At 35.5% G+C, this 120,910-nt stretch overlaps 1 protein-coding gene across 2 annotated transcripts; it reads right to left on the bottom strand.

Moving 5' to 3' along the window:
- Positions 1 to 23,399: 23,399 nt before the first annotated feature.
- On the bottom strand, positions 23,400 to 93,016 carry LOC138705182 (juvenile hormone esterase-like). 2 transcript variants are annotated; one of them, XM_069833891.1, is made up of 10 exons: positions 92,880 to 93,016; positions 82,029 to 82,216; positions 81,672 to 81,803; positions 78,145 to 78,298; positions 62,473 to 62,849; positions 59,542 to 59,704; positions 53,103 to 53,290; positions 44,007 to 44,163; positions 41,250 to 41,382; positions 23,400 to 23,934 (listed from the first exon to the last, which is right to left on the bottom strand). In XM_069833891.1, exons 2-10 carry the CDS (start codon positions 82,206 to 82,208, stop codon positions 23,718 to 23,720), a joined length of 1,701 nt encoding a protein of 566 aa, XP_069689992.1. In that variant the 5' UTR covers positions 82,209 to 82,216; positions 92,880 to 93,016; the 3' UTR covers positions 23,400 to 23,717. The 2 variants fall into 2 exon arrangements, with proteins under 2 accessions (XP_069689992.1, XP_069689993.1); XM_069833892.1 differs by lacking the exon at positions 82,029 to 82,216 and having other exon boundaries at positions 92,880 to 92,896.
- Between the last annotated feature and the right edge of the window lie 27,894 nt (positions 93,017 to 120,910).

Genomic DNA, 120,910 nt, shown 5'->3' with positions numbered 1-120,910 from the left:
ATAGTAATATTAAGATGACATGTTTTAAGGAAACATTTTCACGTCAAGCTATATTGCATAACTCTACTTTAGGAATTAAAGTCTAACTATCGGCGTGAAAGGCACATTTTCTGTATTAACGTTCAGAACGTGTTGAGTGACGACGAAGTTTCAGAAAAACTGATATTCACAGGTGAAGCTACGTTTCTCCTTACTGGTAAAGAAATGTCCATATTTGAGGACACATATACAATGTCCGTATTTGAGGATTAGAAAATACACACCACGATTTACAATCTAAACGGGACTCCTTTTGCATTACGAGAAAAAATGTTTTTGGCCTCCTTTTCATCGGAAGAAACAATGGCTACAACAGTATTTCTTGATATAGTGATTGATAAGGTTATGTTTCAGCTTAATGAGGACAGTGCTATAATTATGTAGTTGGAAGTGCCCTGGCCCATTTCCAAGTGGAAATGCGAAATTTCTTGAACAGCCTTCTTGAGCGGTGGATCGGATGTGATACGTCGCTGATCAAATGTCTTACATTAAGTGGCTTGTTCTCCTGACTTCACACCGTAAGATTTTTTTTGCGTGGTTTTGTGGAGTATGAAGTTTATATCCCTATTTTATCCCAGGCCATTAACGAATCCAACAAAACCATAATCAGGAATATGCTCCGTCGCGTGTGGCAGGAATTCTAATACCGGATTGATATCCGCAGGATAACAAGAGGACATCGTATTGGGGATTTATAACCCACTGTAAAATGCATTAAGTATGATATTTATACTGCATAAATAGCAAGGCTACTTTGGTGAACAGTGCCTGAAGCATACAATAAAAAGCTGAGATACATATTGATAATTTTTACAGTCAGAAACACTATGGACATACCGTGAACTGATAAGTTATAAACACGTTAATTTTGTTAAAATTTAGCAATATCTAAACTTGCTTGTTTTACTTAGTAGGGTATGACAGTATGCATGTATTGAGATAATATAGATGTATTCTTAAAAATAATGTTATGATCACACAAAATATAGAAGTGTAAAATATTCCTTATATCCTGTAGTATAAAGAAACTCTGTTTTCAAAACTGTAATAACTAGAGCCCGGATGGTTGGCAAAATGCCATTTTTACTGGGTGGAAGTAAATCATTATTTGCATAGATATAAATGTGTTTTGGAGTAAATCAAAGTGATAGGGCCAATTTTTGTTTTGCCTATTTTACCTTTTTAACGTGTTTCTTACTAATAAATGCCTTTTTTGTCATTTTTAAAGCAATATTTCTTGTTTATTTGCAATTTTCTAATTAACTGTAATGTAATGTGTAAGAAATTTAAATATTTGAAACAATGACTAACTTTACTAACAATAGTAAATAAAAGTAATTTATTTCGGTGTTTAATCTGCTAACAATCGTGCTTTAATACTATTGGTGTAATATGAATAATGATCGACAATCCACAGTTATAAATATAATATTGTCATATCTTCACGATACTATCATCAGCTTTATAATTTTAAACATTAAGCTCGTTCTCATAGAAGTGGTCACGTAGCATTTCCGATTGTTTGCTTTCATATTTTCAAATTTTACTGTTACAATTTTGTGCTACACGTGTTTATAATAGAGATGGGTAAAAAATAACACAACAGTTATTTTGGAACTGTTCCGGTCTCGGAACTGTTGCAAAAATGAACAGTAGGTCGGAACCTCCTGTTCCGAAATAACACTGTTCCGACTCCGAGCTGCTCACTTGCCCAGCTGTTGCGGGCTCGCAGTACCGCGTTGCACAAGGTATGTTCCGACTCCGAGATAACAGTCGGAACGTCGGAGCTCGTTCCGATGAACCAATGACAGCTGCGGTTACACTGTTCTCGTTGTTCTTTATGTTGTACTTGGAACTTCGTTGGATGAAGTTGGTACTTGAAACTCTCACGTGGTTGGAGGGGGGCGCATGGAAATTGAAATCCTTGCGGTGGCGTGAACTTTAATATCAACATTTGCAAGACTGGCCAATCATCTGTAATGTTATAGTAAGTATTTAATAATCTGTAATATTCATTCCCGCTTTATAGTTTATTTTACCATTAGTTGACTAATTGTGTTTTATAAACATTCTACAAAGTCATGAAGTACGCATACTATTATTAATTCATTGATCAGCTGATTCTATACAAAGGTTAAAGTCGTAAATGGTAATGAGTGGTTTAGTTACAATGTCTGTATGTCGTTTGTTGAGGTTAAGTCTGACAAGCACAAGTTTTTGTGATATCTTCTCTGTTGTCAAAGAACGACAAAAATGTAGCATTATTTGTTGGAAACTACCCATATATGTACTGATTTGGAGAGCGAGGTTTAATGCGAAGTTTAAATTACATTTTGGTAAAGATGCGATTCCAACATTTTACTAACCCACTGCGGGGTTTCCAGGTTTCAGTACTGCCAATATATATCTTTTTTATTATTTATGAAATTGTAATATTTATTATTATTATTATTATTATTATTATTATTATTATTATTATTATTATTATTATAACTGTGCATTAAGAAAAGTAAAAATAAAAATTAATGATTTGTTTTTTTTTATTATGTAATAGAGAGAACAGAAATTACGTAGGCCTACCATATGTTTTAAATGTTATGTTATTTTTTTTAGTTGGCTACCATGTCTTTATAACTTTATGTAGGAAAACAAAGTGTTGTATTCTGTCCTTGTAGTCAACAGCTGTTTAATTACTAACATTAAGCTTTTGAGTTCTGTCCGCATGCACAGCAATTTTCCAAAATCGATTCGAATGTGCATTGCAGTGCCATCTATAGATAAGAATGTGTACTATGTCATGCCTATGAGTGCTCCAGTGTGAGCTGCATGGTGAAGAGGGAGGGTACTGTACCGTTCGTTTGAACGACTCAACGACTCCGACTCATCTCCACTGGTGACTGTTATTTCGGAACTGTTATTTGGAACATAGTACTTTTTCCGGAACCGGAACCGTCGGAACTGTTCCCGGAAAAGAACAACTTCGCCCATCACTAGTACTGTACCGTTCGTTTGAACGACTCAACGACTCCGACTCATCACCACTGGTGACTGTTATTTCGGAACTGTTATTTGGAACATAGTATTTTTTCGGAACCGGAACCGTCGGAACTGTTCCGGGAAAAGAACAGCTTCGCCCATCACTAGTTTATAATTGCAGGAGAAAGAAATATGAGTGAAGAACAGTCAGTTATTGTCGGGTGACAGACGGTATAAGATCGTTTTAGCTAGAATGCCTGAATTCAGTAAGCCATTAAAAAGTAAACTTAATGCTTAAGTTTGTGAATTTGGTGCCCGTGTTTTCAACCGATGGAACAGATTTGTTACGTAAGGTTTGTGAAAAGACAGTTAATCACGAAGAAAAGTCTTTTATAAGTCAACACCTACGAAGTAAATATGTGAGTTATGTTGATATAATTTAAATTTATTGCTAAAATATGTTATGTCTTTTTAAAATTTATAATACCTTTTTCAAATGTTACTGTGCATTTTTTACCTTTTTATTGTCTTTTTTTTTCCTGCCTGTTTTAACTTTTACAAATGCCTAAACATCCGTGCTCTAGTACTAACTTTTTTAAAAAGTGATGTAGGCCCTACATATATACAACAACATAACAAACCCGTTAGTCTGTTTATTGTGAAGAACACAGAAAGTAAGACTAAACAAATAATTTGCTTTATTTCCTCTTCAATTAATCGTTCCCTCATCTTACAGTAATTAGTTAACAAATGTCTCTATGCGATGCTGTTTAATTTAAGCAAGCTAAAATCAGCAGCTCGGGCATAGTTTGCGAATTCTTACAAATTACAGTTCTCCTAATGAAACCGGAGGAAAATTTTATTTATCAATCTCTTATAGCTGTTGCACTATGAATTGAAGTAATTGTTTTCGGACACAAAAATGCATTATTAAATATCTAGAAATAAAATGATACGAAATAAAGCAGTATAAAATTAGCACTGGCAATATGCAGAAACAAGGTTTGAGACACATGCCTGAAACTCAGGAATTATCAGTGTTATCAACAGTCTTCCTTTGACAATCCGTATTACTGCTAAAAACTTTGAAAACTCTACAGAGTGAATCATAAGTAATTTAATTAATTTCAAGGGATTTTTCTTTGATATATTTCAAACAAAAGAGTCGAATGCAATTTTGCTCGATTTTGCGTCCTTTTCGAGATCAAATTTGTTTTATATGAAACATTTCATAGCTTGTTTTGGAAAATCCAGTGATTGAATTCCCAATATGTTTAGTCAGTTTAAGAGAGCAGTGTATTATGGTAATTTCATCCGAATAAATATAACTTTTCATTCTGCAAACGAATTTTTCAGTGTTACATTTATTCGGATGAAATTTCTGCACATTTAAATGACAAAACTGAAATTATTTCAATAATTTATTATCATAATACACTGCTCTCTTAAACTGACTAAACATATCGAGAATTCAATCAATGGCTTTCCAATAACACACTATAAAATACTTAATATAAAACAGTTATTGTCTCAAAAAGGAAGCAAAAACGAGCAATATTGTATTACACGTTTTTGTTTTAAATATCTCAAAGAATAACCACCGAAATTAATGACATTACTCACTGTTCACCCCATATATGCAGGGTAATTCACGAGGATTTACCGCCACTTATGGAGCTTGTCTCCGAAGACATTCTGAACAAAAAGATTCATGCAAACATGTGTCTTAATCTCGATACTTTCAGTTACACCAATTTGAAATTGTTTGTAAAATGCCATTATTCTTTAGTTCTAAAGATAAAATAAAATTACAGATAAGGAATAAACTATTCAGAAGTGTCATTTCTTTAATTAGATAGTAATCTGAAGCTAAAAATGTGTTGTGAATTCCATAGTTGCTTCGTACACAATTTTTCTTCGATTTTTAACTACAAAATTAAATTTTTCTTACGTATTTATCACAACAATTTTTACAAATCACGTCACTCGCTTAAATTCTTTAATGCTGTACGTTAGGGTGCATAATTAAACTGTAAATAATTAAGTTCCTAAAGTCGTATGATTTGTAACAATTTTTGTGATAAGTGCGTAAGAATGATGTAATTTTTAGTAAAAAATTAAAAAACAAAATCTATACATTTTTAGCTTCAGAACACTTACATACTTACTGGCTTTTAAGGAACCCGGAGGTTCACTGCCGCCCTCACATAAGCCCGCCATTGGTCCCTATCCTGAGCAAGATTAATCCACTCTGTACCATCATATTCCACCTCCCTCAAATCCATTTTAATATTATCTTCCCATCTATGTCTCGGCCTCCCCCAAGGCCTTTTCCCCTCTGGCCTCCCAACTAACACTCTATATGCATTTCTGGATTCGCCCATACGTGCTACATGCCCTGCCCATCTCAAACGTCTGGATTTAATGTTCCTAATTATGTCGGGTGAAAGATACAATGCTTGCAGCTCTGCGTTGTGTAACTTTCTCCATTCTCCTGTAACTTCATCCATTTTAGCCCCAAATATTTTCCTAAGCACCTTATTCTCAAACACCCTTAACCTATGTTCCTCTCTCAAAGTGAGAGTCTAAGTTTCACAACCACAAAGAACAACCGGTAATATAACTGTTTTATAAATTCTAACTTTCAGATTTTTTGACAGCAGTCTGGATGATAAAAGCTTCTCAACCGAATAATAAGAGGCATTTCCCATATTTATTCTGTGTTTAATTTCCTCCCGAGTTTCATTTATATTTGTTACTGTTGCTCCAAGATATTTGAATTTTTCCACCCCTTCGAAGGATAAATCTCCAAATTTTATAGTTCCATTTCGTACAATATTGTGATCACGAGACATAATCATATACTTAGTCTTTGCGGGATTTACTTCCAACCCTATACCTTTACTTGCTTCAAGTACAATTTCCGCGTTTTCCCTAATCGTTTGTGGATTTTCTCCTAACATATTCACGTCATCCGCATAGACAAGAAGCTGATGTAATCCGTTCAATTCCAAACCCTCTGTGTTATCCTGAATTTTCCTAATGGCATATTCTAGAGCAAAGTTAAAAAGTAAAGGTTGTAGTGCATCTCCTTGCTTTAGCCCGCAGTGAATTGGAAAAGCATAAGATAGAAACTGGCCTATACGGACTCTGCTGTAAGTTTCACTAAGACGCATTTTAATTAATCGAACTAGTTTCTTGGGAATACCAAATTCAGTAAGAATATTATATAAAACTTCTCTCTTAGCCGAGTCATACGCCTTTTTGAAATCTATGAATAACTGATGTACTGTACCGTGATACTCCCATTTTTTGTCCAATATCTGTCGAATACGAAAAATCTGATCAATAGTCGATCTATTACGCCTGAAACCACACTGATGATCCCCAATAATTTCATCTACATGAGCCAATTAAATAAATAGTACTTTTGAATACTTCTTTCTCTATTTGGAATATTCTTTTACCCATAAAACTGAAGAAAAAAGGTATTTTACTAACAACTTCAAATTAGTGTATCCCTGAAAATACTGAGATTAGGACACATGTTTATATGACATTTTTTGCTCAGAATGACTTCGGAAATAAGCTCCGGAGGTGACGGCAAATCCTCGTGAATCACCCTATAGATATTCGAGAGACATGTCATAATACTAGAGCATGAGATCTCTTCTTACGCATCCTGTTTAGGGCTACGGGAAGAGAATAACACTCTGTTAACATTGTGCCTGGAACTTAGCAACGAAAACCTCTTTGATAACTCAGTTGGCAGAGCGCTGGCTAACAATGACTGGGATCGGAGTTGAAATTTCAGTGAGTGTTGTGACGCGTAGTTAACTTCTGGGCTCAGGTGATATGGTAAATCAAACATGGCTTGGGATTAGTATCACTCACGTATTCACTTTAACCTATGGCTATTTAATTGCATAAAGATAAAGCCTGAACTAATCCGTACCGGTACAATATACAATTTAATCATTCATAATAATCTGCCCAAGGCCAGATATTTCATTGCAAACCCAGCATTCTCCAGTTTTTCCTATTTTCTGCCCACCTCTTAGTCTTCGCATATGATCCATATATTTTATTGTCGTCTATTATTTGATATCATCTTCTCCCCGAACTTTTCTCCCATTCAGCACTTCTTCCAGTGCATCCTTCAGTAGGCAGGGACAAGCTCCGCCTCGCGTGGTAGAAATTCGAGTACCGGAAGGACATGGGCAGGGTAACAAGCTAGGAGCGTAGGGGAGAGTCGGGTAGTATCGGACATCGGGTAGTATCGGACAGTGCGTTTCTTTCATCTACCACCATATGGTACTACCTGAATGACATGGTTACATTTCTCTATGCGACATCACAGAAACGTAACCATGTCAGTCAGGTACTATCATCGTGTGGTAGATGAAAGAAACTCACTGTCCGATATTACCCGATGTCCAATACTACCCGACTCTCCCCTATAGAACATTTGTAACACACTGAACAACTTTGATAGTCAAGTGACAATAAAAAACGTTTCCACCTTACATTTGTAAGTCACAATAGTTTTTATTAATTTCGACAATAATTCAGTCAATACAATGGCCTATTACGCCTAAAGTTAGAAACATTAAATATATCTTATTACGTATCTAATCTACTGTGGTGAACAGTGCCTTCATTACATAATAAGGTAAGAAACGTTTCATAATTTTCAGTCACAAACACTGTGGATACATTTTATATTGAGCTATAACTGCGTGAATTATTTTAGAAGTTAGTAATAATTCAACTTGCTTTCTTTATTCCGTAGCTAATGCTGGTATTGGTATATGAGTGTATTGTAAGAAAGTAATATTGTGTCCTCCCCATAATGACCAGATGAAGATACATATAATAATTAGGTATAATCGTACAGTGGCGAGCGGTGATCCAAAATATAGGTGCAGCAATTTCCTAGGAGATGATGTTGTTGATGATGATGATGATGATGATGATAATATAATAATAATATTATTATTGCTACTTATATCATGTTACTACTACTAGTACTACTACTACTACTACTGCTGCTGCTGCTACTACTGCTACTACTACTGCTGCTGCTGCTACTACTGCTACTACTACTGCTGCTGCTGCTACTACTGCTACTACTACTGCTACTACTACTGTTACTACTACTACTACTACTACTACTACTGCTACTACTGCTACTACTGCTGCTGCTGCTACTACTACTGCTACTACTACTGCTACTGCTGCTACTACTACTGTTACTACTACTACTACTACTACTACTGCTGCTGCTACTACTGCTACTACTACTACTACTACTACTGTTACTACTACTACTACTACTACTACTACTGCTACTACTGCCGCTGCTGCTACTACTGCTACTACTACTGCTACTACTGCTACTACTACTGCTACTACTGCTACTACTACTGTTACTACTGCTACTACTGCTGTTACTACTACTGCTACTACTACTGCTACTACTACTACTACTACTACTGTTACTACTACTACTACTACAGTTACTACTACTACTACTGTTACTACTACTACTACTACTACTACTGCTACTACTGCTGCTGCTGCTACTACTGCTGCTGCTGCTACTACTGCTGCTGCTACTACTGCTACTACTACTGTTACTACTACTACTACTACTGCTACTGCTGCTGCTGCTGCTACTACTGCTGCTGCTACTACTGCTACTACTGCTGCTGCTACTACTGCTACTACTACTGTTACTACTACTACTACTACTGCTACTACTGCTGCTGCTGCTGCTACTACTGCTACTACTACTACTACTACTACTGTTACTACTACTACTACTACTACTACTACTGCTACTACTGCTGCTGCTGCTACTACTGCTACTACTACTGCTACTACTACTACTACTACTACTGCTACTACTACTGCTACTACTACTACTACTACTACTGTTACTACTACTACTACTACTACTACTGCTGCTGCTGCTACTACTGCTACTACTACTGCTACTACTACTGCTACTACTACTGTTACTACTACTACTACTACTACTACTGCTACTACTGCTGCTGCTGCTACTACTGTGCTACTACTACTGCTACTACTACTGTTACTACTACTACTACTACTACTACTACTACTACTACTACTACTACTAATAACACCACCACCACCACACTTACTAATAGCAGCTGTTACAAAAAATTGACTCAACTGTACTACAGCATCAGTTTTATCGGAAGTTGAACTCCATCCTCCTTTCTTACGAAGGACATTGATCACTTTAACCCTGCCCAGGTCGATGGCATGTAAGTGTGCTTAAATGCGACAGACTCATGTCAGTAGATTTACTGGCATGTAAAAATTCCTGCGGGAAAAAAATTCTGACACACCGGTGATGCTAATATAACCTTGGCAGTTACGAGCGTCGTTAAAATTAAACCATAACTTTTTTCGACATTTTAAGTATTTCTGATGTTCTGTAGCAAACTAATATTATTATTGTGGCCAACTGTGAAATTCTGTTCTGTCTTTTACTATTATGCGTGTAGTCTGTATGCTTATTCTTTTCAACGCCGAAAATGACCTTCTTACAGGCCTGTTTTCACGGGAACCATACACATCAACGAAACTAATAGTATTAGTTGTAGAATACTGGATGCTAATTTATCACGATATAGTTTCAACAATTCAATGCCTGCACAATGAAAATGACTTGTTTAACAGATATTAAATAACAAACGACATTACATTGTAACAATAAGACGCCATTACTAATACTTACTTACAAATGGCTTTTTAAAGACCCCGGAAGTTCATTGTCGCCCTCACATAAGCCCGCCATCGGTCCCTGTCATGAACAAGATTAATTCAGTTCCTACCATCATATCACATCTCCCTCAAATCCATTTTAATATTATCCTCCCATCTACGTCTCGGCCTCCCCAAAGGTCTTTTTCCCTCAGGTCTTCCCAACTAACACACTATATGCATTTCTGGATTCACCCATACGTGATACATGCCCTGCCCATCTCAAACATCTGGATTTAATGTTATGTTATGTTAGGTGAAGAATACAATGCGTGCAGTGTAACTTTCTCCATTCTCCTGTAACGTCATTCTTCTCAGTCCCGAATATTTTCCTAAGTACCTTACTCTCGAACGCCCTTAACGTATGTTCCTCTCTCAAAATGAGAATCCAAGTTTCACAACCATATAAAACGGCAGGGAAAATAACTGCTTTATAAATTCTAACTTTGAGTTTTTTTAAAAGCAGATTTGATGACAGAAGCTTCTCAGCCGAATAACAGCAGACATTTCACATATTTATTCTTCGTTTAATTTACTCTCGAATGACATTTACATTTGTTACAGATGCTTTTGAATTTTGCCAGCTTTTCAAAGGATAAATTTATAATTTTTATATTTCCGTTATGTACTACGTTGTGATAACAAGACAATCATATAGGTACTTTGTTTTCTTGGGATTTCCTTGCGAACCTAACTCAATTACTAATACTGAAATAAATAAAACTAAACTCCCCACTGCTTAGTTATTAGCCCTTTATGACCTGGATTTTTTTCATAAGAAGTCCAGAAGAAACAGAAAAACAAAAAAACAAAAACAAAGCAATTCTCTTCCTAATAACACCTGGCCAAGGAACTGACGGATACTGCACTTTATTGGTAAAGAACGAAACTACTTCTGAGAATACCAAATGGAATCATCAGGAAAATCATATGAGTCAGAGATTACAGAAATGTTAGTGATTCCAAATGGACTCATTCGAGGGGAAAGGATTAAATCAGAGTATTGGCTTTATCTGCACTCCCGTAAAGTTTGACACAAAAACCAAAACTGATATAACATTTTTTAAACTTTAAAGTGGAATATCGGATGGGTATAGAAGAGATGGGAGATTACTATACAAAACAGAAGTAGATTTATTGCTTCCTGCCTCAGTTCTCCTCCTAAGCCGAAGGATGATTTGAAGGCAGCTGAATTTCCTGCCTGACGGTAGCTTCAGTTGAGTATTGAAAACTACCGGTCCAAGCCCCTATTTTCCATACTTTTCCTTAATCTCTCCTTCTCTTCCCTTTGCCATTCATGATTCATGGAATGTCTGCGCCACTCAACTGAATCGAGCTTCACTTACTTATGGCTTTTAAGGGACCCGGAGGTTCATTGCAGCTCTTATATAAGCTCGCCATCGGTCCTTATCGTGTGCAAGATTAATCCAATCTCACCTTCCTCAAATCCATTTTAATATTATCTGCCCATGTACGTCTCGGCCTCCCCAAACGTCTTTATCCCTCCAGTCTCCTAACTAACATTCTACAAGCATTTCTGAATTCACTCATACGTGCTACATGCCCAGCCCATCTCAAACGTATGGATTTAATGTTCCTAATTATGTTAGGTGCAGAATTTAATGCTTACAGTTCTGCATTGTGTAATTTTCTCCATTCTCCTGTAACTTCATCCCTCTCAGCTCCAAATATTTTCCTACGAACCTTATTCTCAAACACCCTTAATCTCTGTTTCCCTCAAAGTGAGAGTCCAAGTTTCACAAGCATACAGAATAACCGTTTATGCAGTATATTTGTTCTATAAATTCTAGCTTTCAGATTTTTTGACAGCAGATTAGATGATAAATGCTTCTCACCCAAATAATAACAGGCATTTTCCTTATTTATTCTGCGTTTAATTTCCTCCCAAGTGTCGAAGAGCAAAAGAACTTACTTTCATGAATAAATACAGTGTATCAGTGCCGTAATATATACATGAACTCAATATTAGAGATACAGAGAAAGGTTTGATTAAGTTCCTTTCTTTGCTGATTTTTGCGTCTTGAAAGTATTAATCATTTCGTCAGTAGAAATAAAAATTGAAAATTTTGACTTAGTCCCTTTCTAGAAAGTGTAATTCAACTGTTACTCCAATATATCTACCTTCACTATGTATGTGAAATCGCAGATTTTGAATTTCCACATCTGCGCGCAGTTTGAAATATTGTATAAAGAACGTTTCAACTATAATACATTTTTATATTTAAAAATTGTATTTAGCAGTAACTACAGTGGAGCAGTACTTCAGTAGCTCCATCCGAATGCTCGTCGTTGTAATCGTATAAATTTTCCTATTGGTAGGTCGAGTGTGAAGACCAACATAAAAGGGATAATAACTCTTTTGTAACTTTATATCGAATATTGGATATGTTACAAATCATATATCCGAGCGCTTGTTAACTCTGAAATAATAGTTTGTACATAGCAGAATTATGCATATTGCGTAGGACTACGCAAAAAACTTTCTTGTTTTATCTCATAGGTGTGGTACATATCATTTTTATCATTTAACAACTTTTACGAGAGATTTGTAAGTTATAGTAGTGCCAGGTAGGTGTTTAAGATCATCTTTAACATTTTACATGAAAAATTTGTTTCACCAATCTAGTGTTTTAGACAACAAATGAAATGAGGAACATTAATTTTATTACTCTTGGAACAAATGTCACATGAAACGTCAGTGCACAATTTCACAGAGATGATGTTATTGAATGTTTCCAGGGGGATTTCTAGACACTCAGACATTTCATGTCCTGCACGAAGTCCTGATTTGTCTTTGTGTCATGCGTTTTTGTGGGGAATAGAGCACCCATTCCACGTAGTCTAGACGGTCTTCGTGAAACACTGGAACAGTTCCGCCCAATGTAACAAGGGATCAGTGTGATGCCGTGGTCACTAGTATGATAGAACGTATGCAACATGGCATACATAATGGCGGAAGACATGTAGAACACATAGTTGTACCACAGTCTAGTATATACAGTCACGAAACTCAATACGTAGTAAATATGCATCCATAGATAGTTGCTAACCACTAGGATCGCTACTATCGCCTCATCACAAACTATGCGAAATAGTACCTGCACAGTCTATTGTTACTAGTACCCTCATGAACTCAAGCTTCGTGACTGTATGTACAGTAGTGGCAAAAGAAACCGGACCGACGGAATAATCAAAGTCCCCGAAATGAGCCACTGCGCATGTCACGCCCGCATTCACAAGATAGCGAGTAATCTATTGAAATTGTTGTAGATTCCACTGCTAACGTAGCCCATTTCGAAAGTCATTAGAAAATAAGCTGGTAAAATTCATGTTCTGGGAATAATAAGTTAATTAAGTAGTAAAATATCGCTGCAATCGAAAAGTATTGGGAATAAATTTGAATAAAGGACAAAAAAATTTTTCTTCCCAGACAGGATTCGAACCACGAAAGTTTTAGTTAGGCCTACCAGTCTATCGTGCTGTCACTGTGCTACGGAATAACTTGATAACAAACGTTCCTTGAGAGTCTGTCATACAACAAGTGATTTAAAGGGGACTACGTCCTACCAGTAGGTTTAATTTAGGATTAATTACACGTAATTTGTATTACTTGTGAAAACAAACGTTTCCGTTACATCCCTTAATTTAATTTAAGTATCACTGGATTGAGAAACTCGCTACTAAATCACGTTATATTATCTTGCACCTTATCACAAATTTGTAGTCGATACAGAATGCTATGAACAAATTCTCCTCAAAATGGCCGCTGCTAGAGAAACACGTATCAGACTGACAGCTCTGCTAGATGACGGATATTCCATATCTCAGGCTGCAGATAGGCTAGGTATGGCAAAAACTACTGCGAAGAGGTGGACTCGTCGATACTTAGAAACTGGGAGGGTTGAAAGACGCCGTGGATCTGGGCGTCCGCGAATTTCAACGGGAAGAGAGGACAGGGCATTGCTCCGAATTCGTGAGCGTAATCCTTTTATGTCTGCAAGTCAATTACAAACGGCCTCTCGATTCCCTGGAGGCCGTAAGACGGTTGGCAGTCGCCTTAAAGCTGGGGGTATTAGGAACTATAGGGCTGCTCGTAAACAAACTCTTACAGAGGAGCAAGCCATAGACCGCCTGGCATATGCTAACAGTCTAGATGGGGTCGAATGGGGAAGAATAATCTTCACCGACGAATCCCAGATCTCGACTAGTTATGCAGGACCTGTTCGTGTTTATCGCGAGGCTGGCCGACGGCACAGTCGTGTTTCTGTGGCTCCAAATGCAAAGCAGTGGCGCATTAGCGTCAAATTCTGGGGTGGATGTCTCGAGAAGGAGCAGGAATGCTACAGCGGATAGATGGGACTCTGCGCACGGATCAGTATATTCATATTTTGCAGCACGTGTTTTACCCTTTCGCCCGTGAACGTTATCCAGATGGACCATTATTGTTCCTGCAGGATAATTACGCATTACACAAGTCGATGGACGTTCAGAGATGGTTGTCGGAGAGGCCAGAGATCGAAAAGATTGCTCTGCCTCCCATTTCACCTGATATGAACGTTATCAAAAATGCGTGAGCCAGACTAAAAGGAAGGACGCGCAAACTGATTGCAGACAGACCACCTCGGAATCGTGACGAGATCTGGGAACATGTTCTTGACGCCTGGGAGGACATCTCCCAGGATCTTGACTATTTTCGGAGGCTCATCGATTCCATGCCTAGGCGAGCAGAAGCTGCCAGAAAAGCTGAAGGCTATTAGACAAAATATTAGTAATTCAATAGCCTATTTTATTTCATTATTTTTTTGTATTTTTTTTAATTTTTCAAATATATGTTTTATTTTGTTAGATGAAAACCAGATGCATCTTCCAAATAAATATTTATTTTTTTAGGCCAAATAATAATCCACATTTTGTTTTACTAACATGAAATTACGTCCATGAGCTGTGACAATGAATATTACTGTCGTATACCTAATAAAAAAAATTGCCTCTCACGGGAAACGAACATGCGACCGTTTGCATGATAGCGGCGGGCCCCAAGCACCAGAGCCATTCAATGAAGACGAAAACAGTAGCCAGCTGCGTGGCTGTTATTCAACTGTACAGGTGGTTTCGGGTCCAAGGAATATACACCGACGCTCTGGAGTGAACAAAGCTCTGAAATCAGCTACAAGAGTCGATCCGTTTTTTTTTGCCACTACTGTACTAGACTGTGGTTATACGATAGGTGGTGTGTTGTTTAAGAATGTTATCAAAGTATTTCGGTTACTTTTTTTTTTCACCATCACCCTGGAGTACAAAGTTGCTTACAGTTTTATATATTGAATTCTTACGTCTGTAAATCTAAAAATGATTTTTCTTCTGAAGAATATTATATCTTCTATTCGGGAATTCCTCTCTTGAAATTCTATTAAGCATTGGAATTTGAATTGCTAAACCACTAGTTTAATTTACAAAACTTCCTTCATTAGAGTTCTGCCACATGGACGGAGTGATATAGACAATTTGAAAATGTATAATATTACAAAAGTCTAATATAAAATTACAATGTGTCCAAGGGAGGTAGACAGATTATTATGTTTATGAGCAGCTCAAATGGTAAGTAATAAAATATAACGTTAAAACAACATTGTTATAATGAAATTAACTGCTAAAAAGTAATTAATATGCTCTAAATTATTAGAAAATGTTTAAATTCTTAGACCTCAATTCAATAGACTGTTGCTATAACAAAGTGAAGAGTCCTTTTACTCATTATATCGAGATGAGAGAACAAAATCCCGAACATAATAGGGTATACGCAGATAATCGTTTCTGGTAAATCATAACTCTTGCTTTGTATTATGCCTATGGTTTTTAGTCTTATCAGTTAAGATATTATATTAGTACATTAAATACACCTACAGCTATGTGTATTTTATTGTCCTATTTCCTCAGAATAGGACATTGTAACGACAACAATAATGCCTACTGGCAGAATAATGAAAGTAACCGAAGTATTTCATTTCATGTTCTACATTCTATATTGGAAGTAATACTAATGCAAATGTAAAATTATTTTGATAATACCTTGCAAGATTATAAGTTTTTCTCATATTTCTATGACATTAATTGTTAGTTCTCTTGATGATTTCGGTAAAAAATTATGATAAATAGATATAAGTATATAAAACATATATGAACTTAATATTTTTGATAGCTACTAGTATTGAGAAAAATCATACACCTCGTAGGCTATAAGAGATAATATACTGTGTAGACCCTAATTCTTATCTGTGCAGATTTTACGAGTATCAAAGATAGTACGGGTACATTGGAACGAAAGTTTTGTCTCCTATTTTTTCTGAGAAACATTAATTGCTAGTCTTAAGTGTTCATACATTTTTAATAAACATTCTATTTTTCTAAGATGTCGCGCGTGCGTCATCTGTGAACGACACGCTGTATTCCATCCTGGTAAAACTCCTATTCCGGAGATCAACACAAACACTTTGTTTTAGCTCATCGTCATTCGCAAAATTGCGGCCACGAAATTCATCCTTCAAGGGACCAAAAAGACTATAATCTGACAGTACCACATTTGGACTGTGTTCACAAGTGTGTAGTAACGGTTAGCGCGTCTGGCCGCGAAACCAGGTGGCCCGGGTTCGATTCGCAGTCAGGGCAAGTTACCAGGTTGAGGTTTTTCCGGGTTTTCCCTCAACCCATTATGAGCAAATGCTGGGTAACTTTCGGTGTTGGACCCATTTCACCGGAATTATCACCTTCATCTCATTGAGACGCTAAATAACCTGAGATGTTGATAAAGCGTCGTAAAATAACCTACTAAAAAGATTTGGATTGTAAGGAAAGTGAGGAATAATGGTCTGGCCTATTTTTGGAATTGTTCCCTTATATGCGAACTGGTGTGAGTCTTGCATTTTTGTGGAGAAAGGTAATGTCAAAGCGTACGAATGCGAACTTTCAACGTGTGTATGTTTCCACATATCACTCTGAGTTAATTGCAGTGTCTCCATGAAATCCACAAAAAACATCCTCTATTTGTCCCATAACAGAGTCGTCATGACTTTAGCGACAGTCATGCTTTTGAATTCCTTTCTTTGCATGGTGAAGTCATATGGTGCCTTCCATCGACAGTCTCTTGGTGTCAGGCTCATAATGCTAGATCCAGCTTTCTTATCCTGTAACGATGCGTGACAGAAAAATATCCCCCTCATCAACATAACGCTCCAGAAGCTCCGAACAATTATCTTTCGGGATGTGTTTTGGTCGTCTGTCAGCATTTTCGATACCCATCTGGAGCAAACAGTTCGCTTAGAATTTCTTCATTGTAATCAAGAATTAGTTCATATTCAATGTATGGTTTCAAAGATAAAGTTACTCTCCTTTCGTATGTAAAAAAAAAGGAATAAATCCCTGATGTTAGTATCTAAAACACACTATGGCAGAGATGAAGGTGAGAAACTGGGAAACCAGAAATAGTTGCATTTTATAACAATAATAAGGTGGCGTTGACCTTCTTTTTCATTAAAAAATGCTACTTAATCTTCAGAAAAAGATGGCTAGGAAAACGGTGGCCTTTTGTCACCTTCTACACGTTTGTGAATATGAGCACAGTTAACAGTTGTATGAGGGGCAGTCAAATGAAAACGGATCACCATGCGTATACCTCACCTCGGGCAAGTTAGTACCATTGGTATTTAATTGAACTGACACCTGGTGTCGACTGGCGAAAGCACAGTTACAACCTCTGCTTACACACTAGTCGTTCGTTTATTGTGTTGGAAGTGAGGTTAGAGATACGTATGTTCGTGCAACATCAATAATTGAGGAAGGTAAAGAAGAACAGCGAAATGTAGTGCGATTTTTTACTACTGAAGTAGTACGAGGACAAGACGTCAATCGTTGCATGTCTGCTGTTTGCGGCGAACACAACATGTGATGTTCGCGTGTACTGGAATGGCACAAGAGATTTCGAGAAGGACGCGTGTCACTGCAAGACGATGCTCGCCCAGGACAGGCTCATCGTGCCATCACTCCTGCTATTATTGCTGAGATTGATGGTCTTATACGGGGAAATCGACGGATCACTGTATACGAACTTCGTCGTTTTGTGGGAATAAGTGACAGTACCGTAGACGTCATTGCGACGAAGCACCTGCATTACCGAAAAATCTACGCGAAATGGGTTCCACATCAGTTGACGGAGGAACAAAACAAAACACATGGATTCTGCTCCACCGAAAAAGTCAAAAGCAATGCACACAAGTTCCGGTAAAGTCATGTTCACATTCTTCTTCGGTTCTAGGGATCCTCTGCTTGTTGAATTTCTCGAGTATGGGGCCACAATCAAAGTACAGCGTTATGAAGAAGGTTTACAGAAACTGACACGCGTCATTAAGCGAAAACGCCTTGGAATGCTATCGAACGGCGTTATCATTCTTCATGATAATATCCGTCCACATACTGCCATCTTCATGAGGTATACGATACAGAGATTTCGTTGAGAAACGATTCAACAGCCCCCCTATAGCCCAGATCTCTCCCCATGCGAATTTCATATTTTTTTAGAGTTGAAGAAAGGCATTAGTGGACTTCGTTTAGCATCAGACGAAGAAGTATGTGACTGGGTAAAGAACTGATTCTGTAAACAGTCCACAAGCTTTTTCAAGAATGAAATCGATCGTCTTGTCTCGCAGTGAGATAAATGTATAAACAGTTTTGGATATTATTTTTGAGTAATAAATATGTTCTATTATACTTTTTGGAATCTCACCCGTTTTCCATTTGACTGCCCCTCATATTTCATTTTGTTACTCTATTTTAAAAGCAGTCCAAACATTTCCCGCTAGGTTACAATTAAGACAAAAAGAATTGCTCTAAATTGATGTAATCTCACCACACCGACTAAGCATGGTCAAAATTTCGAAATTTCGGATAGGTCTTAAATTGCGGACCTAGGAAATAGAAAAAGCAAGATGAACCAGATAATGAAGATCGTGTATGTCGCAGAAAGTTATACATTCGATCAGTGGCGGCTGATTGACTGAGGCAAGTGAGGCCGGGCCTCAGTCACTTGGCTTAACAGAAGTCAAATTTTGTGTTTTTATATAATGTATTAGTTATTTGAATGAAGCATCGCTGTAGAAGCATTTTAAAACTTTGTGATGTATATAGACCTGTTTTGCAGTAAAATTTACTCCTGAGGCCAGAATCGCTTGTGCCGGGTCTGGTTGTGATGTATATAGACCTGTTTTGCAGTAAAATTTGTTCCTGAGGCCAGAATCGTTCGTGCCGGGTCTGTCTTCTGAATTCCCTGTATTTTCGCGGGGTTTGAGCTTGCGCTTAAAACGTTGTAGCCGAGGCACAATTCGTCTGGCCTCGTGGCCTGGTCAGGTTTCACTCCTCACATCCATGGGCCGGCCTCAAGGGTAGAGTGGGGTGGGAATAGTAATGGTGACTTGTCTTCCTAAATAGGCCATAAATAACACAAATTCCAGCTCTTTGGCAGGCAGAGACGCACACTATTCCCTCCCCTTATGTCTCAGTTTATGACTTAAGCGAGGGTGTTGTACTATTGTAATTCGTAGTAAAGTAGTGAATCTGGGCCAATGTTGTTATGTATTTCGGGAAAATATAAACCGAAACAAATGCGAGAAATAATGCTGGTGTAGTTAATTCATTGTTAAAGTGTCCTTTTTTCAAGAAGAAATAATATTGAAAGAAAGGAAGTTTTAAATAAAGAGAGAGTCTACCGAGATACCTACGACATCGCTGACAATTTTTCTGACAGATAATCTTAAAACGCGAGTTTCTATTGCATCCTAGTATGGGCAACATAAATGGTTAAGTGGTAATGTGGTGTAAAATAAACTTCTCTGTTGGCCTTGTTCGTTGCTGTCAAGGGAAAAAAAATAAAAAGAACAGAAAGGAGGGGATTTTCAACACATAATGTGGGTTGCTTCATCACACTGAAACAATCACTGAAACTCACAGCATAACAGCTTATTTGGTGAGTGACATTATTATCAATAGTAGGCTAATAATAATAATAATAATAATAATAATAATAATAATAATAGACTAATAATAATAATAATAATACAGTAATCATGATATTAATAATATAACAATAATTAATATCATAAATAAACATTTCCTATCGGAGGCACTTGAAATAGTTGCATCTGGCCTCACCTAGGATTTCGATCACCGGCCGCTACTGCATTCGATCGAAAATGCCTTGTTCCTATGAAAATAGAGTAGAACCTCGTTCATCCGAAATAAAGGGAAAGGAGCCATTTCGGATAATCGATGAGAAATATTTCTGTATTTTGCAAGAATGTTCAAAATGTTTCAATTTACATTTAATCCAATGAGAGACTCCCCCCATAAACGGAAGCACATTTCGCAAGATTGCGGCACTTTCCACACTTCTCACTTCCTTTTTGAACACAACAACACGTTTTCTTTTACCCGACATTGCACTCGCGTAAGTAAAAAAATAAAAAGATACCTGTAACACAACTAAAGTGAATGAGAAATTGGAAATTTACCTCGAATGCGTACACCATAAACCTGTAATTCCCGGTAGGTGAGAGGGGGATGAAAAGAACGTCTCACTAAACGGGACTGGCTGTGCTCGGTTACTATACAACACAAGGGTTTTGGCGATGGAGGTGGAAAACAGATGCAGCATTGCTGTGAGGTCATTGACACTTAAATTTGTAGCCTTGCTAAGGGGATGAATAAAATATTGTAGGATAAACAAAACATTGGCTGTTTTTTTCTGAGACGTTGTTTCGGGTAAGCCGTATTTCGGTTCCTACTTGTATCAGTGTAATACGAACACCCGATACAAGTTCATCAAATTTGAAAGCCCCATTGTCTGGAATGCTCGATGAAATTGTATGTATGATATTTACAATGTTGTAAACATCAAATGAAAATCTCTACGCTTTCAGTGTTTAGTGTGGTACTTGTTTTTGAATGTAGTGTTTAGTTGTATTTTATTTTTTCTCTTTTACCTAGTTCTGCTATGTAAATTATCACTTTGTAAAGATCTGGTATAATTTACTTATAATCAGGGAAAGGATTTATATGTAAATACATATTTACTTATAAAGCTAATATAATTTATATTTTGCATTATCTTTATGTTTCACAATGTGTAGGGTTGAAAAATCCTACTTTTATTTTCCATATTTTTCCATATTTTAGAGTTTAGTACATATTTTCGTTAATTTCCATATATTTTCCATATTTCATATAAAACAGTCCATATTATATTAGGTTTAACAATAAAACAAAACAAAATTCCATTAACTTTTAAAAATACATTTCAACAATAGAGATTTAAACACATGTTCAGTAATCCCTTTAACATCAGAGTTATTTGAAAATTAGCAGTCCTATCAACAATGGGAAAGTAAGTTACAAAACTGTATTAATTTAATTTAACATTTTTAACAGACTTCAGTTGTGCAGCTCAACAGTTAAATGCCAGTCAGAGTACACATAGGTTCAGTTTTGTAAATCATACTATAAAGACGGTAAATATGCCAAAAGTACGTCATTCAGTCAATTTAAAATCAAAACTAACAAGTTACATTTCAGAATTTAAAGAAGATGGTTTATCAACTGACAATAAAATATTATTTTGTAATTTGTGTCAGTGTGCAGTATCATCTACACAAAAGTTCCTGGTGCAACAACACATTACAACTAGTAAACATCAGGCCAACAAACAACTAAATTCCAAGCAGAGACAATTGTTTTTAACACAACCAACAACATCGAATGTAAGATCTGAGTTTAACATCGACCTGTGCCGTTCTCTCATCTCTGCTGATATTCCTCTCTACAAACTAAAGAATAAGGTCTTCAGGGAATTCCTTGAAAAATATACTCAACATACAATCCCGGATGAGTCAACACTTAGGAAGACGTATGCTCCATCCATCTACGATGAGACAATACAGAAGATAAGAGATGAAATTAAAGATAGTTCAATTTGGGTTTCCATTGATGAGACTCCCGACAAAGAAGGTAGACTTGTTGGTAATGTAGTTATCGGTTTGTTAAGTGAACAATATTCTGAACGAATTCTTTTACATTGTGATGTTCTAGAAAAGTGCAATAACAAAACTATAGTTAAACTGTTCAACGAAGCTATGGGTATCCTGTGGCCAAAGGGTATTTTGTACGATAATGTGTTATTCTTTATTAGCGATGCTGCCCCTTATATGGTCAAAGCTGGACAAGCATTATCTGTTGTATATCCTAAATTGACTCATTTTACTTGTGTGGCGCATGCATTTCATCGTGTGGCAGAAGTGGTCAGAGACAATTTCCCTAAAGTAGATTTGTTGATTTCATCAGTGAAAAAAGTATTTCTCAAAGCTCCCAGTAGAGTTAACGTGTTGAAAGAAATGTACCCTGAAATTCCATTGCCACCAAAGCCAATTTTAACTAGATGGGGTACATGGCTAGAAGCAGTTGAATATTATGCCGAACATATAGACTCTATTAACAATGTTCTCCTTGCATTGGACTCTGAAGATGCAGTCTCAATTGATACTGCGAAAACAGTTACCTGTGACATAAGTGTGAAGAATGACTTAGCTCACATTCAGCATACATTTTCATGCATCATAAAAACGCTCAAAAGTCTCCAAAATAGGCACCTTTCACTATCTGAAAGTTTTGAAATTATAAATAGTACTGTGAAACAACTGAATCGTGGTAGAGGTAAAGTTGCAGATGCAGTAAGAGCTAAGGTGGACACTGTACTTTCAAAAAACCCTGGATATGAAGAACTACAAAAGGTTGTTGCTGTGATGAGTGGTGAATCAACAGTGAAGATTAACTTGGACTTATCCCCAGCAGACATTGTGAAATTGAATTATGTACCAGTTACTTCTTGTGACGTCGAACGCTCTTTTAGTCAGTATAAATCTATCCTCAGAGACAATAGAAGAAGATTCACTTTTCAGCACTTGAAAGAAATGTTTGTAACCTATTGTTATGGTAACAGACAATAAAAATTGTGTTTTGTTGAAACTACATTGGAAGATAAGGTACCTACGTCCATTATATTTTTTGTTTAGTTTGATTAAAATGTACCAATATTTAACGTACATAGTCATTTTTTTATAATTTTAAGTCCATATTTAATTCCATATTTTGGTAAAAATCCATATTTAATTCCATATTTTGGTAAAAATAACTACATATATATTTACATATTTCATATATTTTTAGTCCATATAAATCCGTTCCCTGCTTATAATTATGGTTCTCTGAATTACCTTTTGTATAATTATATGCTGATACTTTGGAATAGGCATATTCAAGTCCGTGTCTTACAGACACACATGATTTACTATGGAAAGCAAACCATATTGTGGGATAAGAATTAAAGAACAAGTTTTAAAAATGTATCTTAATTTATAATGTGCTCATTTCCTGGTTTATTTGTGTATGAGTATGATATATAACATTTTTACTCAATTCCAGTAAATTTATTCTTCGACAGTTATTAAAATAAATATATAAAATCATCCAGCAAAAGTCCAGAATTTATATTTTAGAAAATACAAAAAATCACATAGACGCTTTCAGTATCACTTGACTTAAAAATCAACAATCCAAGGTACGCACGCTTTGCTGTTTAATTGCAGATATCCGCGAGAAATTTAACTTTAAATGGTATATCTACTTGTTAATTATCTTATTTCTCAAGTGATTCATATAATTTTCCAGGGCATGTCTGGACTTATTTACAGGATTGCAACCTTCATGTTTGAGCAGCCACTGAAAGAATCCTTGATCAGGAAACAGTAACAAGATTAGGAACATGTGTTGCTAATGTATCGTAGTTATTGGTTCTCTTTGAGAGGTAGGGAGTCCCAGAAGTCCATGCGTGCTTTGAATAGATCTGGCACTACACTGACTCGCAGTGGCATGATTCCATCAACAGGTTCTGTCGGAGGTTGCTGGTGTCCAAACACATAGTACGCTAACTGATCCTGGTATGCACCTACGGAAGGCCACAGTACACCTTGAGGCGCATCTTCTTCACTGGGTGTTGGCTTTCTAGTGGGGAAAGAGACAAAAAGCTTTGATATTATGTGGAAAATATATTGACCACTAGGGTAAATCAGGCTAATATGGTTACAATAAAGCATTTTACTCCATATCTTCCACTTGGGTAATGATAACAGCTTGATAACCTAAAACATTTTAAAGTATATCTATTTTAAACGATATAACCCATTCAAATGTTGCCCTCGGTAGCGTAGTTGGTATAGCGCTGCCTTTCTATGCTTGAGGTTGCGGGTTCGATCCCGGCCGAGGTCGATGGCATTTAAGTGTCTTTAAATGCGACAGGCTTATGTCAATAGATTTACTGGCATGTAAAAGAACTCCTGCGGGACAAAAATTCCGACACACCGGCGACGTTGCAATTGCGAGCGTTGTTTTTTTTCCATTGAAACGTTAAAATTATTCTTTATGTGTGTATGCTTTTTACTATAACGTTACAAGTGCCCTTATTATCTTCACTATAAGTAAAATATGGGCACATATGTTGGTAATATGGGCAGTATAGGAATTAAAAGCATATATTTAATACAAAATACATGTATTTAATGCCTTCTATACTAACCATTCACAGAACAACGTTAATGGTGAAGTAATAGAACACTGAACAAATGAGAAAAAATGTAAGTAAACACTTATACTACATTAAAATTGATTTAACGGATTCAATGAGGAAGAAAGACTATGAAAAATATTTTAAATAGTTATAAATGTTATTTCAAATGGTATAAATCCCTAAAAGGCTAAGAACAAAATCAAAAGAAGCCCAAAATAATGTTCTAAATTTATTTCGTGAAATCATCACAGAAAAATTAATCACTTTCAATCTCAACACATTCTTCATTGTACCAGAAAGCGCATGATCCTTCACACTGTACTTACTTCTGTTCATTTTGCTCAATATAAAAATCTCTTCAACATGCAGGACAAATGCAAAAAGCATTTGTTGAAGAAGATATATTCATATTCAAGTGCTGTCATGTTGCTGATTTTCTAAATTTATTGGCTCTTATTACCACTCTTTTGGTAACTTCAGACAAACAAATGAAAACAAAGAAAATTATACTAGCTTTTGTGTATGATAACATTCCATTTCTACAATCTAAATTTGATATATAATTTGTATTATAATCAGTAAAATTATAGCAGTAAACATAAACAGTTATTATACGACTGTCCTGGTGTTGAGAAGAAAGTTATAAAATCATCGAATGTTAATTTTTTTTAATTGGAATAAAAAGTTAAAGTAGGACTTAGCATTTTACAATAATTGAGATAATTAAGAGTACACATATATGAGTAAATTTCAATTACATTTTGACATTTAGCTCTTAAAATTCCAGCCTATAGAAAAATATTGATGAAAGATTAAGGAAATATCATTCATTGTTTGTGCCCATAATACCTTGAATGACAGTGCCCATATTTGCCTTAGTGTATTATTTCAAATGATGGCCAGTTTATTCAGCGAATTCATGCTTCAGAACTCCCACCATATGGATTACTCTACCATTCCCGCCTAGGTATAGATTTTCAGTACTATTCACACATTTGTGGCCGTCATTCCTTAAGTAAATCATGTAAAAATCAACAACCATTATGTTTGCTATGCTCCAAAATCTACTCACATTCATAATTGTAGAGCCCGGACGAGAAGTTATGGCACCAGCGCGAGGGACGCATTTTATTTCGTTTGCTTGGACTCGCCCTCACACTCAACTGGAGGGGTTTTGATTAGTTGATTACTAGCATTCCGAGTGTTCAGATCGTTCTGCTACTACCGCTATTGCTAATACTGAAAACATTGTCCTTCTGAGCGCCCTCATTATGGCATTGTCTAAGGTGTGAAATCATAGAGTAGTTCATAGTCAAGGATATGAAATAGCATACAATGTATGGAAATTCATGTCAGAAGAGATTGTAAATGGAATACCAATCCCATTGAAAAGCTTGTGTGCAAGAGTACTGGCTGCCACTTGTTTTTCAAAGCGAACCTTGGCAAGAATCAAGAAAGAACGGAAAAATATTGAGGCAGGAACAGCAGATTCTTTCTCCAGTCCGGAAAAATAAAAAATCACAGCCGAAGAAGAAGATTATTGCAGCTGTAGACAGTTTTGATGAGGAAATCCTAAGAAGACTCATCTATAATTTCTACGCTACGCATAAACAGAGGCCGACTGTGCAATCGCTTCTTCCAAAAATGGATATCAGTGTATGATTATGTGAAGAAAGTAGAGAAAAATTACATTGAAAGTGAGCACGTGATGGACAGTATTTTGGAGAACATTTCCATAGACTTAGAGACATCTGATTCCAGCACAGATCAGTCGCCTGATTCGGACGGAGAATAAGAATATAATGATGGAATAGCGGGCATAATTTCATTAGGTGCCTTCGGACTCTTGAGTAGGAAAGTGGTGATACTAAGGTAAGACGAATGTTTTTAGAAAGAGATGAAACGGATATGCCTGCCGCTCTGAGCTTGAGAACCGTAACCCAAACAACTCCCACTCCTCTACCCTGCTGGCCGGCAATTTAAAACTTCGCGCAGGTTGGTACCATAACATCTCGTCTCAGCTCTATTTGTAGTGTTCACATGTCAGCAGCGTCTACACCATTCACACTACGAGGTTTACCAACATACTATCTGATGCTTCGTAACTCATAAAGTATTAGGTTAACATGGGCATTACCTTAAAAGTGCTCATATTATCCGTGTGCCCATATTTGTCTGATTTATCCTACACGTTTTATACAGTGCTTACTAAGTATGCTGACCAATAGAACTATTTTGTTGTCTTTTACCTAATCAGTTTCGGTTTTCTTTTTACTTTTTTTTTTTCGTTTTTATTTAAATTCAACAAAACAATTACAATTAATTAAAGGTGATAACAAATAAGGTGAGTGTATACTTTTGTGTACATTACCAAAGTCCTTATACTCACAACACGCTAGTAGACATTTACATAGTTGTCAATTCAATTTAGAAACTGAAATAAAATTATGTTAAATAAACATAAAAAGGAAACTTGTCATGAAAAAAGTCTCACACTTTGCACTCATACTTTCAACTCACAACACAGTAGTAATAAAGTTTACTTATTGTCTATCATTATTTTAAATACACTACACATTTGAATATAAACAAAATACCAAAAAGTCACAGTAAAGTATTATTGTACATCGTTGTGTACATAGATATAGGCAAAAGTCACGGTAAAGTATTATAGTGCATCGTTATGTACATCGATATAGACAAAAGTCACAGTAAAGTATTATTGTACATCGTTGTGTACATAAGTATAGACAAAAGTCACAGTAAAGTATTATTGTACATCGTTGTGTACATAGGTATAAACAACACTTGCACTCAGAACATGCTATTAATATAGTTTACATAGGTTATATGTGAAATGTTTAGAAATTACAATTATTTGTGTAAAATAAATCTATACTAATAATAAATCTGTAGCCGAAATTTTTCTGGTAATTTTCGATTTTCCAAAAATAATTCGTCCTAACATATATAATTAACCAAACTGAAACCGAAAATCGCTTTTTTGAAATTTTTGTTTGTATGTCTGTCTGTATGATTGTTACCTTTTCACGCGATAATGGCTGAACGGATTTCGATGAAAATTGGAATATAAATTAAGTTCGTCGTAACTTAGATTTTAGGCTATATGGCATTCAAAATACATTATTTAAAAGGGGGGTTATAAGGGGACCTGAATTAAATAAATCGAAATATCTCGCTTATTATTGATTTTTGTGAAAAATATTACATAACAAAAGTTTCTTTAAAAATAATTTTCGATAAGTTTTATTCCTTGAAAAATTTTGATAGGACTGATATTTAATGAGATAAATGAGTTTCAAAATTAAAATAACTGCCATCTAAGGCCGTGTAATGAATTAAAAAACAAATGACTTCGTCTATAAGGGGCCTTGGACAGCAACAATCGAAAGCTATGAAACATAGCCTACAGAGAATGTTTCTGTGTTTGTATGAAGTAATATAGGAAGCTAAATTAACCGATTTGTATAATTAATTATTATTTCACCATTGGAAAGTGTAGTTTCTCTAGATGGACATAATGCTATAATGTTATTACAGTAACTTCTGATATAATATAATATAATATAATATAATATAATATGTAATATTATATAATATAATTTAAGTTATTTGAAGGGTTCAGAACCGTAGTGGGCCAAGCGCCATTTACTGAATACTTAGAAAACAAGGGTTAAAATTAAGTTATTACCATAATTCAATGGAAACCTATAACAAGTAAAATAAAATATACACATTAAATCTAAATGATGTCAATCTTCATTAAACTATGGTTGCATGTAATAAAAATTAAGAAACATATTAAAGGAATTGTCATTGCACCAAATGAGTGTCTTGGGGCCAAAATGATCGCATTTTAATTATTTGGATGCAATTTAAATTAAGTAACATATTAAACGATTTATTCTTCTATCAATCACAAATGTTCCCTGGATCAAATGTCCTATTTTAATTATGTAATTACTTTATATTTATTTCTAACGAGTGCAGCGGAGCGCACGGGTACGGCTAGTAAATGAATAAATATACATTTATATTCATAACACGTTATCATATTTACATAACAATCGATTAATTATGTTTCACATTTTCTATCAATACACAGACTTAAAAATTAGATCCTTCACTTTTTTTTTGTTTACATTTAAAATATTGCATACATAATAATTAGCCTATTTTTATTTGTAAACAGACTTGGATAGGGTGTTTTCTTTTAGTTATACCTTCCATTTCAAAACTATAATATTGCAAACAAATTAACTTGCATTCTTTTTATATAGAAACACCGTTCCTCTTGTGTCATTGTTACATAGTGTTCTGAGATCACATCTTAGTATTTATTTTAGAATTACGATCTTGAATCAAAAGAAATTAAATTGTTATAATTGAAGCAGGTCAAGTTGGATTTTTGATCGAGCGTCACTTTGATATTTATATTTTACTTTAATCTTTTCCGTTTTCAGCATTCCTACATAGTCATTTACAGTTGGTAGTTCTGTTGTTAACTGGTAAAGCAGTAAACTTACTGCCAACCACACATGTACGAATACATTACTTTCTGTTGGTGGGTCGATACAAAGGAGGACCTGATTCATACCATTCACACTCTTGATGTCTCCTATAATACACAATCGTCGTTTTGCTTCTTCCCAAACAAACTTTGCAGGTCCACAGTTCGTTACACGATGTTTTCGTGTATCCAAAAACCCACATTTTTTGCAGGCCGGTGACGCAGTGATATTGTGGCGATATTTCTTCTCTTCCGTTGGGATAATTTCATTGATGTATTCGTATGCTGAAATCTTCCATGTGGTGGGAATGTCCGCTAGGTGAAGGTTATTCCAGATTTTGGACCATCTCTCTTTCGGATATCGTTCCATTATGTGTGGTGTCTGATAAGTGTCTTGCAGAATGTGCTGATATATCATTTTTTTTTTTGTTGCGGGCCATTTACCCCCAAAATATCTGCTGGGCATTTTTCAATCTGTTCCCAAGATTGTTTTATCAAGTGGGGTAATGTGGAGGTCCTCTTTCGTAGTGATGGTGTGTGATGTTCCTAGAAATTTATATCTACCTGGTCCCCCCTTCCTTGTAGTGCTCACATTACGTTTCGTATAAGAAGTGCTTGACATTTCTGTTTTACGGCTATTAGCTGCAACCCACCCTTCTTTTTCGGTAGATATAATTGCGTTTTTTTAAGCTTATAGAAATGCCCATTCCATATATAATAGTTTACCGCTTTTTCCATAATGCATGAATATTTGTTAGTCATCGGCAGTACTTGAGCGATATACCATAATTTTGACAGACAAAATACATTGACGTGCCAAATTTTCTAAATCAAATTTAGATTTCTGGTGATATTTTTAAACATTGAGGCTCGGCTGTTGGCAGTGACTTTAGACCAATTGCTTTCCACCATATCGTCAAAAGAGGTGCATACCGTTAGACCTAGTATATTTGTTTTAGCTTTAATTGGGATGTTATTAATTGTTTGTTGTTGAGGCCATTTCCCTACGGGCAATAAAGTTGATTTTTGATAGTTTATTTGCGCGTTTGAGGCCTCACAATAAGTTTGCAAAATATCTGGAAGATATTCACACTCTATGATGTCACGAAGTAGGAGAACAAAGTCGTCTGCATACACTCTTATTGTAAACATTGGTGTTGGTACTCGATTTATAGAGTGCAGTACCTGATTAGCAAGTCGTATAAATGGTTCTACACTGACTGCAAAAAGAAACATAGATAGAGGACACCCTTGTCTGACTGAGGATTTTATTGGAATTCTTTTTATTAATAAACCCGTATATCACTTTAATGGTATTAATTATTTTCTGAGGTATACAGAAGTGCTGCACAACTGCGTATAAATAATTGTGTGACACTTTGTCGAAAGCTTTCTCAAAATCGAGTGCTACCAGTGCACCACTTTCATTTGGATGTTCTTCATAGTATAAAATGGTGTCTCTGATGGCAATGAGATTGTCTATGATGGACTTATTGGGGATGCCACATGTTTGCCCTGTTTCAAAAATATCTTCAGATATTGGTCGAAAACGGTTGGCTAGAACTTTCATCAGTAATTTATAATCGGTGTTTAAAAGTGTGATGGGTCTATAATCGGCTGCTGTATTAGGAGATTTCTTCTTCGGGATGAGCGTCATCACACCGTCACTGAACCCATCAGTTGTATCATGAGCATTAAAAATATAGTTGAACAGTTCCAACAAATATTCTTTCATCACTATCCAATGTGTTTTATAAAACTGATATGTTAGAGCATCTGGACTGGGTGCTGTGTGTTTAGGCGTTGAGTTTAATGCTTTCCGGATTTCCTCTTCTGTGATTGGATGTTGCAGTTCTTCTTGCTTGATCACATTTAAGTGGCGATTGACATGTTTGAGTATCCTTTGTGTTTGCTGCTGCGAAGTATTTGTATTTTCATACAGAGACGTAAAGTGTTTCTCAGATTCTGTTATACATTCATTGTTTGTGTTGAGGGTTTTCCCAGCCGCCGTCTGAAGATTTGTAATGAATTTGACATGTTGTTTTTGCTTTTCTTTTACTAAGTGATAGAGGGCACATTTTTCGTCTTCGTTTATTGTTGGAACTTTCGATCGAATTACTACTCCATACATTGTCTTTTCCTGTAAAGTGCATATTGTGCGTTTAACTTGACGGATTTCTTCCCATTTATTACCTTCTGTCTTGTGACAGGAATAAAGTTCATTCAACATCTGATAATAAAATTGAAGTGTAGCTCTACTTTCCTGTGCTCGTAGATATCCCGCAGTCTGATAGAACGACTTAATTCCGGGTTTTATAATACGAATTCATTTCTGCATAATACTTAGAGGGGAATTTTGTACTCTGTGTTTTATATTTTCAAAATGATCATTAAAGTTCTGCTTCACATCATGCCGTTGAATTAAAGAGTTGTTTAACTTCCAATAACTGCGTCCGTACAAAGGAGGTAGTGTTTCGGTTATTGTTGACAATCGCACACAATCATGGTCGGAGAATGGTGTGGGAATTACTGTCACGTTGTATATGTCATTTGTATATGCTTCACTGATGTAAAAACGGTCAAGTCGGGACGCACTGTTCTGTCTGTGAAATGTGAACGTTACGTTGTTTCCATGCTTATTTTCCCATGTGTCCACAAGCTTTAAGTCTGTCTCTAGTGTTTTTAAAACAGGCGAGGGATTGTAACTCCCAGATTGGTCCAGTCTCCTCCGAGAATTAGCTGATTATATCGATGTCGTAAAAAGAAGGGCAAGTCTTTACTAAGGAAGTTCTCTCGTTCATTACGATTATTAGTTCCGGATGGGAGGTACACATTCACTATGTGGGTGTCATTTAAAGTCAAGGATGTTACTCTACCACTTGGATGTCCTTCTATATTTGTAACAATAAAACCAGCACGATAGATTATACCTCTATTGTTTTCTCCTGTATGAACTACAAAATCAAATTGTGGTCCTAAAAAACTAAAATTATCCATGTTTACTTCTTGTAATAGTAATTCATCTATGTCAGTGGCTGGCAGATGCTGCAGTTATGACGTAAGAGCCAGTCAGGCCTCAAGAGCTTGGAAGAGCGAGCAGTTGAGTCGTATTACTGTTAACACGCACCAGCGCAGTGGCGTCAGTGCAGCAATGATACGACAGTTCTTGGAGATAAACTGATGGAATCACATTCCTGTATTTTGCTAGGGAATAACTACTCTGCGGTCATGATGGCAACATTCTTGGCAAATTCCCCGTCATTAAAAGAACGCATGTTCTTTGCAATGGCTAGTGAAATCCTATATCTTAAGCCTTAAGCTTACCATTGATTCACTGACAGTGTGTTCCCTAGCTTCACTTAACAATTTATCTTTCAATTGCTGCACTAGTACTTGTCGATATTCTCCCCCATATTTGTCATAATCATTTGTGTGGCATAAAGAATAATGGCGTTGTGTATTGCATTTCTTTATATGCTGAAACAGCTTGCCACAAATCACACATCGCTATTCCTCCATACTCCATAACACAGTTTGATCTCGACAAAGTATTTAGCTTGGGCACGGTAGTGACACAAAGTGATGGTGTGTTTCAAAAGTTGAAATATACTTTGCATACCACTCACCAAGTTTGGGCCTATATAGTTCAATCTGTATATTGTGTAGGAAAATGTCTGTTAAAAACACTTGAACTATTTTCAAGTTTCCGAGTAGACAAAGTGTTGTAGTACTGCTTAAATTATTTATTTCTATATTTGTATATTTATAGCAGTCTCGGAGCCTCATTTACATAATGCGAACGCTTCTGCAGCTGGCTGTATTATGAATTTCATATTATTATAAGTATATTAAATTTGGTTACAAACCAAAATATTTTGTTACATTGATTTATCACGGATGTACAGTTTTGTTTTCGTACAAATGTATTGTAATTGTGCTGTTCCCATACTACCTCATGGATCGCGCTCTGTCAGTGCATAGGCGCCGTACCACCACTGTTCAGTTGAACCTTCTCTCCTCGCTGTGCTCAGTATGCAGAGATTGCCGAGCAAAGAGCGTGGCGGCTCCGTGGTATGACGTCACAGAGCACGGAACATGCCGGTCACTGATCTATGTTATTGTCTCTAATAAAATGACTCAATGCGTTTTGCTGGATTTACTCTGTATGCTATTTATATTTAACGTAGCATAGTTTCTTAAGATTGCCATACTGAAAAAGTAAAGAACTGTGATCGCATGTAGAGTATAGTTGCTAGGAAATGTACCACCACGTTTCATAATAAATTTTTGCAAGAAAATGCTTTGTTCTACGAAACACAGCCAAACTTTACGGCAGTATTATCTCCTGGCTAGAACCCGTTTGAACCGCGTTTTCTTTCTTGGTTCCTTCTTTAGTACGACCGTATATCGCGTAAGGATGGGGTCGCGGGTTGTTCTTGATTTCACCTATTGTACTAGTGTTCTGCGACTCTTTTTCTACGATGTTACTTGAATTTGTTATTTATCTTTTTCGCAGCCTAGGATCTCGTATAATTTCGTGTTCTACTGTTGACTTCAGTTTTTTGTTGGGAGTTGCATCTACTGTACCTGCTGCTCCTGCACTTTGCAGTCCACAGACATTGTTGTATCTTCTTCTGCTGGATGTTTCTCCTGATGTTGAATTTTATCCTCCATGTCTTTGTATTCTGCTTTGTTATCCTGTTGTTCAGGTGTTTGCCCTACCATGTCCTCCGTTGCCTTCAAATAATTTACGTCATTTGACTTTTCTACAGACTTCATGACGGGTGTAGGAGACGCCGGATGTGTTTCTTCTAATTCCATTGGGTCGGGCTGTTCGTCATGTATTTGCTCCGTCGTTAAAGTAGATTCGGTGTGCTCCGCGGCATGGGAAGCTGGCGCAGAACACTCGCTAATCCCAGCAACAACGTCGCTTAGCAGTAGTTTCCGGGTTTGAACACTCACATTCAATTTGGTTTTTCGTTTAGGGCATTCTTCTTTTAGATGACCTGCCTCGTGGCAGACGAAACACAACTGCGGTTGACCTACGTATGTTATTTGAGCAGGGAAGCCAGCAATTTTTATTGATCGAGGAATATGTTGTTTAATTTCCATTTTTACTGCCCTAATTCCGTTGTTGACTGGGAAGGGAAAGGCTGTACTCCACTGTTCGTTTCGTATTGAGCCAATGGTTCCATATCGGTTTAGCACTTGTGTCACTTCGGAATTTGGTATTTCCTGGGGGAGGTTAAATACTCGCACTGTGAATGAGGGAAAATCCGCTAATTTTAAATTGTGTGTTTTCACCATTCTCATATTTGAAAGGCACTTCCCCTTCATATGTTTGTACTATTCTCTCAAATAAGTTAGGAGAAATTACCTTAAGATAAAGTGATCTTGTCCACACCTGTGGAGCAACGGTCAGCGCGTCTGGCCGCGAAACCAGGTGGCCCGGGTTCGAATCCCGGTCGGGGCAAGTTACCTGGTTGAGGTTTTTTCCGGGGTTTTCCCTCAACCCAATACGAGCAAATGCTGGGTAACTTTCGGTGCTGGACCCCGGACTCATTTCACCGGCATTATCACCTTCATTCAGACGCTAAATAACCTAGCTGTTGATAAAGCGTCGTAAAATAACCCAATAAAATAAAATAAAGTGATCTTTCCTGTGTGTTGAGCTGTACCATGTCCAACTGATCTGCTGTTATCTTTAACTGTTGTTGTATTCATCTGTGCAGTTCCATTGTCTCGTTGCCGTTGTCTCAAATTGAACCTTGATGGTGTTGACACGACGAAAGGTCGTCATTCTTGTTGACATTCACTTAAAGCACCACTATTTATATTAATTAGATGTATATTGTCTGTTATTAATGTACCTTATTTGACCGCACTATGTCACTTACGCTATAAATAATAAGAAACTTTACGTGCGCGTAATCAATCAGTTCTGGTCACGGTACACAAGCCGGATCGGAAACACACGACCTTCCTCTACCGTGGTCAGAACCACACTGGTTTCAGAAGTAACAAATATCCCAGAATTATAACACTGCTAATTAACAAATCATTTGAAAAAAATACGAGAACGTTGTTTTTTCTTGCTAGGTATCACAGTTCTTGTTAAAATAGTGTATGGAACTCAAATCTCTATTCAATTAAACCAGAATCATTCATTCGCCACTAGAATAATGGTTCGTTAGTCTCTCCTAACGTAAAATAATTATGTGAAACATACATAGGCGTACCCTTGTTTGATACGATATATTTTGTAAAGAAAATGTAATTAGACGTTTCTTGGATAGAAATTAAACAAAACGTCATTTTCTGAATATTACTCATGAGTTATTATATTCAGATTCCGTATGTTTTCAGAACATTATTTCTAATATACTCGTATTAAATGAAGGGAATTTCACAAAATATAATTATCGAGAAAAACAGTTTAATGGTTGAATATTCCTGTTTTTTTACTAGTGTACCATATGTTTAACGTTACCTTATACGGACAATAGCGCTTTTAAATGTTTTTGTGATCGGACAGTTCTGTAGTCCCAGTTACCACCTATAGAATGCGCTATATACATACCATAAAGTTGCTAAAAATGGACATTTTTCTTGTTCCCTCTTGCCAACAACTTTCATATGCAAATTTCTGCGCCATTAACCTCGTAAAGGAACTAATATGAAAAAAAATCTTCTAATACTTAAAGGGAAGGAGATGTAGGTACACAAAGATGGCGAAGCCACAAATATAACAACGTTTATATATATTCCTCAGTGGTATAGAGTTAAAAGTTCTGTAATCAAGATGTATAACAACGTTACCTTCAGAATGCATGAAAGTGTATTTGTCAAAATTTCTGACCAGTTTCAATAGCATCACAAAAATTATTTTCGTTTCTACTAATTTACTCATATTAAATGTTTATTTATGTTCGTTTATATCTATGAATAATTAGTGGGTAGGTGGATGAAAACCGAGAGAATCGGAATGATAAGAACTCTAGACGTGTCATGAACAAGGCCCGGATCTTGGAGACTTGTGTTGCTGCACGTACGTAAGTAACCGACTTCAATGTCAACATAAACTCATTCCAACCCCGCTTCCGTAAAGGAGGTACTGTCAGATCCGCTTGAAAAGTGACTTCCGTCTAGAACAACATATATTTTATTAATAACCTTGGAAAATACATTGAATTTAATGGTGTGCTCTGTACATTTTATTACAGTGTATGACTATGTACATTCGAAGGTTTTCGAATTAAAAACTTTTTCGATTGTCAGAACCGATTTTAAGCGCGAAAAACTTCTTTCCACGTCACAAGACGTGACGGGTGCAAACTTAAAATACTGAATGTATTCACTGTCACTGTTATGTGTTTGATTTTCAGTACTTGCTAGCTGATCACGTATTTGGCAAAGATCAGAATATCCAACATTTTTGTCAATAATTGTTTTCAGTTTTTGTGTCACTGCTTAGGCGGGCCCCTCTCTGACTTGATCTACGGCTGTGGGCAAGTCTTGTACTACTTTAAGAGACTTAGATATTTCCATGGCACTTGTTTCCAACAGCTTAATATATTTTGACATATCCTTGAACTTCTGTTCAATAAACATAATGTGGTCTCTCAGCTGTTCCGACACTAACTTTTTAGCTATGGCAACTGAAGAACAATCCTCACTATTGAGCACTGCTAACACGTCTACTATTTTTTCGTAATATTTTGCATAATAGCTTGCAGCATCCAACCAAGTACCCCAACGTATTATGATTGGCTTTGGAGGTAAGGGAATTTCTGGCGCTATATTTTTAAATACTTGTAACCTAGTAGGTGCCTTTAAAAATATATTTTTTCATATTTGATGTGAACCGGTCCACATCTGGATAGGAACTCCTCACAGTCTCGGCTACTCTGTGAAGACAATGAGCAAGACAAGTCATGTGACAGATGTTAGGGTAGCTTAATTTTATTTGTCTGCCTGCTTTCATCATGTAAGCAGCGCCATCGGTGACTAGCATGAGGATATTTTCACGTTTAACTTCGTCTGGCCATAAAAGAGACATTGAGTTTTCAAATAGTGTTACAATGGATGCATGATTCACTTTATCAAGTACCTCTGCGGTTAACAAAAACTTTTCACCAGGTCCATCAGGACTCAATGTTCCGACAACGACATATGCTACAAATCGCCCTGTTTCATCAGTCGTTTCGTCCACAGAAACACAAATCTTATTATTTCCTACCGCTTTCCTTATCTGATTTAAAACATCTGCATAACAATCTGGCAGATAGTTTTTGCGAAGAGTTGATTCGGAAGGAAGTTGTTTTTCTGTATATTTTTCTATGAAGTTCTTAAAAAAAACATTCTCTACTTTATGGAATGGAATGTTGGCCCCCACCATTATCTCACAGACGTCCCGAAAAAATGTATACTTCCGACTTGAGAGAGAAGTAGATGGAACTTTGTTTACTTCCTGGTCCAATAAAGCTACACTTGCCTTATGTTGTTTGGTGTTGCAATGTCTTTCAATGAATGCTCGTTTCCAGCCTCTAGTTTGTGTGCGGAAAAATCTACAAATTATAAATTCTCCATTCGAAGAAAATATTTCACCTCCTCCAAATTCCTCCACGAAACAATTCACCTACAATTCAAAGTAGTATTGTTAAACTTTTATAACACCGCTTCTAATAACACGTATGTTGTGAGTTCTGAAAACGTCCGCTTACCTGCACTTCTTTGAATGTAATTGGCTTCGCCATGACTCGGTTACCTCGTCCGTATGCTGTACTTGTATGTGCCCGCTTTGTTATTAGTTGTGACTGTCACTGTGCACTCGCAACGCAAACTACCAGCACAATCCCCCCGTCCTATCTGAAGCCGTAGTCGCGCGGAGAACACAGACGTACCGAACATCCGTGGCCTGGTCATGAATATACTTACTACAACTGTTCCCATTTGTAGAGGTGCATAAGACTGAATACAAATTCGTTTGATATGTTTGTACAGTTTAAATCTGAGAGCCTTAACTTCCCGCCACCCTTGCACCGATATGGGCTTTAAAATGGTTGACTATTAGTCTAAATCATTAAATAATTTTGTAGACCATTATTGATTTCCGTGCCTCTGATTGAGGTTTTGGCTGATATGTATATCTATTATCAAGCAGTACATCTATCTCACTTGACGATATGTGTCAGAGGAAGAAAAATTGTTTGTATGCATCTGAAGTCTGATTAATGTAATATGTAGCTAGTCAGCGATGAACAGAATGGAGGGAGAAATGAACTGGCCATCCCACCCCATTATCTCCTGGCCTAGTTGCCTTATAAGTGGCACCTTGGTGGTATCACTTGTGAGGTTCAGACTTGTCTTCGGACAGTTCACTAAACAACAACAACAACAATTGATTTTCGAATATCGATTAAATCTCAGATTAGTAACCATGCGATGAAACTGATTTTAATTTATAATAGTGAATAGTGAATCGTGGGCTATATTTCAATTTCAGTGGTAAAAATTTTCATTATTATTATTAATATTCGAATTAGTGTTCCTCAGAACATCAGTTATTCATAGATTTCAAAAAGGCATATGACTCGATTAAGAGAGAAGTTTTATATAATATTCTTATTGAATTTGGTATTCCCAAGAAAGTAGTTCGATTAATTAAAATGTATCCCAATGAAACTTACAGCAGAGTCCGTATAGGCCAGTTTTTATCTGATGCTTTTCCAATTCACTGCGGGCTAAAGCAAGGTGATGCACTATCACCTTTACTTTTTAACTTCGCTCTAGAATATGCCATTAGGAAAGTTCAGGATGTCAGAGAGGGTTTGGAATTGAACGGGTTACACCAGCTTCTTGTCAATGCGGACGACGTGAATATGTTAGGATAAAATCCACAAACAATTATTAGGGAAAACGCGGAAATTTTATGTGAAGCAAGTAAAGGGATAGGTTTGGAAGTAAATCCCGAAAAGACAAGGTATATGATTATGTCTCGTGACCAGAATATTGTACGAAAAGGAAATATAAAGATTGGAGGTTTATCCTTCGAAGATGTGGAAAAATTCAAATATCTTGGAGCAACAGTAACAAATGTGAATGACACTCGGGAGGAAATTAAACACAGAATAAATATGGGAAATGCTTGTTATTATTCGGTTGAGAAGTTTTTGTCATCCAGTCTGCTGTCAAAAAATCTTAAAGTTAGAATTTATAAAACAGATATACTACCGGTTATTCTGTATGGTTGTGAAACTTGGACTCTCACTTTGAGAGAGGAACAGAGATTGAGGGTTTTTGAGAATAAGGTTCTTAGGAAAATATTTGGGGCTAAGAGGGATGAAGTTACAGGAGAATGGAGAAAGTTACACAACGCAGAGCTGCACGCATTGTATCCTTCACCTGACATAATTAGGAACATTAAATCCAGAAGTTTGAGATGAGCAGGGCATGTAACACGTATGGGCGAATCCAGAAATGCATATACAATATTAGTTGGGATACCGGAGGGAAAAAGACCTTTGGGGAGGCTGAGACGTAAATGGGAGGACAATATTAAAATGGATTTAAGGGAGGTGGGGTATGATGATAGAGACTGGACTAATGTTGCGCAGGATAGGGACCGATGGCGGGCTTATGTGAGGGCGGCAATGAACCTGCGGGTTCCTTAACTCAGATATGCATGAAATATTTTTTTTTCAATTTTTATAAATTTCCAAATTTCATTTAATGCAGTATACAGTATAACTAAAGTATTTGTATGGTGTCGAAACATTCTAGTTGTAACTGGTTGAGCTAGAAACAGGTGTCCTTTTAAAAGGACAGTAGGCATATGAGCATACATTTTGAGGAATAATTGTATACTATGCTTACATGAAAGGAAACAATGTAATTGTTATAATTTACAATTATTATTATGATTATGATTATTATTATTAACAAATTATTACGTTATTTTATTATAGTTTCTTTATTATTACTACTAATATTATTCTGAAGTTTGATGCATTGTGGCTAAATTCATTGTAACTCTGGAATGCTTTCGTCATTGAATAGTACCGTATTGCTATTGATACGTAAAAATAAGTAATAGGCGAAAAAAATGTTGAAGTTTCGAGGAGGAGGTTATATTGGGAGAGAAGTGACGATACATATAATGAAGCAATTGCTATGGCAATGTCGAAAGAGAATGACAATTTAGATAGAAAATAAGACCTCCTCCAAAAATACAAAATGAAAAACAATAGAAACTTATGTCCGTTCAATGCCTCCCTCCAGAACGTCGCCAGTCCTCCAGTTGTAAACAAATCTTGTTGTGCAAATCTGGCTTTCAGCTATATCTCCCTGTTAAGCAGACTTCAATAATTTCAAAGGAAAAATTGTTCCGGACCCTGGTATCGATCCCGGGACTTTCGGCTTAGCGCACCAACGCTCTGCCGACTAGCTACCCAGCAACTCCACCCGACACTCTCTCAACTTTTCCCTTCATATCCACACACCTCAGTGGGCTGACAAGACACCAGAACCCCAATTTTGAGTGCACACGAACTCTGTGTGGCATTTGTAGGCTGCATTATAGTGATATGTCGTATTTGAGATGAAATTTCGCCCGTAGCATAATTTTCAAACGTAGATAGCATTTTATGCAGGGAAAATCCACTAAAATTGAAAAAGCGAAACAATTTCAAAATATATGGGGATATGCCTACTGTCCTTTTAAAAGGACACATAAGTTTTCGTCATTGTCATGTCTCAATGAATAGACATTTGGAACACATTGTGGTTTCACGTTATTTCATTAGGAATCATTTGATCTACAACAATTTGTAAAATAATTCCGAACTGTAAAAATATTTAACATTCTTATCTGATTTGCGTCTCGGATGCCATTGCTGAAATAAACGAACAATTCTCACGTCCACATCTCAAACTCAACGGTGACCAGAACTCTAATTACCAGTCTTAACATACCTAACAAACCTCTAATTAAGACCAGTAATAGTGACACCTGTGAAAAAGTAAATGCGTTGAATGTAGAGAGGGTAATTTGAAACATTGACAACTGTCCTTTTAATACGACAGTGGGCATATCTGGGAAGCCATTTGTAAGTAAGTAAGTTCCTCTGAGATGATATTTTTGGTGTTGTTTTCATTATGCAATCAATATTTTTTCCATGCACTATTACGTTTAAATATATTAAATTTCTGTTTTTTTCTTACCCATATTTTGCCATGTTAGTCCACAACGTTAGTACAGTTTCCAGCACTTCAATGTCAGGGTGTCCAGCTTCCCACTTATTGGGATCGGTGCCGTAAGATAGATAATATTGAAGCTCATCAGTATGGAGCACACCTGCAGCAAGTGTAATTATTACGCATGTTGAATTTGATGTAGTATGATCCAGTGGCGGTTTCTAGGGGTAGGGAAGGGAGGAACATCTTCGTCACATTTTTCTTCTTTTGAAAGTAAATACCAAATAAAATTTGTGCCTTGAAATTCGAGGAAGATTCGATAATCTTTAAGTTCACAGCTATAAGAAAACCTCGGTTGATGGAGTTTTAAACGATGCGCACTCATGTGCTGCGCGAAAACTGTGAGAAGAATGCGAGATTGTTTGTGAGGAGGAAAGTCAGTCTTTTCCTCCTCTATTGCAGTTAACACACACAGACAACAGCGCTCTAGCGGCCAGAGAAAGAAGCAGAGTTTTAAAGTGAGTAAATGAACGGGAAGGGAGAGATCTTCTGATTCTGCGCATAGACGGGAAATAGTGTAGCAGACGGAAACCGACAGGTCGTGTAGCAAGCTCGCTACCGCTGCCGTGTAGCGGTGTTGCATTCAACCAGACTATAAAGGCCTCCCCAAACAGACGCGATACGGAATGCGTTACGATAGCGTTACGATTTCGCGATAACGCAATATCGCACTATCGCGAAGAGGTGCCCAAACTGGCGCGCCAATCAGATTATCGTAATGGATGACCACATATGCGGACTTTAGTTTTCCAGCCACAGCGCAAAGACCAGTTACCTTCAGCAGGTGTATATCACTTGTGCTCACAGATTGCGGTTTCGGATTACTTGTAAACGAACGTGGAATTTTTTATTGAGTTCGTAAAGGAAAATCCGTGGCATGGAAAAGGAGAAGAAATGGAAGGAGATAGCTACAAAGTTAGATGTAAACAATAAGTGCAATTATTTATTTATAATTTGATGTCGTACTGGCTTGGAGACTTACGAGGGGTTTAAGCTAGAAAATAAATAACTGTCGTACAAATGAAAAAAAAAAAAAAATTTGTGCAAATTGCAAAATGCTTGTACAATATTATAAATAATTGTGCAGAAATATAAAATTAATAAAGTATGCGGAAACAAAAAGTTATGTAATTTGTTTGTCGGATTTTATTACTTTCAATATCTTACCACACTCTAGATATACTTATGTAAGTAAATCATTAGACGTAGGTATGTTTAGAATAAATTACTACTGAATTTACTTCACATTAAAATTCGTTATTTTATGGGTACTCTAAACATTGAAATTCTTTACTAGTAGGCTCTTCAAGGGTAGCAGAGTGCTAAGGTTAGTTGTTGAACTAAGGTATAAAATTAATCTTTTTCTTCCCTTGTGGCATTTAACTCGTGAATCCACAACCTCCTGCAACAAAAAGAGCAAATTAAAAAAAAAATAAATAAAGTTTATAATCGGGTAGGCGTACTTGTTATTTATTTCACGTTCTTGGCAAAGAAAAGCTAAATCATCACTTTATACCTTTTTATATTGTTTATCTTAACCATACATGACTACCATGGACTTACCTGCACCTGCTTTGCCTGCGACGATTCTCATCCAAGAAAGAGAAATTCCTCTTCCTTTGAAGATGAATCCATAAATGACACACTTCAACCCAGCATCAAAATAAACGCGTGGCGTTCTCGCGATCTACATCTCCGGGAGAATAGAACGCAAAATCGTCGCGTTCTACTTGCTGCGATAATAACGCATATTGCGATAATCGCAACACAATCATTGAACGCAATGAAAACATTTATCGCAAAATCGTAACGCTATCGTAACGCATTCCGTATCGCGTCTGTTTGGGGAGGCCTTAACACATAGGAGCCACAATAAAAACAATTTTAACACAGGCCATTATTCATGTTTTGAAACTTTCGAGGATATTGAAAGTTAAAATGATGTTTACATAAAACAAAGAGAAAGTAGTTCTACGTTAGTATTGCAGATCTTTTTGGCCCCTGAAATAATTATTCACTTCCTTTCGTTGTCTACTAGACATGGCAACAGCCAAGTTGTCAGTTTTATACAAATATATTTGAAAGTACTCCAAACTACATTATTTTAACATAAAAAAATTAATCGGCCACCGGCAGGCAGCTCACTTAAACCTTAAATGCTAAAGATATATTTTACCAATAATGGTAGTATGACTTTACAGGAACTGACATTCTTCAAAAGCATGTGATACTGAATTTGTAGAATGTGCATGTGGCAACACAGACCACGTGGGTGAGTGCAGTGTTCTCGCTTTCCTGACATTATTTCTCATTTCCACTTCTGTAAAACGATTCCGGTTACGTGTTAGTAGCTAGTCTCGTCCAACACGTGTGATGCTGTAATGTGCGCAAAAAATGCTGCGAGGTTGTGAATTTCCGTGTAATTGTTAGTTTATGCAATTATTCAACAACGAATGGAAGTGAAAACCTACTATACTTTGGCCAATTTAAGGAAATTCAGTTTACAAGAACAGATTATTGCCATACAAAAAGGAAGGCCAATCCCAACACTACCTAGTCTTACATGTATGCATGTAGGCTAATTTATAGCATGTTTCATTCAAGATGGTGTAATTTTATGATGTTAACTTCTTTCCTCTTCTTAAGAAATATGCAGAGCCGCCACTGGTATGATCACAAATATTTAAAAATTATGTAGTGAAACTGGTGGCGTGGGCTACTTACCAAGATCATATCTCATGTCCCCATATCTCGCCTTTGTAAAATAGCTGTACTTTCCCCGATAAGCAAAGTTGTAGAGATATATGGAATCATGACCTGCTTGTGTGTGCACTTCCACTGTTTGTTCTGTGTTGTCCTGAAAGACTCTATCCGTTTCAGCCTATTGTATAACAGAAACAATACAAGCTTACTGAATGAAAAATACATTTTGTTGCTGGCAATTAACTTGAACTAGATCTGACAAAATTGAAAATTGCGGGATGGGTCTTTGTACCCACATCTTTGCCAGAGACAGTTGTTCATTATGCAACTAGTGATGAGTGATAGTCGATAGTACTACCGATAGTTATGTCTTAAACTATGAAAACTATCAATAGGTAGTCGAATTGTTTCCAATACTATCGGTAGTTCTGGCGGCTATTGATAGTATCGAAAAATGGGAAAATTATTAATAATATTATGAGGGTTTCAAACTGGAGGTGGGCAACAAGATTCTTTTCCCGCGATTCAATCAGACGTTACGAATTGTTTGTGACGATTCATTCACGATTTGTTCAGAACTCATCCCAGTCTATGATACCAAGTATTCTTTCGAATCTTAAACGAAAACTCGTACGGTAGAATAAATTAATGCGTTCTAATCTCGCATAGATGACAGAGTAGGCCCAGGAAGGATACGGTGTCTTTATAATGAGAGTTGGGACATTGGATGGTCTCTTTCTGATTGGCTGGAACCGGTTTTCACGACCTGCTTTAATCTACAAAATTATGTAAGATACTAATCCTCAATTATAATTTATAAACTCAATCTTAATATCGGCTACATTTTTTACATTAAAGCCCTGTTTAACTATTACACAAATTTCAGGCACACATTATTTTTCATACTTAAGTAAGCACATCCAGTATTTTGTTTCCACTTATCCGTTTCTTTTATTATACATCATTTACCCACAACTAAGTAATTTGAACAGGAAGTATCTGTATTCACTGGGATCTTCAATTCCCACAGAAAAACTGTTATCCAAAACTGAAAACTTTATCAATGAAAGGCGAAACCGTTTGCATTCCAACAAAGTGGAAATGCTTATTTTAATGAGAATATTATCCTTGGAGCAATGACCACATGTTTGAAAACAACATATGATGGCTAATGTTGGAACTTTAGGGACAGATTATTATATTGTGTGTTATTGGTATGTAATTCAGATTCAGTTAAATATGTTGTTTAGTCAACCGTCCGAAGACAGGTCTGAACCTCAGAAGTAATACCAAGAAGCACCACATGTGAGGCAACTAGGTCAGGAGATAATGTTGCATATATCGCCGACTACCTACATATTACACTAGTCGAACTTCAGATGCATACAAACAATTGTTCTTCCTCTGAGATCGTCAAGTGAGCTGTATGCCTGATAATGGATGTACAGTCTTAGAAATATGTTCTGTCGCACAGATACTTTGTAAGATACAAAAAGGAGGCAGTGCACATGATCAGACATACATACATACTAACTTAAGGAAGCCGGAGCTTCATTGCCGACCTCACATAAGCCCACCATCGCTCCCTATCCTGAGAAAGATTAATCCAGTCTCTACCATCATATCGCACCTCTCTACGTCTCGGCCTGATCAGACAACTGTTCGTTCTCTTGTTAACCATGTCGCTCGTCCTCTGATAATGCGCACTGCCTCCTTTCTGGGACTTACAAAGTATGTGTGAAAAAAAAACTTTTTACTAAGACTGTACATATCAGCCAGAATCTCAATCAGAGAATAAATTCAGTAGGTCTTTATATTATCAAATTAATGGTTTAATAGCCTACGTGTTTAGATATAAATTCAGAAATATATTCAGTTCATAATAAATTGATAAAAAGCTTGTAATGACTATTGATAGGACTGTCGATAGTAGAAAAAACAGTCGATAGTACTGTCGATACTATTGTGACTATCGCCCAACGAGTTATATTAGGCCTACTACAGAGTGGCTACAACGTCTTCTGGTTGAAGACAATTTGAACATTAGTCCGCCATGTTTTGTTTGGTCAATACAAAGGGACGTGGCTTGAATGTTGTAGGAAATGACTTTTAGAAAACTGCAATTATTAAAACTAAAAATAACCACTTAGAATGCAAAATAATAATAATAATAATAATAATAATAATAATAATAATAATAATAATAATAATAATCAAAGAATGACACTAATAGAAAGTTATTCATAACTGACCATATTTATTGAAACTATAAGATACTTACTGTTAACATTATCAGAAACAACAGGAGCCACAGCTTGCTACACTTCTTTTCGCGTGATGGACACATTGTATGGTCTAACATAATTTGAAACAAAATAAATTGATCTAACACTGTCTCGCATCTAGGCTGAGGCTTTTGGAGAATAAAACTGTTCTTACATTTGACGCAGTAATGACAAATTATGTGTGATGTAAGTGCTGATATTCCTCTTTGTTAACAAAAGAGCCCTATGCATTAATAAATAGAAAATTCAAGTAGGCCCTATAAACACAATAAATACTAAACTCTTGATCGTACAAACTTTTTAAATATATCTTTCGCTTATGCTCAGTCTGTCTTATATTATAGTTCTTCGGGGAAATGCAACCTGTATTGAGAGAATTTCATTATCCATAAACGAATATTACGATGTACGATGCTTTTAAATAAAATCCAAGGGAATGAGACATTTTTAGAATTTTTAAAGTCTTAACCATTACTTATTTATTTATTTATTTATTTATAAATCAGCGTTTTACAAAGGCAATAGCGAAATGTTTAAATTAATTATTAATGTATCCGAAAAATATAATAATAATAATAATAATAATAATAATAATAATAATAATAAAATAATAGAAGCGTTGTATCATACAAGAACATGGAATGAAGTATTCATTGAAAACTACGGGATATATTATTATTATTATTATTATTATTATTATTATTATTATTATTATTATTATTATTATTATTATTATTATTATTATTATTATTCAAAGTTTCCTATTGTACTCATTAGCAACATTATAACCAAATTACCACTTGGGATAATTTCAAATTTGTAATAAGAACTTTGAGGTGGTGTTAAAGGACTATTTGTTTTGATAATATTTACTGTACTCGCGTCAAGAATTTCATTGTAATTAAATATGTCCATCCGTACCAATAACGTTATAGTTACATTCTATAAGTGTACAAAATAATATACACCAAAAGAACTATGCTTTACGAAGCTTACGTCCTTACTTAAAATAACATATATCTTCTGTTTTGTTGGTTTTGTGTGTGCATTTGTATGCTGAACACATAGCCGGGATTGTTCCAGCATTAAAAAATTATTTTACACCAAACTGACAATATTAACACGCACAGCACATTCTGCTTCTTTATAACCAAACATAAAATGGCGGTCAATAGTACCGCTAGCCTCCGCAGGGAACGCTTAGCAAAGGTATACCATAGACTTACTAAATAACCGCGAGGTATACTGCCTCTCTATAGTATTCATAGACTTACTAAATAACCGCTAGACAGCTCATTGGCGCTAGTGTTATGCTCCCAAATTGAACAGCCGACGGGCGGCCATTTGCTTGGTTGAGATGAATAAGTACAGGTTTAGTTCGTGTGCTATTTTTAATTGCAGCAATGCACACAGATGTAAAGATAAAGAAGGAAGGAATGTTACATTTCATGATTAGTTAATCTTTAATTTCTACAATATTTTTGGCCCGTATTATGTTACAGAAGACAAACTATTGTACTTATACGGCTGTTTGTGCTTCAGATTTCCTCTGAGTAAAGATTCCCTTAACCGAAAATGGATAGGTGCATTCCGCAGAGAGAATTTCTACCCTACAATGAATCATTCAGTGTTTCAACTCATTTCGAAGATAGTTGTTACCTCTGAAACTACGTTATTACCGTATACATTGTTATTGTCCTTCATCCACTCCATATCCTTCCCTTTCTTCAAACAGCTGTTGCTTCAGTGCATACATGAATAATAAAATTATTCGCCGAATTCGAAGATACAGAATTAATAATAATAATAATAATAATAATAATAATAATAATAATAATAATAATAATAATCCGTGGCGCTACAGTCCGTCAAGGCCCCAGACCGACCAGCCGGCTGCTGGCCTCACGCCCACATGCCGAAGCAGAGGTGGACGATCATCCAACCAGAATAGAGGTATCGTGTGGTTAGCACGATGATCCCCCCAGCCTTTACAGCTGGCTTTCGCAACCGGATTTTGCTACCTATCGTAGCTCCCCAAGTGCATCACGATTCTGGATGGGCACCGGTCCCATATACTGGCCGAAATTTCATGACAAAATTTCTTCCCCATGAGGACTCGAACCAGCGCGCATTCCGTAATGCGAGTCCTAGGCAGTATGCCTTAGACCACCACGCCACGGCGCGGGACGGTAGAAATAGATCCTGTTTAAAAAATATAATATAAACAAATTTCAGAGCCTAAAAGCTGAAGCATGTTCATTAATACTGCATGTACTAACCACTCATTAAGTAATGGCATAACACATTTCAAATTCATCTCCCAGAACAAGTATTAGGCCACATAGCCTGTTAGAGGAAGGAATTTTCACACCATCGTTCCTTTGGACAACTCAACAGAAACTGTATAAACTACAAAAAGTTAATTTTTTAATATCCCTGATTGAAAGTAACTCTTGTCTTAGTTACGGATTAATGAAACAGTTTTTTATACTACTTGCTGCTGCTCCTGCTCCTGCTACTTGCTACTACTACTACTACTACTACTACTACTACTACTACTACTACTACTACTACTACTACTACTACTACTACTACTACTACTAATAATAATAATAATAATAATAATAATAATAATAATAATAAATAATGCTTTTTGATTTTATACAACAGTTTAACCTACAGATTAAATTAAAAAGTAAACATTATTAACCTTGGTTATGAATATTCACATTCGGAGTTCCTATGAAAATGATGCAAGTCTGACAGCCTGGTTGAATCCCGATAAAGCGGATCGAGATTGATAAAAATCCCGATTTGAGGGATAATAGCCTAGAACGCAATTTAAACAAGTTAGTCTGCATTTCCTGTTATCCGATATTTTTATTTATATACTGACTCAGATGGTTACATCGTAAACATAGAGGTAACCCGCGGAAATTTAGTAAGTCTGTGAGGTAACCCAGCTGATTGCCGTAAGGTAACTCTACTCGCAAGATAATAGTTCCCATAGTTCTACCACATTGTTGATTAATCCGTTTCGGTACCTAGTTGCTGTTCTCGCAAGTAATCAACATTGTGTATTTTAGGTGCGTTGAGTGCCAAAAAAAAAAAAAAAAAAAAAGGAAAAAAAAAAGCGTTTTGATATTGTATTTTACACTAATAACAGACACATACAATTGCTGCGTTTTGTGGTGCAGTGAACTATGTTTAAACATGGACTCATCGTCGATGTACTGTTGCAGTACCGGTTCCGAAAAAGAAAAGTTGCAAAGTTAATTTAGTAGCGAATGGTTAAAACATATTCATGGTTAATAAAAGAAAAAAACGATTAGCCTGTAGTATTCACTGTAGCCTACTGTGTGTCTTTCGTATTTTAGTGTTTCTCAGGGAGGCGAATATTACATTAAAAGCACGCGAATACTACTTTGCAGAAAACAACTATAAATCTCTTTGATAAAGTGATGATAAATATAATGTCTTAAGTTAGCTTCTGATATCCCGATTTCCCTCGCAGAAAACCTAGCAACTCTACTGACAGGAGACACACGTTATTAAAGATATATCGCAAAGGAACAAAACAAACAAATGGCGGCTTTCTGCTGCTTCAATTTGGGAACATATTTCTCAGTTCTCCGCTACAGCGTGGTAGTATTATGACTCGTTGCTATCGCCCATCTATATATGAAACCATTTAGATTTCGTCGAAGTTTCGTTTATAAAGTATTTTCTGAGCTGCAGTTTCACTATGTAGTCCATGCCAAGAGTGAGCAAATGGTGCCAGTACTGCGATTCGTAACACTTAATCACATGATAAGCTGGAAAATGGGTAAAGCACGAATAACTTATGTTAGACATACATAAGGTGAAGAGGATAGTGAAATAGTCTACATAATAATCGTTAGTAAAAAATATTCCTATCCACTCGTACTTCTAGCTAAATATATTTCATAACTTTGTAATTGACTTATAGGAAAACCAAAAATGAATTGTAAAATTCCAGACTTTAGTTGGATTGTACACTCCATAGAGGACTACCAAGACTAACAACTTTACATTGGGTATATTTCACTACAAATGTTCCGAACAGGTTGTGCGCAATGTTTATGTTGTATCGAAGTTTACTCTGTCTGTATGTCTGAAACCTGCTCTTGTTTATATCTGAACGCTGTGCAGAGTTCAGAAACACCCACACTATATGGTTGAAGCGTAGGCAACCTCGTGTCCAAAGCAGGAGAGGTTTCATCATTAATGATATGAGAGAAAACTAAAATGTTAATTGAAAAGTGTCAATCTTACATGAGATATGAACTTGTCCACATGTGCATAGCACACTCTTTATTATTTCTGCAACTCAGTGGAGTTCATGGGTGATACTAGTTAAATAAATCACCTGGGGTAACGTTTACGTATTTCCTTACCTGTCTCCATCATGTAACGAGTGCCATCGGTCACCAACAGAAGGACGTTGTCGCGCTTAATTCCATCAGGCCACAAAAGACACAACGATGCTTCTAACAGATTTACCATTATGAATGATTGATATGTTTGAACTCCCCATCTATACTAATAATAAATCTGTAGCCGAAATTTTTCTGGTAATTTTCGATTTTCCAAAAATAATTGGTCCTAACATATATAATTAACCAACCTTAAACCGAAAATCGCTTTTTTGAAATTTTTCTTTGTATGTCTGGCTGTCTGTCTGTCTGTATGTTTGTTACCTTTTCACGCGATAATGGCTAAACGGATTTCGATGAAAATTAGAATATAAATTAAGTTCGTTGCAACTTAGATTTTAGGGTATATGGCATTCAAAATACATTATTTAAAAGGGGTGTTATAAGGGGGCCTGAATTCAATCGAAATATCTCGCTTATTATTGATTTTTATGAAAAATGTAACACAACAAATGTTTCTTTAAGAATAATTTGCGATAAGTTTTATTCCTTGAAAAATTTTGATAGGACTGATATTTCATGAGATAAATGAGTTTTAAAATTAAAATAACTGCCATCTAAGGCCGTGTAATGAATTAAAAAACAAATGACTTCGTCTATAAGGGCCTTGGACAGCAACAATCGAAAGCTATGAAAGATAGCCTACAGAGAATGTTTCTGTGTTTGTATGAAGTAATATCGGAAGCTAAATTAACCGATTTGTATAATTAATTATTATTTCACCATTGGAAAGTGCAGTTTCTCTAGATGGAAATAATGCTATAATGTTATTACAGTAACTTCTGATATAATATAATATAATATAATATAATATAATATAATGTAATGTAATGTAATGTAATGTAATGTAATGTAATGTAATATAATATAATATAATATAATATAATATAATATAATATATAATATAATATAATATAATATAATATAATATAATATAATATAATATAATATAATATAATATAATATAATATAATATAATATAATATAATATAATATGTAATATTATATTATATAATTTAAGTTATTTGAAGGGTTCAGAACCATAGTGGGCAAAGCGCCATTTACTGAATACGTAGAAAACAAGGGTTAAAATTAAGTTATTACCATAATTCAATGCAAACCTATAACAAGTAAAATAAAATATACACATTAAATCTAAATGATGTCAATCTTCATTAAACTACGGTTGCATGTAATAAAAATTAAGAAACATGTTAAAGGAATTGTCATTGCACCAAATGAGTGGTCTCTGGACCAAAATGATCGCATTTTAATTATTTTGATGCAATTTAAATTAAGTAACATATTAAACGATTTATCCTTCTATCAAACATGAATGTTCCCTGGATCAAATGTCCTATTTTAATTATGTAATTACTTTACATTTATTTCTAACGGGTGCAGCGGAGCGCACGGGTACGTCTAGTAATTTAATAAATATGTCTTTCCTAGTTCCTTAGGCTGAGTATCGCGACAATTTGCGTATAAACATTCCAACTATGTTGTTTAGCACATACTCCTAGCAAAAGAGTAAATCCTGACATATATTGTATTTCGGCATGGAAGCTTTCTTCTGTGAATTTTTTTCAAAGTGTTGATGGTCTTTCCTGCCCTACTACAGAACTTCATGAAAAAATAAATTTTGCCGTCCGATTTTGTGACGTGCAAGGCATGTTTGCAGCATCCTTATTTTCCATTAATGCAATATTTTTCTTATATATCTTAGCAATAAAATGGGCCTATATATTTTCGTTTTCACCCTTTTATAACTGAGTGACAAACCTTGCACTGAATTGCTTTTTTGCCCAGTTTCAAAATATTTTACTTAATATGTATTCGTTGGAGCCTGTATGCACTGAACGACTGAACTCCCGGTATCTCCATATAACACTGCCTCCTTAAGATCACTGTAATCGGTAGTTGTCTTATGCTGAGTGTATACAGGGACTGCATGACATAGATCAGTAGTCACAATCGAATGTGCACATAACGTGTTTTTGTTAGGGTTCGAAACCGCCAGCCCTGCTTAAAACCTATTACAAATCTTCATAGGCCTTTGAACAAACGTGTGACTAGATACATAAACTGTAACAGAAAATAAAGTCTAATACGAAAATAGTTGTAGCAGCAGTTGCAGTTGCAATGGTAGTGGTAGTTCGTAGTTGTTAGTGGTGGTGGTGGTGGTGATTGTGGTACTTGTAGGTGGTAGTAACAGTGGTGGTGGTGGTGGTGGTAGTAAAAGCGGAAGCAGTATTTATAGCCTATTGTATATGTATTTGTGTTGCTCGAGGTGGCATTAGTGTGATGGAGATGGTAATATATAAATGCATGAGACAACATAATCGAGATACGTCTGTTGAGAAACTAATACTCACATTGATGAGTTGAAAGACATTGTCAGGAGTCACAGTGTGGTTACTGCCAAGGTAAAAGTCCAATATCTTCTCCCATATCTCAGGTATGAGATCGTCTGACACACTAGAGCTCAGGAAAAACTGAGATTCTGCCAGTACACTGTTGTTGAGGTTTAGTCTGTCCATGGCATTCTTAGTGCCAATGTATGCTGAAAACAATGATAGTATTTTATTAGTGTTTAGAATATTATTATTATTATTATTATTATTATTATTATTATTATCTACTACTAGCATTATTAGTATTAAGAAATATTAGGGGAAAGATTGTAACATCATGGAATTAATATCATATTTGTCTAATTCTTAAGGAAGTTACCTAAGATTATAGGCCTCAGGCATTGATCAATTATTGTGTTGTCTGCTGAAGATTGGTAATAGTTTAAGTTTGCGGTACACTCATTTCAAAACGATTAATCCTGTACCCGAGAGAGGTTAACTATTTTATGAACGATGATGAATAATAAATAATATAACATTACTATACAACCTATTCCTTAGAGTCAGTATTTCAGATAGTACTGCATGAATTGTGGAAAAGAAGCAATGGATATTAGGAAGTGTCCAGTCAATGCAACTAGAATGGGAAAAAAAAACAATAAATTTCTAGAAAGTCAAAAAGATCAATTTGTCACACTGGATAAAAAGTTAGTAGCCTACTTAACGACATTATGAAAAGTATTAGAGCTAAACATAATAATTTGTTAAGGGAGGATTGTATTTTTATTTTTAATACGATATGCGTTTCATATAAGATTCTCAGGGTATAAACTGTTTTCCTAGTGAAATATATCAAAGTTTTAACATTTTATCAGTTCTTTTCTTGTATATGTTCATTCATTTCATTCATTTATTTTATTCCATAAATCTTACATGAGCAATGAAGCTTTAAGATGTGAAACAAGTCAAAATTTTACAATATTACAATTACAATTTTTACAAATTTTTATAGTTTTACAATTTACAATTTACAATTTAGTAATTACAATTTTGTGCAATTTTTTACATTTTGGCGAGATGTAGTGAGATGAGATGAGGTCCGAGGATTCGCCAAAATATTACCCGGCATTTGCCTTTTGGTTGGGGAAAACCTCGGAAAACCCCAACCAGGTAATCAAATCAAAGAGGGGTAATCAAATCAAAGGGGTTGATGCCAAGGACTCGCCATAGACCATCCGGCTTCAGTCCCACGGCTGTGTAAAACCTCGGAAGAAACCGAAGACCAAAGGGGGATCCAATCCAAGCCCGAATGCAGCTCCGGATCAGCAGCCCAGCGAGTCTGCCGACTGAGCTACATCGATGGCTCTACTAAAAGTATACAATACGTAGTCAATCAGATTATTAAATTTAAAAACGCAAACGATCATTCATCACTTGAGCTATATGTATAATACAAAACTTACTTACTTACTTACTGGCTTTTAAGGAACCCGGATGTTCATTGCCGCCCTCACATAAGCCCGCCATTGGTCCCTATCCTGAGCAATATTAATCCATTCTCTATCATCATATCCCACCTCAAATCCATTTTAATATTATCTCCCCATCTACGTCTCGGCCTGCCTAAAGGTCTTTTTCCCTCCGGCCTCCCAACTAACACTCTATATGCATTTCTGGATTCGCCCATACGTGCTACATGCTCTGCTCATCTCAAACGTCTGGATTTAATGTTCCTAATTATGTCAGGTGAAGAATACAATGCGTGCAGTTCTGTGTTATGTAACTTTCTCCATTCTCCTGTAACTTCATCCCTCTTACTCCCAAATATTTTACTAAACACCTTATTCTCAAACACCCTTAACCTATGTTCCTCTCTCAAAGTGAGAGTCCAAGTTTCACAACCATACAGAACAACCGGTAATATAACTGTTTTATAAATTCTAACTTTCAGATTTTTCGACAGCAGACTGGATGATAAAAGCTTCTCAACCGAATAATAACAGGCATTTCCCATATTTATTCTGTGTTTAATTTCCTCCCGAGTGTCATTTATATTTGTTACTGTTGCTCCAAGATATTTGAACTTCTCCACCTCTTCAAAAGATAAATTTCCAATTTTTATATTTCCATTTCGTACAATATTCTCGTCACAAGACATAATCATATACTTCGCCTTTTCGGGATTTACTTCCAAACCTATCTCATTACTTACTTCCAGTAAAATTCCCGTGTTTTCCCTAATCGTTTGTGGATTTTCTCCTAACATATTCACATCATCCGCATAGACAAGCAGCTGATGTAACCCGTTCAATTCCAAACCGTCTCTGTTATCCTGGACTTTCCTAATGGCATACTCTAGAGCAGGTGTGCTCAAAATTGTAAAAGCTCCGATTACACGGATGATGCTGCACTGCATAACACACACAGTGTACGAACTGGGCTCCGCAACTACATTGCAGCACCGCCTGTGTTATCACTCTCATACTCTTACAAATATGGATAATAAACAGAATTTGAGAAGGGAAAGAGTATACACTGTAATATTCAGTTATTACATTGTGTATTATATTTAATATAGTTATGATATTATTATTATATCATATGTAGTGTTATTTTCATATTCCACCACACATTGCGGTCTGCATTCTTTTCTGCAAGTAATCGGAAATCTATTTCCAACGAATTTACTCAATGCGCAGCTGGCTCAAAAATGCTCATCTGTTAATCGGGATCTACAGTATGTTTGGATTTAGCAACTTTCATTCTCTAAAATAATTCTTCGCACACATAGGTCGAGGCAAAGGTAGCTAACATAGTGGCAGCGAATAAGCTCATCGTGGGATATTTCGTTTTGTTCATTTTTTAATACTCCTATGCTTGTCAAGTCATATTCTCTGCAAATTTACTACGAAAGGATTAACAAAAAGATTAATATCACTTTCCATACGTCTAAAATCACTAAATCTATGTTCTGTGAATTCAAATTTGAGTTGTTCCAGTACACAGATATAATTAACTATATTTTGTTTAGGTACATACATCTCTTTACAAGTTCACCATCCATGAATGGTTTTAGTGCCTTAGCTAATTCCCAACACACTACATAACTTGCTCCTAAACATACGCTCTAAATTCTTCGACTCTCTTCAATGTTTGGCCTTTCATTAAGTGCTTTCAATTCTTGAAACTGTAGTACCTCTGAAAAATTATTTTATCATAACATGTCTTTATGTTGAAATAAAATCACAATAATAATAATAATAATAATAATAATAATAATAATAATAATAATAATTTTATTGTAATATACCTAACAATAGTAATAACAACACTACTACTATTACTACTACTACTACTACTACTACTACTACTACTACTACTACTACTACTAATAATAATAATAATAATAATAATAATAATAATAACAACAACCGGAAATTTTACTTGAAGCAAGTAAAGCGATCGGTTTGGAAGTAAATCCCGAAAAGACAAAGTATATGATTATGTCTCGTGACCAGAATGTTGTACGAAATGGAAATATAAAAATTGGAGATTTATCCTTCGAAGAGGTGGAAAAATTCAAATATCTTGGAGCAACAGTAACAAATATAAATGACACTCGGGAGGAAATTAAACGCAGAATAAATATGGGAAATGCGTGTTATTATTCGGTTGAGAAGCTCTTATCATCCAGTCAGCTGTCCAAACATCTGAAAGTTAGACTTTATAAAACAGTTATATTATCGGTTGTTCTTTATGGTTGTGAAACTTGGACTCTCACTCTGAGAGAGGAACATAGGTTAAGGGTGTTTGAGAATAAGGTGCTTAGGAAAATATTTGGGGCTAAGCGGGATGAAGTTACAGGAGAATGGAGAAAGTTACACAACACAGAACTGCACGCATTGTATTCTTCACCTGACATAATTAGGAACATTAAATCCAGATGTTTGAGACGGGCAGGGCATGTAGCACGTATGGGCGAATCCAGAAATGCATATAGAGTGTTAGTTGAGAGACCGGAGGGAAAAATATCTTTAGGGAGGCCGAGACGTAGATGGGAGGATAATATTAAAATGGATTTGAGGGAGGTGGGGTATGATGATAGAGACTGGATTAATCTTGCACAGGATAGGGACCGCTGGCGGGCTTATGTGAGGGCGGCAATGAACGTTCGGGTTCCTTAAAAGCCATTTGTAAGTAAGTAAGTAAGTAATAATAACAACGTTGGTATATGAATACATATTACAGAAAACTGCTTCCCTGTCACTTCGGCATGTTCTGGATGGCAGAGCGTATAATGTCATTTTATGTTGCTCAGTAGTATTCCTGACAGTAACTTACAACATAGTACAACTTTACCGAACGCAAAATAATATGGTATATGTTGTTTGCTTACAGAAGATTTTGCCTCTGTCATTGTCCCGCACTGTTCGTGCGTTTACTAAGTACTTGAACTGCCTTCCGCAGTCATCCGTCGAGCTTCGAACGAGGAACAGCACGCTCTACATTCGAAGGTTGTGATTACAGAACGTAATCGGGAGTCAGAGAATGAGCATACCTGCTCTAGAGGAAAGTTAAAAAGTAAAGGTGATAGTGCATCTCCTTGCTTTAGCCCACAATGAATTGGAAACGCATCTGACAGAAACTGACCTATACGAACTCTGCTATACGTTTCATTGCGACACATTTTAATTAATCGAACTAGTGTCTTGGGAATACCAAATTAATAAGAATATCATATAAAACTTCTCTCTTAACCGAGTCATATGCCTTTTTTAAATCTATGAATAACTGATGCACTGTACCCTTATACTCCCATTTTTTCTCCATTATCTGTCCAATACAAAATATCTGGTCAGTAGTTGATCTATTACGCCTAAAACCACAGTGATGATCCTCAATAATTTCATCTACATATTCAAAAGAATATTGGACAAAATTTTGTACGACGCCAACAAAAGTGATATTCCTCGAAAGTTACTAGTCTTGCCCTCCTTCTTAAAGGTAGGTACGATTATGGACTCCTTCCATTGTTCTGGTACAATTCCCTTTTCCCAAATAGCAAGTACAAGCTTATAAATTTCGTTAGATAATTCGCTTCCACCCTCTTGTATTAATTCTGCTGGAATTTAATCGATACCTGGAGACTTATAATTTTTCAGATTTTCTATCGCAATTTCGACTTCAGAAATGTGGGTTCGGGTACAAATGGCTCAGCAGTTAGTATTTCAATTTCGTCCCGATCATTTCTATTTGGCCTATGTATATTTAGTAGTTGTCAAAAATAGTTTTTTCATCTGTTCAGGATTGAATGAGCGTCTGCAAGCAAGTCACCAATCTCATCCTTGATCACATTTACCCTTGACCGATATCCATTCTTGAATTCCTTTATGCCCTTATATAAATCTCTAATGTTTTTATTTTTACTATTTGTTTCTACCTCACTCAGTTTTTCCTTCAAGAAATCTCTCTTTTTATTCCTAAGCGTACGATTTGCTTCCCGTCTTTCATTGAAGTAATTATCTCTATTCGCCTCAATTGGATCCTGTAAGAATTTCAATTTTGCCTGTTTCCTTCTTTCTACTACCATGCAACAATCTTAATCATACCACGGTTTCTTTTTCTTAGTTTCATAATAACCTATGCTCTGTTCAGCTGCAATTTTGATATTATCTCGGATATTTTCCCACATGCTATTAACATCTAACTCTTCCTCAACTTCGTCGGAACTTGCTAATACGGCAAACCTATTTGAAATTTCGATCTGATAATGTTGCTTAGTTTCCTCGTCCTTTAATTTCGGAATATTGATTACAAAACAAGTAAGTTAATTAAATCTAAGGCATAAGCAATTCAACCAGTTGTGATATACAGAAATTGATAATACATATCATGCAAACTACTTCAAATTACAAACACAAACAATTTATCAATAGAGCTATATAGATTGCTATTCAATTTAAAGCATACACAATTCATCGGCCAAAACTATAGAAATATATACAATACAAAGTAGCATACTTTCATTAAGCTATACAAATTTGTGCAATTATTATCAAGTAGATTAATTCAATTTATAATAATAAACAATACATCAGTTAAGCTGTACAGACTACTATACAATTTACAGCATATACAATTCATCAACTGAGCTATACAGACTACCATTGAATGCTAAACAAAAATATACAATGCATAGTAAACAGATTAAGTCAATATAAAAACATATTTTAGTTGAGCTATATAAAATTGTACATGTCATTTAAGTAGAATAATTCAATTCACAAGCATAAACAATTCATCAATTGTGTAGAAGGTATGAGTATGTAGAAATTTGGTTAATTCTTTTCTCGTGGTTCTTCAAATCTTTAAGATAATTAGGCAGTGCATTGAAGACTGTTATACATGAATAGCGAAATCCTTTTTTAAAACAGCTTAGGCTAACAGAGGGTGTACTTACACATGATAAGGAATAAAGATGCCTCTTGACTGTTTGTGCCTAACATGAACGGCACGCGGCTGAAGTTGCCAGAACGAATGATGTCGATGGGGACAGCTGTCAGGAAGGGTTCTGGATTCAAGGCACTCCGAATTTCCGGTACAGGTCGCCACATAAAGGCAGGCTGATAACAAGACAGAGAAATAACACGTTGATCGTCTCTCAAGTATCAGACAAGAATAATGTTAACATTTTAAATTAATGACAAACTCTAATTGTTAAAAGTGATAACATTAATGAAAAGAAAATGTAATTGAACATTTTAATAAGAAATGGTTTTATTCTTACAATATTCCCATTTTGTTATAGGTTTTATACGAAATGTTGTATTTCTTCTATAAGTAGAGGGAGTCAAAATTAAGTCACAGCTTTTCTTACCAAGAAAAGAGGTTGCGTTTTGACAGGCATCACGTTGGAATTTCCCGATTAGTTGATTATATAGCGCTGCAGAATAGGACATACAACCGGTTTAGATTCGATCGGTCAGAAAACATCCGTCAAGGTCGAGCATCTGATCGAATGTTCGAATTTTAACCGGTTGCCCCTAATGTTTTGCAGGCTAGACAGAACACCAAGCGCACTAATAATACATGAAACTGACATTTTCTGAGTACACAAACGGAATAACAATTGAAGGAAATTTGCTTTGTCTTATTAAAAAACGTGTTTGCTTGATATAGTTGTACAATTAATTGTACACTTTAATACACTTATATCTTCGTAACTATAATATAAATGAACAAATGAACACCAGTAACAACAAAAGAAATAAGTGTAATGCATAATATGAAATCTGGTGTATAAAGAAATGCAAGAATGGAATAAATTACAATTATTACTTACTAAGTAGAAGAGCAAATAATTGCATACATTCTAGTGTAACATTTACACTTTAAACTAAAAATCTGTACAGTGGTTGTTAATATATAATGCCTTTTAATTAATCTAAGCAGCTGCAGTATTATTTCATTACCGGTAATCAATTTTAAGAAGATAGAGTGTTATTAACAAAAATAAAAGTACTCTTAAGCTTTAATGCTTGTACTTTCACGATGCATGTTGTTGCTCTTGACGCTCTGAATGAATGAATCTATCAATGCATGAGACCACTAATGAATGACTAAATTAATCAATCATGAATGGAAGAATGAATGAACCAATCAGTGAATCAATGAATCCCTGGATGAATGAATCAATGAATTCATGGATGGAAGAATGAATCAATGAATTCATGGATGGAAGAATGAATCAATGAATCCATGGATGAATGAATGAAACAATGAGTGGATGGATGAGATGGATCGATGGATGATTACTTATTATTATTACTTGGTTATTTAACGACGCTGTGTAAACTACTGGATTATTTAGTGTCGATGGGATTGTTGATAGGGAGATGATATTTGGCGAGTTGAGGCCGAGGAATCGCTTATACCCGCCTTACAGTTGGGGAAAACTTCGGAAAAAACCCAACCAAGTAATCAGCCCAAGTGCAACTACGGATCGGCAGGCAAGTACCTTAGCCCTCTGAGCTACGCTGGTGTCTCGATCGATGGATGATTGAATGTAGTGAGAGAGAAAGAATTATCGATTAAATGTTACGCCTACACAATGATAATTGCGTTTGAACTCGTGCATGGTTCAGTGTGGTCTGCCTTTGCCGTCTACTCACAAAGAATGAGAAACAAGTCGAATATTCGTTAAAGCGAATACTAAGGCACTCCGCGAGACGGAAGAACTTTGCTTACTGACTACAGCGCCAGGCGATCAATAGCAATATATAATTTCTATTTTTCATAACTTGTTGTGCACGACTTTAGTTGTTTTCCCTAAGCCGACGCAGGGAACTGTGAGTGGGGTTTCCTTGTTAATTGTTTTCACTACATAATTTACTTTGCATTGCCAGTCTTCGTTAGTGAGTTGTTTGAACTCTATTGAGAAAGAAACATTTTCCTGATTGAAACGTATCTACTAAAGAAGAAGTTGTACAAGTTGTGTTAATACTTCAAACGTATTTTCTTTTCGAGAACGGAACCTATTCCTTGTTCATGATTAATAATGCAACACAATGTTTCAATTGTTACGTAACCACTCAAAATTCGTCTCTTTGAACACAGACAACTAATTAACGGAGATTGACAATGAAAAATGCCAGCAGAATTGTGTTGCAGACTTAGTACAAACAGTTAAAAAGGAAATTCACGCATTGTGTTCTGAGTCGGTCTTGGCTGGCCGGTTGGCTTTACGAAGGCTAGACCCAGAACGAGGCCGTACAGTTAGGCACGACTATATTCGTCCTATATATTCGATAATTGCCCAAGTCCGACAGGTGGACTGGGTGACATTCGTGAATCCGATGCTGGCAGGTTGATCACCTTGCTTCAGCCCCTAATAGAGCTATGTTCCGTTTCGCGGATGAGTAGCCTGATAAGCCCGAGGGGCCCGTAGCCCGTTGCTTCAATTTCTAGGTACTTTAGCAGGTTATACTCTTATGGACCAAAAGAGAAGAATTAAGGAGAATTAGAGAAGAATTAAATACATTTTTAAAAACTCTAAAACAAACTGCTACGAACACATAGGCCTACTAAGAAAGCCACAATGTGTACTTCTTAAGGTACTACTGAATTACAAATCAGTAGTAACTAGATCTCCTGGAAGTTCTATTAGAAGATGGGGAGCTGGATTTAACAATTTAGATCGCAACAAGTCACAGTGGCCTAATTCTTGAAAGAAGAAGACTACTGATATTTGTCGGGGCATAATAACTAGTTCTAAATATAGTTATTTTTCTATTAAGGAAAGGGTACAGTAAATAATTATTACCCCCAAAGTTATCTTATTATTATGAGATTTTGTAATGATCAGTGAAGACAATACTACTGGGAAACTCACCCCTACTGGTGGATTCGTGAAGAGGGTGACGGCATCTACTTTGCGCAAACATTGAATCATATCAGCCGTGTTGTCTGTAGGACAATTCACCATCCCGGCCTGTAGCTGCGCGAGGTTGGGTACACTTTCAGTGTTCATGAAAAGGGGTAGCATAGCAGTACCACTTTCTGAGATAGCTGCATGAAACAGCCCCCTGCTAGCTGGTGACAATATGTGGAAGTGTACAGACCAACTGCCTGCACTCTCACCCAGGATGGTCACTTTGTTGGGGTCACCACCAAACGCAGCAATGTTCTTCTGTACCCAGCGCAGTGCCTCAGTCTGGTCCTTCATCCCATAGTTACCCGGAGCTGCGTCATCACCCGTGCTCAGGAAACCTGTGAATTGTCAAAAAATTGCAAACTACTCATTTTATTGTAATATTAGTTTTGTTGTAGTGGTGGTGATGGTGGTAGTGCTTGTAGTGGTAGTGGTGGTAGTACTTGTAGAGGTAGTAGTAGTAGTAGTAGTAGTAGTAGTAGTAGTAAGATAAAGTACCCAAATACGAGACAATCTTTTTAACTGCTTATAAGTGAGGATGGGAATAGACATTTTTAATCTTAATGAGTGGAATACACACAGCATTTCGTCTATTTTTGGAATTGACAATACAAATTTTAGTCAGTTTTTATTGTTATTTTAAATTATAAAAGGGAGTAAAACTGGGAAATAATGATGTTTTGGAAAGAAGTTCCAAATAAGAGATACGTGTGTTATTTAACTTTATTTTTTAACATGGACAAAAATTATTATCATTGGGTAAAAATTGAAGCAATATATAACATTGTTAAATTATGTGGATACTTTAATAAATTCAGGAATATTTTAAAATTGAAGGAGTCAGTACAACAGTGATCTAACTCCTCTCAACAGCAATTTTGTTGTTTACTTGAAATTTTTCCAAGTGAAATTAATATGGTTTACGAAAATAACACAAAGTCAGTGAAATTGGACATGAATGTACTAATCTTACTTAGGCTACTATTGCTAACGTTAATATTTTGCTAGAGCAAGAAAAAATGTAGAATATTGAACTTCGATCTCCATATTTTAAATTTAAGTTGATTGCACTTATTTTGCGACTCCTTTAATTGATACAATTCTTATTTTGCTGTATTGAGCAAGTTGGACAAATAAAAATTCTTCATCAGTGCCGCAGCCTTCATGTGCCCAACGACGACATTTTGAACACAGAGTTCTCCCCCCTGGGCCCTGGTGTCCTCTCAAAAAATCGAGTGCAAAACAAGCACTCTCCATCATCATAATTTTCTCGATATTCCGAGTCACTAGAGTTAATTAATTGCATTTTCACATCGAATTCTTCATCACTGAACGAACTCAAGCAGTGCTTCTTGGATTGATTTTTTCTATGGTTTTTGTTATTTTTCGAAGTTCTTGCGAGCTTCATCTTTTCTTTGTTTTTCCTTATCTAAACTCTTTCTCATTTTGCAATTCATTTATTGCCTATACGTTTTTGCCTGACTGGCATGTAATATTTTGCAATTCATTTTTAATTCTTAGAGAAGTCTATATTGTATCTTAAAAGTATTTATTTCAGTAACTGACTTCACAGCATATGTTTAAGGTTCTACACCTTTACATTACATATTTAAAAGACGTATGAACGTTTTCGTTGGTCTACGCCAACATCATCAGATAAGAAGTACATTTCAGCAATATCAGTGCTCTCTACATAATATCATTTGTTTCTGATAAAGAGTTGATGTTATGATAGCTCCTTTCCTCCCCTGGATACTTAACATGCGACTTGACACTGGTTGAAGCTTGCGGGTCGTGAGGTAGTTATTGCTGCTTCTGTAACTGTGATATAACCAAAGTCACCGTTTCTGGCACGTGAAATAAGTAATGGGAACGTTGAGAGCGAGTAACTTATCTTTCTCTTGGGGCAGCAAAGGCTTTTATCCTCTATTAATATGAACACCCTTCGGCCTGTCTCTCTCAACAACAAAATAATTCCTTTCAGTGCTACTGTAAAAAACCTCGGCATCTATTTCGACTCTAATATGAACTGGAATACGCAAATCAGATATATCTGTAGAACAGTTTTCTCTGTCATGCATTCTTTGAAACGCCTGAAAAATTTCCTTCCTACTAAACTCAAACAAATTCTAGTACAGACCCTTGCAATGCCTCACTTTGACTATTGTGATGTTTTATATAGCGACCTAAGTGCTGACCTTACTCAAAAACTTCAACGTGTACATAATGTCTGCGTCCGATTTATTTTCAATATCCGCCGACATGATCATATATCGGAATATTTTCTACGACTCTCCTGGCTCCGCTTGCAAGACCGACGTTTAGTACATTTCCTTTGCCTGCTATATCGAATTATATATGATTCCACACCCAACTACCTTGTCTCACGGTTTACTCTCCTAGCTTCACATCATAATCGTAATACACGTTCACAGCATAATCTGTTGCTATCAATACCACGTCATCAGACATCTCTGTACTCAAGTTCTTTCTCAATAGCATGGCCCGCTCTTGGAATTCGCTGCCGCTGGAAATCAGGGGTAGTCTTATTCCTCAGTTGTTTAAAATTAGGTTGTTTAGAAATATTTTAAATGCACAGAATTAGTTTTTTTAGGTATAATTTTTATTTATTATTATTACTATTATTATTATTATTATTATTATTATTATTATTATTATTATTATTATTATTATTATTTTATACAGTCATTACTTTATTTTTTCATTAACATTAATATCTAGGTAACTGTCATTGTCTCAATGTAACACGTGCTGTGCTGATCATACTTATTGTACTATTCCTTTAGTTGTGAGATTATATGTAGTAATTCTTTTTTTTTAAGTTAATACTTGTATACTAGATTGTATTTTCCTGTTTGTGATTATGTATTCAGTTTCTTTTTTATTGTATATATTTTTTATTATTTCAAAGTTAATACTGATTGTGTATATGTATTCAATCTCTCTTTTCTACTTTATTATGTTTATTATTATTTTTAAGTTAATATTTGTATACCGGTATGTACTTCTCTGTATATGATTTGATCCTGGTTGAGTGGAAGAGAAGGTCTGATGGCCTTAACTCTGCCAGGGAAAATAAAACCGTGGTTGTGGTGTCTTAATAGCTGTCAACAATCAAATACCTGTAGTATACCGGAGACATGACTTAGAACTCATTAGCAAGTGTGTATGGATTCAGATTCCTATGGCAGACGGATTCAATTTGTTAATTGGTAATCATTACTTTCCACCCGATACTGATCCAAAGTTTCTAAAATCTTATCTAAATTGTCTTGAAAATCACCTTGATACACACAATAATAGAGTAGTTCTTCTCGGCGATTTTAATATTCCTGGTATGAATTGGTCATCTGGTTGTTGTGCTAATAACATACATTACTACTCCAAAATTAAGGCTCAAGAGTTATTTTCATCTTCTTGCTTTCTTGGATTGAAACAAGTAAATTCAACAGTTAATAACAAAAACTTACTTGATCTTGTATTTACAAATTTAACCGAGACTGAGGTCAATCTGGCCACTCACTCACTAGTCTTGCAGGAGACTATCATCCTCCCTTAACAATAATTCTTGAAGTCACACTAAATTTTTCTCCCCAGAATCAACAAAATTCTTTCCCAAATTATTCTCAAGGTGATTACTTGAATTTATATTGGAGTCTATATAATTACGATTGGTCCTGTGTTTACCAAGCTGTTGATGTTAATGATGCAGCTAGCTCACTATGTTCAGTAGTTGATAGTGTCATATCCCAGGCAGTTCCTGTCACTAGAGTCAAAAGGTATAGTTATCCACAATGGTTTTCTAACACCTTACGTAAACTTATTAGAAAGAAAGACCATGCACATAAAAATATAAAAAATTCAAAACTGAATTTCATTATCAAACATTTTCCTACTATAGAAAACTTGTGAAATCTAAAATTAAATCGGATAAATTATCATGGCTTCAAAATATTAATGAAAATCTTACAATGGAACCACAAAAGTTTTGGAAATACGTTGAATCATTTCGGAAGACAGATAATTATCCCTCTGAATTAATTCTTAACGATAAACACATCACAGATAAATGAGACATTGTCAATGCTTTTGCTGATCACTTCAAATCTGTTCAGACTAAACACAGCCATACATATGAAAACATTATTATGAATATAACAGATTCATTACCTATACCTAAAGTAACACATGATGACGTTCGTAAAGCAATTAAAAAACTGAAACCAACAAAAACAATTGGCACTGACGGTATTCCAAATTTTATAATTAAAGGATGCTCTGATATATTTATTCCTCTTTTAGCCCACATATTTAATATTAGTTTGAAAATGGTGAATTTCACTCACTATGGAAACAAGCTGTAATTATTCCTATATTTAAAAATGGGAAAAGAAACGATGTCAGAAACTACAGACATATCTCGATCCTAAATAACTTTTCAAAAATTTTTGAAACCATTATTCACAGACATATATCTTTTTATGTGAAAAACAAGCTCAATTCTTCTCAACATGGATTTACTAAAACTAAATCCACTGTCACTAACCTGGTCACATATCTAAATCAAATTGTACCAATAATTGAAACGCAGGGACAAACTGATTCAATATATTTCGATTTCAGTAAAGCTTTTGATGTAGTTCCGCACTATATCCATCTTCATAAGTTAGGAAATATTGCCCTTTCTATAAGCTACGTAAACTGGTTCAAAAATTATTTAAGTAATAGAGTTTCATGTGTAAAACTGTTTAATATACACTCTTATTCTTATAATATAAATTGTTGAGTCCCGCAGGGATCTACTTTAGGACCTCTCCTATTTATTATATTCATAGATGATATAAGTAAAAGAATAACTTCTGACTGTTTATTATTTGCAGACGATTTAAAAATTTTTCGTACAATCAAAAGTAGTACTGACTGTCAATCACTTCAGTGTGACATAATTCAGTCGCTAAATGGTCGGAAGACAATGGTATGAAAATTAAAGTATCCAAAACTAATGTAATAACCATTTCTAGAAAAACTTCTTCACTGAAATTTAATTATTATCTAAATAATGTTCTAATTAACAGAACGGATTGCGTAAAAGATTTGGGATTATTCCTTGCCAGTAAATTGTATTTTCATAGTCACGTTGATTACATTTACAATCACGCAATGAGAATGTTAGGAATAATACGGTCAATAACTTATTCTTTTTCCACGCCCCATTCTCTCTTAATGCTATACTATACATTGGTGCGATCGAAACTCGAATATGCATCTGTAGCTTGGAACTCGATTACAACTACGGACTCGGCTAAATTAGAAAATATGTTCATTCAGATTTCTGCCCATTAATTCCGGGTGCAGTTATGAGAGAAAATGTGAATATTTTAATTGTCAAATCTATATGCTAGACGCCATGAGTTAGATTATCTGTTCTTTTGTAAAGTCCTCAAAGGTGATATATCCTGTGACTCTTTCTTAAACAATATTACCTTACGTACTCCAACGAAAGATACGAGAGCCCACAAACTTTTCTATATTAGAAATTCGAAATTTCTTTCACCAGTCTCCAGATGCATTAAAAATGCCAACATGCATGGCTGTGAATTCGATCCCTTCAATGTATAGACTTAGTTTGCTCTTGGCAACGATTTATCATTTATGTATTCTTTTAGGCATTATACTCAATTATCATTGTCTCATAGTATTCTTAGTTATGTATTTTAAAGTCATCCATTATTTATCCATTTATCGTCATTATTGTTATTAATTGTAATTGTATTTATGTGTAATAATTATTTTTGTATTATGTTTTTGTTATATTTGTGCTTAACTGTAATTGGCCACTGGCTGTTGTACAGCACATTAAATATAAGTAAATAAATAAATAAAAATAAATTATTATTATTATTATTATTATTATTATTATTATTATTATTATTATTATTATTATTATCTTTGCCACAGTCTGTGGGCATGAAAGCTGACAACTGTGATTGACAGATTGTTGACGACACATCTGTTTAGGAGATGGTACAGTACCACTCTCAGCCGAAGCGATAACAGATGTCACTGACTACACAGTCTACTCAAGGACACATCCCAGACATGCAAAGTGCGAGTGTCTTGCCTTTGACGCAGTCAGTGGCCAATAAGACTGACAATTCTGATTGGCAGATTGCTTTCGTGACGTGTTGGGTGTTACCGTTCTCAGCTACATTGGCAAAAAGAGCTCACTGACTGATTTTTTACTCAAGGACAAGCGCCACAAACGCTGGCACTGGTTGTAGTGGCGATATTTACACAGGTCAAATGAAATTTTCGAAACCAGAAATGGCAATTAAATTTAATAGTTTTAATAATTTTACAATATTTTTATTTGAAATATATACAGAATATTTAACGAATTACGCACTTATGTTTTGATGTTTAAGTAAAGTAAATATTGTCATACTAGCCTATTTTAAGGTTGTTCAGTATATGAAGAAGTACACGGCATATCCAGTGAGGGCAGTAATCGAAGAATCGACATAATTGCATTTAAACCTCCCTCTCTTGAAGGTTACATCATAGACCCCACTGTGAGATTCGAATCGCACGAACACCAGCCAGAAGAAGTACACGAGGAAGAAAGGAATATATATGATCCTTCCATCTGTTTTTAGAAGGACAAATACCATCTGGAATCCATCGTCATTACGGGACTAATGATAGGAACCCGTGGGACCATACCCCAGTTTAATATCATGTGTTTCAATATAATTCAAATTGTTATTTTTCACTCTAACAACAATGTATCACTAAGCCTCAAGGCATTTACTCTATTTTATCATGGTACTCTTTGTCGATGGCAACCTGTAGTGGTTACAGGAAGAAATTAAATAAATAAATATTATTGTCATCTCAATTAATAATTAATGTTAGTCATTAATAATGATAACTTAATCATTTAAATTAGTAATTTTTGTAATGAATAATTGAGGACAATGGATAACTAATAATTGACTAATTCGTAATCAATTTTAATTAATAGTTCAATTAATCTTTCATTGGTTTTACGCAGTTTATAGCAGATAAACTGACACTACTAGAAGCATTAACGCCTTTCATAAACGCTAAAAGGTGCGCATCGTAATAAAACCAATAATGATTCTAAATAAGAGATACTATCTCTTAACAGGACCCCTAGGTATCTCTTATTAGGGAACGGAATAAATAAAAATGAAACAGCTACCCAAGGTCATAAATTATCTTTCTTATTAGCAATCTACCTTATTATATGCAACATTTTGCCAGCAATTTTATAAAATGAATAATATATTTGTTGTAGCTTACATTAACTGCTGTTCATTTCCTCAACAATAACCATCAAAAAGTTCAAAATGTGAAAAATTACTTTTCTTGCTCTCAGCTTCGTTGCTTACTCTCAACTGAGGTTAGACAAAGAACACGAAGTCTTAGAAGCACAAACATTGATTTACCATAGTTGTCGAAAGATGGTAAATTATACCGGAGAAATTAACAATGTATCTCTTATTAGGAACCTATCTCTTTTTGGGTACTTTACCTTACTTGTAGTAGTAGTGGTAGTGGTAGTGGTAGTAGTTGTACTTATAGTAGTAGTAGTAGTTGTACTTATAGTAGTAGTTGTTGTACTTATAGTAGTAGTAGTTGTACTTATAGTAGTAGTAGTTGTACTTATAGTAGTAGTAGTAGTAGTAGTAGTTGTTGTACTTATAGTAGTAGTAGTAGTTGTTGTTGTACTTATAGTAGTAGTAGTTGTTGTTGTACTTATAGTAGTAGTAGTTGTTGTTGTTGTACTTATAGTAGTAGTAGTTGTTGTACTTATTGTAGTAGTAGTTGTTGTACTTATAGTAGTAGTAGTTGTTGTTGTACTTATAGTAGTAGTAGTTGTTGTACTTATAGTAGTAGTAGTTGTTGTTGTACTTATAGTAGTAGTAGTTGTTGTTGTACTTATTGTAGTAGTAGTTGTTGTACTTATAGTAGTAGTAGTTGTTGTTGTACTTATAATAGTAGTAGTTGTTGTACTTATAGTAGTAGTAGTTGTTGTTGTACTTATAGTAGTAGTAGTAGTTGTTGTACTTATAGTAGTAGTAGTTGTACTTGAAGATTATTTAAGAGCTTATTGACTCTCACACGTCAGTCGAAGGCTTATTGTGTTACCCATAGGGGAGTTAGGCCTAAAATGGCATACTTGGGTAAAATGACATACCATGTGTTTTGTGAAAACACTGTAAGCCGAGTTTGAATTTACAGCTCTATAGTGCAGAGAAGCTGGAAACAGTGGTTACATCCAAGTATTAGCAAGCGAAAGCGCTTTTTGGTGAAACAGGTGCAACTAAAAGAAAAAAGTGCAAGGCGATATAATATTGTTGAGTTATGTTATGTATTTTTTGTCCTTTTAAGCTTCAGATATTAGTGAAATAATGTTCATGACTGAAAACATGAATGTTTCCCTATATAAAAAGCATTACAATATCCAAATTCATAAAGAGGTTAGGTCGTACTAACACTACTTCTTATTCTTCTTAATTCCGGGTAAAATGACATACCACGTACTTGGCTAAAATGACATACTATGTCATTTTACCCTAGTGCATGTTTCTGACTGGAAATAAGAAGCCATATATTATGGGCGATAGCGATTTGCAAAATTGGTGTCAACTTTGTTTACAGTGGCTAATTAGTGATTACTTCTGTGAAATTATGTAATATATAGTGGCATCTCTCTCATTGCTCGACTGAATTTTTCGCAAAGCTAACTGATTTTAAAATAGGTGAGATGGGGATTTATTTAAAATTTCTAAAATGAATATATTTTCAATATTTATATGCACTGAATTTTGTTACTCTGATTTATCCTCTTATGAATGAGCTAGGCTTTGCGAGTCTGAAGTTTACTTGCACCTACTTCACCAAAAAGCGCTTTTGTGGAAAACATTGTAAGACGAGTTTGGATTTACAGCTCTATAGTGCACAGAAGTTGGCAACAGTGATTACATGTTATGTTAGCCTTCCCTCGTCACTGCACCCACCGACTCCAGCCACTTGATGTCTCTTTCTTCGGGCTTTTGAAAACATATGATCAGGCCGTTACAAAGTGGCTGAAGAACCATCCTGGATGGGTGATTACACAGTTTCAAATTGCGGACCTATTTTCTGAAGTCTATGGAAAAGCTGCAACCATCACCAATGCATTGGGTGGATTTTCTTCAACAGGAATTTGTCCACTCAATTCGGAAATATTTCCTGATCACTTATTTAGTCCTACAGCGCTCACAGACAAACCTCTAACGAATGCAGTCCCTACAGACGGGCCAAAGGGTGCAACACAGAAGAGCAGTTCAGCAACAAGAAATGCAAAAGAACATATGATAGAGTCATCACCAACAACTGCTCCAGCAGCGAAAACGTCACAAACGAGGCCTTCACCTCATGTGACACAGCAAGAGATCTTCCCGATTCCCTGTGGCACTAGATCTGTGGCGAGAAGGAAGAGAAGACGTGAAGGGTCCCAAATCGAACAGCTCTTTTATTAACCAATTAAAATTAACGGAAGTTGAAAGAAGAGCTGTAGAAGAAAGGCGTTCAGCAAACAGAGGAAAAACACAGCTTCAGTTTGATCTAAGCAACGGGGACCAAAATGAAGATAGTGACTTCGATGGTGATGTTGAGAACGATGCACCTTGTCTCTATTGCAATGAATTTTACAGCCAATATAAACCAGAAGAAACATGGCTACAGTGCAAGAAATATTTCTCATTGGCACACAATGAATGTGCAAGTGTATCTAAGAGAACATTTTTTTTAACTGTGTAAAATTTAACTTAATTATGTCATTTTATCCTAGTAACTTGGCTAAAACGACGTAGTTTGTCTATTTTCAAACATACCTTTCACTTAAAGATTATCAGTATTTTCCACTTTCTGTTGATCTTAATATATGTGTTATGTTGTAGTATCAGGTATATATAATTGACAGAAACAAATTTGGTAAGAAAACATATTTTTTTTCAAGATTTCCTTAAGATATGTCATTTTAGGCCTAGTTCTCCTAATCTTCCATAGAGGTTCTAGTTTTGGGTGTCACCTAGGTCTAGAACTTTCATCCCTGTGAGAGGTTCTTCTGTATTCCCAATGGAGAGGTTCCAAATATCCAGAACCTCACACTCGAGCAGATATGTGTCATGGAGTTTCAGTGTACTGCCCACATAATCTACAAATAGGGTCTCTAGTGAAGAGTCCCACAGTTTGGACATGTTTCCTGAAATGTCCACGTCCAGTGATGAGTGCAACCGCTCTATTTAGTTTTTTCTTACTTAAATATAGGAGGAACCTGGTGAAAGCTAAGCTGTATTGCTTGACTAAATATTTGCCAAGAGTTTGACCAGGATAATGTAACCACTTTCTTTGGTGTTTTTTCTGGTCCATGTTTTTACTGCGGTTGTTACACTTGATTTTCTGATTTACCAGATTGGTTCTGGCCTAATGTAGGAGCTATTTGCACCTTTCCGTGCCAGTCTGCTTCTTCATCTCCTTCGATACCCTGATGTCCCGGTACTCATCGTAATTCTACGAAGTTATTATGCTACAGTATCAAGGGGTTCTGAAGGCATCCCCACACCAATTTTGATTTAAGTTGTTGGAAGCCAAGTTTCTTTAGGGCAGCTTGACTATCTGTAAGGATGAGAATGTGTTTTTATGTCTTTTCTCAAAACCTTGTTGAGAACAGATCAGGATTTCAAATATTTATGCCTGGAAAACAGTAGAATATCTTTCAAGACTGACATTGTTTTGTTTTGGAATATGTATTGTACATTCCAGCTCCTGACTGGATCCCTACACGTGAGCCGTTGTATATCAAATCAGGGTGCTCTGTATCCTTCTCAGTGTCTGCTTATCTGACCAATCTCCTCAGGATCCTAAATGAATCCCGAATAATACGTGAAAGCAGTACACTGCTACAACGATTTAGTAGAAGGGCAATGTTCACCTACTTAGATATAACACGCGGAGCTATTCCCCTGAAATCGGCAAACACCGTCTTTTGGTAGAGTAGTGGTATTCAGTCTATGGTACGCGTACCCCTGGGTGTACACGGGGTTGTCTCAAGGGGTACGCATCCCACTGATTAGTATGTAGAAATGCTAACATATTTATTTTATTATACTTGTTGATAAAATCATTGAATTATGTTATAATTTCTTTGCAATATATACTCTTGTTTTTTCTTGCTTGAATAACATTTTACGTAAACTATTACTATTATTATTTCATCAATAACTACTGTATGATAATAATAACAATAATAATAATAATAATAATAATAATAATAATAATAATAATAATAATAATAATAAAAATTTTTAGTGCGTCAGTCATAGTCTTTTGTCAATTCTTATATAATTAAAGTGCAGTCTGGAAGGTATGCTAGCAAAAAGATTGAATATTACTGAGATAGAACAAGAAAATCAAGGATTATTATGGACAATAAAAAATTGGTCATATGGGGATGGTTGTTAATTCATTATGAAAAGCGAATCTGATAGGATTATTTCATTTTATATCAAATACAATAATAAATGAATGAATGCAAAAATATAGGTCTATATATATAAATAAACGAATAAATGAAGCAATAAATGAATGAATAAATCGATGAATGAATAAATCAATGAATAAATAAATCAATGAATAAATAGTGAGTGAGTGAAGTTATGAAGGGAGTAAAGAAGGAATGAATAAACGAGTGAATGAATGAATGAATGAAGAAAAAATCACTAAAGAAATAAATCGGTAAATAAAGGATAAAATAGATAAAGAAAAAAATAAAAATGAGTAGATACTACCTTACTCTCTCCAGAAGGTCTCTAACATTTGTGCTGTTTTCAAGACGTTGAATATTATTTACTTGTCAGAAATACTCAAACTTCAAAGTCTCTGTGACATGATGTCTTACCGGTATGAGGGGACTTGAAATCTCGTCACAACAACAGATCACGTTATACTGTTTTCTACTTTGTTTAGACTCAAGCGTATTCTACTAAATCAACTGAGCAGTGTACTGTGTTGTCATGAGATCTGATCTCACTTCCAAGTCTGAAGTTTTCAGCACAGCATCTTGGATCAGGAGTGTCCAGTGCCAGAATAGCTCCTTCTCCAGTTGTCTGTGTTAATTAGTCGATATGCTTGCAATCTACCTTCCGCTTTGAGAAATATCTCTAGCGGTGGTAGGTTAAGCAGAATTTCTAGTGCAATTGTAGAAGTGCTTTCAAAAAACTCCTGTAGTGCACAAGCAGGCGAGTCTTTGTATACTTACCAGTTTTGTAACTATTGTGCGTAGTAAAACTTTCGACCACCATACCATTGGCAGTCTGTGACCTAATTACCACTATATAGTGAGTGGGAAATTTGCAGTTTTAAACCCCAAGAAGTTCCAATAATGCTTCTGCATGTCACAAGTGACCATTTTGGTTTACGGATGATATTATTAATGTGTTTGTTCCAGGTCCATCTCGAATATAGTGTAATTCCCATATATTTAGTGGATTCTGAAGCTCTCACATTAGTACCTCCCAAACTTAAGCCATCAATTTTGTTTCTTTTCTTATAAATGGAACAACACCTGTTTTTGAAGGGTTGATTTTAAGGACTTCTGTCATGCACCAGTTGTTAATTTCTTTCAGTACACCATTCATGATGTCTGAAACTGTATTAGGAGATTTCCCTTAACAAGAAATGCTACATCATCCACATAACCTTGCAGATAATATCCCTCCTGTCTATGTATTTGAGAAGACCGTCAACCACAAGGCTCCATAGCAAGGGAGGTAAAACTCCTTTCTGTGGCGAGAAGCGTATGAAAATATCGACTTGTGATGTTCCTCTGACAAACAATTGAACTATAATCGCTGTGTGAACTTAATGCTTTCAACAACCGACATTTCTAATATTCAAATTTTTTTCTTTTTATTATTGATTGCATTCCACTAGAATAGATTGTATGTACTTTTAAATATAGGCCTACTAAGGTTCAAATTATTACAACTTTACTGCCTCACACTACTTTTGACCAATGAAACGGTACGGAACAACGTGTTTCAACCAATCATGTCTCCTTATTCTATCATTTTTATCATTTCAATAGTATTTGTTTTTATCACCTCCCTAGCATTTGTTTAGACTGTTTAATCTATTGTATAGTCATAACTGAAGTGGAATGCAATTGTTGTAATAAAAATGAAATTGAATCAACAAAACCTTTTTTACTAGTAATCGTCCATAGAGTTCAATGAATATTGTATAATTGGCACAACTGGTAACAAGAGAACAGCTGATCATAATACACTACTGTCATCTAGCGGAATAATTGTATTGATGGGATGATACAATAATACATTTTCAAGAGAGTTTAGTATTTTAGTAAGTCAATTAATATTTTCTGGTATTAGAGTACTTTATTTCTTCTAATCATTTATACTTTCTTCTAATCGTTTAACAGTAAATTAAATCGCACTCGAGTTTTGATTTTTCTAGATAAATCAAAATCTCTAGTGAGGTTACTGCAGATAAAATGAATTCATTCACAGATGTGAAACTGAAGAAATAATCTAGTGCATAAAAGGATTCTAAATAACTTAGAATCACTAGGCCTATAAAAATGTAATTATTCGGACTCATTCAACTTGAATTATTTCAAGTGAGTATTAAATATTTGAAATATGCCACTATTACCACCTTATTCTGCAATGTAGCCTATATATTAATGATGGCTTCGACTATACCAGTTATCGTTGTTAGATAAATAAGTGTTACGACAAAATTTTATTCTCTGATAAATTAATTATTACCAAAACCGGAGATGATTTACAGACGTGGACAAATTATTAGCAAAATTGAAGAATTTTATTATATATTTTTACAAAATATGATTCTTCAATTTAGACTACAGTTGACATTTTTGTGTATTTCCAAATTATTAGCAAAATTGAAGATTTGTATTGTATATTTTTCAAAATTTAACTCCTCAATTTGGACTACATTTGATATTTTTGCATATTTACAAATTATTAGCAAAACTGAAGATTTTTATTGTATATTTTTACAAAATTCGATTCTTCAATTTGGACTACAGTTGACATTTTGGATATTTCCAAATTATTAGCAAAACTGAAGATTTTCGTTCTATATTTTTACAAAATTTGACTCTTCAACGCAATTGACATTTTTGCTAATTTACAACTTATTAGCAAAATTGAAGATTTTTTTTTGTATATTTTTACAAAACGTGACTCTTCAATTTAAACTACAGTTGACATTTTTGCATATTTCTGTCTACTGTAATTATGTAAATATCCAAAATTGTCAACTGTAGTCTAAATTGAAAAGTCAAATTCTGTAAACAAAATATCATAAAAATCGTCAATTTTGTTGATAATTTGTCCACGTCTGTACAACGTGAACTATATAACTTGAACTAAGTTACAAATATATGTAAGTTCAAAAATTATTTTCAACGAAGAATAATAGTAAATAATTGATATTAACATGAGTCATAGAAATCTAGACGACGAACAGATGTTATAACATATTCAATACCTATGTGGCACAATCTAAACACACTTTAAAAATTTTAACCGTGAATCTCTTTATTTATTTATTTATTTTTATTTTTTTCAAGAAAATGCGTCTCTGTATATTCATATGGCAGTAAAAGTTGGGCGCTGCCTGCAACTCAGATAAAGGAGAGCTGACATTTTCAGGTTACTTGGGTGTTATAGTTTAAAGCCTTGTTTTTTCTGACCTGGCATCTCGCACTTATAGAAACCACCCACTTATCTTTCGTGTAGTCCGGATTTGTACGAGGCTGCCTCATATCTCTTACGTCGCATGCGTCGGTTCAGAGAAATCGAGGCTTAAGTGTTATTCCTAAAGAACCATAAGAAAAATAGAGATTAAGTTCAATGAAATATGTTACGCCATTACTGATTGGTTGATTTTATTGCATACAAGAACACTACCTTAAGTATTAGCTGGATGTATTGTGCAATTTTCACATTTATGTGTTTTGTGAATGATCTCAGTCTGTGTAGTGGTTTTTAATTAGTTATTTTACGACGCTTTATCAACAGCTATGGTCATCTAATGTCTGAATGAGATGAAGATGATAATGATGACGAAATGAGTCCAGGGTCCAGCGCCGAAAATTACTCAGCATTTGCTCTTAATGGGTTGAGGGAAAACTCCAGAAAAACCACAACCAGGTAACTTGTTTCAACCAGGATTTGAACCCGAGCCCGCTTGTTTCACGGTCAGGCATGATAACCGTTACTACACAGCGGTGGACCTGTGTAGTGTTAAATATGAACTTCAAATCTTCACTGTTTTCACCATGTACAGTATAATAATTTTTTCAACCATTTACGACTCTTCCGTCCTGCACTGTTTAGATACGATAAGATATGATGAAAACACCAACTAGTCTGCCTTGAATGTCTTTGTATTTAATATAGGCCTATAAAGCATAGCGGAAAACATGTATTGCACTTTTAAACATTAATATGGCTAAATTGCAAAAGAGGTACTTTATAGACTACTCACCAAAAACTCCCAGGCGATAATTCATAGCAACCATAACAACATCCTTGTCCATTAGGTATAGAGGGCCGTAAGAATAGGCTTTCCCACTTCCTTCCAAATAGGCTCCTCCATGGATGAATATCATCACTGGAAGAAGTTCTCCAGATGAAGATGTCTACCGAAAGATGAAGGACGAAACTTTAATAGGCTGTCTTACAATGATCATTCAGGCTAATTAAGAACTTCGTATTTCTTTACCAGAAATGAATATTAAAAGAAACCATTCAGATAATTACAGGGAAAGTAACCGTGGCCACATATTAGATTTCCCTTAGTACCACAAACTTTGAACTTGTTGTTTTTCTTTAATATATAGGCCTAATATTCGTTTGATGTACTGAACTTGAATTATGATTTTGAATGCAATGATACTTAAATTTTAATAATAAACCAAAATCTGTAGTTTTTTCCTCATCAAATATACTGTATTTATACGATATGATATATGAGATGATGAGATATATATGATATAATATACATTTATATAACATCTTCGGTTCTACTGACCCTTTACATTCCTCTATTCCGGCCAGCAGGCCCTTACACTATTTACAGCTTAAACACAGACGTAACTTGACCTTAAAACCTCTTCTTACCATGTCTTTCATGTTCCTACACTTTCACTTGATCTCATTTTAATTTATCTCTTTGTTATCCTACTTCACGTCCACACCTGTGGAGTAACGGTCAGCGCGTCTGGCTGCGAAACCAGGTGGCCCGGGTTCGAATCCCGGTCGGGGCAAGTTACCTGGTTGAGGTTTTTTTCCGGGGTTTTCCCTCAACCCAACATGAGCAAATGCTGGGTAACTTTCGGTGCTGGACCCCGGACTCATTTCACCGGCATTATCACCTTCATATCATTCAGACGCTAAATAACCTAGATGTTGATACAGCGTCGTAAAATAACCCAATAAAAAAATCCTACTTCACTGCTCTTATCCTCAGTTAAACTTAAAAATTATTCCTACTAGTTTTCTCATTCAACTTCATTCACCTTTTCTCATAACTAACTAAATACTTCCTTCTTGTAAATAACATAATACATTTAAAGATCTAACCTTGGTTGACTATTTCAGTAAAACATGACCTATTATTAAATTCGCTGTCTAAACACTTCTTACACAACACATTAGCGCTCGTACCCTGGAACATTGTTTCACTTTATTTACAACATGGTCTTAGAATACACCGTTTAATCAAAACAATTATACGACATTGAAAAGTGCATTAATTCAATTCCATTTTTCCATTATATAAACCTGCTATTATTTCAACCCACTGATACAACATTTTCTCAGATTATAGACTTTTTTCATCCCTACTTGCCTGTCTTTTCGCACTCCTAATACTCTTTACACTCTCACTACTTCCTCTTCTATTCCCCGCACTTATTTCACTTCCTCTTTCATCATTCTCTTCTTCCGATGATTCATCATTCTTGTTGCCTCTCTCCTGCCTTCCAATTCCAAGGTCTCCACCTGTGTTGCCATTTGATACTTTGCTTGTTTCACTGATTTGGCCTTGGGGTGACGTCATTACTGATCGTCTACTGGTGACGTAACCGCTGCCCTAACCGCCTGAATGGAATTTGCTGACGATGATTTCTTCCGACATTCTTCCATCACAATCTCCTTTCTCACTGCTCTCATGCCTTCCGCAATTTTATCTTCCAGTATTATTTACAATCTGTCGTATTGTCTCCTTTTCCTCTACTCGTTTTCTTTCATTTATATTCTCTACAACTGGTATGGACATATATCACGGATGCCCAGTGACAGGCTACCTCAAAGATTGTTTGCTTACAGACCTAACGGAAAGAGAAACCTTGGAAGGCCGAAAAAACTATGGAAAGACCAGCTCACCTGAGGCAGAACAGGCCAGAAAGCCTAATTCTTGACAGAATTTGATGATTTAATGTTCATAGTTGTTAAATTTATTCTCACGCACGTACCAACAGATAGCTCCAATAGCGTAGAGGTGGAACATTAAATAAATCATCACTGTATTATACTTTACAACATACTCGGATTGGGTTTTATACACACATGGTTACAATGCATTGTCCACCTTTCTTAACTCAGGGATTGCATCCGTATCTTGAATATTAAACCAAACTTCTCCCCCACATCGACGGAATTGCTCAAAAATCAAAAGAACCGTTGAACAGATTAACAATCACGTTGGAAGAATCTTGAGAAAAGATTCGCTAAATTACGTACATAATTAATAATAAAGTAAATTCGCACGTACCTCCAATATATACACGCACGGACATGAATTTATAAATATTTCAAACCTCCTAATTAATCAAAACAGGTGGCGTAATAAATAAATTATTCAAACACCTATTTAATAGTCATTGAACATGACCTCATTAATATTCAAATCACTTGCGGATGTTCCAGAGAAGGTGCACAGCTTCCTGAGATGTATCTGCTTGTAATGATCAGTTAAAATTATCTTGTATTTCTGTATATACTGTATATTCTTCAGAATATAGTAGGGCCTATATGTATGTATTTATTTACACTGCAAGTGGGCAAGCACCCGGTGGCAGTGGTATATACAATATTAACAATACACAATAAAATGATAACCAATACACAATAAAATTTACAATACACAATACAATTTTACAACACATATACAATTTTACACACAATACAATAATAATACACAATACAATTTAACACAATAATAATAAAACATAAAATAAAATACCTAATTTTATAATACAACCTATATTGCGATACAAGCGTGGTAAATGCGTAATACCTAACAGAGTCGAGGAAAAAAATTAGAGTCCCGTCTTCTCTATTTCCTAGATTCCGTTGTGCACTTAACACATGTATTGCGTACTATTTTTTGGCCGCTCTTAATAAAAAATAAATTATTATTAATCATTTTTAATTTAAATAAATAGTTTGTTTTCGGACGCTAACATTTTCATGTGTGATCGCCGTTTGTTATTTGTCGATAGGTGTAATTCATTTGTTATTATTCGTATTTATGGTATTTATCGACCAAAAAAGTATTAATTTCACTCACATGCAATATCTTGAACTGTCTTGTATGACACTCTTGTTCTGATTTTTTTTTCTTTTGTAAATATGTGTAAACGTCTAACATTGTTTAACTCTGTTGCTGGTACAAAACAATATGTTATATATTTCAGTCCACAATGAAGGATGACAACAAATACACGGAAATGTTACAAAGAACAAGGGGCTAAATTTTGCAATAGAGTATGTTCACTACTGAAATGTTATGAAATACATCAGGACAACTTTGCTTTTTATAATGTGACATGTTTTACACCAACGGGATCGCGTACGTATATCAATATTACTATGTATGTTTTTGTCAATACACTTGTAGACCTACTTAAACATTCGTAGCATATCAACACTTTCGACAAAAAATAGTAATATTCCCGATTAACAAGTTGATATTTACACTAAGCATCTGTTACCAACAAGTGTGCTTACCTGTGGAGTGTGGACATTCAAATACAAACAATCTTCACTGCCGGCGTAAAATGCATATCGGTATTGTAAACATGAATTTCCAGGCTTCGTGGCATTGAGCTCTCCATTCCAAGGAGCCGGTGGTTCAGGGGACTGAAATTTGCAAGTAACAATTATATTACAAAATTAATAGAATTTAAAGTAATCTCACTCCTGAAATTATCCAATAGAGAAATATAAAACCTTACGTAAGATCATTGTAACATTTAGTACAGAGATATAGGAGCAGAAATTAATCTATTAACGTTTTAAACCTATTTTAAAATGGAAATATACCTAGGCCTATTTAGTTTTCTGTATGAAATGGAGTATATTTACCCTGAACCTGAGGTCTTCCACAGGGGGCGCAGCGTAAGGAATCCCATTGTATGAACAAAATTCTTTTCCATGATACGAATTCATGAGAGATCCTCTGGCTGTGCCTTGAGCGATGCTTACTAAACAGTCTGCATGGACCCGCGCAACCAGCAGGAGCATCAAGCTGGTAAAAACTAACATGCTGACGACTGAACAAAAGCATAGCCATGTGTATACTTATATTATAAATTATGACTAACAATGTTATAGTTGCTAAGGATGGTGATTAGCATAATATTTAATATTGATCTTAGGACTGGACAGCCTTTCAACGCTAGTAACATTTTCGACAATATTTACGGTAATTAAATTCTTTTTCGATGTGATTTACTGAACAAGGAAATATAGAGCCAGCCATTTGTTTGGCACCGTTCAGAGTGATGGCGGAATCGGTTATTTGCACGCACCGAAACACGACCCATTCAAGCCTTGGTTTTTCTTGACCGACGCATGCGACGTGCGACGTGCGAGGTGCTAGGCCCGTCTCGCACAAGTCCGGACTATACGAGAGCTAGTGATTGGTTTCTATAACTGCTAGGTGCGCAGACCTCGCATCTTGGAATTTTTAAAAACAACTCACTATCTCTCCTGTAGTCCGGATTTGTACGAGACGGGCCTCGCACTTCGCACGTCGCATGCGTCGGTTCAGAAAAACCAAGGCTTTAAGGTCAGGACTCTGTAGCGCCACCTCCACACCGCTTCGGAGAACGTCACCGAAGACGTGGATTGATGGGAATTATTAAATTTTGTATGAAGGTATTAGGCAGACAGCGGTAACAAACGAATGGATAGCCCTGTATAAATATATTAACAACATACAATCAAATTATTATGTGTAATAAAGGCAAATTCGAAACTGTATCATGAGTGAAGAAATAAAAGTATTGGAAATTGGTAACATTAAAGAAGAAATTCTGAAATAAGAAAAATGGGGTGTGTCGAAGTACAAACCGTTGCGAGACAGAAATTTAGTAAGACTGACTAATTATGGATTAAATAAACAAAAAAGTGCGTAGGATTCGAATTGTGTACATAGTTGATTTTAATTATTTGAACAAATGTATAAATTAGATTGTGAACTGTAAAATAAATAATTCCGGTACCGTATTAGACGGGAACGATCATCAAACCAATGTAAAGAATAACGTGTTGCCAGTAATGTGGTCCCGCCATCCTTTATAGCTTGCTTACGCAACCGGATTTTGCTACTCACTGTATCTCCCCAAATTCATCACGATGCTGTGTAGGAACCATTGCTATACACTGGCCGAAATTTCGTGAGAAAATTTATTTCTCTATGAGGACTCGAATCAGCTATCATTCCCTAACGCTAGTTCAAAGTATGACAAGGCGTGTCCATTTAGTGCTGGGATGTCAAGGTCAGAGCACGTGAAAGACTCTACGTGCTCCGAAGCGCTCACGGGTTCCAATGAATCTATTCTGCAGGCAGTAGCAGTGAAAAAGAAGAGGTGAGCAAAATGAACTCTATTGGCCTACCACTGCTCTTCAGATAATGTGTTACTTTCATAGAAGAAAACAAGAAATAAAAACATGTTTTGCAGCATGTACCTCTCTAATAAATGCAATTAATTATAAAATAGTAGGATATAACAAATAATAAACATAGCTTCTCTTTAACTTAAGCAGTTTTACATAATGAGACTTATAATTAGCCTAATTATTGTTAACTCTTACATAATCATGTACACTTATATGAGCATCTTCACACTTCTAGAAACAAATTTAAATTCCTTCCTGACTTATCGCGTAATTCAGAAGTGCTTTTCCTGATTTTTGCCGACACCAGCCATCTTATGTCCGGTGAAATGTTGTTTCTTGCAGCAAAATAATTTATAATGAAAGACCTGAATTGGCTAACATTCCATATACAACTAAGTAAATTTTTCAGGGCCGCAAAGAAACTATATTGGCTTGCATTATGAGTAACTTAATTGAAATAAATATTTGTATAATCCAAAAACACAGGCTTAGAGTCGGACTTGGGATATACTTTTCTACAGAGTGATAGCCTATGTAAAACATAACTTGTTAGGTAAAAAAGTCGAATTCGGTAAATTTTGGACTTCGAATGTTTGTCAATTCAGGTATCAATTATGACTGTGTTGGTATATTTTCTGTTTTGGATCAGTAAGGATCACAAAACAAATCCAACTTGGGCTGGAGCAGGTCAATATCTTTAAATTGTCTGTGGAACTCTTCCCAGAGATTTTTTAAAACATTGCAATATTTTATACTGTAGAGCAGACGTTCAGCGACTGAAGGCGTTGAAATTAAAAAAAATTGTGCTGTGAGATCTGTGGCATCCACAATGAAATCTTCATCTGAAAACTTTTAATACTATTTGTCGACACAAATTAATTGATTCTTTCCTTGTGATCTCAAATTCAAAACGTTTAGGTGGTCTAATATATCCTTGAGAAAGTTACGTTCCTCGATCGATGTAGAGTCAACTAGTTCTGGACTGTCTCTATTTTCCTATTATGAATTCTGATAAATATTCACGCAATTCAAAATAGGCCTACCTGGACAGAACAATATCGTAATGGTAAGAAATGTCGTTAAACTGAGAATGTATGTACGAAAATCTCGTAACTGACATCTAACGAGTCTACGTCATTAGCAGCACACACTTTTGTTTGTACTTTATTCTGTAAACATAAATGCAATGCTGTGAGGAAGAAGATCTACACTACATCTTCACAAATATTTACTACTATTTAATGCAAATAAAAGCATACAAATTTGAATATGTGAATTTGTATGAACTAATAATTTCAGGCGTTCGACACTGCTTGTCTTTGTAACTAAATAATTTCCGCAAACCAACAAAGATTATCTCACTTACATAAGAAGTTAAGAATCTAGTCAGTCTGAAGCGACTTGTACCTGCGTGCCTTACGTGCTCTGATCAGCGCATACGGGCTATGAGCACGTTTGCGCACTCGTTGACATCTCTGATTTAGTGAGTTGTGATACAAACGTGAGTTGCAACTAAAGCGCTGCGTTAGCGAAGGACAGCAGCGCTGTTGGATAAGAAAAAAATGCATGCTGCTGTGTCAGCTGTTGCTGTTAGGTTCATGCCACAGTCTAATACTTAGTCGCGCAACTTCAACACTTTTTTTTGCCAACATTCGCGACACTAGCGCCCAAGCGGCAGGCAAGGCACTGGTCATAGGGTTGATACAATCTCGTTCAGCCAGCACGTGCTTTAAAGGGTTGAGAGATGTTATAAACGTTTTAATCATGCGTCGGAATGAAGGCAATGTGTGCAATGACGAAAACTGCAGTAACAACAAGTTTAAATCTCCGAATTTGTCGTTCTTCAGATTCCCTAAAGACCAAGAAAAAATCATAAATCAGTCATAACCAATAATCCACGTTGTAGGTAGCCTACGTATTGTGTTCTCTAAAACATTTATTAGTTATCAGTTACCTATTTGTATGTCAAAGTAAATACCTGTTACAGTATATTATTTTTTGCAGAGATCATATGTGTAAATGTAACCATTCCGATTTTGGAAAATGTATCTACAATTTTTAATGCAAGTAATTCCATAATTATTGTATTCGTGTTTATTTCTTTATATTTTTTCAGAAGTTGAATGTTATATTGCATTCAAGTAGGGATCATGGTGTTAATTTTTCAAGAATTCATGGAGTATTGTAATCCTTTTGCGAAATATTCACTTCTTGAATAAATCCAGACTGTGTCGATAAATTTCTGATGTGTTGGTGTAGATTCATGTGGCAGACGTATTAAGTTCTCAAGCAATAAAAAAGCCTTTTTCAATTTAATATAAAAAGCAATCTTTTCTGTAATAATTTGCATGACTGTTAACCGTTATTGGTGTTGATTTTACATTCCCAGTGATTATTTGAGCCGTTCAGAGCAGAAGTGGTGTAAGTCAAAATTAGGTAATGAGGTTTAAAGTAAAAATTCTTTAAAATACAGCGCAAAGTAGCAATTAATATATCCTTCGTGCTATTCACTGACTACTAATAGTTTAAATAAATTCAATAGTAACTGCTACTTTGCGCTGTATTTTACAGAATGTTTACTTTAACCCTCATTACCCATTTTTGACTTACACCACTTTTGCTCTGAAAATAAAATTAAGCCTACATTTTCTGAGTTAATTGAAGTTACAATTTTTTCAACAAAATTGTGTGTTCATTTATTTGTTCTCACCTACGTCATATTAACAGTAAGTGCATGAAAATTACGTAGTATATATGTAGGATAAGTTAAAATTAAGCTTATGTGTGAAAACTGGAAATGTAATGTAAAATGCGGTAAACTTGCCATAAAAATTTAAACCATAATATCAGCACTATTTGTGACTCAAAATAATAAAGGAAATACCGGTTCTTAAGAAATGCAAAAATAATGAACTTCATAAATCAGTGTCATATTAAGGTTTAAATCCTCCGCTTTTTTATTTTCAACTTTACCTCAGCGGCCGAGTTTACCCCAATTTGCGTTATGAAAAATAGTTAATTTCTCAGGAAATAGGGAGTGGACTTCACCACGCGATGTACCCTACGAGATATGGCCTACAATTTTGAAGCTACTAATTTTGACTCTTCTCACAGCAAATATAGGGTTCCAATGATTCATAAGTATATTTAGGAATGAATTGAATTAACCGTCCACGTACGAACAATTATATTATTTCAAAGCATGATACGTGATCAGGGCCATGATTCAGTTGTAAGGAGCAGAAAGAATTACGTTTATTCCCAGCTTCTGAAACTTGTAGATTAACTGCGTGTGAAATTCTTCTAGGATTCTAAAGTAAAATTAATAAGAACATATACACTTACTGTATAGCATAAAAATATAAAATAAATTACGCAAAACCCGGTTTCTGATGTGTCATCATATGTCGTGTGCACACTGTTAACTTGCCTGCCGCTAGAGGGCTACTGTCGCGCCAGCTGTCAAATGTTGGCATATTTTATACGTATGAGTTGCGTGACTGTAAGTATTAGACTGTGGTTCATACCATGTTTATGAGTGGGCCAATGCGTCTGTTGCTCAGGTCTAGCTCCCTGGTTTTCTATCCGGTTGGCCAGGTCGTGATGGAATTTGTGGTGGAAAAAGCAGACGTTGGAGAGGATTTTTCTCGGGGTACCCCCTTATCATTCCACAAATACTCTCCACCTCCCTCATCATTTCATCTGTCATCTATAATAATAAAAATAGGCTGGAGTGAAGTCTTGGGGTGTAGTTAGGGTTTCCGATGCCGATGACCTTAGGGGTCCGGGCTACTGGGGCTTATCACGTTATTCGTATGTGAAAGGGACTTGGCTCTATCAGGGACTGAAGCACGATAGCGTCGGATGCACGAATGCCACCCAGGCAACCTCTCGTCAACAGCAGTTGTGTGCGTGCTAAACCTGTGGTTCAGCGATGTCGATTGTCGCCGAGCGAACAACGTCAGCGGAATGGTTTCGTTGAGAGCGAACTTGGACGTCTTTGCTGTCGAAAGTATTATGCAATCAGAAAAGTTGATAGCATTAAGTCGGAGGTAATAATTCTGCTTAATCATTTAACGTTGACAACAAGTTTAGGACTTACATTTCTAGCAGAGAAGAAAGAGCTAAATGGTATCAGTGAGATACATTGTCGTAGATATAGCTTATGCCACTTTAATAGACGTATTTAAATCAATTTCCGATCGGGCGATCTGTGTCAACAAAATTAATTAGGGGAGAGTCGGGTAGTATCGGACATCGGGTAATATCGGACAGTGCGTTTCTTTCATCTACCACCATATGGTAGTACCTGAATGACACGGTTACGTTTCTCTATGCGACATCACAGAAACGTAACCATGTCAATCAGGTACTATCATCGTGTGGGAGATGAAAGAAACTCACTGTCCGATATTAACCCGATGTCCGATACTACCCGACTCTCCCCTACATAGTTTGTTATAAATTACAGTGTTTGCAATATTCAAGCTAGTCGAAGCTATTCAACTTAAAACTAGTTCTGTGATTAAATGCACGGTTAATTAGAAAATTAAGTTTGAAGTTTCATCAGTACGGCAACATCGCTAACACATCCCTTCTCTCATCTCGTAATCCTCATGTAAGATATCAACGAATTCAGCTGTCTAATTGCCTCTACCTGCCTTCCTGGCTACAGCGTTGCAATTTTGTCGCGTTGTTCAGTGGCTTCAAATTAAGTGGCATATAAATTAAATTTACACGAAAACCGTCCACGCTATTGAAATACGCCAGGAGGATTGATTCTTTATTAGATTTTTTATCAAGATGAACAAAAAATGGCGATTCTAATCACAATAGTTACCGAATAAGAGGGCGTTAAACATTTCGGAAAAAAAAAAAAACATTTTTTTCTGAGAAAACTATGAACTTCCCACCAATATGGTATTACACTCTTTGTTACATACAGTACAACATGAGCTATTTGCTCTGAAAATCTGCAGGTTTCTTTCATTTTCACTCTGTATATAACGGAGAAGTGGATCCTAATTTCCTGTTTTCGCATGAGGTATCCTTCCATCTTAAGGGGTATGTAAGTATAGGCCTAGATGAGGAGGCGGAACCTGGCATGTGAGCTCTGCGTGAGAGGAAAGAATGAGCTATCAGAAGGAGAGTTTGTTTCATGATGGTTAATAAGTTATTATACAAACCTACTGACACGGAAGTTCATCTCAAACTAGAACCTATCTTCCCTCTCCATACCCATTGGTGATATAGCCACAGCACATGATATGGTCCCAGGACACTCGTCTATTATACCAAACGCAATAGATCGATATTGGAGTTCTGGAAACCCAAAATTCTTCATGAAGACCCCCTTAATGTTGCGAGTATGATGCACAGCAAGTGGCGGGAGAATAATAGGCTCCATTTTTTAAGATAATCTTAATTATGAGAGATATTATGTGATAAACATTTAGCGCCCCTCATCTCATGAATTACTGGAGAAGGACCGTAGTTTCGGATTTTTTTCAACACGATTCAGTGACAGCACATACAGTTGATAATTTCATGGACGTGCTTCGTAAAGTGTTCTCGAAGACAGGATATTAAGTATAAACGTGTGGCCCCTCGTTCCTCAGGCTTAACCCGTGTGATTATTACTTCTGAGGAAATTTTAAGAAAATAAATAGCGACATGCATGAACCTTGGTAAAAAACGTGGCCGGTTTTTCTGAACCGACACATGCGAGGTGCGAGATGCGAGGCGCGAGGCCCGCCTCGCACAAGTCCGAACTACACGAGAGATAGTGAGTGGTTTCTATGGTTGCGAGGTTGTGGTCTGCGTAGCATTGCAGAGGCCTCGCAGCGTCGCCTCGGACCGATTCGTCCGGCTGGATTTGTGCGAGGCGCGCACTGCGAAGCTTCAGCGAATAACTTTGGATTTAGAAGAAAAAAACAATGGTGGGTTGTAAAGCGAAGGTGTACATTGTTTTTTCTTGCATTTAATGAAGTACCTAATCTAGGAAAATAGATCAGTTTAACTTTAAATACGTCAAGTAGGGAAGGACGTTCTACTGGACGCAAATAACAGTGCATATAGCAGTAAAACAGTGTTAAGCCTTGGTTTTTCTGAACCGACGCATGCGAACTGCGAAGTGCGAAGCGCATCGGTTCAGAAAAACCCAAATCTGCATGCATAGAGTAAAAGAAACCGACACTCGTACCTAGTGTTTTGTACCTAGTTTTTATCTCAGGCTGTCACCTAGTGGCTCAAGAATGAACTATATGGGAGAGATTTGTAGTGTTTTATATCGAAAATTATGTAAGTTCATATACGGATTCAAGAAACGAATGTGTGATAAAAATTAATAATATAGTAAAAAAAATAAAAGGTTAGATACATCAGATACATGGAGTATTGACAGATTACTGAAGATATCAGTCGTATCCAAAAAAAGATTATGTTCTCTTTTTCATTAGATTGTACTTATGATTGAGGTTCTGGCTGACACATCTATTATTATCAGGCAATACATCTCAAGTGACGTAATGTGTCGGAGGAAAAACAAATTGTTGCTTGATGCATACATCTCAAGTCTGATTATGATTAGTGTATCACTCGTATGCAATGGAGGGGAAATGGAACTGGCCATTCTACCCTATTATCTTCTGGCTCAGTTTCCTCATGAATGAAGCCTTATTGGTACCATTTATGAGGTTCTAACAAGTCTTCAGACTGTTGAGTAAACATACGTACCTACATACTTTAGCTTTCTTTTTGAAAGGTAGCAAGGAGGCTGCGAGATGCATTATGAATGTCAATGGAGAAATAGGAGGGGGGACAATTAAAAGGTGCGCAAAAACTTGTTCTTGCAAGGGATTTTGGGGCTGAGGAAAACTGAATATGTGAGCTGCAATCCTGCTGGCCACTTGTCTCCCACTGAAGAAACATCAGAGAATTTAGAAGGGGGAAAGCCGGACTCAACCTACACTCAGCAACTAGTCCATCCGCGAACTCGTAGCGTGAGAAGCCACATGCCTCAAAGCCTTGGTTTTTCTGACTCGACGCATGCGAGTTGCGAGGTGCGAGGCCCGCCGCAGAAATTCGGACTACACGAGAGATAGTGAGTGGTTTTTATAACTGTGAGGTACGCAGACATCGCATCTCGCAGTTATAGAAGCACTCAATATCTTTCGTGTAGTCCAGACTTGTGCGAGGCGGACCTCGCAACTCGCATGCTTCGGTTCAGAAAACCCAAGGCTTAACAGCGTCATTGCGAACATGGTACGCGTTTACAAAACCACGGCTAATATCAGCCGAGATTAAAATGTAATTTCTGTGCATCAATTCATAGTCAGCGGTTGCTTACATATGGTTAGTTGATATTTAATGTAATCTAAGTAAAGTCTGTGATGGTAAACTGTCTCTACAATGTGACAAAAGGTAATAATCCATTCCTCTGCAAAGAGGATAAGTTAATATCTAAAAACGACTGGGCTCACTCTGTTCTACATAGAAAGAACGTGTCCTGTATTTTCGTGTTGCATTTGTTTGCTTGGAAGATACCGAGATGTGCCACGGTCAGCTCAACTGACCTTCGACATAGTACTAGATGCACTGCACGATTCCCTGTCCGAGATAATGTTAAGTGCGCCAAGGTTTCATAATTAACTAATGGCATAAGCCATTTCCCTTCACACTTTACCAGAATTAAGAATAGCTGCGAAATTACTTTTATACATCTTGATTACACAACTTTTAACACTATCACTTCGGAATATGTATGATAAGACTTTCTTGTGTTAAATTCTAACGTACCTTGTTTACATATTTCGATCGTTTATGGATCATCCTCAGAACTGGTCGTTGTTGGTCTTGGCGCCTCTTGTTTTATTTCCTGTGAGGATGTGTTTGTGTGGTGTAATGTAGAGTCAAAGAGTGTGTCCTGAAATTGAGTTGTGTGTTGAGAATTTCGTTGGGGTGTGTTTTCCTGTGTCTGTATATTTCATATTGTTCTATTATGTTTAGTTTCTGGCTTTTTGGTTGGATGTGCAGTATTTCCATGTCTGTGTTGATCGAAACATGTAAACATGGTACGTTAGATTTTAACACAAGAAAGTCTTATCATACATATTCCAAAATTACTTTAGTGTGGTTGAAAATCATTAGTCAACACACTTTGTCGGTATAGGTCAAAGTGCTTTAGCGAATACTTTTTGTGCATACTGACATGTCATTTAGCCTATTACTGATCTGTTTTTATAAGATGATTTTTTAATAAAATCTACTCCTATTATTCTGGTTTCAGCGTACTGTTCTTTGAGAATCGTAATTCGCATGTACTTGTTACAGACTACGAATTATTCTTAAGCCGCGTTTCCACTTATGCAACTGCGCAGGAATAATGAGAAGCTAACAATAGTTGCCAGTTAAAATGTCGTTTCCACTTTTGTAACTGCGTAGGAATAACAAAAGGCAAACAACAGTTGCCAGTTAGATATGAGCAAGACGAGAGGCAGAAATAAACTGTGTACGCACAAGCCTTGGGCTAATATGCGCGAGTCTCCCGCTCTGGGACCGGGAGACATTGGCAACTACCGCTTCTTCACCAGCTGATTTCAGGTCATGCGTAAGAGCTGCTGTTTTCATTGCAAATATTTGTATATTTTAGGTGAATTCGACTAGTTTGTCGAGTATTTTTTCATAGGTTATCTGTATGTGGGAGACTGAAGGACTGGTCTAATGAGAAAAGCGCAGAGTTCACGGAAGAATACAGGAATTATCCTTGTTTTTGGAGAGCCTCAGATCCGAATTATAAGGATTATCAGAAAAGGGGCGATGCTCATTAATTTTTAGCAGAAAAGTATCAGCTGGGATTTAGAAAAGCAGTTAACTTTCAGTTTAATTCTTAGCTGAGGCAATTTCATTAGTTACATTAACCGAATTTGATGCACGTGGCCAAAAGTGTAAGTTATCAAGTAATCCTCACAAGATGGAATAATATTGGAAGATAGAATCTGGAAAGTATCGCCAATAACAGTACGTTGTTCGTCGAAACACTGATACCACGGTGTCTCGGTAATCGCATCCGCCGATAGCACGTTAACGCGTTGCGGTCCTCGCTGATGTCAAAACATTTAGGCCACTTAAATAAAATAAGAAAGGATACTGAAAAATCATTCTGGTGAACAGATACATGTAAGTTATGCGTGAGCAATTCTTAAAATAATGTTTAATTTAATTCGAAGAGGTTATTGCAGTATGTTTAAAACAACTTCATGAAAGGAATATAATACGTTTTGCATTTAATTTATAAAAGTTTCCAATACATACCTTACTTAACTTCTTCAGTATTCTATGCAACTTGCCTGTTGAATGTCTTACAATTTAATGTGATTTACAGATTGGTATCATGTAATCGGTTGTGAAGTGCAAAATTCTTCTTTTAAGTGATGCTACGTCAAACAAGATGCTTTAAAATAATACGAGATAAGTTATCAATATTTCTCTTACGTTTTTATATTAAACTGAATTTTATTACGAGACGATATATTATCTGTACTAGCTCCTACGTATTCCAAGGCAATATTGAGTTAGTAATTCATTATTATTTGTGTGTTTGTTTGGTTCAGTTATACCGCATTTTATGACGACGTTCCATCATGTATAAGAGACATGATTTTGAATATTAGCCTATAGAGATTTTTGCATGCTCAATGTGAGTTCCATAAATTTCACTCACTCACTCACTCACTCACTCACTCACTCACTCACTCACAATACATTCCCTTTACAATCGGTTGTTATTAATCTTAGAGTAATGTATTTTCCCATTAGTAAATCTGTGTGTACATGCAAGTAATATTTATGTATGTACAGTATGTATGCGTATATGTACAGTATGTGTGCATGCATGTACAGCAGGAATGAGACGATATTAGCTCCATATCATGGTAGAAGAGCTCGACCTTGATCACGAGCTCATAGCGCATCCGCTACATAGCGTTCTAACGTAGACATCAAGGATGTACATGCACATGCAGCGAATAAAGGGAGCAATTATTACAATAACTTGCGTTACTAAATTTCTGGCTATGTAACAGGGCTAATTATTCAGTTATAAACAAATCGCAAAGGGAAGGGTTTTTAGGAACAAAAAGAGAAATAGGAAAAGTTAACTGTATGTAAACCATTTTCTTGTTAAAAGCAATTATTTATTATGTAAATACTTCACTTCATTGGTTAGGAGAAACTAATATGGTCTACATACTCGACGTGTGTGATCTCTAAGTACTTTTGAGTATTTGTTGCAAAAATAATAATGACAACATTGATTGAAATAGAGTATATTGGTTGTGTGATAGTGAAAATGTAGTCCTTACTCTCCTGTCGTGATTATGTAATGAGTTTTCTTAGAGTGATTTGTGAGATGCACGTAACACGAAAAAACAAATTTATTAAATTAATATATTGAGAGCCATCGTAATTTTTGTGGTCAATCATTTATGGGGATATGTATGATTTTTAAAACTCCCACAATTTTCGGCCAAAATTTGTGAAATTTAAACTATACAAATTGACCTATAATAATATCATCTGTAAAAAAATTTGGTGCAATTAGGTCTAATACCTTTGAAATTATATTTTTAAGTATATTTTATATTGACATTACTAAAAAAGCTCCTCGCATCAAAGTTTTCAAAATGTTTAGTTCATATTTGCTCAAAATCTTGAAAATAGTTATTGGAATAAAAGTGAATTAGCTTTCTTTGAGCTTAGTAATAGCAAATAGTATAAGTTTAAGTGCAATCAAAGATAAAATATTATTTCTAAATTAAAGAAACACGTAGTCTAATAAAAGTAAATATCCAGAAACAAACAACAAATAAAACATCAAAAATACATTTAAAATAAGGAAATAAAAGAAATATAGGTACAATCTACTGACTCAAATGTAAATTAATTTACCTTTGATGTCAATTCCGAAATCAATTTATCTCTCCCTTCTTCTGAATAATATGTATGTACCTATATATATTCATATAGGGTCTTATAATGCCCTTTTTATGTTGCTTTTTCTTTCAAATGATTATTTTTATACAACAAACATTGGACTTCATCACCATGTTCGAAGCATAAATATTGTATCTTCCACTCTTCCTTGAAAGCTTTAAGCACTTTCGTTCCGTCATGATGATGCTCTGTGTTCTAAGATCTGTACATCCTTTAGCAATGTTTACAGGTAAAAGAGCTCCGCGCGCGCGCAGCGGGCATAAAAGAGCTCTCGCGCGAAATTACTAGTCACCATTATTATTGCATGTATGTAGGTATGTACATTATGTGTGTTATGTTATGATATGTTATGTTATGGTATGGTTTGTTTGTGTATGTATGTATGTATGTATGTATGTATGTATGTATGTATGTATGTATGTATGTATGTATGTATTTTTGTATACAGCATGCTCCATTACATTGGAGTAATACTACATGCTTTACATAAAATATTACAATAATGAGTCGCATAATTTATGACATGAGAACAAGATATTTACAATTTTGATTGAGATCTTGAAATTCTTATAGATACAAGTGTTCCCTAATTGTACTTCTTCTATTTTAAGTTACCATTATTATTAGTATTATTTCTAATTTAAATTACTGTTACATTTTGACAAATTCTACGGATTTTACAAATTTTCTAAAGCTTTTTAGGTATGTCGTTGTGAACTGATCAAAAGGTGTAGGCCAGGTTTGACCTGTGCGTATTATATTAGCTCGTAGAATTTTCTTTCTTTTTCCAGTGTGGCATATCTTAGTATTATAGTCTGCAAATGTACGTTGAAGAAATCCGCATCAAGTCCCTGAAGCTACGTCATAACGGCTTGCTGAACGGCCGTATCGGTGTTGAATCGCTTATCACCGACGGTCCGAAGAGATGAAAAGTATATAACTTATCCCGAAGTTGATTTAAACCCGGGCCAGCTCGTTTCACGGTCAGACATGATAACCGGTACTCCACAGTGTTGGATGTTTCTTTCCTCAAAGCTGAAGATATTTAATCGCATTTCCTCATTTAAGGCTACTGAATCGCTGTCATTACATCTCTGTAATTGTTTCTGACGTCATTGTATCGTGGACTGCAAGGGATGCTCGAAATAGTGACCACAGACTTCGTTGTTAACATTAAACTTACGAAGCTTCTGATATATTAAAAATGCCCGTTATATGCTTAATTCATTCTACCGTGATCAGAATTCTTACCATCAGATTTTTCTCCGTATCAATGGAAGTCTCGTACATGAGACTGTTCATGTGGCCCCACAGAAATACGAAATTGTTCATCTTGAAGCACGAAAGCCATCTGTCTGAACATTTGTTTCTAACCAAACCTAAATTGTTCTTCCCCTCTACAAAACCGACGAGTTAGTAATGGGTATTTACTTACGGCCGGTATAAAATAAACTTGAATAATAGCAGTTATGAATGATTTTCCCGAAACAATTTAGTCCTTGCAGTTGTATACGAATGAGATTAATTGAATTGAGGGCAAGAATCACAGCTATGTGTCTGTCGTTGGATAAATAGTGATTATATAGTTTGTATGTATTTTATAGAACTGGTCAGTCACAAGATGTTAGTGGTACAAGTGTTAAATTTTACGTATCTCCCTTATAATATGTGAATTGTAGGATTACTGATGCTAATAGAAAATAATACTGGTATTGCGATTCAAATGCAGCTCTTTGCTTGTTTCATTGAGGTGGCTTTCATATGGAAGTTGCATGCCACGCATGAGTGTACGCTGCAGATCGCTTGGTGTAGCCCATAGTTTTGTATTCATATCAAAGTAGTATGCTACGTTCGTCGTGTTGCTCAGAATTTCGCTTAGCGTTCTTCTTCTCATCCTAAACCTAGGCCTCAACTGTGATACTTATTATTATTATTATTATTATTATTATTATTATTATTATTATTATTATTATTATTATTATTATTATTATTATTATTATTATTATTATTTTTATTATTATTATTATTACTATTGTAGGATTTTCTTTAGTGAAGTTTGGTTCATATATTGTAGGCTGTAACATAAGTTGCTATATTCCCCACGATTTACGTTACTAGGTCGGAAAAACCGTGCGTGACTACCTATAGGTGAGAAATCTCTGCGCGAAATTAAAATAAGAAGTGAAATTTAAAAATACAATACTCTAATGTAACTATTAAGAAATTCTGAATACGCTCAGAGGGAGATGAAGAAATAAAATAAATGTAATTATACTACCTGTAGAGAAATTTTTTTCGGCGGCTTTGTTTCAGACTTATTTTGTTCATTGCGATTTCAATATTCCTTCAACGTAATTGTCCTGGTTTGCAAGAATAATTATATATTGAAATGTTCGTTGTCCTGTAGTTTTTGTGAACACATGGTTATACACTACTATCATATTATAATCAGGTGGTAACAAGAGAATACGCTCTGAAACCTGTGCAGAGACTAGACCCATCGTGTAACTTGAGTGAAACGACATCAAAGCGTATACGCGGTCTCGAATAGCGTGGCACAAAATGAGTACAGATTTATAGTGAGGATCACGTAAGAGTAGTTCCTAAAAGGCTAATTTGGTCGTCTTTTCAGTGTTGCCAATGAATGCCAGAGATCACCAAAGAGGGTAAAATAACAATGTCATTTACTATAATAATAATAATAATAATAATAATAATAATAATAATAATAATAATATTACCAATAACGATGTCTTGCTTATTTATATCTCAACTTTACTTCGCGAGATGTTTTCTAAATGTTCAATAATTTGCGAAAGAGTACCTATATTTTCCTCCTGGACCTCTCGCACATTATGGTGGTAATTAGTAGATTAATATGATCTGATATTAAAATATGTTTTGTGTAACAACATGAAATTCATTGCTTTGACTAAACAGTTTACGATTCACAAGACCTAACCTAAAAATGTATTTTGTTTGATCACATGAAGTAATTAGTAAAAACTCCGAAAACCGAATGCCGTTTTAAAATGTAAGCCTAATCTTAAGAATACTTACTCATAATTTTGCTATTCTCGTTACTGTATAATTGTTGTCTCCGTGCACATAATTTCGTCTTCATTGTCTTCTTTTTTCAGTTCAGTATACATATGAACTATAGATTCCTGAAGCCTACTCTAAATAGCACACGCTTTCTTGAATAATTTCAAGGGAAAAATTGTTCCGGGGCCGGGTATCGAACGCGGGACATTTGGTTAAACGTATCAACGCTCTACCAACTGAGCTACCCGGTAACACTCCCAGACACCGATCCAATTTTTCCCTTTATATCCACAGACCTCAAAGTGGGCTGACAACCGTCAAGAAACCAACATTGAGTGCACACTTGCATAAAACACGTCACTGTTCGTTAACAGAAAACCACAATTTAAGTCACACAATTATTCTTCCATCTCGCTGATCTTATTTTACACAACGATAATTTAATTCGCAAATTTCTACAGTTCCCTTAACCCATCCTAATAAATATTCATCCTCCCTTTTTAATTGATATTGATATTTTATCATTGTATATTAGCAAATAAATTACAATGACGTAGTCTCTATCTCTAAATTAAAATTAAAAACATATAAAAGGAGTCTCAAAATACTCATTAATGTTGTGAAATGCTCAATCTATTAACCACTTATGTACAATTCCCTTAAAAGTGTGCCTTTTCAACATTGGTACATGAACTGGAAGATGATTATATAATTTCAGAGCCATAATATGGTGGTTGTTAGTTATTATGAAAAATCTGCATTTACGAGTAGGTATATATAATATTTTATTACTCATCTGCTATAGTAATGAATGTCATTGGTATGCTTCATTGAATGTAAATTGATTTGCACACATCAATAGCGCCATAATATAAAGACTAGTTACGGTCACAATTTCTTCTTTAATAATTGAGGGTCAGCAGTGGGTAATCAAGTTAGAATATTAGTTAGTAATCTGATGGGTCTTTTTTGAATAACAAACATTTCCACTTATGGGGCAAGTCCTGGAATTTAAAGATCACACCTCGTATCTCCGTTAATGTAGACAGACTGCTTGTTGAAGTACGCCTTACTGACATCAGGCAGTTCTTTCAGTCATTATTGTCCTCACTCCTTTTATAATGATACTTAGAGGAAAGTACTTCCCTGCTGCATTGAAGCAGGCCACAAGGGTAATGGTTTCTCCCTTTTCTTTAAGGTAAATGCAATGCACCACTTTGTGTTCTTTGGGTTCAATGACAATTTTCGCTCTTGTAATCATTTGTAGACCATTTTCATCAAGATTGAAGAGTCATTTTTATGAAGTGTAATGCTTGCCCCTTATTCCCCGAACATTAGCGCCCATATTACCCCGAAATGTGGGGTTTACTTTCAACAGTTAGCACTACCGTAAACTATTCACAAAACAACGTCTGACGCAATAGAACGGCAGTTCAAGATGTGTATTCTGTATGTATACTATTAGATTTAAACTAATTTCTAAAGTTCATGTGTAATCTATTGCATATAACATATCTAAAATAGGCTTCTTTTACGTAAAGACTATCACGAGCACGCTACCAGATATTGTAATGATATTCAGTTACCATTGGTTAGACTTGAAAAAACAAATTCTTCATTTATGAAACAAAGTATAAAGTTTTATAACATGTTTGATAATGACGTTAAACTTTTGGATATGAGACATTTTAAGATTGTATTAAAAAACATTTTACTATCCATCCATATTATAGAATAAGTGATTTTCATGGTATGCTTAAGAATGTGTTGCTTTGACTTATTTTGATTGTTTCTTGACTTAGTCTGATTGTCTGTAGACACAAGCCAAACTTAATAAAGCATATTTGTCTGTCTGTCTGTCTAAAATAAGTATTGTGAAATTTTAGTATACTGGAAGTCAATACACACGTTTTAGATGGATGTTTTAACAACAATACGAGACAATACTGCACAGCGCGCTTCCCACAGCAACTATTACTATAGTCTCACTGTATACTAACCGTTATTAGCGAAGAAACATAATTCGTTGCAAGAGTTTCGACATGAAAACGTAATATTGTCCATATTCCCCACGTGCCCATATTCCCCCGAATTCCCCTATTAAAGGTGTGGAGTCTAATACTATTACGTGTGGTGTCATAATTTCTTCGGCGTATACTTACGTCATTTGTTGAGTAATTTTATAATTTTTTAATAGTTACCTCCCTATGTGTAAGAGATGAACTCGCACAAATAACCAGTTTTTGTTAAAAGCGTTGCTTAAAACTATCTTATTCTCATCCCTTTAAGGGGTTAGGTACAGCTTTTAGCAGTAAAATTTTGGAAATATTTAAATTTTTTTCTACTCTATTTTGTACAATAATGAAAATTGGTATGTGTAAAACACTGTCCTTCTGCTATATGAAAAAATATATTTGCTATTTAAATATATATATATATATTTTTTTCAAAATTAAAAATGATGGCAGTTCACCGTGCAGTGATGAAGCGTTTCCGTCATAACTCAAAAACTATCCAACATTCTGTGATGAAATTTTTTGCCTGTATTTATGCATGTCAATTCTCTACCTTTGATAGATTGTCTGATAAAAATAAATTCATTTTATAAAATCGTCTAATATCAGTATTTTCTTCTAACACAAAATAAAAAATATATATATATATATATTATTTATTAAGGAATGTACGAGTAGTTTAAAGAGCATGATATTGCAAACATGAGTTTCAGCAAAAAAAAAAAAAAAAAAAAAAAAAGAGACAGAACATGAAAAAGTTAACAAGTTTATGAGTTATGAGGGAAACGCTTCATCACTGCACAGTGAACTGCACCATTTTGAATTTTGAAAAAAATATATATATAAATATGTTTTTTAACCGTAAAAATATATTTTTTTTTTTCATATAACAGAGGGACAGTGTTTAACACAAACCTATTTTCATTTTTGTACTACTAGATACAGTAATAGAAAAAAAAAATTTAATATTTCCAAAAATTTTACTGCTGTAAGTTAGTGAAGTTTGCTTACATTCTTGATCTCTCGGATCGTTGCGACAGGAAGAGGGTTGAGAAGGTGACGCTGGTCGTGCGCTGTTGCCGAATTCCGCAGACTTGTCTAACCTTCTATACTCAATTACAAAACGCAAAATATATTCCTTATTTATTTTAATTTATTCCTTTGCCCTCTTTAATCTGTACAGTTATCTTTTCCACTCCGTACAGGCCATATGGTAAACATTGGTAATTTCGTGGCAGTGGTTATTTCGTGATACTTTTTCTTTGCTCTTTCGTGAACTAACCAATGGTGTTACGAGATTCAAATTTCCGCCAAGGGATTGCATATGTTGTCCGGTTTCCAGAAACATACAGCTACGCTTTGTGTGACTATTGTAGCTGCTTCAGTGAGCTTTTATGTTTAGAGAGAGCAAGTTAGCGTCGACTTCTGAGGTGTACAAATTTTGTGGATGTTTGTAATTACATTACAGGCTTATTACTAGAGGTAAGCATATGATATTTGGTACAATGATTTATTATATCTTAATGAAATTTTAGGAAATGTTTTTGGAATTTTAGATACAGCTGTAGTTCGCCATATAGGCTTAGCTTTACTGATAGAAATCTTAGCTTTTTGAGGCGAAATTTTGTTGAGCATTAAGCGTTACATTTTATAATATTTTAAAAATTGTATTACAATACGAATTTTAGAAATCTGAAGATAAGATGTGTTAAAAAAAGGAAAGGGGGGACGCAATGGGTTCAGTGTAGCTTCTGTTGATTTGTTATCATGCTAAGTGCCAATGATAAGTGCTAGATGACTTACTTGCAAGAATTGTGACAGAAGATGAAACATGACTCCACCATTTTGGACCGGAGACAGAGGCAGATAATGGAGTGGCATCATGCAAATTCACTAAAGAAATAGAAATTCAAAATTGCACCTTCGGTAGGAAAAGTTATGGCCACTGTGTTTTTCGATACAGAAGGACTCTTGCTTGTGGATGTCATGCCACACGGAACCACCATTTTAATTCTGACGTGTATGTGGCAACTCTCAAGAAACTTCAAGCTCAACTGAGTCGTGTTCGACGACATCGGGAGAAGCAGGATGTTCTGCTATTGCACGACAACGCACAGCCATATGTCAGTCACAAGACCACAGACCAGATCAGAAAATTCGGATAGACAACACTGAAACAACCACCTTACATTCCTGAACTGGCACCGTGCGATTACCATCTCTTTGGTAAACTGAAGGATCCCTTCGCGAACGAGGTTAGAAGATGACTCCCTTGTGCACGCTGCTAAAGAGTGGCTCAGACGTGTTGGTCCAGACTTTCCGTGCTGGTCTACATGCCCTCGTTCCTAGGTTACGTAAGGCAGTTGAAAGGGACGGGGATTATGTGGAAAAGTGACATTTTGTTCCTAAAAGATGTATCTACATTCTTTGAAAATTGCAAAGCTGTAGGATCATAATATAATTTTTAAACAAATGTAATGCATTACTTTTGGAGTTACCCTAGAAATATAGGCTATAGTAAAGTCCGTAATAAAAGTGTTCACCCTTTCAGGGCAAAGAAGATCCCCTTTCGATTTCAATTTTTACTTTGATTTCATTCCTATTATGTGTTGATATGTATTTCTATGTTTTCTTGCTATGAATATTAGACGGAATTACTATGTTTGAAGTCTTATAACAATAAATGAGAATTTCATTTGACTTTAATGGATTTTTCCACAATTCTTCTACCTCTCACGAAATTATCAATGTAATATCACGAAATTACCAAGGTTATCACGAAATAACCAACCTTTTAGCTTAAGTTGTAAAAGTGGTTTTTGGCACGTGTTCAAGAACGTGTCCAATCTTTTATGTCTCCAGATTTGTACAGCAAATTATCGTCTTTTAGATGAAAAAATCGGAATAAGGATGTATTTACACATTTGCATTTTAAATTAATTTTCATGAAATTATCACGAAATTACCAATGTTTACCCTACATGGTGGAAATAATATACTATAATTGTGTAAATTTTAACAGCTTGTTCCTTGAATAGGGTGCAACAAGAGTACTAATGCTCTTTTCTGATAATAACTTGTTTTGTAAGTTCAAGTAATACATATATTGTGGACTGGATTAAGTATTTCCATATTGTATTGCACTACGAAGCTAACAATGCTAGGGTGAAGTTGCCTAATTCCGTGATACGTTTTTTTCACTGAATGTCACGGGATTGGGTATCTTGCTATGAAGTTCACCGATGTCTCAAAAGTAGGCGAAAGATGAACTCTTTCGAGAAAGATGTCTGGCGCTATGGTCGAACGCAAAGCTTTGACTGACATTCAATTTTTAAAAAGTATCACGGGATTATGGGTGTCACGGAAATAGGCAACTTTATCCTATTCTTTCTTGTAGATCTATTAATTAGTCTAAACTGTAGCCTAGAATGGTGACTAGAGTTGTTATACTACAATTTGACATGGAGAAGATGATGGAAGATTTTCATTAATTGTGCACGAGCCTTCGAAAATGTCAGAATTTATTTCACCATTCGAATCTGCTTTGGAGTTAGGTAGAAGAAACAAACAGTTTTGAACCCAAACTTCACTTCTACCTGCGTGTAATATCATAATTCTCTTCCCGCGAGAAACAGGTGGTTTGAAAGCACTTGAGCAACACATATTATACAATGAATACGTATCTTTTTCTATTACCGGTATTCGAACTCAAAATTTCAGTAAAAAATCTGGCTTTGTTCCATTAACCACATATTTTATTCATTTCCTATTACCGCCTTCCACTAATTCATTATGATCTTTCTCCTTGATTAATTAATTATTTCATCTGCTTTCCTTTAGTCTATGTTTTTGCATCGTTTTATAATCTACCAGTTCCATTTTTTATTTAAATACTGATGCTCTGTTCATTATCCTTCAGTCCTCTTCCTATCTAACATAGCGCTGTTCCATTATTCCATCACGTTGTTTCATTAACCCATCACATTCCATATTCCCTCTTCTTAATTCCCAGTTTAATACCTCACTGTTTCGCTAACTCCATTTTACCCTATTTCTCTTATAATTTACTCCATCTTGCTCCGCCACTGTTCGATCATAAGGAATCTGAACCTATATGCTTATTTCGATAATTTGTTAATCTACGATATAAATAAATATATAAACCGAATATAATACTTTTCAGAACAGTCTGTATTCTTCAGCAGAAACTTAGGCCCGATTGTATAAACCATTTAATCTTAGATCAGAGGTTAAATTGATCCTTGTTTCAACTAAACTTGGAATTTTGTGTTGTATAAAGTATAATCTGAGATTAATTTGTCTCAAACTAAAGTCAACTTTGACTGAAGAAATTTCTCCGATTAAGTTAGATGATCCAAGTTCAGTTATTTCTTTTCTGTTTGAAATATACGAGTGACAGATTGTGCAAATAAAATATCCATTATTATTAATATTAATAGATATGATAGGTACATTTATATTTATTTCTTTCAATTTCTTGCCTTAATACACAAACAATCTTATATTTTATAAGGCTCTATCGTGTTCAGCAGTATCAAATAACATAACCTATAATTATATTATGTTTATAACAACCATTAATATTAATGGATATGATAGGTACATTCATAAATTTTCAATTAGCTGTATTATTAAACAAAAATTGTCGTTTTATAAAGCTTTATTATGTTTAGCAGTATCAAACACCATAACATGATAACAACTCGGAGAACAGTCAACCTTCTTCTTATTGTCCGCCATTATTTACATTGCACAAAAAACCAGTGTCTCCAACAGAGTGTACGGAAAGTCGCCAAAAAGTAGTTGTAAAGTCGCTAGATTTCTCATTATCAACAAAGAAAGATAAAATTTTGTCACTATGGGGTGCTAAAAAGGTCACTAAATCCCTATTTAAGCAATATAAAAGTTAAAAGAAATTGTTGTTGAAAAAGAGTTGAAGTCGCTAGATTGGCAACACTGAACAAACGTGTCCGCGCATCACGTATTTCACCTGTTTATGCGATGTTGCCAAATCCTTTTCACGTGAACTTAGAGTGCATTTGAACCAAGGTAATTTGATCGCAGAAAAGTTTTATACAATAGAAGAAGTGTCTGAACTCGGTTCACTTTTCGATCTTCGATCAAAGTTGATCTTTAGTCAGGGAGTTTTATACAATTGGGCCTTAGTGTGCAGAAGTTACAGAAAACATTCAAATTTAAATTTGTTGCATATAAAAATGTAAATGTAAATGAGGGCTGTATGCCATTTCATTCTGAGAAGACCGGACATATTATTTTCTCAACCTCCATTTGAAAACCCGTCCCTTAGTTAATGTTCCGAAATCAAACATTTTCGCGTATGTATTTTTGGCGTAGGTTCGTCCGAACTGCTGAATTTAATAGTATCTCCATCGTTTCCTGAAGCGAGATTAAATTTTCCATATATTTTTCAACAAGATTTTGTATTATACTGTTGTAATGTGTTTTACAACATTGTGTGATATTCATTTCGTCAATGACACAAGTACAGTGAAAGAGACAATACGTACTTACACGTGAACGTGTGCGTAGTTAAAGTTTTTAGGTAACGATAGTAGCAGAACTGCTTTTCCTAAAGCACCACTCTCGCAGACCGAACGGCCGTCCTTCCCCTCACATGTCAGGTCTCGCCTCGCGATGTATAGCAGATTTGAGACAAAGGGTGGAGAATTTTAGCGGTACAAAAGGAGAATAAGTACTGCCAACCTAACAGTACAAATGAAAAAGTTCACTCAGATTACGGTCACCATGGAGAGGAGACTTCATTATGTTACTTTGTATAATAATAATTATTTCAGTTTTACAATTAGTAACTCAGATTACGGTCACCATGGAGAGAACACTTCATTATGTTACTTTGTATAATAATTATTTCAGTTTTACAATAAGTAATGTTTCCCATTTATCAACTCACTTCTGTGTCACATGGTATTTAACTCGCTTTGATATAAGCTACAGTACTAAACTGGAAAGTAATTAATCTGCTACTGTGCAACCACATGTTGTAGAAGTGCTTATGTGAGTAAGTTTAGTAAGTTATAGCTGTGTCGAATGAAAACGAGAGACAGAGGGTATTGCAGAGTTTTGCACTCAGTGTTAAAGATGCGATCGGTGAAGAAGTGGAAGTTATTATCTATACCAATAATTAACGTTATCAGCTTTCAATTGTTCAGGTGTATCTTTTGGATTTTATTATTATAAAGTATTAATTCATATTCATAATGTTGAAACAATTTTTTATGGTCCGCAAATGAAAGCTTATTCCGGGAATTTTCTTGTCTGTGTTTAACTGAATATTTTGTTTTAACGTAATAAATTCCAGAATATCTTGAATTGTTCAGCTGAAACATAGTGTGCCTAAGCTGTATTTAAGCTATCGAGATTTTAATTGGTTGCAGAAAATAATATAACATTTATGGGCATGTGTATGAGGCTCAAACCTCGCCTCATTCTCTGATTGATATTAGAGGAGAAAAATTCGCTCCGGCGCCGGGGATCGAACCCGGGTCCTTGGTTCTACGTACCAAGTGCTGTACCATTGAGCTACGCCGAAGTTCAATCCACAGTAACGGATCGAATTCCCCTCCTCCAGTATTTTTCCCTTTGTGGGTTCGTTCCCCGGCGCCGGAGAGAATTTTTCTCCTCTAGTATCAATTGTTACCATAATATATATATTCTTTAGGACCAAAAATTAATCTTTACGTAGATCATTCTCTGATGTTCAGCCAGTTTATTTTTGTCACCTCCGCTTGAGATTCCATGATTCAGTCAATGTCCAAAAGTAGGTACTTGTGGTTGTACATATGGATTTTTAGCTGGGATTCTACATCCGAACTTCTGCATTCAGAACTGTGTCCCTTATTTCTGAGACAGGGACTATATTTTCTGTTATGCTCTTTATCAAGACTTCTCCATCCCTATCATTTAATATATATTTGCTGGTATGTTGGACCAAAATTTTCGTCAACTGTAGTATTATTTGCTACACTGCTCAGTGTAACAATTGCTCCATGATATGTCGGGCTACAGAGCCCTTCTGGTTGTTAGGTCCAATATCAAGGAGCTCAGTTCCTCCAACAAGAATCCCGACTTTCATGTATCTTTTAAACATATTTTACTTACTTGTAGAGATATTATTTTTTCGCATTTTTTTTTTTTCAAATTTCGCGGAAAGGAAGTTACTTATCACGTTTTTAGCTGAATATAACCTGCGCTATCGCTTTAATCTTATTGAAATGTTTGATAAAGTGCACTATGAAAATTATCATTATGTTATCTTAAATTTACCAGAATGTAAATAAAAAAATACAATAGCTACAATATTTGTATCTTTATTAATTTATTATTCACAATATCTAGTGATAATTTAAGAATAAGCCATGGATGTATGGAAGCTATCTGCTAGAAATACAAAAGCTGAGATTCTTGGAAAACCCCGAATGAGTGAAATGATCCCTTCTTTCTAATGTTTCACGTTGCACCTTTCATGCAGCCTGCAGCCTATAATCTTCGTAGTGGAAATAAGAACACTAATTAAACCATAAAGCCGATTTACTTTGCGCCTTTCTACGTTTAGTTAAGGAAATGCGTGGTCCGATTACTAGAATTTAAACATAAAACAGGAATTTAAAAAATGATTTCTCGTCATGGTTGTGTTGGAACCAACGCGTTGGTTGAAACCTATTCGGTCATTCCAGTACAGTATTACCATCTTAACTTCGCCGCCTCACAACACCGCCTGAAGGGTCGTCTTTTGTTACGTTTGTCTCATTGCAGGTAGATTTTTGTGTCCAACCGAAAGTATCTATCGAACAAGGACACACTTGTGAATAAATCTCACCCTCGGCTCTCTTTACTGCGCATGCGCGGTCTTTTATGTTATGTAAAAAGGTTAGTGGGTTAGTTGAGGGAATATCTACGTGACATGAAGCCAAGGAATACATATGTGGAAATATTTCACGTCACTTACAAGCAAACATTCTCATGGGGGCAGATAAAATATCCAGTTAATTTTTTCTTTCACCATGTTAATAATGTCAAAACAAGTGCATATACAAATTTTGGCCGCTCGAGCTCGATTACAAAAGCCGTCCCGAAAGTAAGTTTCCCTGAGGCCGTTTACAGAAAGAAAACACAATTTCATGGAAAGATATATTGAAACAGATACAACAATTGTTGAGCTATTTTTCAATATACTCCCCACCGGAATTGAGATATTTGTTATACTGTGGGATCAACAGAGAGGAGCAGACGGCTATCCTATACTGGTTTCGATCCCAGGCGGCAGAGTTCTGCGACACAGGAATACAAAAGTTGATCCAATAGTATGACAGATGTCTCAATTCCGGTGAGAAATATGTTGAAAAATAGCTTAACAATTGCTCTAACTGTTCCAATAAATCTTTCCATGAAATTGTGTCTTCTTTCTGTGAATGGCCCCAGAGAAGCTTACTTTCTGGTTGGTCCTCGTAATTGCGCTAGAGTGGCCAAAATTTGAATAAGCACTTGTTTTGACATTATTAACATGGTGGAAGAAAAAAAATAAATTTTTTATCTGCCACAATGAGAATGTTTGCTTGTTGGATATCCCCTCAACAAACCCACTATCCTTGCCACACCTTGTAAAAGACCACGCATGCGCAGTGAAGAGAGCGGAGGTTATCGCTGTTCGATAGGTACTTCCGGTTGGACACAAGAGTCTTCCTGCTATGAGACGAACGTCTTTTGTTCGCATTACAGTATGCAGGTGAAGGGCGGTTGCCACCCACTGGTGTATCCTAGAACTAAAGGCGTCATATTTTGTCCATAACTATTTATATTTTTGTGAAACTAAAAATGCATTTTATTTTTCACTTGACACACACGCATGAACAAAATTTGAAATTTATTCTCTATGAACAACTTATAGCTTCAAGAATTTCGCGCTTTTCGCAAAATGAGTCATTTTTGCTTCAAATTGAACTTTTCGCTGTATTTCGCGAATATAATGTCAATATTTTACAAACCACAATCACATGATTTGTAAAGATACCTTAAAATTGTTTTAATATAATTTTTGTCGCGTTTATTTTTATGCGAAAAAAGAGTGTACTTAGTCTGCTTGTAATATAAAATAATTAAAATATTCATAATACTTAACCAATTTCCATGTCTACATTTTTCGGTTCTCTTGCACTGAGTTAATCCCTCTATTGAAATGGAAGTCTTGCAGTGGTCACAAAGACGTTAACAGGTGTTACCTAGATTGTTGTAGCTCTTCGTCTAAGTGTTACTTCTCTTTTCACCAGAATTAGAACTTACCGTACTTGTTAATTCCATGTTATTGGAAGGAGCGTTTGTATGGAAATAAGCATGAAAGAAATGTATACATACTATATTTTAACACATGGATCATTCGAAAATTAGTGGCAACACTTTAATTAAGAACAAAACCTTATTTGTTGACAATTCACATATAGTTTTTAAAATTAATCTCCTTCAATATCACATATCCTTCGTCACACCTTTGGAAGGCAACTTATACCATCCACAGGGTCACTTTATTCTAAGCTTATAATTGACTTCTCTACAGCTGCTATAATGGTCTATTTCTAAAGCGTACCCCTCTCGGTGGTTATTTCATCTTAGGGAAAACGCCGTAGTAGCTGAGACATATGCGGAGAATACGGAGGATGTGCCAGGATTACTTGGTTCCACCTGTTAAGTAAGTTAACGACTTGGGCAGCCACGTGACGAGCACCATTGCAAAGTACAATGGGATGGGATTTCATTTTTGGTCATAAATGGTGTTCCTAAAAGTGACTGTAATATGGAGCATCTGCGCTTATTCCAATTGGAACAGAATGAATGATTGATACGCTTTAATAATCAACAATAGTAAACACAACTTTGACTGGGCCCTGCTCTTGTGTACATTTTTTGGCCTTAGGGCGTTTCAGATAACAGTCTTAGTTATTACAATCACTGCATATAGAGAGGCCTAAGAATTAGATTATTACGTTATAACTTATAGATAAAAACAGCAGGCAGCACTCCATTCCATGTTACCGACTTGCATTAGTCACCGCTAACGAAGCTGAATACTAGCGGTGTTGCTGCTAATTTTTCGAATGACCTATGCATTTGAAGCCTATAATCTTTAAACATGTCTTTCTATTATTCAATATATCTTCAAATTATATGTTTGTTATTATAAGATGCATTAAATTTAAATTTTTAGTGTAAAGAAAACTTTCCCCAGTGCAGTGTGCTATTTCCAGTCCAATTAGATAATTTTATTCTACTAATGTATTAGAAATAGTAGGCCTAAGACACAAAGCAAATGTTCGTACATAGTAAAGAACAATACGATTCCTCAAATCGCCATATATTTTCTTATAATTATCTGTTATTTAATTCTAACATGCAGAAACTCGACGAAGACACAAAAATACAAAGTAAATATATATATATTTTTTTTTTCCAAATCAAACAACACTCTTATGGTAAAGATTCATCCTATTTCTTAGCTATAACACAAGGAACATTCATATTAAACATGTAATTTTGAAAGTAGAGGAAAATATAGTATTGAGTCCTTCGTTCGAAAGTGAAGACAGGATAAAAAAATAAAATTAGAACTTAGGAACGTCTAAATTTTAAATGGTACGGATATAGCCGGTTTCTCTTGTTAAGACGATGCTCTGTGGATTGTCGTTTCTCGTGATTTCTATAAAATATTGAGACAATATTTTGTATAATTGTTTGACATTTATTTGTAGCTTTTAAAATGCAAGAATATATCTGTGATTGTATTTCCGTGCCCTTCACCGTGAATAAGGAAGCGAATTAACGTGTAGACCTATCACTTTTGCTTAAGTAAGAAACGCTATATTTCTTTGGGAAGTGTGTTATGCCGCTAATTGTATCGAGTTGAAATACTACATTTTAATTATTTTTGTGTATGGTAAAATACTAATAAATTATTTTTACTCCATTTATATTTTATGTTTGGTCCAGGAGAAATAATCATCTTTTAGGAAAATACTCTTATTCAAGTTTTAAGCTTTCACGGTGACTGTAATTGGAATTAGGCTTTTCGGTAATCTAAGTTCCAGGACACGGTAGATTATCCAAAAGCCTAATTCCAATAGGCCCTACTCTTATTTTATTCACATATTTATAGTACCACTTTTGGCCCAGGGAAAGTATTCGTGCTCAATAATAAAAAAAGGGTATCGATTGCCTAGCATTGTTCATTTTAATCTGTAATTTGAAAGTCGCACGATGAGGATAAACGAAGTTTCACGGAAAGGTTCGTATAGCCTATTCATATTCATATTTTACATTTTTCAGATGAGATTGCCACAGCGGAAATGCTGGTGACTGGTTATTCCTGACTGGTAAGTGTACAGTACTTCATTCTTTCATAATTACTGTGAACATACAGTATTATAAATCTACTTTAGCAAATAATCTAAGAAATATACTAAGTAAACGAAGAACACTTTTTATATGCTACTGTAATTTCGGAAGAAAATACTGAAAACGGAAAATAAATCAATTTCTCAATACATGTACGAGTATTATAACAAACAGGTATCTTAAATGATATTGTGTAATATTATATTATTCATTATTAATAAAGTTAGAATTGAAGTATAAATTGCCCGTAAGCTCTGTGTACTATGTGAAAAAATATTCAAATAGAAATATAACTTATTATATATTTTCTGCATTATTATTTTATCCTTCAGTTTAAAAAAAAAGCTAGCTTATATAAGTAAAAGCTCATAAACATACATAAATTTCTTTCAATTCTTTCTGTTCCAGATTCAGTATCATCAACTATAGATTTTTAATTATTTAAAGGCATTTTATTACGAAAATTCAAACATCTGACCAATGTCGTCTTCTTAAGGCATGAAATAAATTTAATATTTTGAGTTTGGTCTTTTGACTACTTCCATAAATTTTCGGTCCTATTCGTATAACCGATATTAATTCATGAGTTTGAGAAATTTTGGGAAAGATATAAGAGTTAGATTAAAAAAAACGGATTAAAAGAACTGGATAAATTTAAATGAAAGTAAAAGTTGACAAACGGTTAATTTTATTATTGAAGAACTCACAAAATCTAAAATAAACAATTGCAATGATGAATTAGCATATCTTCAAACATAAATAAGGACTTCAAGAGAACCGGAGAAATCATAAAAATATTATTGTATCATATTTTAAGGAAATTTTCAGGAAGGAAATCTACATTTGTTTGCAAGGAAAATATGGATACAATTTTTAAATATTTAAGTAACTGCGCGTTAATTTGAACATGAATAACGATTTAAATCTTTGCATGAAGTATTTTTATTTTATTTTAGTTGGTTATTTAACGACACTGTATTACGAGGTTATTTTTGCGTCGGTGAGATTGGTGATAGCGAGATGAAGGTGAGGATTCGCCACAGATTACCAGGCATTCACCTTATGGTTGGAAAAAACCTCGGAAAAGAACCCAACCAGGTCACAGAGGCCTCAAACTAGGAAGCTGCCTGGGGAGGAGAAGTAGTAGAGCTAACGGAGGGGGCCCACCTAAGCTCCGATACCCAGGTATAGTCATATTATCTGAAAAGTTGACCGCTTGACAATGTATTCAAGATGCAGCCTTCTCAACTGTTATTAGAACTGAGCTGTACCGTTATGATCCACAGTGCACAGCAGTAAGCGGACAGTGGTAGGGGAGAAGTGCTCTATGCGCCTGCGCGAACGAGACAGCTTGCTAGTTTGAGGCATCTGTAATTAGCCCAAGCGGGGATCGACGCGCCCGAGCGCAACTTCAGAGCGCCTTAACCGACTGAGCCACGCCGGTGGCTCCGCATGAAGTACATTCATACCCTAACATTAATATTACCTCATTATAAAATAAGGAGAAACTAAAAAGAATACTTCTTATAAAAATATTTGTATTTAATGCATGGATTTATTTATGTAAATACCTCTAAAGAGGCTCGCAGACTGTAGTTCGTGGCTAATTCTTGCTTAGAATTTTATATTGTTCTCTAGAGAAATCGTGTTAATATTTCGAACATTAGAAAGAAGCATGCATAAATATCCAGGGTTTCAAACAATACTAAGATTTATTTAAAATCATCCGTCCTCAAGAGAGGTTGACTACTGGAATCCGGAATTATAAACAGCAAAACATTAAGAGAAATGAAACGAATAAAATAATTATTATTCGATTTGTACATTAAAACAAAAATTTGTCTTACCATTTAAATGATAGTGTAGAATTTGAAGAGAGGCCTTCAGAATTTCCATCACTATCTTCTAAACCTCATAAAAGGAAATTTTAAAAGATTTGAGATTATTATATGTAAATTTTGGTAAACAACCCCTCGCTCTAAATAGTAAGCCTATAACATCCCAGTTGTAAAGCGAAATGCCATATTTTTCACTGAGGTATGGAAGGAAAAGTACATAGGCTATTTAGCTCGCTTGTCATCATTTATCTGCAGTGCCTGTTGTCATAACCAGAGTGACAATGTGGGAGTCATTATTTAAACTTATTAGATATTAATGCTGTCGACAAGAATTACTTTCTTGCCAGGTATAGACTATAATAAATAGGTCACAAAATGGACTCCTACCTTTTACAAAAATTACTTACACTTTGTTTTCTTAAGCCGTAAATAAGGAAGCATATATCCGAGCATAAAATTTAAAACACATCTAATAATTTCAACATCACCACTAGAAGTGAAGTGTGGCACAAGGAAGATTAATTTAGGAGTAGCATTTGTTTCTCAGATGACAGTTGTCTATTACAAAACATGTGAGTCAAAGACAAGCCCTTTCATACTTTTCGAAGACTTAAGCACATTACGTACGTACAGTACGTTGTAATCCTGATTTGTAAACGATGTGAAAGTAACTTAAAAATATAAATAAATACAAATAAGTTTAAATAGATGAGTGTAAATAACAAATGTAGATCATCATCATCATCATCATCATCATCATCTTCCTAACAAGTATTAGGCCAAGTGGCCTGTTACGGTCTCAAACTAGAATTTTCAGTCCATCTCTTCTTTGGACGGTATAGAGATCTTTTGCCATATGGATGGTAATGAAGCAGTGCTTTTGGAATTCTGCATCGATTCATTCGTTCGAGATGACCCTTCCACTGAAGTTGATATTTGCTCATGAACTGCATAATGGGTTCTATTTGAAGTTCTTGCATTAGGTCCTCATTTTTTTATGATCCCAGCGAGTATATCCAGCTGTTGCTCTCATAAACCTCATCTCACTTGCTGTTATTCTACTGACATCTTTATTCTTCACAGTCCACGCTTCGCTACCATAGCTTAATACTGGCTGTGCTAAGGTTTTATACAAGCCTATTCTTGTGTGTCTTTGTACTAGTGAAGGTTTCATGATTTTATTAATGATCCCCATTGTTTTATTATATTTACATATTTTTTCAGCAATATCTACTTCATCATAAGGTGATAGTGTATAGCCAAGATAAGTGAAGGTATTTACTCTTTCTATTATTTTATTATTCAAACAGATTTTGCTTGGTACAGGGAATTTCCCACAAAATGACATGATTTTCGATTTTTCAATATTAATTTCCATGTTATATTTTTCACTGACCTTATTTAAATTGTGTACTGAATATTGTAAATCATCTTCAGTTGATGCCATGAGAACTAAATCATCAGCGAAAAGTAAAGCATCAAGCTGCAAATTTCGATTAATTGGAATAAATCCATGTCGTGTCTGTCGCCAATCTTGAATGATTCTATTTATATATATATATATATATATATATATATATATATATATATATATATATAATAAACAGAAGTGGTGAAAGGCCACAGCCTTGTCGTACTCCACTATAAATGGGTCGCCACTGTGAAAGTTTATTGTTGCTTCGAATTGCTATGATGGTTGTTTTATATATATTGTAAATATTTTGTATAATCTGTTGAGGTACTTGATCATCTGCCAAAATCTGAAGTAATTTATTCCGATTGACTTTATCAAAAGCCTTTTTAAAGTCAATGAATGCCATATGCGTTTCTAAATTAAATTCTCTATGTTTCTCAACCAGTAATTTCAATGCGAAATATCCATCACAACAGGATCTTCCTCGACGAAAACCATTTTGTTCCTCACTGATAATATTGTCGTAATGCTTATTGAGTATGTTTTTCAAAATATTTGCATAAATTTTATATCCTGCGTTCAATAAACTTATTCCTCTATAATTATCCGTAATTTTCAAATCTCCTCTCTTATGTATAGGAATTACAATAGATTTAGTCCAGCTTTCGGGAAATCCTTGTCCCTCCCAAATCAAATTTAAAAATCTCAAAAATCTTTGTAGAAATTTATGGCTAGCATATTTAAATAATTCACTATTTATTAAATCTTCTCCTGGAGATTTATTGTTTTTCAATTTGGCCAAGACTCTTTGTAGTTCATCCATAGAAATTGACTCCAATAAAGGATTAGTTGAAAATGGAAGCGTGAGAGATTGTGTTGATGTAGACCATAGTTGTTGAAAATACTGTAACCAATTGTCCTGAGAAATAACATTTATTCTTAGATTATCTTTTACTTCACAATTTAATTTCTTAAGAATTTTATAAGTCTGTGGTTGAGGCCGAGTGATATCATTTTCTAAGTATGCCACAAAGTTTATCCAATTCTGTCTATGTTTTTTTCGAACTTCTCTCTTTGCGATTGCCCGTTTCTTACGATAATCAATTTGATCTTCTTCTTTCTTGGTTGAGATATACTTATTGAATGCTTGTCTTTTATCTGCAATTATCTTGCTTATGTCATCATCCCACTGTCGCAAGCCTTTCTTTCTAAACCACGCCTTTTTTTGTCCCAAACTTTCTTTGGCGGCTTGTGTTAAAATTTGTTTCACATTCAACCATTCATCTTCAACATTATCAAGAAGGGGTAATTGATCTACAAGAATATCCATTCTATTTCGGTAGAGATTAGCAATACTAAAATCTCTAAGTAAACTGACTTTGAAGAGTAAATTATCATTTTTCATATGCGTTTTCTTTCTCAACCATCTTGGTTTTAAACGTACTGAGCTAATTAGTAGATAATGATCTGTTTCTAATTCCTGGCCTCTAAAAACTCGGGCATCCATAACCATGTCTGATAAACGAAAATTACATATGATATAATCGATGATAGATTTTGAATTCCTGGCTTCCCATGTATATTTATGACTTTCTTTATGTTCGAACATTGTATTCATGATTTTGAGTTGATTATACATCAGAAAATCAATTAATCTATTACCATTATTATTACATGTTTCTTCACCATGAGTACCTACAAATTGTTCAATTTTTATATTTCCTACTCTAGCATTAAAATCTCCCATGATTAAAAGCATATCTGATTTGTTAACTTTACTGACAATTTTTTGTAAGTTAGTATAACATTCTTCATTTTCTTCGTCTTTCCCTTCTACTGGAGCATAGATGCCAATAACTGTAAGATAACCTCTTTGCAATTTTAATCGTAATTGAATCAATCGTTCATTCCAGTAATAATAATTATCTACAACATGCCTGAAACGTTTATGTATCATTACCATGATACCAGCTCTGGCCCTACTCTTGCTGTCAAGTCCAGAATAGAACTGAAGGTAGTTTTCAGTTTCTTTAGATCCTTTCAATTTCTTTTTAGTTTCCGAAATTACTGCTATTGATATATTCTTTTTGGCTAAAATATTATCTAATTGATCTTCTTTGTGTGAAATGCCCTGTACATTCCAAGTTCCAAATTTTAAAATATTCTCTTTTTTCCATGTCTTGTCCTTGTTCTTGCCTGAGTCGTCATCGTTATAATCCATCCTTGTCATCCGAGGCTTCTGTTGAGACTTGAAAGCAATGTAAAAATGACGCTCAATGGGTTGCTAGCCCAAAGAGGTGCAATTGGTGGGGTTCCCACCTATACAACATTTCCTCTGCATATGACATTTCAGTTATACCGCTGATACTCGGTCCCCAGAGCCTCGTTCGTTCAAAACGGGTTGCACCACGGGAAGGTGAGGATGGGATTTGGGTAGGAGAGGTTGTAGATTGAATGCACATCACTACCTTTTAGCAACCCACAAATGTAGATAATATGGAAAAGAGTAAGCGATAGCGACAGGCAAGCTTAACCTCGCATCTCCTTAATCTGACTTAACAGACCCCACGTTATCTATGCAATCTCAGGATATTCTTTATAGCATCTCCTATTTACTGTTTAATTTTTGTACGATTTTACTGAATTGCCCGGTAGATGTTAATGTTATGGTTTATTTAACGACGGTCGCAACTGCAGAGGTTATATCAGCGTCGCCGGATGTGCCGGAATTTTGTCCCGCAGGAGTTCTTTTACATGCCAGTAAATCTATTGACATGAGCCTGTCGCATTTAAGCACACTTAAATGCCATCGACCTGGCCCGGGATCGAACCCGCAACCTTGGGCATAGAAGACCAGCGCTATACCAACTCTCCAATCAGGTCGACTACCCGGTAGAGTACTGATGAACAAATATTTATGCTTATATCTGTAATGAAGGGAACAAAACAACACTTGGCTTTAGGGCCGTGTGAACAAAAGAATCCACAATAAACGTTCTACGACAATTCATAACATCCCATTAATATTCTACATAAACATGGAATATAAAACTGATCCTACTAGATAATATAAGTGTATACTCAGAATCTTTGTCGCTTCAGTGTAGCAGTCCTGGGTACAAAGCCTGTCGATTTTGGTTGTAATCTCTGCATAAACGTTGATATCTCTTTCATAGGACTAGATATGTTCCGTTTATCGTATTTATCTCATTTCTCCGTCTCACAATATGAGTAGAGTACCCCGCTACTTATGAATGTCTAGTGTTGGTTCAGAAGTCCTCACAGTACTGAGGATGAAATGGGTAAGAATTTCAGTAGTAGAATATTCGAATAAAGATGATGACGAAGATAAAGATGAATTAGACCCTTCGATGCGTTCTGCCTCCATATTCGAAGCTGTTCCTGCCAACGTTTTCGTGGTATTCAAATGTTTCTCTTTCTTTGCTGCTTATTGTAAGCTTTAAGTGGGATAGGCCTACAGCCCTCTTGCATTTTTCTTAATGTTGATACATATTTGTTCTATACTCGTTTATCCTATCTAAACATTCAATTCTTACGTTTGTTTTATGGTCCCTAAGAAATAACCTACCAGAGATGTAAGTAGGCTAATTTCATTTCTGCTGCTCTGCTGCGTGAATCCCTTGCTTCTGTGAGACTGTCATAACCTAACTTTCTGGTCCAAATAAAAATTTATATAATATCTAATTCTTATAAAGGGTGTTTAAAAAATACGGGACATAATTTCAGGTATGTATTTCCCACATGTAGACAATCAAGATAGTTCATTACAACATGTGTCCGGAAATGCTTCATTTCCGAGTTGTGGCCTTAACAACATTGGAATTCACCGGAACGTCTTTCTTTCCGCTGGTCGTTGTCATTACAGAAGATGTTCAAAATGTCCACCTCCTGCTTGAATAGAGACCTCACATCGATGTCTCATTGACCTGCGAACACGATCCCAAACTCCAGGAGTATTGCGTATGTCCTCAGAACATGCCACAATTCGATTCCGAAGGGATTCCAAATCAGGCACCGGAGACGAATAAACCAATGATTTTAAATGGCCCCACAAGTAGAAATCGAGAGGGTTCAGGTCAGGTGAGCATGGAGGCCAAGCAATTGGGCCACCTCTACCTATCCATCGATCAGGAAACCTTCGATCCAAGTACCGGCGAGCCGTACGACTGAAGTGTGCAGGAGCGCAATCATGCAAGAAGTGAATGTGTTGACGATTGATCAGTGGAGTGTCTTCTAAAACATGAGGTATGGTGTTTTCCAGGAAGTTTGTGTACGCCTGCCGCGTAAGTCTGTTTACAAGTACATGGGGTCAAACTAATCGATCACCAATGATACCGGCCCACATGTTGAGGGAGAACCGCACCTGGTGATGAGATGGAACAGTTGCACGTGGGTTTTCATACGCCCATACATGCTGATTGTGGAAATTTGTTATGCCATCTCGTGTGAACTGTGCTTCATCTGTAAATAGTACTAAGGCAGGAATGTTCGGATTTACATCACACTGCTGCAAGAACCACTGATAGAACCTAACTCGTGCAGGGTAATCTGCTGGTGACAGGGCCTGTACACGTTGCAAATGATAAGGATACAATTGATACTTTTTCAACAGGCAACAGGAACATTGACTTGCAACGCTACCCTTCGTGTTCTGATAGAAGGAGTCATGTTCACAGCCTCCAGAATCTCCTCCTGTACTTCTGGAGTTGTAGATCTTGGTCGTCCCCTTCCTAAACCAGGAGAGTTAAATTTTCCATACTCACACAGACGGTAATGGAGACGTACAAATGTCTTTCGATCTGGACATTGTCGCTGTGTGTACCTCTCCTGGTACAAACGACGAGCCAGCGCAGCATTGCCGTCCGCCTTACCGTACATGAAGTGTATCTCTGCCAGCTCTTGATTTGAATACATGTCGCACAGTCTAACGCCTATACAACACTGAATGTAACCTTCGCCTCGGAATGAACTGTCAGAGTGCCCTCTTAATGTCTCCTTTGACGGCAACGACCTGCGGAAAGAAAAACGTTCCGGTGAATTTCAATGTTGTGAAGGCCATAACTCGGAAATAAAGGATTTCCGGACACATGTTGTAATGAACTATTTTGATTGTCAACATGTGGGAAATACATACCTGAAATTATGCCCCGTATTTTTTAAACATCCTGTATAATTTTAAAGTAGTTCCTCAGCACATATTTTTTAAACTTGTACTTTTTACTATGCTAATTAATTGAACGGGTGAGAATAATAAAACCCTAAGCTACAGAGACAAAATTTTACAGTGGAGCGTATTGAAGGTTTAGGATGCTATTCATAGACATTTCGCAGCACGCGCTACAAGCGTACTAAGCTAGCCCCAGCTATCCACTGGTTACTTGTACAGAATTCAAATCATATCCTATCGCTAACACTAGTTTATGAATACGAAAAACGCTGATCATCCACCGGAAACCCGCGCTAAAAATGTCTATGAATACGGCCCTAAAAGTCCAATGCTACAGTATTAGGTGCTGTATCATAATTTCTTCGGCGTATACTTACGTCAATTGTCGAGTAATATTTATAATACATATTTTACTGGTAGCTTCCTCTTGTGTATAAGAAATGAATTCGCACAAACAAACATTTTTGTAAAAAGTGTGGCTTTGGACTATCTCATTCTCTCCCCTTCAATTGTAGTAATTTGACCAATTTAGATTGTACATTATTCGAAGACAAATATAAAATATTACAGCCTAGATAGAAAAAGTTGTATTATTTATAATAATTTAATTATAAATATATAATAAAATCCCGGCGCCCGCGCCGGAGAGAATTTTTCTCCGTTCCATTATTCTTTCATCGTATGATGACGGAGAATATCTGCATGGAAATATCATATGTACTTCGATACATTAAAATAATATATATGATATGCGTAAATCACTTCGTGATTTAAGACGGCGCTTATTCCGTCGGATCCCGGCCAACTAGTCACTCATAACGAGTGCACCTCAGCACATGTGTGGACTTCAGTCCTACGTTCATAGACATCTATGACGTAGTGCAGAGGGCGGCCACTAGAGGGAACCCAAGAGTTGGAACTTAAAACTGAGACGATTCTGTCCGACGCCGGAGTGGATATCCGGTGTGGCTTAGTGGATAAAGCATCAGCACGTTGAGCTGAAAACCCGGGTTTAAATCCCGGCGCCGGAGAGAATTTTTCTCCGTTCCATTGCTCTTTCATCGTATGATGACGCAGAATATCTGCATGGAAATATCATATGTACTTCGGTACATTAAAATAATATATATAATAATTTTTATTTTAATATAACCTGTGCTGATAAAACCACTTAGGTCTATTTTATGGAAATTTTAAACTTTTACTCTTTAGAAATATTACATAATGTATAAACTGCTGTTTTTAAATGGTTTTCTCAGTTTGAGACAATGAGCTGGTCATCTACACATAACAATGGTTAACTCTGAAATATTTATTATAGCAATGTACCGAACTACATATGATATTTCCATGCAGGAATTCTGCGTTATCATATAAAGAAGGGTCGGTGGAGCGGAGAAAATTCTCTC

This window comes from Periplaneta americana, chromosome 8, assembly GCF_040183065.1.
Source record: "Periplaneta americana isolate PAMFEO1 chromosome 8, P.americana_PAMFEO1_priV1, whole genome shotgun sequence".
NCBI classification, from domain to species: Eukaryota; Metazoa; Arthropoda; class Insecta; order Blattodea; family Blattidae; genus Periplaneta; species Periplaneta americana.
This window is presented reverse-complemented; position numbering and strand designations above follow the sequence as displayed.

Excerpts from the sequence above, each read along its gene's own strand:
- LOC138705182 (XM_069833891.1), bottom strand. The coding sequence starts at position 82,208 with ATGTTAGTTTTTACCAGCTTGATGCTCCTGCTGGTTGCGCGGGTCCAT. Across the intron at positions 59,705-62,472 it reads TCACGAATCCACCAGTAGGG|CCTGCCTTTATGTGGCGACC; the intron begins GTGAGTTTCCCA and ends TCTTGTTATCAG. Across the intron at positions 44,164-53,102 it reads ATGTCTTTCAACTCATCAAT|GCTGAAACGGATAGAGTCTT; the intron begins GTGAGTATTAGT and ends GTTATACAATAG.